The sequence below is a fragment of the Octopus bimaculoides genome, chromosome 1, assembly GCF_046866305.1.
Source record: "Octopus bimaculoides isolate indiv1 chromosome 1, ASM4686630v1, whole genome shotgun sequence".
In the NCBI taxonomy this organism is placed as follows: Eukaryota; Metazoa; Mollusca; class Cephalopoda; order Octopoda; family Octopodidae; genus Octopus; species Octopus bimaculoides.
The window spans coordinates 183,137,941-183,255,440 of NC_142928.1; the positions used below are offsets into that span (position 1 = coordinate 183,137,941).

Here is a 117,500-nt window from a genome sequence, read left to right on the forward strand (position 1 = left end):
TTGGTCGGTGACACTTTCTCTGCAGAGTTTGGAGTAGTTTAGCTTGAGTGTATGCCCCCTAGGGTAGCCCTTGATTTTTCCGCCCACCATCGGGTCCCCGAGTCTTTTCAGGCTTATACAGCAGACCCCAAAGTGCAGATACCATAAAAGTGTCGCCCGGGGCCGACTGCCCTAGCTTCACCTTGCCTACCTCCTAGCTGTGCTTCTGAGAGCTTGTTAGTGTCAACTACTCAAGTGGGCGTCGTTTAGTACTTGCACCGTTTACTGAGATTTTACAGTGAATAGGCAAGCACGCAAGATTCTTAGCTCAAGGAGATCAGGTGAACGAAAACAAGATGTTATAGGTATTTAAGAATGTTTTCAAGTGGCAGGAAGTAATTAAGACCCCCGGCTGAGCCTTAATTCTACTTTACTCAGTTTCCACTATTTATCATGGTAATATAGAGAAGATTAACACTAAAGTGGTATCTTTACATAGCTTTATCAAAGATTACACCTCAATCGATATCTACGTACAAGTAAACCAGCCAACAAGGAAGCCTCTGTGCAGACGCTCGATCTACAAAAAATAGCAACCAAATTCCTTCAAACGCACACGAGCTAACGAGAGACCTTTATGTGGTTGACGGATCAGTACTAGAAATAGTGGCATGATACCCTAAAATCACAGTTTACCGTCTTTAAAAAGGACAATATAATGTTAGATATATAAGAAACAAGATAGTTGTTCATGGGTGGAAGGCCTTTGATGTAAATCTGTTCAATAATGTGCAGACCTGGGTCAGATTTCATTGAGGAAGACTAGTAGACATTCATACACACAAGTCTCCCACTCCAAACATTGATATGTTTGATACAGCTGACACTAGTGTTGTTACAGGTGCTACTGTGAGAACACAAAGAACCAGGAAAGATACCGCAAAGCACCTCGCCCGGCATTTTAACAGTTTCGCCAATCGACCGTCCTGAATTGGCAATTATTTTATCGACACCGAAAAGATGTAAGGTAAAGTTGCCATCGACCAATGAAGTCGGAACAAATACGGCAAAGCTTTCTATCTAACGCCTTAATTCGCTTGCTGACCTGGAGGTAAACAACCGGTAGGAATGAGCACCACTTCTACTTCTGATGAGTTCGAATTTAGCCGAGGTCAACTTTATCTTTCATTCTTTCGGGGGTCTATAAAATAAGAACCAGTGAAGCACTGGGGCCGATGTAATCGACTAACCCTTCCTCTTTAAAGAAAAAAAAAACTGCCAGCTTTGAGCCAAAATTAAAAAGAATTATTTTTTTGTTCTGATCGGGGTAGAATACGGAGAATTGTTGGGGCTTTAGAGAAAGAAAACAATGCCAAGTGGTATTTGTTCCAACTCTTTAGATTCTGAGTGCAAATACTGCCGTGGTCAATTTTGCCATTTCTCCTTTTGAGGTCGATAAAATACCAGTCAAGTACGGGGGTGGATGATATCGCCTAACCTCCACCTCTCAAATTTGTTGGCCTTTTGCTAAACTCAGGAATTATTATTTATATCTCTGATATTCCGCTGAGGTCGACTTTACATTTCATCCTTTCGGTGCCAATAAAATAAGTGCCATCACTTAATTTGCTGGTCTTGTGCCAAAATGTGAAATCATTATTTATATCTCTGATCTATTTGCTCTCTAATCTCAATGCAATATTGGTGCACGTTCTAACATAATTAAAAAAGAAAGTAAATTCGGGTTAGATTTTCGAGTTTCCAAGATTAATAACATTAAGTCAAGTGGTAAGCCTGGATTTTAATCTCGCTACTGACTTTACAATACGTTCACCTTTCTTATTCAATACTTCTTCCTAATTCATGTAATGTCTCTAAGCTTTAAATAGACTGGCTGATGTTTTAAGACTATTATTACATCACACTATTGTTTATTACCACTTTTCATGAAGTTAAAAAAACTACTTCTGAAAAGTGCCAATCTAAACTACTTTTAGTAAGCTGTGTACTATACACACTCACACCCACTCATTGCACCTGCTTTTCTTTCTCCAAAAATTCATATCGTATTTCACTTCCTTCCTACACTTCAGGTAGATGGTAAATTGGTAGAGTCGTTAGACAAATGGCGCCCGGTATTTATTGCAGCGCCTTTCGTTCGGCGTTTAAACCCTGCTGGCGTTCGCTTTAGATTTTTATTCTTTCGATAAATAAAGTTTCAGAGTCTAGGGCAGTGGACTGATAGTATTTGTTCCGGTTCTTTGTGTTCTGAGTTCAAAACCTACTTGGCTAGTAGACTTAACTTGTTGCTCAGTTTAACGCTATCACCTAGCTCTTGGTTGCTTATAGCTGAGTCGACTTTATTGTAAGTATTCAGGTAGGGTCTGCGAAGTGAGGTGCCTCCTCCACTCTAGTCTCAGAGACCTTTTAAAAGGTCAGGGCTACTGCCCCATCTCTCTTAAATGACTATCAAAATCTCTCCCTTACCAGACATTGTACAAGTTTTTTTTTTTACTAAAAGCGACCGATCTGCAGAAGTTGACATTGAACATTAACCGCATTAAAATCACAAATACGGCTGTCTCCTAGCAAGAGTTACCGACCTTTTCTATCTTTCTCAAAATAAATTATTATTTCAAATTTTGGCACAACGCCAGCAATTATATTGACTCCGAAAGGATGAAAGACAAAGTCAACCTCGGTGGAATATGAGCTCAGAACATAAAGAGCCGGATGAAATGCCGCCAAACATTTTGCTCGACGCGCTAACACTTCTACTAGCTCGCTGTCTCCCTCAGACTAAATAATAAAGGAATTTTATCATAAAATTAATTAGGCATCATATTTGTATCGTCTAACTTATGAGAAGGATTGATTCCAAAATATTGGTGTTCGCTATTGTAATTTTCAAAAGTGGGTGATAAGCTTCGCAGCTGACTCTATGATTTGGTATCAATTTTCAGTTGTCCGTTTTACTTCATATACATTCATATACATTATAAATGTCATTGAGAAATGCATGCCCGCCACATACTCCCACTGCATTTGTCTAGTGATTATAAAAAAAGAAAAAAACAAGAGTTTTAAATGTACGCGAATACTGTGATGAAGTTCATAATTCGGTTTCAATTCCCAGTTAGTAACACCTCACTGCGTCGATAATTCCCCCAAGAAAAGCACGAACATCACAACTCTAACATTCTTGACCTCTCAAGGCTATGAAACTTTGTAATGTTATAGATGAAAGTGAATCAAATGAGTTGCTCTGACTAACTTACGTTTCGGCTTTCAAAGTTATTCGGATGTCAATTGTTTTTTTTTTCACCCTCAAGCTTCCATTTAAATTAAAACCAGGAATATACTGAGGTTAATTTAACAGAATGTATTCACCTTGTTATATAAAGAAGTTTCGCCGTATGATGAAACGAAATTAATTTTAGAGGAAAGTTGAAAAAACATGATATACTAAATAACTATATTACGAATAATAGTTACATTTCTGGATTCAATAAACTCGTCCTTTTTTTTTTTATCTCCAGGTGATGAAAATATAGTAGAGCACCCAATACTTTTCTTTATCATGATTAGTTGTTACCTTTTAAAATTTGATCCATTATCATACCAGGATCGATATTATTGATCTATACGCCAATAGTATGAACTAGGGTTTGCACTTGCACTAAAAATATCAATACCTCAAGTTCAACTAAATATTTTTGTTAATAAATTAAATGTTAACTTTAAATTGAATAAAAGTTAAGACCATATTAAGTGTTTTAATAAGGAAAACGGAAAGAAAATCCCAAACTAATTTTGATCACAGATACTAAAAGAGCAATTATGGTCAATAAAAAGAAAGGGAGAAATTCGTTTCTTTTACCTGTTTCAATTATTTGACTGCAGTCATGCTGGAGCACCACTATAAGTAAAGACTAGGTTTTACCGAGACTTGAACTCGGATCGCTGGATTCAAAGTCCAGAGTGCTAACCATTCTACCATACAACTGCTTCGATGTGAATAAATTTTTAGAAAATCTGTTATACTCCGATAGGAGGAAAGATGCATACCTATGACGTCTAAACTGTCCCGCTAACAATAACCAGCTTCACAGTTCTTACGAATCACATTTTATTGACATATTTTTACAGGAAGAAAAGAAAGAGAAAAATATTAAAAGTATAAGAGATCAAATTACAGAGAAAAAAAAACCATAACTACCCCACCAAGAAAACAAAGAAAAAGAAAAAAAACAGATGGGGGAGTAACGAGTAGTACACCTCAGAACAAATGGCGTGTTCAGCCGCGTCTCGCGGCAGTGACATAGATAACGGGGGAGCAAGGGAAGCGACCGCTACACACAAACACATTTTTCAAAATTGGCGTCTTTTCAACAATTTTTTTTCACACTTTAGTTCACTTGTGCGATGAAAGTCGAATCTCTTCTGTTGTTTTTTTTTCGTTAATTTCACGGCCTTGGAAGAACTTTCTGGAGTCATTACTTTATTTGACCAATCTCCCATGTTTTTGGATTGTCTGCACAATCTCCTGTAATGTGTTGGTGGCCGCTGACATTTGAAGAACCAGAACAAACCCTGACGTCACAACCTCTTGATACTGGACGAGCCCGTGGAGTTTCTTTTACACGTCACACCTATATCAGTAGTTGTTAAGTTTCACACATGATAGCATTGTTACTGAAACATGAAATTAATGTAGAATGCAATTACGTATACTATAACTAATGAAATATTTCGTGTAATGTAAGAGAAATGAGTTTAAAACTGTTTGGTATGTGCCACGGCGCCTTTTTTATGTGCTCGTCCACCCACTCCCCAAGTCTAGGACGTGACTCGCTCCCCATATATTTAGAACGTGGCTACGCCTCTGCCTTTGCCTCGCGGACATGATTGCAAAGGCGTTGCTGCAGACGATGGCCAGCGACATTTGCTGCAATAGCCACTGTCTTGAAGAAATCACTGGAAATGCTCAACGAAACGATACCACAAATATTTACCTTCCATTTAGAACTTTCGGAAAACTTTAAAATGATTATTGATTTGTCTTCCCTCATAAGTTGAACAAAATCTGCTGGTCGAGTTGTCAAAATGGCGGGATACCGTACGAATGTTCAGTGCTTCGTATCCAGTTATCGTCACTGCGTTGGGTTGCAAGCAGAGAAAGATCATGAGTTATTGGTATGGATTAACAGGTATATCGTGCAATCAAGTTCACTTTGCAATCATCGTGTTCCGTATTCGATCCCACTGCGCAGCACTGTGGATAAGTGTCTTCTGCCGTACCCTGGAAGTGTTAAATCAGCTGATCAGGGTACTTCAGTTTGAACCTGTTCTCAATATAAGAATTACGTTAGCCAACGTTGTGTCCTTTCTTTAGTTTGTGGATTAACTTGTTCTCAGAAGAATAAGCAATAACTACTACTACTACTACTACTACTACTACTACTACTACTACTACTACTACTACTACAGAATCATCAACAAGGCCGCTAAGCATGCAAGACTCCAGGAGTTCTAACAAAAGCTGAGTTAAAAGAATTTGACTGTCTGTCGATAATTGCCCTTTTTTCGGCCCTCCCATCCTTTACTCGGCCGGCGGAACATCTAAAATGGAACAACTGGAAAGAAAGAGGGCTGTACTAGCACTTGGTCTGTATTCATTTCAAGAGAGTAGACTGGTGCTATATGAAATGAAGTACTTTTCTACTTTTCCCAAGGACACGACACGCCTCCTGATTCAGAATCGAATTCACGATGTTTATGACCGTGAGTCAAACATCTTAAGTACCAGGCCACGCGCGTTCACAAGCAGAAACTAACAGCACTCTGTGTGTGTGTGTGTGATTTGTATTTGTCTTTTATCTTTTACTTGATTCAATCATTGAACTGCGGCCATGCTGGGGCAACGCCTTGAAGAGTTTAGTTGAGCAAATCGCCCCAGTACTTAGTTTTTTTTTTTTGAAGTCTCGTACCTATTCTATCGGTTTCTTTTGTCAAACTGCTAAATCATAAGGTCGTACACAGACTAAAATCGGTTGTGAAGCGGAGGGCGGGGGCAAATATAAACACAAAGTCATACACATTTATAAAAGAAAAAAATGTATACACACTTCAGGAAAGGAAAACACTGTATATATATTTGACGTGTATAAGTATCTCTATAAATATAGAAACATCTTTCGGTGTTTTATCGAACTGCGATAACACTAAATAAATTGCAATAATACTGAATGAAAATATTTATACAGATTTTTCCTTTCCTGAAGTGTGTATACATTCTTTTGGCGGATTCTTATACGCAGGAGTGGCTGTGTGGTAAGAAGCTTGCTTACCAACCACATGGTTCCGGGTTCAGTCCCACTGCGTTGCACCTTGGGCAAGTGTCTTCTACTATAGCCTCCGACCGACCAAAGCCTTGTGAGTGGATTGGGTAGACGGAAACGGAAAGAAGCCCGTCGTTTATATATATATATATATATATATATATGAATGTAATTGTGTGTCTGCGTTTGTCCCGCCACCGTCGTTTGACAACCAATGTTGGTGTGTTTACGTCCCCCGTAACTTAGTGGTTCGACAAAAGAGACCGATAGAATAAGTCCTGGGGTCGATCTGTTCAACTAAAGGTGGTGCTCCAGCATGGCCGCAGTCAATTGACTGAAACAAGTAGAAGAATAAGAGAATAAAAGAATATATATATGACGGGTTTCCATACAGTTTCCGTCCATCAAATTCACCCACAAGGCATTTGGCAACCCGGGTCTATAATAGAAAACTCTTGCCCAAGGTGCCACACAGTGACACTGAACCCGAAATCACTTGGTTGCAAAGCGAAAATACTTTTAAAACAGTGTTTCTCAACCTTTTTAATATCCAGACCAGATTCAAAACCTAGATTTGTTTGGAGGCACCAAAAACAGTAAAACGTGAGTCAAAGAACAATTTATAATATTTATAGAAGGAATTCTATTTGGGGAAGCCGGAAGAATGCTTGAGGGCAGTGGCGGCTCGTAGATAAAATTTTTAGCCGTTGTTTTAATATTGTGTAAAAGGAAACAAACATAAAAAGAATGTTTATACATAAACCTGACCGGTGTGCGTTTTAGCCATTGCCGGGTAGTGTATTTAATTTGTTCACTGAATACCGCCGTGAATTCTCCCTTGTTTTTCACCCCCCCCCCCTAAATCACAAAATAAGTGGGGTGGGGGGAATCTACCCTATTTTTCAAATCTAAGCTGCTACACTGTAGCTGGAAGCAGGATAATAATCTAATTCTACACTTTATCATATTCACATTTTTAAGCTCAACGCACGCGGAATGAAAAAGACACACTACTTTTCACCAGCACTGCGTGAACCACAGTGCTCTCTCTCCCTAGCATGAAGCTTCCTATCTCGGAGATGTGAGCATGCGCACATCAGCCAGACACTGTGAAGCGCACAGTTCTATACAAGGACTTTTGTATTTTTTTCATAAACTAGGGGATGACTGTTGACATTAAGCTTAAGGATTATATAATGTACAAGTATAAAGAAAGAATTAAAGAAAAAAGGACTCATTATATTCAATGTTATCGATAATACCGAGTGGAAATAGGGGTGCTGTAGATCCGCAGTGCTTATACACGAGCCGCTACTGCTTGAGGGCTGCATGCGGCCCTAAGAGCCGCGTTTAACAACTGCTGCTTTAGACACAAGAAACTGTGTCAATGTATTATTTGTGTTATTTTGCGCTGATTTTTGTGGTAGTGTGGTGGCTGAGGAATGGGAGAGAGGTGCATTAGTTCATGTCAAAAAACACCGTATGTTGCACAGATATTAACCTAATATCATTTTAATCTCCACCATCAACCCTCGTTACTCTCTCTCTCTCTCTCTCTTTCTCTTTCTCTTGCTCTCTCCCTCTCGCTTGCTTGCTCTTGTGATGCTGTTTTCTTATCAAAAATCACCTCAGATAAAGCCACCCACGCTTTGCACTGGGATAACAAACGCCTCTGTGAATTCTTCAAACCAGTCTTTTTCAAAGGTCGAAACTAAATGAATCACCTAAGATCCATTTTGCGGATTCTTTTTCTTATTTTCCTTTATACCCCACTCTCTTCCTTCCTTTCTTTCTTTCTTTCTTTCTTTCTTTCTTTCTTTCTTTCTTTCTTTCTTTCTTTCTTTCTTTCTTTATGTATGTATGTATGTATGTATACACATAGACGCACACACATAAATGCGTACATATATACATATATAAATACATATATATACATATACATATATATATATATATATATATATATATACGTATGAATATATGTATATATATATATATATATACATACATATATATATATATATATATATATATATATATATATATATGTATGTATATATATATGTATATGTATGTGTGTGTATATATAGAAATATATATATATATATATATATATATATATATATATATATATATATATATATGTGTGTGTGTGTGTGTGTGTGTTTATATATATATATATATATACATGTATGCATAAAGGTATTTGTGGGTATATATATTTTTATATATTTATGTACACACACATATGTGTGTGTGTGTGTTTCGCTTTTTCTTACTCATTGGATATAAACATAGAAGTGTTTATTTGTCTTATAATACAAGATCTATTTACATTAGTCTTCAGTTTTTGGTCCATTTTTAGCTGTTTTGGGTGTGTTCCGTATCTTATGGAATAAAGTAGGTGGCTTGGGTAAATGAGATTCACCAAAACAACCGATGGCGTCGGGCGGGGTAAAAGAACTTTCGTAGGCAATCAAACAACTTGGAGGGGGAAAAAAAGGTAAGTAGCAAGGTAAGTTAAACGAGAAAACATACGAGGGTAATTTTACAAGATTCTTGTTTATGGAACTACCTATTTACCTGTATTTTGTAATGCTCTTTGAAATTACACCCTTTGATCAACTGTGATTAATATCATCTATACAGGTGAGAGTGGGCGGTGTCAAATTTTCTTTTTTTTTTAATTTTTGTACGTTTTCTCTCTAGCGAACCGAAGAACGTAAAATGGCAGAACAAATGTGCATACACACACGCACGCACACACACATACACACACACATACACACACACACAAACACACATACACATACACACGACGCACGCATACACACTTACGTACACACATACATATACACACAAACACATATACATACGTATATTATATATATATATATATATATATATATATATATATATATATATATATATATATATATATACATATTGTGTGTGTATGTGCACACATGTACTTATATATATATGCAAACACACACTATGTATGAGGATAGATAGACAGATAGATAAATAATGTGCAGCAAGATTGACATGCACATGCACGCATACACGCACACTCACTCAAGTGCACGTACACACGCACACACGCACAAACACGCACACACTGAGAAATCTGGAGAAATATAGAAGAGAACAAGATAGAGATTGTAACTCATCACCTGTACTGATTTACTTCACTAACATTTTCCCACTATCAACTGAGTTGAGAAATTTCTCCATTTGCAAGGTCATCGTTAATAATACAACCACTCCACAGACATTTTATCTCTGTGGCACAGATAAATGCGAATATCTGTAAAAACAAATCTTAGCTTCCGTAATCGTTTCTCTAAAACCCGAATCTTAACGAGAGACGTAACAAGTGGTGTCCTTGTTAAACTCAACTGGTGATATTTTAACAGAGCTGCAGCGACGAGCAGGGAGAACCATATTTGCATGCCGGGCAAAATGCTTAGCGGCATTTCGTCTGTCTTTACATTCCGAGTTCAAATTCCGCCGAGGTCGATTTGCCTTTCATCTTTTCGGGGTCGATTAAATAAGTACCCTATTACGCACTGGGGGGTCGATATAATCGACTTAATCTCTTTGTCTGTCCTTGTTTGTCCTCTTTATGTTTAGCCCCCTGTGGGCAATAAATAACTTTGTCTTTACATTCTGCGTTCAAATTCCGCCGAGGTCGACTTTGACTTTCATTCTTTCGGGGTCGATAAAATAAGTACCGATTGATCTAATCGACTTATCTCCTTACTCGAAATTACTGACCTTGTGCCAAAATTTAAAATCGATATTTCAACAGTGTTAGCATCAGAAAATTGTGCTCGTTACGCTGAGGACCAGAAGGTCTGTCGTGAGCACTGGAACTAATAAGGCAGCGACTTGACCCAGTCTCCGACTCTTCCCACCACTGCTAAAAAAGGAAGTCTGGTCCGCGGCAGGTTTCATGATCCAACGATTGTTGGAATTTATTTACGCCTGAGTGGACTAGAACAATGTGAAATGAAGTGTTTTCCCGGTCCGGGAATCGAAACCACGATCTTACTATCATGACCGCAATGCTCCGCAACCTGTAGACCACGGGCCTTCTCATCGAGAACCATTACCGATGGTCAACTGAGTTTAAAATCTTGAGAGATAGAAATAAAAAAAAATTAAAAAAATTGGCTCTCCGTCGGTTACGACCACAAGGGTTCCAGTTGATCCGATCAACAGAACAGTTTATTCGTAAAATTAGCGTGAAAGTGGCTGAGTACTCCCGCCGACACGCGTATCCTCAACGTAGTCCTCAGAGAATTTCAGCATGACATAGAATATAACAAAGCAGGCCCCTTCGATTACTGGTGCAACTCATTTCTTGCCAGTTGTGTGGACTGGAGTAACGTGAAATAAGTGTCTTGCTCAAGGACACAAGGAGCAGCCGGGAATCGAAATCACCACCTTACGACCGTGAGCCGAATGCCCAAACCACTAAGCCACGTGCCTTAACTAGAAATCAATAAACGGCTTCCTGAAATCATTTTAATACTCAATCTTTTCCAGTCTACATGTGTTGTGAGACGATGGCACTGGGATAATGACGTTTTCTGTAATGACTATATGTACAGTCAGCCGCCACTCAAGGTCAAATATTACTTCGTAACATGTATCGTGCTTTTGCCAATTGTTTAGGTGCCTATGAAGTCACCAGCAGGCAAAGATACGCTCTCGACTCACCCATCCTTGACACAGCAGACCATCCAGGACATGAGAACTGGAGGGAGCACCTAGCTGCTACTCATTACAGCTGAAAAGACTGGAACAACGTGAAGTGATGTGCCTTACTCAAGGACACAACATATCACCCGGTCCACGAACTGAACCCTCGGCTTTATTACAATGAGCCGAGCACCCTAACCACAAGACCACGCGCCTTATGGTAGAAGCACAGCAACAAACAGCGTCACCACTCCATCTTTGTAGGTCATCTACCAACCTTTTATTTATATTTATCACAATCTTTCTCCCTGTTCATTCCTCAGAGTTGCTCATCCACCCGCTTCTTGATCTTTCTAACCTTTTTTTAGTCGTTTAACATCTTCACCGAAATCTTTTAACTTCAGTGATGAACCAGAAAAGGTAGAGATATAAACTAGAAAAAAATCTACTAAATTCCATTAGTTGGATTCTTTCCCAACAAAGATGTGACTCCACTTTGCAATAGAAGCCACATACAGAATACACCGGCCAATAATAGAACCAACCAATTTGATATTACTAACTGAATCTCATAGTGCTTTGTCACTCTATAACTCAATGTATTTAAAACTCAGAGATTGGTTCTTTGCTACATTCTGTCTTCGTTGGTGTAAAGTATAGCATAATGTCCCGGAAATCCTTAGAGCTCACAGTGTCCGTCAATACTGCGTTGTGGAAAACTTCGGTTATTTCTGCAGTGTCACCTATTGAGAGCACGCACCAACTCAACAAACACGTTTAATATATTACTGTTTACAAAGCTGTTCGAATCCAGAGAATGCTATTCAAAATTTCCTGTTTCGTCAACAGCCAGGTGCCTTGCTACAACCAGGGATCACCTAGCCAAGACTCTCCAGTTCCCTTTCTGTTGTGCTACATGCATACACTCAGCCAGGTTTTTGTTTCCAATCCATTATTTGACGTCGTCAGTCTACAAATGTCTTTGACGACCTTACGTTCTCTTCTTTTCAATACTCTCTGTCAGGATGGTCTTGAGAAATGACACATGGTGCATTCTGTGTCCAAGTATGATAACTTTGTGGATTTCATTTTCGACAATAGGCATCTTTGAACTTTCATTTGTCAAGTACTGGTACCACGTAAAAAGCACTCGTGTCTGCGCCCCGTAAAAACAACCGTGCCGGCGCCACATAGGAAGCATTCGTGTCGGTGCCTCGCAAAATCATCCAGTACAGTCTGTAAAATATCTGGAGTTAGGAAGGGCATCCAAACGTAGAAGCCGTGCCAAAACAGACGACTGGAGTCTAGTATAGCTCTCCGGTTTACCACCACCTTTCAAACAGTCCAAACCATACCAGCACAGAGAACAGATGTTAAATTATGATGATGATGATGATGATGATGATGATGCATTTGTTACCCTGTGTTTCCAGTTTACTCTGACCAATCTGCAAAAGATTCACATTTCAAAGACTCCTACTTTTTCCTTCATAGTGATGTTCATTGTCGAAATTTCTACCTCTTTGAGGACAATTGGCACAATATAACAGTTTATTAGCCTCAATTTCAGGCACAGTATTATGTCTTGTAAGGTGAAGATTTTTTTACATTCTTATAAATGTTGTTTTGGCACCAGAGAAATATTCTTTTTGCTGTTTCTCGAGCTTCTAACATTCAATTGGTAACCAGATCTTTCCTTTAATACTCTTTGCTCTTTGATCACTGCTGGTTTGTTTTTCGTTCTACCACTACCACTAACGCCACCATCAATGCTACCATCACTGCCAGCGCCACCGATTGCGACTTATTTTATCAACCCCAATCAAATGACAGATAAAAGTGACACTGTCAGGATTTGAAATAAAGACCTAGAGCTTTCTTCCTCTTTGTCTGGCCTTCCTTTTGACGATAATGATAAAATATATATTTGTATTCTAAGACACAAATACGATAATTTATTTTCGAGCGCAGAAACGCCGTTAGAACAGCCGAAATTTTGGGTAGATTACCCTTACAAAGCGTAACAATTTGTCAACAAACAGCCATCGGACTCGAACCCAGATGCCTTGAAGACTCTAGCCAAGTGCTTTACCATTAAACTTAACTGCTTCAAATTGGCACTTGGCCGGAGATGTGAGTTCGAGTTCTATAGCTGTTTGTTGACAAATTTTTCCGCTTTGTAAGGGTAATTTACCCAATATTTCTGCTGTTCTAACCGCATTTCTGCGTTCGAAAATAAATTAACGTCTTATTTGTATCTTACAGTACACATTTCGACGCTTATAAAAAACAAATGTTAGTTTTTGGTTATATTTATATATACATAGTTATATATTTGTATGTGTGTGTGTCAAGAGAGATGGGGAGAGGTGAGAAGGAACGCGCGCGCGCACACACACACACACACAAACACACACATGCACATGTGTTTTGTTTTGCGTTGTATTTTGTGTGTATGTGTGCGTGTGTAAAAACTTAGACAACCAGGCAAGTAGCTACATAGTTTCAATGATTGATAAGCTGATGAATACATAGATATATAGATAGATATACAGACACACAAATAGGCAGACAGACTGATAGAGAATGTCTTTTGTACTTGTGCTACATATCTTAAGATGTTGTCAAGACCGTTAACCTCCAAACAACCACTTATCTCAGCATCTAATACCAAAAAACTACGCCTAAATATTTAGGCTGCTTTTCAATTTGGACCAATGCCAAGCTAGGAAACTTGCTATGGATGAATGACAAACAATAGCTTTCTGCTCGAGTTGTTTTCTCTAATAACGAAAATAGCATTAGAAAGCAGAACACCTCCTCCCCCTCCTCTTCCTCCTCCCGGAATTGTACAAAATAGGCAGAGCTAGTTGAGCTACTTGGTAGCTAAAGTTCGATAACTGCTCTGCATTGCTACTCATTACGGTTCTGTCTGTGGATCATCTGTGACACAGCAACCTATTGCAGAGGCTGTTTGAGCTTCCCTGGTGATAATGATGCTGATAATAATAATAATAATAATAATAATAATAATAATAATAATAATAATAATAATAATAATAATAATAATAATAAAACGAAGTAAACAAAAAACAACAGACCCAGACCGTAGAGATGTATAATAGTGTACAAAAAGCACCAATCCAGAACACCACAGACAAGCATATGAATGAAAAGGAAGACAAAACAAATCTAAAGCCTGGAAATAAGGAAGGGAAACCTAATAATTACGATACTATGAAAATGAGAATAACCAAAGAACTGAAAACCACAGATCTTAGAATGGACCTCAGATTATATCTCCCAAAAATCAAAATAGACAATAAAACAACATCAATAATAAATAGCATAAACCTGGCCGTCACGGAACTAACAACCACAGAAACAACAGGCAATATCACTGAGCTAAATGACATAATATATGCGGCAGCCACTGCAGCCACAAAAGGCACTACTAGGCACTGCACACATCCTACGCAAAACACTTTCAATACAGTAACCATAAGAGCACCACAGCAAACCACAGCACATTCCCAAGGCGCACAGAGCTGCGCTCGGTAGTGAAGTGAAGGCACGTTATAAAAATAAAACTACTGAATAATAATAATAATAATAATAATAATAATAATAATAATAATAGTAATACATAACAAAAACACCAGGACTTACAAATATATATAACATACAGAAAATTGCACTACTGGGCACTGCACACATCCTACGCAAGACACTTTCAATACAGTAACCATAAGAGCATCACAGCAAACCACAGCACATACCCAAGGCACACAGAGCTGCGCTCGGTAGTGAAGTGAAAGCACGTTATAAAAATAAAACTACTGAATAATAATAATAATAATTGTCTTGGTATAAAAGATGGGCTACAGCAAATATTCTGCTTAATACCACAGATTTGCTTGTCAGTTGTTTGACCTTAAACCAGTTGAGCATGTCCCTTGGTGGCTGACGATATGTGCATCTCTGATCATGAGCAGAAGTAGTGGGGGAGCATCATAGCCATGTGTTGAGAGGAATTCTTTGGGATTTGAATAATTCACCTTTGGAAACATGGGTGTTTTGCTCAACATCCTTAAACAAACCTTATTCAGGGACCTTTTGAGCGGGATGGGCTACTCGACTTGAAGAAAATTCTAACTGGGCCCCACCTGCGCTGTTTATCTTGCGCTGTTTATCTTGCGCTGTTTATCTTGATATGAGATCACCATGTCACGCACATATGGTTGTGATGCATGTGCCTGGTGTACCCTTATCAGACGGGTAGTCATAATGGGTATAATGGGCTTCGTATATTTTACCCCAGTGTCACTTTGATGGCATGCTTTGCTCTCTCACTCAATAATAATAATAATAATAATAATAATAATAATAATAATGCCAACACTATAATAATGCCAACAGAAAAACGATGGTATAAACACACGCCAGAAAAGGTCACAGAAAACGAGAAAGCAACCATACTCTGGGATATGCCAATACACACAGATAGAGAAATTAAGGCAAATAGACCAGATATAGTTGTCAAAGATCATGAAGAAAAAAAATGCTTTCTAATTGATGTATCAATACCAGCAGATGACAACGTTTCCCTAAAAGAAATGGAAAAACTTTCAAAATACAAAGACCTGGAAATGGAGGTAACTCGAATGTGGAATCTAAAAACAGAAACAATTCCTATCATAGTAGGTGCCTTAGGTATTAATAAAAAAATATTCAGACAAAATACATAACAAAAACACCAGGACTTACAAATATATATAACATACAGAAAATTGCACTACTGGGCACTGCACACATCCTACGCAAAACACTTTCAGCACAGTAACCATAAGAGCATCACAGCAAACCACAGCACATACCCAAGGCACACAGAGCTGCGCTCGGTAGTGAAGTGAAAGCACGTTATAAAAATAAAATTATTGAACAATAATAATAATAATATTTTCTACTATAGGCACAAGACCTGAAATTGTGGGGGAGGGGACTAGTCGATTACATCGACCCCAGTGTTTTACTGGTACTTAATTTACCGACCTTGAAAGAATGAAAGGCAAAAATAATAATAATAATCCTTTCTACTAAAGGCACAAGGCCTGAAACTTTACGGGAAAGGGTAAGTCGATTACATCGACCCCAGTGTTTCACTGATACTTAATTTATCGCCCCCACAAAAGGATGAAAGGCTAAATCAACCTCGACGGAATTTAAACTCAGAACGTAGCGTACACACGGATGAACTGTCGCTAAGCATTTTGTCCAGCATGCTAACGATTCTGCCGGCTTGTCGCCTTAATAATAATAATAATAATAAGAAGAAGAAGAATAATGCCAACACTATGGAATAACAACAGAAAAACGATGGTATAAACACACGCCAGAAAAGGTCACAGAAAACGAGAAAGCAACCATACTCTGGGATATGCCAATACACACAGATAGAGAAATTAAGGCAAATAGACCAGATATAGTTGTCAAAGATCATGAAGAAAAAAAATGCTTTCTAATTGATGTATCAATACCAGCAGATGACAACATTTCTCTAAATGAAACGATGATAATAATAATAATAATAATAATAATAATAATAATAATAAGAAGAAGAAGAAGAAGAAGAAGAAGAAAAACTAAAGCAAGACATCCTTGCCAAAGCACAGAGGATCCGCCGGTATGAGAAACGCCAACGTTTCTTTGAACAAAACAAACAGTTCAAATCCAACCCCAAAAAACTCTACCAAGAACTGGGTAAAAATAAAATAGACATTACTTCAGCACCAACAGCAGAAGAACTAGAGAAATTCTGGAAACAAATATGGTCGGTGAAGCAACAACCCCAAAAAAGGACCATTAAAACAACGAACTTAGCACCTGAGCAACTCTGGGCCCCTATAACAACTGAAGAGGTCACCCAGACACTGCAAAGACTAAGCAACTGGAAAGCACCTGGACACGACAAGATCCCCAATTTCTGGTTAAAACACCTGCCAGCAATGCATAAAAAGCTGGCAGAAAACTTTAACAACATAATAGCAGATCCAGAAACAATGCCTGAATGGCTCACAAAAGGGAAAACCATCTTAATCCCCAAATCCACGGAAACGGAGAAACCACAAAACTATAGACCTATAACCTGTCTCCCTACGATCTACAAAGCCTTTACTGCAATAATATCGCAGAGATTGAGTAAACACCTGGAAAATAACAACCTGTTTCCAGAAGAGCAGAAGGGATGCTGCAAGGGCTCATACGGCTGTAAAGATCAATTATTGATCAATAAAGCCATAACTGAAGACAGCCGCAGAAAGAAGAAAGGCCTCAGTATGGCCTGGGTGGACTACCAAAAGGCTTTCGACAGTGTTCCCCACACGTGGATTCTGGAAACACTAGCCATAAACAAGGTGGCACCAATTATCATAAAATACATAGAGCACTCAATGAACAAATGGCAGACAGTGCTACAGCTCCAAACAAAAGAGGGACTTGTGAAAACGAAAGCCATCCCCATTAGAAGAGGAATATTCCAGGGAGACACGCTCTCTCCACTCCTGTTCTGCCTGGCACTCACACCTTTAACAGAATTGCTAAATAGAACTGGATGCGGTTACAAATGCTATGGAAAAACAGTCAGCCACCTTCTATATATGGATGACCTAAAATTATATGCAAAAAACGACAAAGAGCTAGAAACACTACTACAGACAGTACACGGCTTTACCGAGGAAATAGAAATGAAATTCGGATTAGAAAAATGTGCCAAAGCAACCCTGAAAAGAGGAAAATTAGTTAAAAGTAGCAATATAACACTAGATAAAGCCAATGAAATAAGAGAACTAGACGAAAGCCAACCATATAAGTATTTAGGAGTCAATGAACTAGATAGGATACAACATACACAAATGAAAGAAAAAATAAAGAAAGAGTACTATAGACGAGTTAGATCAATACTAAAAACAGAGCTCAATGCTAAAAACAAGATAATGGGTATCAACACTTTAGCTGTCCCAGTTATAAGCTACAGCTACAACATCCTTAACTGGACACTAAACGAACTATGTAAAATAGACAGGAAAACAAGAAAAATAATGACAGGATATAGGATGCACCACCCAAAATCTGACATAGAAAGGCTATATATACAACGCACAGAAGGTGGCAGGGGTCTTATACAGCTAGAAAACTATTATAAAATAACCACCATAGGACTGCAAAAATACCTACTCCAGAAGCAAGGGAAACTAATACAAATAGCCACAAAACACGAGCAAAACAAAAAACTGTTTTCAGTATTTAAGGAAGCTGACAAATACAAACAAGAAATCAATCTACCTAACAAATACGAAGAAGAAGAAGAAGAAACAACAAAAGCTATAAAACAAATGAAATCCAAACTAAAACTAGAACAGCAACAGACCATGATAAAACGATGGCAAGAAAAGCCCCTACATGGTAAATACTGGGCTAAACTAAATGCGAAAGAAATAGACAGAGAAAAATCCCAGCAATGGCTGAGAAGCTCAGGACTCAAAGCAGAGACTGAAGGATTTTTAATTGCTGCACAAGACCAAAGCCTCCCCACCAGAAATTACCAAAAACACATAATGAAAAGAAATATAACAAGTAACTGTAGAATATGTGGAGATCGACAAGAAACAATAAATCATATTATCTCTGGCTGCCCAGTCCTGGCTAAGAAGGAATATATTCACAGACACGACAGAGCTGGGACCTATATACACTGGAAGCTATGCCAACATTATGGAATAGCAACAGAAAAAAGATGGTATAAACACACGCCAGAAAAGGTCACAGAAAACGAGAAAGCAACCATACTCTGGGATATGCCAATACACACAGATAGAGAAATTAAGGCAAATAGACCAGATATAGTTGTCAAAGATCATGAAGAAAAAAAATGCTTTCTAATTGATGTATCAATACCAGCAGATGACAACGTTTCTCTAAAAGAAATGGAAAAACTTTCAAAATACAAAGACCTGGAAATAGAGATAACTCGAATGTGGAATCTAAAAACAGAAACAATTCCTATCATAGTAGGTGCCTTAGGTATAATAAAAAAATATTCAGACAAATACATAACAAAAACACCAGGACTTACAAATATATATAACATACAGAAAATTGCACTACTGGGTACTGCACACATTCTACGCAAAACACTTTCAATACAGTAAACATAAGAGCACCACAGCAAACCACAGCACATACCCAAGGCGCACAGAGCTGCGCGCTCGGTAGTGAAGTGAAAGCACGTTATAAAAATAAAACTACTGAATAATAATAATAATAGAAGCGGTGAACTGGTAAAATCGTTAGCACGTCGGACAAAATGCTTAGCGGCAATTCTTCTGGCTCTTTAAGTTCTGAGTTCAAATCCCGCCGATGTCAGCTTTGCCTTTCATTCCTTCAGAGGTCGATGAAATAAAGTACCAGTCAACTACTGGCGTGGATGAAATCAACTTGTTCACTCCCCTTAAAATTGCTGACGTCCCATTCAGAGGAAATGCGATCTTGGTCGCTTACATACCATGGATACCGGGTGAATAGGGTTCAGTCGAGGGCTCAAGGAAGAAAAGAAAAAAAAAAAAAACACAGAAAGATATCTTAGAAGCTTGCAGATGCAGAAAATATTAGATATATAAACGATTGGCGGCGTTAAATTACAGAGCGGAGAAGAAGCATGGCAAATGTTAAACAAACACATAAGAATCAAGTATTTGTAGAATATTGTTCCTTACTGTTGACCTTAAAAAGAAGGTTGCATCTATATATGCAAATAAAAGAAATTCCAGCTAAAGCTTGCTCTTCTTTTTATAGACAAGATACTATTTCACCTTCAGCATCAATGAATCCATTTATCAGTCTCAAGATAAACGCCTCGTTTTCGGTTGGTTATTTCTAATCACCTTCGCAATATAACGACTACTTCTATGATTCACAGACACCATCTGTGTGAAAAATAATAGTTATATTAATGTTAACTTAAACTATTACCTTTTATGGCTTGATCTGATTAAATTATTACACGTTTATCAACATTGTATCTAGCTTTTTTAAATAGTTAATTACGGAAACCATTTTTAAGCAACGATATCAGTAGGAGAAATTCCAACAATAAGTCTTTTAAGATAGGAAACAAAAACCAGAGCCAGACAGACTTCTGTTCCATTCTCTCCCGAGAATAAAAGATAAGAGCTGGCGACATAACTGACCCTACTGTTACATTCTGATACTGTCTGCAGCGGCATTATCGCCATTATTTACATAGGGGCGGCGACAGGGTTTGGTGGTGGTGGTGGTGGTGTGTGAAAAGAGGTTTTCAGAGGAACGGCAAAAAAAAATGTGGTTATCAAAAATAATTCTGATTAGAGTTGGTCAGGGTGGGGTGGGGATATTATTTGAATCACCCACCCGCTTTTATTTAACTCGAACCGTCTATTACCTTCTGACTAAGCACACAAACTGCCAGATACGCGCAGGCAAGAACCATGTTTTTAGATACAACAATTTGTTCTATGACTTGTTTTGAAGATCTGAATAATTGGTTATCTGTCGGATAAGAGAGGTCTGGATAAAATATTTCTACTGGTCAGCCAGTTATTTTGATAAAGAATGAATGATTTAGTTTGCCTATTACCTGAAAATTAAAGATAGTAATGTCACAGACTAACAAAAAAAAAATGACTGACAAAAATTATAGAGATTAGCAGTAATGAGATTGACAAAAGAGCGATTAGCTGTAACTAAAATTATAATAGTAATGATGCAAACCAATAAAATATGGATTAACTATAACCAGACTGGTTAAATAATGATCAAATATAACCAAAATTATTGAGAGTAATGTCCGCAGGCTGACAAAAGAATCTACCGTACCTTTGTTGGAAAATGGATGCTTCTTCTTGTTAATCTTTTAACTTCACGTGGAGCATAGGACGCCAACATGAGATCTCCATCCATCTCGATCTTTGGCAATGGATTGCAGTTGTCCCCAAGTGTAGCCACCTGTGAGTACTTAAATTTCTGCGGCCTTCGTACTGCTGTTAGTCTGCCACGCTTGCGTCTTCCATGATATGTCCTCGGAGGGCTTGCCTTCTGGTGTTGGAAGCCGGTTTTCGTAGAGTGTGTCCCTGTCAACTTCATTTCCTCATCTTGATCTGGGTTTCCATAGGTTGCTGGTTCCACTATTTCTTATTTCTTTATTGCCCACAAGAGTCTAAACGAAGAGGGGACAAACAAGGACACACAAAGGGATTAAGTCGATTACATCGACCCCAGTGCGTAATTGGTACTTAATTTATCGACCCCGAATGGATGAAAGGCAAAGTCGACCTCGGCGGAATTTGAACTCAGAACGTAAAGACAGACGAAATACCGCTAAGCATCTTCGCCCGGCGTGCTAACGTTTCTGCCAGCTCGCCGCTGGTTCCACTGTTTCTATAATGGTTTTGTTTGTGAGTTTGTTTTGCCATCTCATCTGAAGAATGTTCCGGACGCATCCATTTACAAATATTAAGAGTTTGTCGCTGGAAAACTTTGTGACTCGCCATGTTTTACATGGGTACAGCTAAATGTGCAAAATGCGCTGCAAGGATGCAAATTATCTTTAAAATAGCATGTTTCACACACTATCTTTTAGATAGTGTAGTAACGCCGTGCGCATGCGTAGTCTCACGCATGCGTGGAATTCAACAACCAAGCTTTCCTGCTTTGATCGATCTCTTTCTTGCTGGCCAGCGATTGAGCAAGGACGTGTCTAGCTGTCTCTCCATCTTTCGAACTCACGCTAGACAGCTCACATCAATATACCAACGTCCCAACAACCATGTTCTCACACACCGAAGACGTCTCAACAAACAAGAGTAAAGCTGTATATATTCCACCATGAATAAATATTGTTTGTGTTGATAGTCTGGAGTTCTGCGTTCCGTTCAATTCCTAATTTAATATAGGAAAGTCAGGTGTACATCTAATGATGTATAACCCACTTTCCTATAATAGTATGCGTGTTAGCATTGGATTATATTTGATTATTGTGCAAAAGCAAGATTTTATATTTTCAAGTGAATAATAAAGGAGTCTTTCATTCTCCCCTTCGTTGAGTCCTATACTTCTGATAGAGTCGTGGAGGCGACGTCATGACATATAGCATATCCTGTGTACTTTAACACTTGGCGCCCTTCGCCTCAACAAGATAATACAAACAACTTGTATTTATTGTAACGAAGACTATTTTCGCAGTCACATAATCTGACAGCATCTGAAATATCAGTAAGATGTGAAAAGCAGAACAGAGTATATTTACGTTGTGTGAATCTGTTAGATAGCGCTCCGCCCTTCTCGACTTCAGGTAATTATGTTTTAACACTGATATAGCGAAACCTGAGGAAACATGTTTATTGTAAGCGAAAGTGCTTAGGTGATTGCACAAGATTATTTTGCCGGTGAAGAAAAGAGATTATATACAAATAGCCGATTTCGTTTAATTGCATAATTTCATAATTCGGATAATTGCATAGCCTTTTTAAAACACCCACTCGTTTAATCGACGTGTTAATGTATATGCAAATAAAATCAATGAGTAAAAATAATTGTCTAAATATTACGTAAAATAGTACATTTATTTGATTTTATTTGGATAAAGTGATTCTGAATGTTTCCGTTTCCGTGAGTCAAAATAAAAGTAGTCAGTGTTTGGTATCTCAGAGGACCTTGGCCCTTTTCCTCCCTCCAGGCCCAGCAAGTAAAAAGAAAAGAAATACGATGTCAAATAAATAAAAGGTCTGTGTATGCAGCTGAGGAGTGTTAAATTAGAATAACCACATATGTGTCCACTCAATGTATATACACCGTTGATAGGCAAGATATTGCAATCTTCGTCCGAAATAAATAGATAAATCTTTTAAAGACATGGTGTGTTAAAAACGAATATATCGGATGGGGATTTTTTAAAAATCATCCCAGCAGTGGCTAGGGAGAACGCTAGATGTATTTCGGTTTCTTGGGCCTTGTCGATATACATTGGAGGCGGCAAATTTCATCTAGGCATGTGGCTGAAAGTATACGTCATTGACAAGGCCCAATAAGACCAAAATGCAACTAACATTTTCACTAGCAACCGCCGGGACGATTTTTTCCCCTCTCCCTCCGATATATATTGTTATTATTTTTTGTGGGGCGGGGGTCAACACAGCGTGTCAATAAAAAAATTTCATATCTTGGATGAAAACCACAGTAGTTTGCCTGACAGTGGTGTATATTTGTTACGTATGATACACCACAGATTGGGGCATCATTGGTGATTAGGGTATTCAGCTCACGACCGTAAGGTTGTAAGTTCGATTCCCGGTGGCACGTTCTGTCCCTGAGCAAGACGCTTTATTTCGCCTTGCGTCAGTCTACACGACCGGTAAAAATGAGTTGTACCTGTAATTCAAAGGGCTGGCTTTGTCACATTCTGTGTCATGCTGAATCTCCCTGAGAACTACATTAAGAGTACGCGGGTCTGTGGGGTGCTCATCCACTTGCATGTTAATCTCACGAGTAATCTGTTCCGTTGATCGGATCAATTGGAACACTCGTCGTCGTAATCGACAGATTGCCAGTTTTACATATGTGGTTATATTGAAGTTATTCTTACTATTTCAATGAATTAACGACTGTCGAAGTTTAAAGTTTCAGTGTATTTAAATTATCTAAAGTTCATTGTCGATAAATACCACACAATAAATGAACCCAATTTTTCATGTCACTTTGGCCTATGATTACTCCAATTAATTTCTTTTTCTAAATTAACCAATTAACGACCATAGTTCATTTTTTGGACCACCAGAAAAAATTATTAATATTTCTCCAACAATTATATTTTACCGAGACATATTTAATTAGCGATAAAGATTGAAGTGTCTTTTAAATATTTTATTGATTATTAGCAACACTGTTGTTTCAAGTTTCTCTAGACTTAGAGTGGAACATCCAGGATGAGAGAAAGAGATAGATAGATAGATAGATAGATAGATAGATAGATAGATAGATAGATAGGTGCGAGAGAGAGGTGGGAGGGGAGAGAATTGCACCAGCACAGGGCTGGAACTTTATTTGTCAGAAGGCCTCGCATTTTGAGGGAACATATAATCGTTTAAAATTCCCTGGCGTGGATAACCAAGTCACCCAGTCAATATACGTAAAAATATATTACAATATCTTCAAACAGGGCTGGAATTACAAATTAATCAAACAAGGCGATCACTAAAGGCTCTGAAATTAGGGGCTTCCAGAAAAAATACAAATGTGCAACAATTCTTTTGTTTTTTCTTTTTTTTTTACTTGTTTCTTTCACTCAATTGCAGCCATGCAGGAGAGCCACTTTGATGGGTTTAGTCAAACAAATCGACCACAGAACTTATCTCAAGTGTGGTACTTATTCTATCGGTCTCTCAAGCCGAGCCGCCAAGACGCTGAGACGTAAACAACCACTAGCCAACCTCGGCAGAATTTAAACTCAGAACATAAAGACAGTTATATGTTATTACTGTTATATTTTACTACTCCCGGCTGTCTTCAGCAAACTGTCGTAAATGAGAGAAGAGGGTTCTCATTGTTGGGCCAACCTAGAGTTCTGAATACTGAGGTATTGTTGCTGTCAAGTATCACAAAACTCAATGAATGCGGAAGGCTGCTCTTGTTGATGTATGTATTAGACAACTCTCTCTCTCTCTCTCTCTCTCTCACACACACACACACACACACATACACACACAGCTATATCTAACACTTTTATATTAAAAAAAAACTTGTGATGGCCCTACAGGTAAACAGTATGGCTGACACCCTGTCTAACCGGGGTTGCCAATTAGTACATATATTTATAGCTAATATCAAAGATTTAGATGTTAAGGTCATAGCACTGACAGAAGAAGGAGAGAAGGAAGCGGAGGAAGAAGATGAGGTAATAGTAGTGTTGTTGTTGGTGATGTTGTTGTTGTTGTTGTTGATGGTGGTGGTGGTGGTGGTGGTAGTAATGGTGATGGAGGTTGCAACAGAAATGGCGATGTTTGGAAGAGCTAGTGTTGGTAAATAAAGAGTACACAGCCGATGTCTTTGCGAATACAAATATGTGTGCGCATGCGCATGTGCGTATGTGTATCTTCACACACACACAAACACACACACACAAACTCATATATATATATGTATATTCTGAAATCAGAAAGATGGAACAATGTCTTTCGAAAGACAACGTGAGCTAGGGTGAAAATCCATACCCACCCACTGAGCAATAAGGTATCGTTTTACATTATTTTTAGAACAAAATAAAAGATTACATACAAATGGCTGTCAAGGAGAATATTTGCGTGTCAGCTAACGGTATGCGCGGCAATCACTTGTCTATCCTTCGATAAATATCATAATACACACACACGCTGGCTTTAATCTCAATCTGAATCTCGAGAAGCTTTCTTGTGCGGTGTGGCATGTGCCTGTGTATATGCGTACGTGTTTATTATGCACAGAAACGCGTGTTAAGGCGGCGAGCTGGCAGAATCGTTAGCGTGTCAGAATAAATACTTGTTAGCATTTTTTACCACTACTTATGTTCTGAGTTCAAATCTCGCCGAAGGCAACCTTACTGTTTTTTTTTTTTTTTTTTTACATCCTTTCGGGATCGATAAAATAAGATGCCAGTCAAATATTGGAAGCCGATGTAATAGACATATCGCGTTCCCTTAAATTCCTAGCCTTGTACCAAAATTACAAAGAATATGTGTGTGTTTTGGTGTCAGAATATGTGTGCGAATGTATTTATTTGTATACTGCGACCTTTCGAACTTTGTACATATAATATCGGTGGCAGGGAGAGTCACCATTGTCCCAGAATGAGGTGGTCTTCATTATTGCCATGATCTTTGGCATAAGATTATTATGGATAAAGTCGATTGTGTGTGTTGTAAATAGGAAGAAAACATGCGATATTTTATAATATATCTGTTCAACGAAAGACCGAAAATATATCGGGACATGAATTTTCTGATGTTCACCGGGAGAGAGACTTAAGATATAGAGATCGTCTTTTACAGTATCTAAATTCAACAGTCATTAATGTCTTACTCGAATTGGTCTTGAATGAAATTTAAATGTGAGTTTATCCAACTCTACTCACGTTTCTGGCTTGTTTGTGGCGAGAAGTCAGAAGCGTTTTCCGTGGCTGCGCTCAACTTCTGCCGAGATTATTTAGCGATAAACTGCTTATAACTCGAGAAAATGGCACGAGTTTCAAGGGCAATTGTGTTGATGTTCTGAATTTGTGGTGTGGTCTTCTGCAAGCAGATTAGTCGATAAATAGAATGTACACGTCAAAATTGCTTGTTTCAGTTGCAATTCGCTCATGGCACTAGCTTGATAACTAAGAGAATGGGGTCTGAATCCTAGGTCTCGCTACGTAGTGGACAAAAGGAAAACAGACTGCACGGATTGGAAATGAAGGGAAGGCACTGACTGTCTGTGTTTACTTATGAGCAATATGTAGAGCTATGAGTGTGTACGTATGCGTGTGTGTGTGTGAGAGGGAGAGAGAGAGAGAGAGAGAGAGAGAGAGTGTGTGTGTGTGTGTGTGTGTGTGTGTGTGTGTGTGTGTGTGTGTGTGTGTGTGTGTATCAGGGGCGAACTGAGCCGTTGGTCAAACGAGCACTGCCCGAGGGCCCGGAGCTCTGAGAGATCTGCACTGTACATGTTAACTCTACTAAAACACACATTAAAAGGGGCCCTGTAAACAGTTACGCACGTGGGCTCTTAATACTCTCAGTCTGCCCTGGTGTGTATATTAACTTATGTGCAGTATGTATAGCAATGTGTGTGTGTGTGTTAATCTTTGGACAGTATGTGTGTTTTAGTAGAGTTAACATGTAGAGTGCGGATCCCTCATTCAATGTGCCATTCCTTCCTTTTAAAGGCGGCTGGATGTTACTTGAAGGAGAGTAAGCTACAATTTCTAATAGGTTGTGAAACCACATAGATGCTCAGTGATGGTACTGGTGAATTGAATGGTGATGGTGGTGGTAGTGGTGGTGGTGATGCTGAAGATGAAGATAATGATGATAAAACGGCGCTGTTTGCCAACCTAAGCTAACTACCAAAGTACTTTTCAGTTGCTGCATTTTTGAAAGTACATCGCCTCTAGTTTGGAATATAATATTCTGGAGTAGGCGATGTGATGCCATTATAATTTACTTTCGAGGTTTAAGATTTCCATATGCTTACTGGATTCCATTTTTGGGAATCATAATTTGTTATCTGACCTGGCACTTCAACAAACAAGCTAAAATTTTTGAATGCTGCAGCAATATGGTTCCTCAGACGAGCATTAATAATACTTTACATAAATAGAGTAACAGACGTTGAAGTTTTTATAGATAGGTCCTCCTTTTGTCAATGTTGATCATGATATCTGTGTCATTACAGTGTTGCTATCAGAACTCAAAAATCCAGAATAAATCTCGTCTGACCTTGTAACAGTTTTACTAATCCAACATCATTCTCTCAACCCCCAAAGGATAACAGGCAAAGTTGATTTCGGTGGGTTTTGAACTCAGCGCGCAGCAAATCGGAACAAATATCGTAAAACATTCTTGCCCATCGCTTTAACGACTCTTATAATTCGCCGACTTTAAAGTCCTTAGACAAGCAGAAACCACCAGTAAAGTTCTAATCAACAAAAGGAGAAAATAACAAGTTCAGTGCATTGAATATCATTTGAAAAAAATGAAGGTTTGAATTCATAATGACAACTGGAAACTCAAAAGAAGAAAGAACGAACCAGAGAAGACAGACAGATGATACTTGATGCAGTGACGTAACTAGGGCGTGTTGTCCGGTGCAGCCCTTGAGCCTGCCGCTCCCTACTTTCACATACTCTTTACAGGCTTATACAGAAAACAATAAAAGTTCCGCGCTCATAAAAGTACCGCCCGGGGCAGATTCCTCACCCTTCATCGCTCCACCACCACCAACGGTACTGACTTGATAGTTTTTACAGCTGACTACTGAAGGACCGTTCTGTGTAGGACAGGAGGGGTTAGAGGTCGATCATAACCAACGTTTGTAGTCAAAGCACACGACAAAGAAGAAGCATGGCCATTGATAAATAATAATTTTTGTTCGAAAAAGATTCTGTGTATACTGCTAATTAACGGAGTAGTTATTACTATTTAGCTATGAGTAAAGAATGATCGAGCAGATTTATAATCAAAGGTTTCCGGCGATAACATTCCAGCCTTTTATTCAAACAGAGTAGTTAAAACTTCTTTATCCAATGTATCCCACAATTTTTTTAATTAGGAGAATGTGATCTGAAGAAGATTTGGCTGTTGTTTCTAGAAAATTGAGCAACCACGTCGAGACCTTTTCGTTGTCATAAACTTAAAAGAGAATGTTGGCTATTTGTGCGCATATTAATGAACGATTTCTAAAATAGGTACAAAATCAGGCATTTTGGATTTATAGTTAGTAATATTAACTCCAGTACTTGACTGGTATTTATTTTATTGGTTTAAAGTCATAGCGTAAAGAGAGGCAACTAAAAAGTGCCAAGCGTTTTGTTGGATGTTAGTCAACTCTGCAAATCTACGGCCCTTGTAGTTATGCCATAATAAAGGATGCTGCTTATTAACATAATTGGGAGTATGCAACATTTACAAAAAGAAAGCGATTATTAAAGTCTACACTATCTAGAAAATTCTTAAAAATTCTAAATTTAGTATATTTTTTTCAAAATATTGTTTTCAAGTTTCCTTTATTATTGAAGATTTCAATTACAGAAAAGTAATTTTAAGTCAGTACAAGATAGCATTTTTTTAACACTACACAATAGCGTTCCCCCTTTGTCTTCTCTCTCAATCTGTCTGTCTGTCTGTCTGTCTGTCTGTCTGTCTGTCTGTCTGTCCCTTTGTCTCCCTGTCTCTCTGTCAGTCTGTCTCTCTGTCAGTCTGTCTCTCTGTGTCTCTCTTTCTCTATCTTTGTCTGTCTATCTGTCTGTCTGTCTGTCTGTCTCTCTTTCTCTCTCTCTCTCTCATACTTCATGGCGCTATAATCTACAGGCATAATAGTCAAAACATTTCTCCAGATTATATGTCTAATTCAGTGTCAGTCAAATTATGTTGTTTCCAGTATCCCTCCATATTTGTTGGGTGTTTTAAAGAAGAAAAATAGTTTTTAACTTACATCACTTGTACCAAATACAAACTTGTAACTGTAGTGATTGAACAAAACCTCACAACTTTCTCAATTAGTCCAGTGTAGAGACACACGTGATTAGCCAGTAGTAATAAAGATATTCATGGGAGAATAATCGATTATTATAATGCTAAAAGTGATGGTATAGCTGTTCACGCTCTCTGATATGGAAACATGATTACGATCTTGATGAATGAACGACATGTGTGAGAGAAGAGAGTTATGAATGAAAAAATACGAAGCGGAATATAGATTTTAGATTTGATGAAATAATTTTGCTTTAATTTCCAATTTGGTTCAAGTTGATGCAAACGACGTAAGCCTACTAATTCTTGACTTATTTCTACTTTTAGAATACCTTTAAGAATTAACAAATTGTCGATTTTTCTTCTCGCAGAGAAACGCTGAGAAAGAAAAAGAGGCTTTGGACTGGATTGAAGCCATTCTTGGAGAACCGATTGATCGGAAGAAACCATTTGAAGAAGTTCTTAAAAATGGTATTATTCTTTGCAAGTAAGTGTACTTAAAACTGTTGGCACTATTTGAGTTTTCCTAATTGTTTTAGTCCCAAGTAGTCGTCAGTGTTTTGGTCTCAAAATATTGCCGTCTGCTTTTATGGATTTTTTAATCTTAAGTAAATAGAGCGGAACTCCTCGCGACGCTTCATCCTAGAGGAGGTTGAAAATTCAGTGAAGGAGTTCCTTGCTTCGAAGGACAAGAACTGGTATCAGCATGGGATCAAAGAACTGGCAGAAGCGTGGTTTCAGACATTGCAACACGATGGCTTCTACTTTGAATATTAAGCTGGTTTTGTTGTATGTTGTTGAAGAAAGCAAATAAGTTAACAAAATATTGCAAAACGTTTGACTCAACACAATATATGTTTGTGTGTGTGTGTGTGTGTGTGTGTGTGCGTGTGTGTGTGTATGTGTGTGTGTGGGCGTGTGTGTGTGCATATATATATATATATATATATATATATATATATATGCACGCACACGCATACACACACCGCATGCACAGAACTCTATATAACAACGGGTGTTTTTTTTTTCATCAAAGAAAAAGGAGATAATTTACTACTACCCTTATAAATAAAAGGGCCTCTGGATAGTAAGAGCCTCTTTTGGGTTGAAATACAAATATAGGCAATGCCTAACGAAGCAAGTAGTATGTCTAAATACAGTTAAGTTGTATATATCTTTTTCGATGAAATCGAACTCTAAATAATATTAAATGCTTCCATTTTTGTTCATTCTAATATCATATGTATGTGTTCGTGTGTGTCAAATGAGTATACAGTAATATAGGTCCATTACAGCCGATCTTACCAATCTGTTTCGCACCGGATATTGTATAACTTGACAGTTATCTTATATTTGGTGCGAAAGTGACTGTAAGATCGGCTATAATGGATTTACAATACTGTGGCTGTTGTGCGTGCAACACTGTACCTGTGAAATCTTGTATCCCTGCCGTAAGGCCTTATTTCCACACACGCCAGCTTAATTTAATTTAATTTGTCCTTAGTCGAAAGACATCTGTTGTTATGTCCTGTTATTTTCATTGTATTTGTGTAACATTGTTCATTTTTTCCGTCCTTGTTTTTGTATACATTCGCTGCTTTCTTCCAAGGAATCTAACGCTCTTAGCTTAGTTTTTCCTTGGGGCTGGCCAGATTGGAGCAATATCGAGAATAGCCACCCGAAATTGCAAGGATAATCTGGATCTCAACTGAAGAGAGAAAACTCCGAATGACCTGTCCTTGTTTTCTTTGTATCGTATATCTGGATGTTTTGTCCCTTTCTTGTATCACCTAACTGTCTGGATGTTTTGAGTTCTTGTCCCATTCTGTATTATATATATATATATATATATATATACAAACACACATGATAGTAATTGTTTATATAAAATGCTTCCAAAATAAACAAAGAAAGAGGCTTATTGAGTTTAATATTTTTAAGATTTTACCACTCTTCGTCGCATAAGAAGACAAAAACAAATCATAATAAATTTTCCCAAATAAAATGATTGAATGTGTTGCTTTATTATTATTCTTTTCTCAGTTTCATCAACAAACTTTTGCCTGGATCAGTGAAAAAGATTGAGAAGAGTGGCACTGGTTTTGTTTTGATGCAGAATTTAGAACGCTTCCAAGCAGCACTGAAGAAATACGGTGTCCCTGAAACTGAAGTATTCCAGACTGTCGATTTATATGAAAGGAAAAATATTCCACAAGTAGTTTTGTGCATTTACGCCATTGGAAGAGTGGTAAGTGGAGTAATTTTGAAAAAAATTTAATCGTACATAACTCGATGACATTAATTTTAATATTTACTGTTGCTTCAAACGGTCTTGCTTGGATAAAATCTAAAGAGTTTACTTCTTAATGATATTTTTTTGCATATAAATAATTATATCTGGTGATTGTCGCATAATTTTTGACATCTGTATGGCGATATGTTTGCATATAATGAACAAGAATATGTAAATTTTAACCTATGCTTACTCCTTCTCTCTCTCTCTCTCTCTCTCTCTCTCTCTCTCTCTCTCTCTCTCTCTCATCTTCCAGCTCTTTTTCTCTCTCTTTCTTTGTCTCTGCCATTCCTCATCGTTCCATTGAGAAACGTTTTCAAGGTTTCTTCATCGATGTTAGTGATGTTTCTGTTTTATTATTTATTTATTTATTGTTTCTTTTCACGGTTGGTGCCGGCTAATGTTTAAGTTGAATCGTTGATTGCAAAAGTGGCACTGAAAATGCAAGGATGATTTTTTGACTCAGAGATAGATGTCAAGCCCTTTAATTTTTTCTGGTTCTTTTTGTTTTTTCCATCTCATTGTTATCGAATATCGTCCGCAGCTATGGCTTCCTCCCCGCACGTCTGCCGCCATTTATGGCGGTTTTCAATTACTTCTTCCCAGTTATTAAGTCAGATATAGAAGAAGAGGGCGATGTTCTCGATGGAATCATGAAATCGTTGATTATATATAATGAGGCTTTAGATTCTCTTTGGATTCTGTTCTTGCCAGAATATCGTTGTTTGTGACATAATAATCTCGTTCGATGTTCAGGATCGATCGTAGTTTTGCTTGTTGAAATCTCTGATCTTTTGTCTTTCTTCTTCTTTTACTTGTTACAGTCACTGGACTGCGGCCATGCTAAAGCACCACCTTGGTGGGTTATAATCAAAGAAATTGGCCACAGTACTTACTGTTTTTTAAACTTTGGTACTTATTCTATCGGCTTTTTTGCCGAACTGATAAGTTACAAGGATGTAAACAAACCAATACCGGTTGTCAAGTGATGGGGCAGGAAAAAACACACACATAAATACAACGGGTTTCCACACAGTTTCAATAAAGCAAATTCCCTCACAAGGTATTGCTCGGCCCCGGGCTATAGTAGAAGAGGACATTTGCACAAGGTGTTTCAGCGGGACTGAACCCAAGAGCATGTGGTTGCGAAGTCATGCCTTTGTCAATATGTTGATTAAGTATCACAGCTATTTGGCAATGAGGAAAACTCAACAGCTTGAAACACTTAAACATCAGTTCTAAGTTTCAGGGTTAAGGTTGTGAAAATATGGTAGGAAATGTACCGAAAGGCTTTGTGGATTACTTGCAGCCGGTTGGTGATGGCATCTTCCGGAGACTAGAAGTTGGAAAAGATGCTGCTGAAATAAATGAAGAATGAAGCTTCTTTGTTTAGATTGCTTGGAGAGTATGGAAAGATCGACAAGAGAGTTATCAGAGGTGATTGGTCGTTTGTTAGTGAGTTGTTGAAGTGTCTAGTCTAACGGCTTCAAATTGCTTCGTCAGCTATCAAAATATTGCCGCCTTCAGGTTTCATTAGTGTTGGTATTGTCTTAAGCGGTCTGCAGCACGAATAGTCGGGTATAATGATGGTCAACATATCTTTGGATTTCATTTATCTTGACTTGCTACGAGTCGTTTTGAACTCTACAGATTTACGCTTCAACATCCGCTTTGAGACGTCGATATTGTCTTCCATGCTTTCGGATCGAGATGTGTTTTCTAGAGCAAGTGTTGCTTGCAGATTTTAGTGTCAACCTCATCGAAATAGGTTTTAATATGTGCAACTTGAGAATCCTTTATTCCTCTGCATATTTCTCATGAAACGCAGACTATAAGCACCCACAATACAGAAGGATTTGCGTATCGGATTAGACAGGATTGAGTGTGGACAAGAAGAAATCAAGTGAGGATAGAACAAACATAAGAGTGAATGACTGAATGATAATAGAACTGAACCAGTCAAATCATTCAAATATTTTCAAACTTATATTTATTTTTTTTTTATTTACTTTTCAGGCTCAAACAAAACCAGATTTCAATGGACCTATCCTTGGTCCAAAGATGGCAGAAGAGAACAAACGAGAGTTCACCCAGGAACAGTTAGATGCCGGTAAAAATGTTGTCAGTCTCCAGTATGGAAGCAACCAAGGTGCAAGCCAGGCTGGATTGAGCATGGGCAAACAAAGAATGATCGCCGATTAAATTATTTCTGCATCATTTTTTTTTAATAGTGAAAAACTCTTGTTTCAATGCTAAACGATAGCAAATATTAGCTAACAGTATTCAAAAAGAGAAAAAAACATGGGAGGTGATTAAAAGTCTAAATTTACTGAATAATTTCGAGTAAATTTCTCATTTTTTTTTTGCCTTAATTTTTTTTAATGCATTTAATTAGAAGAAAAATATATATACTCCTCATCTGACAACCAACAATCACTTATTTATTTTTTAAAATTAATTTTTTTCCCTTTGGTTGCATTCTTTGTAGCTATCAAATCAACAAAGAAAAAATGTCCAAAGTTATATAATAAAATATATACAAAAACGACAAGCGTTTATATGTTATTTGTGACTATTAACGTCAATAAAATAATTAAAAACAAAAGGAAATGTGTGAGTGTGTGTGTGTGTGTGTGTGTGTGTGTGTGTGTGCGCGCGTGTGTGTGCGTGTGCGCGCTACCAAATAACTAGAAGAGAATCTAGATGATAGGTCTTTTTTTTTTTAGTAAGGTCAGAAACAAAAAGGAAGAGGTTTGCCAATATTCTTCAGCGTGCGACCTGGCAGAAACGTAAGCGCGCCGGGCGAAATGCTTAACGGTATTTCGTCTGCCGTTACGTTCTGAGTTCAAATTCCGCCGATGTCGACTTTGCCTGTCATCCTTTCGGGGTCGATAAATTAAGTACCAGTTACGCACTGGGGTCGATGTAATCGACTTAAACCCTTTGTCTGTCTATGTTTGTCCCCTCTATGTTTAGCCCCTTGTGGGCAATAAAGAAATAAGAATCGTTAACACACCGGGCGAATTGCTTAGCGGTATTTCGTTTGTCTTTACGTTCTGGGTTCAAATTTCGCCGAGGTCGACTTTGCCTTTCATCCTTTCGAGGTCGATAAATTAAGTACCAGTAGCGTACTGGAGTCGATCTAATCGACTAGCCCCCTCCCCAAAAATTTTGGGCCTTGTGCCTAGAGTAGAAAAGAATATTCTTCAGCGTGAGGACAAAAAGCATGAAGTTTTCCGAATTGCAAAAGAGTGTATCAAAGAAAACTGAGATGTGTGCAAGAAGTGTGTATGACTGGATAATGGCACATTTACATTTAGCGATTCTGAAAAGAGGTATGGACGTGCTGCTATGAAAGGTTACTAAACGTGAAGAATGCATGAGAGAAATGTCTTCCAACCGTGGACCCAACGAATGGACAAGTCATTCTAGATAACAGCACTGTGATAGATAAAACAAGGATATGAAGACAGGGAAAGCTTCTGATCAATCAGGAATTACCGCTGAGATGCTTAAAATATGTGGCGGAGTGAGATACTGCCTGGTCAATAATACAGTTAGTTTGGTTGTACTGGAAGGCATTATAGTCAACGACTGGTGTAGCAGCAATATAGTCAACTGTTTCGAATGCCCAGGTGGATCCTTAAAGGTAGTTGGTGACCTAATTAACAGCGAAGGAGGATACTCTGAAAGTATAGTTGCTAGAATAAGAACCGGCTGGAAAAGTTCTTTGTTAATAAAAGGCTTTTCTCTCCGAGTGAAAGATAAGACGTATAGTATTTGTGTATGGCCTGCAATGCTACATAGTAGCAAGACATGGGCCCTGGATACAGAGAACCAGTAAACATTAGAATGAAGCTAGTAAGTTTCATTGGATATGCAACAGCAGTGAGCATGTACGATAAGATGCAAATGCGTTGTGAGAAAAATTGGGTATGAGAGGAATCAAATGTATTGTGCAAGAGATAAGACTACGCTGATATGATTATGCGATCCATGTGGATAAGGACAGCTGCATAAAGAAGAGCAGATCAATAAATGTGGATGAAACCTGTAGAATCGGGAGACTTAGAAAGATATAGGAAGAATGAACTCCTGATATTAAACCACACAGAGATAACAAAGGACCAAGATGATTAGTGATACACTGTGCTCGAGAGAGACCGTCCATCTCAGCTAAAAAGGTCCAAAAAGCATATGGTTTATGCCTATGCTCCCGACACTCAATCAGGCTCTGTCAAGCATTCCATACCTTATCTTCGTATCACCAATCCCTCCATCGCTCTTCTAACAACGGCACTACTCAATTGTGTAATCAATTGATACCCTTCTGTGCTATTGGTTATCCCTCTTTTTGGACCCACTTTTTTTGTCACCCATCCCGCAATATCAATATCATTACTTGCACTTAATTTCCTCTGAATATTCTCTCATGTCTGCCTTCGACGACCCCACCCATCTTTGTTCGTCACCTATTATTTCCATCCCTACGTTCCTCCGATTTCCATCTCTAACACTGTGCATCCCTCTCTCACCCACTACACTTCACATCATCTCCATATTTCTATTCACCAGAGGTTTTATACTCTTGCTCGTCATCCCATCTTTCTTTTGTCTTGTCACTTATCACCTTTTCTCCCTCCTTCTTCCTGACACACTCCTACTTCCTTCACCAATCCATCCATACTGATTTTTCGTAACTGACAATTCCTCCACCCATGTTCATTCACTACATTCACCTCTATGCTCTGTCACTCTCTTTTCACACTCTTGCTAAATTACTTACCCATCCATTCTTTCTGATCCTCTGTCCCCGAATTTCTTATATTCACCCTCTTGTAGCTGGAGGGTACCCCTGACTCTTCATCACCATCACCTCTTTTCCATTGTAGCTGATGTAGCCATATATCTCTACAGCAAGATATCTGCTCCTGTCCCTCGATCATACTTTAATCTTTCAACAGCTGATATAAAGCCACCTCCCTCAATACTGCATTCCCCACTGATGCTGCTGCGTCCTGTCTTGCAAATTACTTGACCACCTCACTGGTGCTGATGTCGAGAAAAACGCACGCAGTGTACACTTGGTTGACGGTTAGGTAGAGAATCCAGTTGTAGAATCTATGCCAAAGCAGATATTGGAGTTCGACGTTGTCCTCTGGCTTGTCAAATCCCGTCGAATCGGCCAACCCACCCCAGCAAGGAACAGAAGCATTAAACGATGACGATGATGATGATGGCTATAAACACTGACGTAGAACAGTGCATATAATGTCTAATGTATTTGTGTTTGTGCGTGTTCTTCACTATCTGCTTTATAGGAGCATCAAAGAACATGGCCTTTTAACAAGATATCTCTGTTATCTTCCAAAGTGCCAAGAACTTAAAATAAACACTATCGATGTCTTGACTTCACTCCTGATAGACTAATGGTATTTTATTTTACTGATTCCCTCCTGAGGTGGATGAAAGGCATACTCGACCTTTTCAGGTTTCTGAACTCAAAAGTAAATCATCATTGTAGACAGACTATATGTAATGATGAATATTATCAGAAAGGTAGTGAGCTGGCAGAATCGTTAGCACGCTGGGCGAAATGCTTCGCGGCATTTCGTGCGTCTTTAGGTTCTGAGCTCAAATTCCACCGACGTCGACTTTGCCTTTCCTCCCTTCGGGTTGATAAAATAAGTAGCAGTTGAATACTGGGAGCGATTTAATCAACTTAGGCACCCCCTCCCAAACCTGCTGGTCTTGTGCTAAAATTTGAAACCAATATCAGAAAGAAATCGAATTCTTTCAGATGTTTCCGTCCTTAGCTGAGATTAATGTTGTTCAGTCTTCTCGTGTTATGTTTAGCCCCATCCACGCATCTTCGCAAGATTATCGGTTACCATTGGTCGGATTTCGGCTCCAGCCAACAACTTGAAGGAGTCATACCCAATGACTGGTGTAACAGCACCATAGTCAACTGCTACAAAGGTAAAGGTGATGCCTTCATCGTTCGTTTAACGTCCGCTTTTCATGCTAGCATGGGTTGGACGATTTGACTGAGGACTGGTGAAACCAGATGGCTACACCAGGCTCCAATCTGATTTGGCAGAGTTTCTACAGCTGGATGCCCTTCCTAACGCCAACCACTCAGAGAGTGTAGTGGGTGCTTTTACGTGTCACCTGCACGAAGGCCAGTCAGGCGGTACTGGCAACGGCCACGCTCAAAATGGTGTATTTTATGTGCCACCCGCACAAGAGCCAGTCCAGGGGCACTGGCAACGATCTCGCTCGAAAATCCTATGAAGGCCAGTCAGGAGGTACTGGCAACGGCCATCAAATTGTTGGATCAGGCAAAGAAAGCTACAAATTAAAGAGAGAGCTAGCAGTTTGGTTTTGAGCCAGGGAGAAACACCACCGATGCTATATTTCTGGTAAGACAGAGCTGCAGGAGAAATACATAGCCAAAGATAAATCTCTGTACTTGGCCTTTGTTGACTTGGGATAGACGAGTGGTTGGTGAGAGCTGTACAAGTTATGTACTGGAAGGCTACCAGTAGGGTGAGGGTTGGCAATGAGTACAGTGAAGAATTCAGGGTACGAGTAGGGGTTCACCAAGAATCGGTGCTCAGCCCTTTCTTGTTCATTATAGTCCTCCAGGCAACAACAGGAATTTACGACAGGCTGCCCCTGGGAACTTCTATGCTGATGACCTTGCTCTTATTAAAGACATAAAAGGTGCAGCAATATCAGAGGAAGGTTAACAAGAAACTAGCTTTTCTACATTGAAGATACACAGGTACAATAAACGCTGAAAATGTGCAGAAAATAGACTGTCAACAGCTGGGGGGGGGGGCGAAGCTAGAGGTAGTAGATAACTTCCGTTATCTAGGTGACCAAGTTAGTAGTAGAGGTGGATGCTCAAAGAGAGTAGCTGTGAGAATAAGATTGGGCTGGGCAAAGTTCAGAGAGCTCCTACCTCTGCTGGCAACAAAAGGCCTCTCTCAGAGTGAAAGGTAGATTGTATGATGCCTGTGTGTGAACAGCCATGCTACATGGCAATGAAACATGGGCTGAGACAGGCAAGGACATGCATAGGATTGAAAGAAATGAAGCCAGTATGCTTCGCTAGATGTGCAATGTTAGTGTGCATGTTTGACAGAGTGTAAGCATCTTGAGAGAAAAGTTAGGCATAAGAAACATCAGATGTGGTGTGCAAGAGAGATGACTGCGCTGGTATGGTCATATGATGCATCACACAAATAGCATCTGTACTAGTGGCATGTAAAAGCACCCATTACACTCTTGGAGTCAAATCGTCCAACCCATGCCAGCATGGACAATGGACGTTAAATGATTATGGCGCCATGCAAAAAAATACCCAACACAGTACTTTGTTAAGTGGTTGGCATTAGGAAAGGCATCCAGCTGTAGAAGAAACCTTACCAAATCAGACAATTGGAGTTTGATGCAACTTTCAGGCTTCCAGCTTCTTTTAAACCATCCAACCCATACCAGCATGGAAAATGGACTTTAAAAGATGATGATGATGAATATTAGTGGTGGAGTTAATTTGAACTTGAATTAAATTTTAATGAAATATTCAACAACAACAAATATATGAAACAAATATTTTAATAATATAATTATTGATATTTCATAAAATTCAGTCTTGCATGATGTCTAATCACAGCTAATGCTATATACTGTCAGCTAACAACTGAGACATAGCGTGTGTTGGAAGTTTAAGGAATGTGATGGCAGAATGCCAAAGTTCATCACATTGATTTGTATGCAGCCAGATGCTGTTCTCTGTGTCGTTCATGTACTTCAGCTGATGTAGGACGTTGTGACATAAGTGGGTCAGGTAGATAGTTACTTGCGACATATATAGTTTATGTATATCAACAGCATTACCGATATTTATTACACCAAGAGCAGTTTCCTCAGATAGCAATGCATAACGTTCCTGAGAAAGAGAGAAAAGAATAATACGTTTAGAAAACATATAAATCATATAAATAAACATAGTTAAAAGAAAACATTACAAATAGGTGCAGGAGTGGCTGTGTGGTAAGTAGCTTGCTTACCAACCACATGGTTCCAGGTTCATTCCCACCGCGTGGCACCTTGGGCAAGTGTCTTCTACTATAGCCTCGGGCCGACCAAAGCCTTGTGAGTGGATTTAGTAGGCGGAAACTGAAAGAAGCCCGTTGTATATATGTGTATATATATATATATGTGTGTGTGTGTGTGTGTGTGTGTGTGTGTGTGTGTGTGTGTGTGTGTGTGTGTGTGTGTTTGTGTGCCTGTGTTTGTCCCCCCAACATCGCTTGACAACTGATGGTAGTGTGTTTACGTCCCTGTAACTTAGTGGTTCGGCAAAAGAGACCGATAGAATAAGTACTAGGCATCCAAAGAATAAGTCCTGGGGTCGATTTGCTCGACTAAAGGCGGTGCTCCAGCATGACCACAGTCAAATGACTGAAACAAGTAAAAGAGTAAAGAGTATACTGTAATCACTGTTTGTTTGAAGGCCTGTAACTCCTGTAGTGTCAAGGATTTTCTTTCATTAGAGTCAACCCTTGACCTACGATATGCCAGCAGTCAACTGTGTCAGTGAGGGAATCTCTACACCAGTGTTTCTTAACCATTTTTTTACTTGTGGACCCCTTTGATATCTATTTTACTTGGATGGATCCTCAGAGCCATTTGATGTTAAAAAAAAAATTTTTTTAAATAAAACAATATTCTTATTCAATATCGTTAGGAACTGTATAAAATTTTAATGTTTAGTGTATTGGAGAAGTATGACTAATTTATTGCACATAAATTTTAACAATAAAATCCCATGTAAACCTCCAAGGGCCATACGAACCCTGACTGAGAACCACTGCTGTACACAATTGCTCAAAATAGGTGATGGGGAAGGCCATTACGTAATGTAGTTGTAGATATATAGTGACTTGAAAAAAAGATGGACTGGCTACAACTTGAACGTCTTTGATCAAAAACCTGCACAATCAGGACTGAGTCGGGGTTAGACAGCTACAGTCAATGGCTTAAACCAGATATTGATGCAATCAATGCACACTTGATATTGTTATTGGTATCCAATGCAATACTGCAATCAACATCATAAAAGCACACAAATTATACACTACACGAAACAAGCAAATCTTTCCCAGGTAAAATGATGATGAAAGATGGAAATCTCCTCCCAGAAATAAAAAGAATAGCACTTGGTTGGGCAGCCTTTAGGAAGGAGGAAGACCTCATGAGAAGTTCAAAATTAAAAAGAAAGATCTTCAAAGAGTACATCCTGCCAGTGAGGATTTACGGTAGTGAAACATGGGTTTTCAGTACTACCATCATGAAAACCCTTGTTATAGCCCAACAGAAAATGGAACAAACCACACTTGGCATCACATTGCAGAAGAAGAAAACCAAACACCTGGTTTCAAGGGGCACACAAAACTCAATGATATCATAAGGAGAACAAATATAAATGGGTTGGCCACATCATGCATCTGAGGACCATAGATGGACATCAAGACAATGGATGACACCAAGAGGCTGACCAAAGACAAGCTGGAGAGATGATCTCACTTGCTCTACAGTAATAGGACACTAGATAAACAGCCAATGAAAGAGTCTCATTGAGGCCACCTGAACTAAAGATACTCTCCAAATCTTCCTTAAATCACAACCACATGAAAAAAATACTGTCATGGTTGGAACATCTTTCACCATAAGTCTGCTATTCTATCAGAACTGTTCTACTGCAGCAAGCTGGCAGAAACGTTAGCACACCGGGCGAAATGCTTAGTGGTATTTTATCTGCTGCTACGTTCCGAGTTCAAATTCCACCGAGGTCGACTTTGCCTTTCATCCTTTCAGGGTCGATTAAATAAGTACCAGTTACGCACTGGGGTCGGTATAATCAACTTAATCCGTTTGTCTGTCCTTGTTTGTCCCCTCTGTGTATAGCCCCTTGTGGGCAGTAAAGAAATAAGAACTGTTCTACTGCTAAATAACAACATAAGTCAAAACTGAAAAAAGAAAAAGTTAGAGAAAATAGATAACAACCAATGCCAAGGTAACTCCTGACATGATGTGATCAGTTTTGTTAATGATATAATCATCATTTTACCTTTCACAACCATGGGTCAGACAGAATTCAATGAATCAGATTTTTCTATAGTCAGATGCCCTTCCTGTTACCAACCCTCACCTGTTTCCAAGTAAGAAAATATTTCTCCTTGCCCAGACACATTTTCAAGGAGGACTGGAAAAGGACACCACCTACAAGACAGTGACATTCTCTTAAAGCTATCATACGATGTCAAGGTAAGGAGACATACACACACAATATGATGAGCTTTTTTCACTCACAGGCCTTGGACTACAGCGAAAGATATTTGCCCAAGATACCATGAAGCTGAAGTGAAACTGAAACCATGTGGTTGAGAAGCCAACTTTGTAACCACACCAGTATACAAGGTGTTCACAAAGTCTGGGTACATGGGGATTAACACATACTTTAACCCTTTCGTTACCATATTTCTAACCAAATTACACCCCTTATGTGTTTCAATTAATTTCTAACATAATCATAAATTTAGGCTGGTTTCATTAAACAACTCTAACTTTTTTATTTATCAACATATTAATGTGATTTTTGGAAGATAAATTAACGAAAGGTTCTCAACCAATTCTATACCAAAATTTTTGTCACAAAGTGACTTTAATTACAGGTAAATACAGGTAAATTCAACAAAATATAAAATTATTAAAATTTTTGTTCAAACATCGCTACAGAAAATGGGTTATTAGCTAATATTCAATTGGGTATACAACAAAATATTATTATAGAAGAGTTGTGCACATTACTGGATTTATTACTGTCTCTTTTGCCAGTATAAAATTAAAATCCAGAGCAGTACCCAGTATTTGATTCACAAATCTTTTCCAAACTTTGATCCTCCATTCTGTGCGCTTTCCTGGCATATACTGTTGAAAACGCACTCGGCCTTTATAGCCCACCATATCCTTATCTATAAACTGTTTTATATGTGCTTTGAACACAGTCAATGAGGGGTCTTATTTTAAATAAGGGATCAAAGTCTGGTTTTCCACGTACTGGTGTACTGCTCGTGTCTCTTACATGTAGATATTGAGTCAATTTTAAAAACCGTATCCTCGTCATTATACTTGAGACATATTCGTCGCCAAAGGGTTCATCACTACTCCAGTAATTTGTTATTCTAGGTAACTTTCTAATGCCCATAATAATATTTATGGCAAAATATGCTTTAATTTCATTCAAGTTTATGGGAAACCTCAAACTATCCTTTTTTACGCTTTGTTTACATTTAGCGTAACGGTTTGTTTCCGCCGTAATCAATTCAAATAGGTACATCGGAAAAAGCAAAAAGAAATAGTCTAAAGCTTTACTCTCCTGGGTAAGACTGTGACTTGGTCCAGTTTCTTCAGAAAAATCACTGAAAGAAGGAGTTTTTAAATTTTCACTCCATTCAGATACTAATTCATTCTCTTTATCGCTATCATCGGAGCTCTCGGATTCACTGCTTTCATTTTCGGAAAATGAAACCTCAGATTCATTATCAAATACCACGTGCTTTTTTTTTTTGGTTACAGAGTTAGATTTATCAAGGTCTTCAACGGAAAATCCTTCGAATTCTGACTCGCTGCTTGACAGAATAAAATTCGTATCCATTTTTTTGTCAGGATTACAAATTTTGAAAACACAACAGGAACAAATTTGGAAAAAAATCTCCCAAAATTCACAAAATTAAAAAAACACGTCGATTGTTGTACAAAACTATAGCTGAACTGTTTACACAAATAATCACGTGTTTTCACGAATGTACTAACGAGATTTGCTCAGATATTCTCATTTAAATATGAATAGGTGATTACGGGCGGTTTGGTAACGAAAGGGTTAAGGAATTATTATTTCTTATATTTAATTGTTTAAGTTTTGATTTTATTTACTCCATGTACCCAGACCTTGTGGACACCCTGTATAATGTAAAAAATTATGTACCATGTAAAAAGCACCCAGTAGACAATGTAAAGTGGTTGGCATTAGGAAGGACATCCAGCTGCAGAAACCAAACCAGAATAAACTATGGAATCTGGTACAGCTCCTGGCCTTATGATCTCCTGTCAAACCATCCAACCAATGTCAGCATGGAAAACAGATGTTAAATGATGATGATGATGATGAACACAGACTATTTTAACAAGGATAGGTTTTATGTACATGTGCATTTACATGATGCCGGCAAGGGATTAGACATGATATAATGGGGCATCTTTCCAACTGAAATATCAAACTGTATACTCACCAACAGATCACAGAGTAACCTATCCATGAAAATCTGCACCTGAGATGTATTAGGCCAACTGGTGAGTAGAGAACAAACAACCTGAAAAATAAAGCAACATAGTTTTAAATAAAAAAAAAAACAAAACAACAGAAACAGAAACAACTTCAGATGTTTAACCATTTAGTATTCAGGTTCCTCTGTTAAATGTCAAGCTTTTTTATTCACATTGCTTTGAATTAGTCATACACTACCTTGTAGCTTTGATACTTCAATGAAGTGATTGTTCATTTTTAGAATAATCCTTTCTACTAAAGGCACAAGGCCTGAAATTTTGGGGGGAGGGGACTGACCAAAGACAAGCTGGTGAGATGATCTCACTTGCTCTATAGTAATAGCACACTAGATAAACAGCCAATGAAAGAGTCTCATTGAAGCCACCTGAACTAAAAATACTCTCCAAATCTCCCTTTAATCACAATCATACTGTTTTAGTCATTACTCAACGTTCATGACCACAGGTGAGGATAGGTACAAAAATGGATATGAATATAGCAAATTTGGCTTCCATACCAACTTCTGCCAAAATATTCAACCTTTTCTATGTTCAAACTGGCCAGATCCAGCCTCTCAAATCTACCATATAATATCACTGTAAAGATAAACAACCATCAAAAGCCAAAAGATAATGCATGACTAATTCAAAACAATGTGAATAAATGAGCATTACATTTGATAGAGAAATCTGAATGCTAAATCAATGACACAATAAAAAATATGAACAAATTTAAGAGGGGATAACTGACTTACTTTCACAATTTGACAATGCCGTGTAGTGGTTGTAGACTGGGTAGAAAACAACACTCTTGTGCCTTGCATCCCTCCAGATAAATGCAGTGAGTTTAGATCAGATTGATTAGGCAAACTTGAAAGTTCCTTCTGGTTCTGACCTAATTAAAAAAATAAAAATGCGTTGAGACTATTTATATATTTGTTTTCATGTGTGTGCGTGAATATAATATACATTGCATGCATGTCTTCATCAGCATCTAAAAGTCCATTTTAATGCTTGCAAAGGTTAGATGGAATTCATTGAGGATAATTTTCTACAACCAGATGACCTCCTTTGTCTCCAAGCCTCATCCGTTTCTAAGCAAGATATTACTTTCCCATAGCCAGACAGGTTTTCGCAGAAGATTGGAAATAAAGGGCATTGCTTGCATGACTGTGACACTCCCTTACAACTACTGTGTGATGTCAAGACAAGGAGACACAAGCAGCCCCTCCTCCCAGGCACAGACATATACATAGATGAAGTGCTTCTTACACTGTCTGCTTACTGAATCTACACATAAAGCACACCTGTGACGGCAACACGTAAAAGGCACATGTGATGGTGACACATAAAAGGCATGCGTGACGCCGACACGTAAAAGGAACCCATGGCAGCGACACGTAAAAGGAACCCGTGACGGCGATATGTAAAAGGAACCCGTGACGGCGACACATAAAAGGCATGCGTGACGGTATGATTGTAATATTACTATACATGCAAACATATTATTGATTATTGCAATATAGACATTATCTTAGCTAACCTATTACGTTATCAAAAATATATAACATCTATATGTGTGTGTCTGTGTGTGTATATATATATATATATATATATATAGAGATCATCGTTTAACGTCTGCTTTCCATGCTAGCATGGGTCGGACCATTTTACTGAGGACTGGTAAACCAGATGGCTGCACCAGGCTCCAATCTGATCTGGCAGAGTTTCTGCAGCTGGATGCCCTTCCTAACGCCAAGCACTCCGAGAGTGTAGTGGGTGCTTTTACGTGCCACCGCCACAAGGGCCAGTCAGGCAGTACTGGCAACGGCCACGCTCAAAATGGTGTTTTTTACGTGCCACCTGCACAGGAGCCAGTGCAGCGGCACTGGCAACGACCTTGCTCGAATGTTTTTTCATGTGCCATCAGCACAAGTGCCAGTAAGGTGATGCTGGTATATATATATATATATATATATATATATATATATATATATATATATATATATATGACAGTAAGGCGATGCTGGTATAATATATATATATATATATATATATATATATATATATATATATACATACACACATACACCATGTGAAATATGATGAAAGAAATATAAGATATAGTATATAATTTTTTTTAATGCTGGGGTTCCTTGAGACATGTAATGTATTTTCAGGGTTACGCAAGGGTAAAAAGGTAGAAAAACACTGGGTTAGAGTGTTGGACTCATGATTGTAAGATTGAGGTTTTGATTCCTGGACTGGGAGATGTACTGTGTTCTTGAGCAGAACACTTCATTTCATGTTGCTCCAGTCCATTCAGCTGGCCAAAGTGATTCATCCTGCAATGGACCAGTGTCCCGTCCAGGTGGGGAATTTATACGCCATGGAAACCAGGAAACTGGCCCTTATGAGTTGGCATGACCTGAGGAGCTAACAATTAGCTATTTTACTAAATTCTTCATTAATTTTAAAAGTTAATGGAATCAAAGGCAGTGTATTTCGCTTGAATTATGGTAACAAAAGGGTCAATCAACAAATTCCATTTCATCATTATTCTTATAGGCCAAACTTTTTGTAACATTTAGAAATCTCTCTCTCTCACACACAGACAAGATGTGACCTGAGATATTTCTAGAAGGGCAAGGACTATGAATAAGACTCTGTCTTTGATAGACCATGATAGTATGAAGAGGTGGATGTAAAATGACTATGATAATGTTACATAAGATTTGCTTACCTAAAGCAGTAGAGAAAAGGAGAGTGAAATATTGGTTGACTTCAGTTGGAGAAGGAGAACTTAATCGAATCAGTCTAGAAACAGGAACAATTGTCAAGTTAGACAAAACAATGGAAACAGAAAATTATACATACAGATCAAAATCAGAAAATTTATAGAAAATATGTAGAAAAGAAACTTGAAAAGCATGCTTTTATATTCAACAATAAAGGGATATGAATGAATATATATATATATATATATATTGAAAAATAGGTGTTAAAATAACAGGAAAAAATTTCCAAATATATCTTTCAAATTAATAAACAATTACTTAGGCAGTTTTCAAACACAATTTTTAAATATGAAATAAAGACATAACATTTTAAGCATTGAAAAACCAGGGTGGATTTTAAAAAATGCCAAAAGACAAAAGGAAAGTAAGAAATTACAATTTTGTTTTTACTTTTTGGTTATGATTAAAGGAATAGATTTAATGAATTTCATTTCCTATTGTATTTAATGTTTGTTGAATTTCATTTCCTATTGTATTTAATGTTTGTTGAATTTCATTTCCTATTGTATTTAATGTTTGTTGAATTTCATTTCCTATTGTATTTAATGTTTGTTGAATTTCATTTCCTATTGTATTTAATGTTTGTTGAATTTCATTTCCTATTGTATTTAATGTTTGTTGAAATTCATTTCCTATTGTATTTAATGTTTGTTGAATTTCATTTCCTATTGTATTTAATGTTTGTTGAAATTCACTAACAATACTCCTGATGTGCCTGTGCACCTTTTCCTCTGTATGGTTCTTTTACAGTGCACCATTCTATCTTTTTGTGTTTATTGCATACTGTGCATGCACTTCTGGTCTAATGTGTCTTATTGTGTTTTCTATCCCCTCTTTTAACCTTTACTAACGAGTTCTAATATAATTGAACAGTATGTGCAACAAGCTCACAATTAAAACATTTGTGCTAACTCTATGACTTAAGAAAAATAATGAAAAATACAAATAAAGTATCTTGGCTCAAATTAGAAAAAGTGTTTTAAAAAACATACATTAGTTATCAATGTGGCAGAGGGAAAATAACTCCAGGAGTGTTCTGCATATTAAATTGCAAGAAAGTTGCATTTATGTAATATAGTCAATTGATAGACTGATCGAAATTATCCGTGCTATTTATGGAGGAAAAAAAAAAAAAACGCCTTCAAAAAGTTGGTTTAAAATCTAACAATGAAGCAAGGAAGATAACTCCACGAAAATCAATTTGAAATTTTGGAAAATATAGTGAATACAGAATATAAGTGCAGAACGCACTTGATGGTATTTTCCCCTTAGCCTTGTTGGTAATTCTAATCTGCATCATTCATCATCATCAAGTTGGGTGACTTGCCTGAAGCAATGCAGCTCTTCTGCATCAGGTATTCTGTGTGAGTGATACTGCATGAATGTCTGGCTTGGATTTTAGTTACATTGGTCTTTGGTTACTTTTTTACTTGGTTCAGTCATTTGACTGCGGCCATGCTGGAGCACCGCCTTTAGTCGAGCAAATCGACCCCAGGACTTATTCTTTGCAAGCCTAGTACTTATTCTACCGGTCTCTTTTTGCCGAACCACTAAGTTACAGCAGTTTTGGGGGGGGGGGGGTATAAACAGACATATACATACACATACATATATACGACAGGCTTCTTTCAGTTTCCATCTACCAAATCCACTCACAAGGCTTTGGTCGGCCCGAGGCTATAGTAGAAAACACTTGGCCAAGGTGTCACGCAGTGGGAATGAACCCGGAACCATGTGGTTGGTAAGCGAGCTACTTACTACACAGCCACTCTTACGCCTAAAATACCTCATCTGTGCATGTCACAATTACACATATCAGTAGTTCACTAACTGAAGTGGTTGATCCAGGCCTTTGACAGTTTGTTGATTGTTCATTTGTTTAGCATCAAGTGATATTCGCTACTGATTCAATAAATTCATTTGTTGAAATACTTCACATCCACCATGCTACACAACTATGGTTTCAATGTAACCTGGCTTTTACCCATTGCTGGGACCACGACGCATGCAACTACCCCAGGTCAGAGTGGACCTAGGAACAATAGTGGCTAAGAGATGGTTCCACACTCCTCAAAACTATGGAATTCTTGAATCAGGGCCTTACTACTGGGATACAGTTTAAAGTCAGACCCAGGACAATATACATACATATATATTCATGCAGTGAAACTAGCATCACTACATACCCTCTATATTTTTATATAATCATCACTAATAAGGCCTCTGAGAACATGCTTCATTGTGGAGACCTAATAAGACATAAAAATGTTAACATTTACCAATTGGCTTGTAGACCAGATCTACTCTTATACTGCATTTGTTTTAAATGTATTGGGAGTTGTCTCCCTTATTTTTCTTAATAAAAACGTTAAGCATCAATGGAGAGAACTGTTTTCAAACTGCATTGTATTGATAATTTTAAATCGGTAGTTCTCAACCATTTTTAACATATGGAACCCTTTGGTTCCTATTTTATTTGCATGGACCCTCTTGGCCATTCGAGGTTTTTAAAATTCCATTATAGCTTTAGAATTAGATATTAGTTGGAATTGTATAAAAAACAAAAATTGTTCAAATATTCTGCGTATTGTAGAATCAATCAATTGCACCTGTAATCAATCAAATTGCACCTGAATTTTAATAACAAAATCTTATGTGGCCCCGCAAGAGTCATATGGACCCCGGTTGAGAACCACTGATTTAAATGAATCAAAGCGTCAGGAAGAGTTTCCAGCTGTAGAAACTCTGCCAGATGAGATTGGAGCCTGGTGCAGCCATCTGATTCACCAGTCCTCAGTCAAATCGTTCAACCCATGCTAGCATGGAAAGTGGACGTTACACGATGCTGATGATGAAAGCCTTTCAATTCATTATATCCCTTATGTGAGACCCTGCCATATTTATATTATTTACAGTAAACAGATATCTCTGAGTAGAAGCTGAAATTTTCTTGCCTCATCTTAAACTTATCAAGGTTCACATTAGATCCACATTTTCATCAAATTAACCCTTTAGCATTCTGATTACTTTGTCAAATATAATGCTTATCTATTCACACTGTTTAAAATTTATCATTCATTATCTTGTAGCTTCAAGATTTTGATCACGTGATTGTGTATTTTTAGAATGGCGTTGTAGGGTACTTACGAGAGGCCAGGTCTGCTTGACCTGAACATAGAATATTTGGGCAGGATATGGCTGGTTTAAATGCTAAAGGGTTAAATCATACATAATGGACAGTCATCAACTTTAAAATGTAAATGACTAAATTGACAAGAATTAAAAGGAGATAAGTATAAGATTTGATTCAACAATTCATAAGGAAGAAATATGGGAAAAAAAAAAAAAAAAAAAAAAAAAAAAAGAAGAAATTCTTGTTTACCTGTGTTGTAGAATTTCTAGAATATAAGCAATATTTTCAATTAACACCGCAGGACTTCGACTAAGTAGCACTATCTTATTTAACTGCTTGTCAGTGAAATGATCTAGACGATAGACGATCTCAAGCATGTCTCGTTGCAAGACAGCACTAACACGGGGTATGAGACCTGAAAGAAATCCCACGTCCTATTAGGGAAATTTCAAACACAACGGAAAATAATAATAATAATAATAATAATAATAATAATAATTCTTTCTGCTATTGACACAAAGCCTGAAATTTCAAGGCAGAGAGAGTAATCGATTACACTGACCCCAGTGCTCAACTGGTACTTATTTCACTGATCCTGAAAGAACAGAAAGGCAGAGTCAACCCCAGCAGCATTTGAGTTCAGAAGACAAGGGGCCAGAAGAAATGCCACATAGCATTTCGTCCAGTGCACTAATGATTCAGCCAACTTATTATAATTTTTTTCTAACACAGGCACAAGGCTTGAAATTTTGGGAGAACAGGGGTTAAACAATACTTGATTGATATTTCCTCAATCAGGGGATGAGGCAAAGTTGACCGTGGCAGGTTCTGAACTCAGAACATACAATAAGTACAATTCAATACCTCAAGGTATTTTGTGTGACACTAAATGATTCTGTCAATTATTGTCGTCAACGATGATGACAATTAACTTCTAGCATAATTTCTTTGCTAGCCACTAAGGGCAATTTGCATACATCATTCATACTTATGAAAATAGGAGAGGTTTTAAATAGCACTTACAGAAATATATGGGATGAGAACAAAATTTAAGGGATGGGACCCAAAAAGGCGCGATAAATGTGGGGAGAAATTTGAGATTTTTTTTTTACAGAAACCATATAAACAATTACATAGAAAAATTTAAATTATAACATAAAAACATACAATGATTAAAACTAAATATATTAATTACAATTAATAATATCAATTAAAATTCTGGTAATTAGGACACCCTATGACCCATACTACATTCTGTCTTCATTCATATTCCAAATCTGAATTCTCATCATCCATTGAAGCCCTAAAGTTCTTGTGAAGAATTATTGGGCCAGACAGAAGAAAACAATGCTCATATTCCATGGGTAGGTTTTCCTTGATTTGCTTGTAGACTCTTTAAGAGCATTTTAAAATTATTATATCACCAGCATGTTCTGTCTGACTTAAAACCCATCTCCAAAGGACCAGACACAAGCTTTTTACTTTCTCAATCAGGTCTTTGTCAATGGAGCAAAATGCTAGAAACATTTATCTTGTGGAGAAGGAGTTCCAATGCTTCTACACTAGCAAGGAAGTGCTCTCTTTAAAAGGAAGGATGGGTCTCCCTTTTTACACTCTAGATGATTTTAAGATAATGGTTTTTGGAGAGGGGCATTTTGCACTTTCTGTCCTCAGTCATCACTTGACAATCATCTCTAGCTTCTCTCTGCTCTACCTCATTACAAGACAATAGCATGCTGTTAATAGCTACTGATTTCCAGGACAGGGCACAAAATGACTGCTATCCTCACCATTTCTGAAGCTGTGTCTGATGGTGTTCTGGAAAGTAGGGGGCCTGTTGATATTGTTTCTGCCCCAGAAGCTCTCTGCTGCTTTTTCTTTGTTGTTTTTTTTTACGTTTCCAACTCTTCAAAGCAAAAGACCCTCAAATGGTTTTTACTACCACAAATATAATATCCGTCATTTTACTCTGTACCTTCAGTCTCAATCCCTTTGACAAGGAAGCTCCAGTTGTATATATTGAAAGGTGAAATCAACCTTGGCAGAAGGCCCCAATGATCTAACGATTCTACCAGCTCACCGCCTAAGCAATAACAATAGAAAAACAAGAATGGAATGATAAAAAATGAAACAACTCACTAAAAATGTTGAGGAGTTCATTCTGAAGCTGATCTTGTAAGCTACTTTGCTTCTGGCAAGCTGCCCTCTTGATAGCCTTCAGAATTGGGGTGACAGCTGCAGGAATATGATCTATCTGAGCACTGTGGCTGATGATTTGAACCAATAGAGTCGGCAATGTTGACAGAAATTGCTCAAACAAACCACTAGTAAAGGAAATAGATAGAGAAAATTTACACATAACAGTAAAACAGTGACAGAAATGTTAATGTATCATCATCATCGTTTAACGTCCGCTTTCCATGCTAGCATGGGTTGGACGATTTGACTGAGGACTGGTGAAACCAGATGGCAACACCAGGCTCCAATCAAATTTGGCAGAGTTTCTACAGCTGGATGCCCTTCCTAACGCCAACCACTCAGAGAGTGTAGTGGGTGCTTTTACATGTCACCCGCACGATGTATCTCTATTATATATATATTGATTTCTTACATGAAAAGTAAAAAGATTGGCATTTTTGTATGGCAAGAGGAGGGCGTGTGTATGTGTGTGTGATGGGAGGGAGCATTGCTTAGAATGGTTCTGCATTCAGTCCCACTGCGTGACACCTTGGGCGAGTGTCTTCTGCTATAGCCTTGGGCCGACCAAAGCCTTATGAGTGGATTTGGTAGACAGAAACTGAAAGAAGCCCGTCGTATATATGTATATATATATGTTTGTGTGTCTGTGTTTGTCTCCCCACCACATCACTTGACAACCGATGCTGGTGTGTTTACGTCCCTGTAACTTAGCGGTTCAGCAAAAGTGGCCGATAGAATAAGTACTAGGCTTACAAAGAATAAGTCCTGGGGTCGATTTGCTCGACTAAAGGCGGTGCTCCAGCATGGCCACAGTCAAATGACTGAAACAAGTAAAAGAGTAAATAGCCAGGTATGACTTAGACTACAGTATATGATGAAGTAAACAGCATGTCTCAGGCCACAGAATCCTTAGTAGTAGTAGTAGTAATATGAGAGTTTGCACTGTAACAGTGCATTACTGCACTAACCGTTTGTTGAGAGGATTTCTGTCCCCTGGCGATGACACCTTTGTACTATTCAGGCAACGACCTTCCAACCCACAGGAGTGTTTGAATAGTCATTGCAGGTGCAAATCCTACCTTAACCTCTTTTAGTCAGCTTTTATAACACATAGAGGAAACACTGGGACATGCCAGTCCCCACACATTAGACAGAGAAGGTTCGTTAAAAACATGTTAACTAAATCGTCTTAATTAATAAGCACAGTTCCACTAAATGAAACTAAATTACACCAGTTCCTCTGAATGAAACTAAAAATCAAAATGCTGGAATTACTGACCATAAGACAGATAATCTCTGCCAGTAAAATACTCACGTTAACATTTCATGCTGGTGTTTCTCCACCAAATGTAAGAAAAAATTGGTTAAAATGACCTTTTCCATGGAGAACAAGCTTACAGTGTTGTATGAATGAAGCATGACTTTGATTAATTTGATTAATGATTGAAGAATCTTATTATTACCTGTAACAAAAAAAAAAAAAAAATTTTTTTAGATAAATAATAATACTGAATTGGTTATTTGAGTAATATTAGATTTATAAAAGAGAGTATCATCATCATCGTTTAACGTTCGTTTTCCATGCTGGCATGGGTTGGACGGTTTGACAGGAGACTGGTGAGCCAGGAGGCCGCACCAGGCTCAAATCTGATCTGGCAATGTATCTACAGCTGGGTGCCCTTCCTAACGCCAACCACCCCGAGAGTGTAGTGGGTGCTTTTTAGATGCCACTGGCACGAGAGCCAGTTAGGGGCCAGGGGTGGGTGGGGAGAGGCTGGCTGGCATCAACCATGTTCGGATGGGGCTTTTTATGTGCCACAGGTACCGGGAGCCAGTCAGGCCGGGGAGCAATCTTCTGAAGCACATAACTAGGGAAATACAGTCATGGAGGCTGACTGAAAATGAGTGAGAATTATTGTTTTAAGAATTAAATTTAGTTGCAACTACATGGTAGAAGAGCCATTTAATAACACACAAAGCTGTTAAATTTGAAATCGTTATACCTTAAATCATAATAATTTTAAAAGATCAAGTATCCACAGTCTTTCCAACAACAACCATGGGCACCTTTTTGAATTCAATATGTCTGACATTTGTGGGGATGCTTAGAGAATTAAAAAAACAACACAGCAGCGATGACTTTGGAAACATTTTTTCATACTCAGAATTGCTGAAGCGTGGAATAAACTACTTGCATCAAAAGTTGGTTGTCAGGATACTGCAGCCTCCAAAACTTCCATGCTTCCTAAAATTCACCAACAATACACCTGATGTTCTCTCCCCACTTTTTTTTAAACAAACCAGTCATTTTCATTTCTTGCACATTATTCTATGTACTGTTCATGCATTTTTGGCTACTTTTTCTGATAAGCTGTAGTGCACCTGAGCACTCTATAATAATTCCATTATTATTACCTCCACCTTAGCGAAGGTGGAGGTATTGTTTTCAGTTATGTTTTGTTTGTTTGTCCATGGACAAGATATCTCAAGAACCACTGGATGGATTTGGATGAAACTTTCAAGGATGTTTGGCCTTGTGACCGGCACGAACTGATTAGATTTTGGGATCAATCCAGTACCAGACAAGAATTCTGGATTATTTTTCCTGTTTTTATTTTACTTAATTTTTGAGAGCGGTCGGGTTCATTTTTAGTATTCTAGTTTGTGAGAGCAGTCGAGTTTATTTCAGATATTCTCATTTTAAAAATTATCTCTGGTTAATCGTTTTTGAGGATGTTGGTGTTGCCTTGGCAGAGGTTTGCGCTCTCTGAGTGTTCTTGTTATTATTAAAATGCTAACGGCAAAACTTGATATCTGTCCAACTGTAGAAGTCTGGCTTCATCAGTGAATCTGATTTCAAGGATTTGAAAAGGTATCGTTAATATAATCAAGGTTTGATTCTGAGAGTGAATTGGTAGAATTTTTAGAGTATTGGAGCGTAGAGAGTCTGAACAAATATTGTGAACCAGTCTCCAAATACTACTAAGGTCAACTTTACATTTCATCCTTGAGGACAATGATGAAATAAGGAAATAAGAACTGAGCCCTGGTGAATATCTACCTGTACACAGAAAATGGTAAAAAATAGAACAAAAAATCACAGGACTTAGAGAAGTGTGGGGGGGGGGGCTGTAAACTTGCAAGACACAAAAAACAGGGGAAAAGTTTCAACAACTAAAAGGGGAATATTTGAGAGGGGGAAGTGGAGGTGGGTGGCTTTATGCCAGATGTTAAAAGGCTAAAGTATGACTGAGGGACAGGCACAGGTGTCTTGTAGAGGAGGTACATGCTGAAGGAGAAAAAAAAAAGGAAGGTAGTGATAGAGTATTTGAGCAAACTGAAGGTACATGAGGATAAGCATGAGAGGATACAGACAGTGAGTCATGGGAGGGGTGGAGGGAGTGAATACTTTCATAAGGAGGAATAACAGGTGGTAAAAGATGGGGGTGGGGTAGAGGTGAACATAGTGAGTGATGAATAAGGGTGGAGGTGAGGTTGAAGGGAAATACCAGTATGGAAAGAAGTAAGGTGAGATACAGGAATGACTCAGGAAGGTGAATAGGTTAAAAAGTAGATGCAGGAGCATCCAGGCATTTGAGGGAATCAATTTCCAGTGTATCCTTTGTCTTTATATTACCTGTGCATCTTCCACATACAAACACTACTTCCATTAACAAATCCACTGTACCTCTAATGTCCATAACTTGCAATGGGTACACTATTTGGAATTCCTGCCCACACCTTTCCTACATATCGTGCAGAGCCATTTACCTGAAGGGGATAGAGTCCTGTATATTTACCTGCTTACTATAGCCTTGGTTTTCACTAAGTTAACTTTAAGGCCCTTTAATTCCAGGTTTTTCTTCCACACCTGGAATTTCTTTTCTAATTCTATTACAGATTCAGCTTTAAGAGTGATATCATCAGCATATAGCAGTGTCCAGGACTGAGAACTGAGCCTACCTGTATACTAAAAACAGTGAAAAATGGAACAGGAATGAAATGACTTGAGAGAGAGAGAGACAGAGAGATAAATAGACAGACAGAGAAAAAGGAAGGGAAAGATTCAACTGAAACATTAAACCCAAAGAGTTAGTTATTAACAGGCTATAAAGACAAAGTAAAAAGAGAAATTTGTTTACCGTCCACTGACAGAAGCTGTACAACAATTTGAACAAACAACTGTACGTATTTCTTTTTAACTTGATATTTGTGAAGAAAACTCTCCATATAATGAAGGAAAGGCGTCAAAGTTTTATTCACAAGTTCCACACTACAATTCCGGTTATCTGTTATCAGGTAACTTAGAACATAACACACATCGAGATTAAGTTGTTTTTCAAGAGCCTGAAAAAGATGGAGATAAGACAAAAGTTAGAAGGACTCACTAGTTTCAAGTTTACAGTGTCTTCAGAGAATAGCTTGAACCTTTTAATAGAAACGGCTCTGCAATCACACCACCTTTTTTTTTTTTTTATAAAAGCTTCCATTTTTAAAGTGATCTCAAAACCTTCCATCAAAATTCCATGCTAATTTATGTTGCTAACACCAAGTTAATAATGACAAAGTTATTTTAATAAATTCCTTAATATTTTTGAAATTAATTGAAACAAAGGCAGCGCATTTCATTTTAAATATGGTAATGAAAGGGTTAAGGATTTGTATACTTTCCAATGCTAATAGCCAATCAGTGGTTTCTTGGTTGTAGCTATTTCTTCGCCTTACAGCAAATTTTTGAGAAAAGCATTAAAGTCATCCAATAAACGACCATCCTTAAACATTATTTTATAGCTTGACCAGCTATTTCCCCCCATAAGGTCCATAATAATAATTGTTTCTTATTTAGGCTCATTGTGGAGGCGCAATGGCCCAGTGGTTAGGGCAGCAGACTCGCTGTCATAGGATCACGGTTTCGATTCCCAGACCGGGCGTAGTGAGTGTTTATTGAGCGAAAACACCTAAAGCTCCACGAGGCTCCGGCAGGGGATGGTGGCGAACCCTGTTTTCTCACTCTTACTTCCTGTTTCTGTTGTACTTGTATTTCAAAGGGTCAGCCTTGTCACACTGTGTCACGCTGAATATCCCCGAGAACTACATTAAAGGTACATATGTCTGTGGAATGCTCAGCCACTTGCATGTTAATTTCACGAGCAGGCTGTTCCGTTGATCGGATCAACTGGAACCCTCGACGTCGTAAGCGATGGAGTACCAACAACAATTTAGGCTCATGGTCAGCAAATTTGAAGGGAAAAGGTAGGTCAATACAATTGACCCCAGTACTTGACCAATACTATATCTTAACTCCAGGGAGTGAAAGACTAAGTTGACCTTGGTGGTGCTTGAACTCAGAGTGTAAAGAGCTGGAAGAAATAATACTGCAAGGCATTTCATCAAATCTAACGATTCAGCCAATCCAGCAATAATGGTTTCTAACACTGACACAAGGCTACACAATTTGGGTAAATTAAGAAATGATTAAATCAACCTGACTGGAATTTATTTTATTGATTCTGTAAGGATGAAAGGAATGAAAAAAGAATTTGATTACAACAAAATCAAAGCATAAAGGGCTGTATGCAAATACCACCAGTTATTTTGTCCAGTATTTTACTAATTTGGATCATTTCTGTTTGGCTGCCACTTTTCCATTTCTTCCATTTTTATTCCAATTGATTTCATATTTGATGTTTTGATGTAGCTTTGTATGATAATCATTGACATGAAATTTATTTTCACTATAACTCAATACCTAAAAAGTTAATAGCTTTTAAAGTTTGCAAATTTTGGGTAATTTTAGCCAATTGAAACCCGCAGACACCTGTTTCCATTAGTAACAAGCCAAGCTGTTACCAGGCTGCTTACCCACATGGTCATGAGATGTGCTAAAAATGGCCTTAAATCAACAAAGAACCAACATTTTTTGCTTTGGTTTTTGCATAATAATATGAATTTCTGTGTGTAAAATACAAATTCAGAAAAATCTGAAAATTCCCAAAAATAAAAAAGTTATGAGGTCATGCATAAAACAGAATGCCACAAATATTTCATTTGTTTACGGCTGAAAACATGTGCAGTCATGCACAAATTCACAGCTTCCAAATCATGTCTTCTGACTAGGTAGAAATTAAGCTTTATTAAACTTTAAACCTCTATAACTTTTTTAAAAAATTTTCTGGAAACAGGGAGAGGCAAACTTTTCAAAGAAGTAGGTAGCATGAGACATGGGTGATCATCATGTGGGTTGCACTACTGAAAATACTGAAGATAACTTTCCATTAGGTGTGTCATTCAGAATAGCTGCACAGGCCACAGGTTGTCCATGACTGGCATAAGTTGTCAGGTCACTTGTGAGATCTCTCACGAGCACTACAGGTAACATGATATTCAATACAGCCTCTTGCATGGTTGGCTTGTCAGCAACTAAACTGGCACCCCCACTAGGCTAGGCTGGTGAAGAGGGTTACTAGAAACCCTGCAGGACTAAAAACAAGACATGTCAAAAGGACAGATGAACCTAATGTGGGTTCAACAATTATCTGTCAATAGCACAAGCCCTCAGAAATTCCGGGGTCAGTGTCCAGCATGCTAGAAGACCACTGGGAGTGAGGCACCCCTTAGCTTTTTGTATAGGCATGACTTTAGAACTTGCTTCAAACCCGGGCTACACCTGCTCTTACAATTAGCAGTGATTTGGTCAGTGAATCCTCTGCGACAGTTGACAATTGATGGCAAGATGAGCTGCTATGGATCACACTATCCAAAAGAGTGTGTATGCATGTGACCAGGGGCCACATGTGAACATGTATTCCCACTGAAACTCCAAACACTCGTTGGTCGGAACCAGCTCAACTTACCGTAGGTGAATGCCACTATAAGCACATGACTGACATAGAAATTCATCACAATGATGAGTTTATTAGCTGCAGGAAGAAAGGCACTTACCTAGCTGTGAAAATAATTGTTGCAACAAGTAAACCATAACCAACTATGTAATACAAGAAAAATGGGCAATAAAACAATGAGGAACCTTAAAAAGAGTTTTATAAAGTAGAGGATGAAGTAACAGAAAAGATTTTGTCAAGTACAGAATGAGAGAAGAAAGGAAAACAGGAAAAGGTCTCGGTACATGCCAAGGACAAAACAAGACAAAAAGAAAAAATAACAATCAAAAAATCCACTCACTAGATTTTGTGCATCTTTTGCATTGTTCAGTGAGGAATTGTGAGGCTGATCTAGAAATTGGAAGTCATCATTTGTGTAGGTACTATAGGGGAAGACTGTCATAATCCGCTGAACCATCTCAGTACCATAGGTTTTCACTAACCAACCACGCTGCAATAGAAATAGTTTGAAGTTGCTTGTCAGAATAAACTATCACCATCGTTTAAAGGTCTACTTTTCCATATTTACATGGGTGAGATGTAATTCACTGAGACAGATTTTCTATGGCTGGATGCCTTTACTGTCATCAACCCACACTGGTTTCCAAGTAAGGTAATATTCAGCCATGGCCAGACATGTTTTCATGGAAGATTAGAAATACAGGTCACCATTTGAATGATACAGTTTGTTGACAATGACTATGTGATGTCAGGACAAGGAGACACTAAACACACACAATGAGCTTCTTTCAGTTTCCGCTTACCAAATCAACTTACAAGGCTTTGGTAGATGATATTTACCCAAGGTACAATGCAGTGGGACTGGACCCCAAACCAATATGGTTGGGCAGCAGACTTTTCAACCACATATTCACACTTGCATCTATGAGTGTTTGTGTGTGTGTGTGTGTTTGTGTGTGTGTGTGTGTGTGTATGTGTGTGTGTAGGTGTGGGTATGCATGTCTGTGTGTTTGCTTACATCTGCAATCACTTGTATGAAAATATGGCATTCAGGTGGTTGTTGTTTGTTTTTTTTGTGGAAATTACTAAAGATGGCGAGGAGTTACATAATGAAATTCTATTGTACCTTGGTGCATCATTGCTCTTGTCTCTATTCACTGATACTACAATGTCCCAGACATATTCTAATCTCTCCAAACCACATAGTTCCATGTTCAGTCCCACTGTGTGGCACCTTGGGCAAGTGTCTTCCACTATAGCCTCATGCTGATCAAAGCCTTGTGAACTGAATGGATTTGGTAAATAGAAACTGAAAGATACCAATTGTATATACATACATATATGTATGTATATATATATATATATCAGTTGAATAAAGTTAAAACATGGTCTGGTTTTCATGTTTGTTATTATGGTATTTAAAAAAAAAAAAAAAATTCTTAAAAAATTATTTTGTAATATTCATAAAGTTCAATTAGCACTTTCATACATTTGTATTAATCAACAGATTTCAAAATGTATTCAACTGTCAGCTGAATTCATGACAACTGTACTAAAATGATTGACTTTTTCCTTTTTGTACCTCTTAGAAGGTTCTAACAAGCTGAATTTTTGGAATACGGTTTCCATCATCATCATCGTTTAACGCCCGCTTTTCATGCTAGCATGGGTTGGATGATTTGACAGGGGACTGGCGAACCAGATGGCGACACCAGACTCCAATCTGATCTGGCAGAATTTCTCCAGCTGGATGCCCTTCCTAATGCCAACCACTCCGAGAGTGTAGTGGATACTTTTACGTGCCACCGGCACAAGGACCAGTCAGGCGGTACTGGCAACGGCCATGCTCAAAATGGTGTTTTTTACGTGCCACCTGCACAGGAGCCAGTCCAGCGGCACTGGCAATAACCTCGCTTGAATGTTTTTTCACATGCCACCGGCACAAGTGCCAGTAAGGCGACGCTGGTTTTAGACTAATCAAAACAAATCCAGAACACTAATGTTCGCCAAATTCCATTGAGCGACATATAAGAAACATGTTGTCAGAAAATGTTTCTAATTTTTCCTTTTCACAAACTACATGACACAAATGAGGTTGGAAGAAAGATAAAAGAAAAACGGTTTATTAAAATGTTCAAACCTGTTCTGAATAGAAATAAAAATAATATAACAACCAGTTAATGCTGTGGATTAGAAAATATCTTTAACATATGAATATAAACAAATTACAGAAGGCTCCCACCAATTGAAATAAAAACGATCAAAACCAACTAAGTTTGTTCGCTCATAAAACCATTACATGTGAACCGCAAGCTAATTGGTTAAAATAAAGGGGGGATCTATACCAGTAATATTGGTACGCCCTGGCAAACAACGATGTTTCAGCTGCATGTGGATTGGTCAAATTCGGCTTCTTGGAGCCTTCTAAGAGGTATAAAGAGGAAGAAGCCGGTCATTTTTGTACAGTTATCAAGAATTCGACTGTCAGTTAAATACAATATGAAATCTAACGATTATTACGAACATATGAAAGTGCTAAATGAACTCTATGAACATTACAGAATATTCTTTTTCAATGTTTAATACACTTCAGTATCGTAAAAAAAATTTATATATTTTTTAAATACAATAATAAAAAACTTGAAAACCAGACCATGTTTTAACTTTATTCAGCTAATATATTATTCTATATGTGTGTGTGTGTGTGTGTGTGTGTGTGTATATATATATATATATATATATATATATGAATTCTTCCAATTGCAAGTTTTCTTTTCAGGTACACGACAGTGCTTTTCCCCTTCCCAGGCTACAGGCCCACACCCCCAACACCCATACTGTTAGGATTGGCACTCTCAACGTCGGCACGCTGAAAGGTAGATCTGGTGAAATTGTTGAGATGCTTGAACGGAGACGCGTAGATATGTGCTGCATCCAGGAAGTAAGATGGAGAGGAGGTTCTGCGAGGTTCCTCACAGGCAAAGAACACAGGTACAAGATTTTCTGGGCAGGGAACACTGACGGGGTCGGGGGCGTAGGAATACTTCTAGCGGAGAAATGGGTGGATAAGGTAATCGAGGTCGTTAGAGTAAGTGACAGAGTACTTAAGATCAGACTAGTGCTTCATCATAGATTAGCTACTGTCATCTCAGCCTATGCACCTCAACCGGGGCTACCAGATGGTCTGAAAGACCAATTCTATGACACCCTCTTGCAAACTACCTCGTCGACGAGTGACAGGGACCTTCTCTTTGTGGCTGGAGACTTCAACGGTCATGTCGGACGTCGTGCTGGAGGCTTCCATGGCATACATGGAGGCTATGGCTTCGGTTCCCGCAACGAGGAGGGAACCAGACTGCTGGAGTTCTGTGATGCAACCGATCTTATGGTCTGCAATACCAACTTCAGGAAACCTGCCAGTCACCTAGTCACCTACCGCTCCGGCAGACACTCTAGCCAAATCGACTACATCCTCGCCAGAAATAGGGAAAGAGGGCGGCTTATAAATGCCAAAACCTACCCTGGCGAAGAATGTACCCCACAACATAGATTAGTAGTTAGCGACTTTGGGATCAAGGCAAAATGGGTGCCCAGAATTAGACAGGCTTGGAGGAGAAGGGTGTGGAAGCTTAAAGACCCTGCAAACGGACAGAGACTTAGAGACAAGTTACTTGAAGCATTTAACGAAATAGAAGGGGATATAGCATCATACAACGTGGAAGACAATTGGAGATTTCTGCGGGACAACCTGTTGAAAGCCACCGACCAGATTTGTGGGTGGTGTAAGGTCCCCTCCCGACCCAGAGTAACGTGGTGGTGGAACAAGGAGGTAGACAGGGCTATTAGACAAAAGAAACAGGCTTGGAAGGACTGGAAGAACGGTGGTAGCAGGGAATTGTACCAATGTGCCAGAAGGGAGGCTAGGCGACAGGTTTATTTAGCCAGAGGGGAAGCAGATAAGGAAAGATTTGCCAATGTTCTGCGCCGTGAGGACCAAAGACTCGAGGTATTTCGTGTTGCAAGACAGTGTAGGAGAGAGAATAGTGATGTTGTAGGAGAGAAATGTGTTCACATGGATGATGGTACGCTTGCATTAAATGAGGATGCAAAGAAAGAGGTCTGGAGATGCCACTACGATAGATTGCTTAATAAAGAGAATGAATGGGAGAAAGAGAGCCTGCTGTATGTCGACCCAATAGAGGGACCAGCTATCCGAGTTGATAGTACCAGGGTAGATAAAGCAATTAAGAGTATGAAGACCGGGAAAGACCCCGGCCCATCAGGAATCACTGCAGAGATGCTCAAAATATCTGGCAGTGTTGGCTATAGCCTAGTCACCCGTATTACGAACCAGGTGATACACGAAGGAGTCATACCCAATGACTGGTGTAGCAGCATCATAGTCAACTGCTACAAAGGTAAAGGTGACGCTTTAGATACAAATAATTACAGAGGCATCAAGCTGTTAGATAAGGTTATGAAAGTTACAGAGAGGGTCATAGCCCAACTAATTAGGGAGCGAATCAATTTAGATGAGATGCAGTTTGGGTTCGTGCCAGGTAAAAGCACTACTGATGCCTTATTTCTAGTGAGACAGTTGCAGGAGAAATACCTAGCTAAGGATAAACCTCTGTACCTGGCTTTCGTTGACATGGAGAAAGCCTTTGACAGGGTCCCCCGATCCCTTATCTGGTGGTCAATGAGGAAACTTGGGATAGAAGAATGGTTAGTGAGAGCTGTGCGAGCCATGTACAGAGATGCTGCCAGTAAGGTGAGGGTTGGAAATGAGTACAGCAATGAATTCCGGGTAGAGGTAGGGGTCCACCAAGGTTCCGTCCTCAGCCCCCTCTTATTTATCATAGTCCTCCAGGCAATCACAGAGGAGTTCAAGACAGGTTGCCCCTGGGAGCTCCTCTATGCTGATGACCTTGCCCTAATTGCGGAGTCACTATCAGAACTAGAGGAGAAGTTTCAGGTGTGGAAGCAAGGTCTAGAATTGAAGGGCCTTAGAGTCAACCTAGCTAAAACCAAAATCCTAATAAGTAGGAAGGTAGATAAAACACAAACCCCTTCAGGTAGATGGCCCTGCTCAGTATGTAGAAAAGGAGTAGGTAGGAACTCTATAAGATGTACCCGGTGCAAGCTATGGACACATAAGAGGTGCAGCAACATCAAAGGCAGGTTAACTAGCAAGTTAGTTTTTGTTTGTGGCAGATGTTCAGGTGCAATAAAGACTGTAAACAAACAGGAAACAACTTCTATCTCATTCCAGGGTGAAAAACTAGAGGTAGTCGATAGCTTCCGCTATCTGGGCGACCAAGTTAGTAGTGGGGGTGGGTGCGCTGAAAGTGTAGCTGCTAGAATAATAGCCTGGGCAAAGTTTAGAGAGCTCTTACCCCTGCTGGCGACAAAGGGACTCTCACTCAGAGTAAAAGGCAGACTATATGACGCATGCGTACGAACAGCCATGCTACATGGCAGTGAAATATGGGCTGTAACTGCTGAGGACATACGTAAGCTCGCAAGGAATGAAGCCAGTATGCTCCATTGGATGTGTAATGTCAATGTGAATACCCGTCAGAGTGTAAGTATCTTGAGAGAAAAGCTGAACATTAGAAGCATCAGTTGTGGCGTGCAAGAGAGACGATTGCGCTGGTATGGACATGTGGTGAGAATGGATGAGGATAGCTGCGTGAAAAAGTGCCACACCCTAACAGTTGAGGGAACCCGTGGAAGAGGTAGGCCCAGGAAGACCTGGGCTGAGGTGGTGAGGCAAGACCTTCGTACATTGGGCCTCACCGAGGCGATGACTACTGACCGAGACCTTTGGAAATGTGCTGTGCGTGAGAAGACCCGGCAAGCCAAGTAAGATCGTTGCCAGTGCCCCTGGACTGGTTCTTGTGCGGGTGGCACATGAGATGCACCATTTTGAGCATGGCCGTTGCCAGTACCGCCTGACTGGCTCCCGTAGGATTTTCGAGAGAGATCGTTGCCAGTGCCCCTGGACTGGCTTGTGCGGGTGGCACATAAAAGACACCATTTCGAGCGTGGCCGTTTTCGTGCGGGTGACACGTAAAAGCACCCACTACACTCTCTGAGTGGTTGGCGTTAGGAAGGGCATCCAGCTGTAGAAACTCTGCCAAATTAGACTGGAGCCTGGTGTTGCCATCCGGTTTCACCAGTCCTCAGTCAAATCGTCCAACCCATGCTAGCATGGAAAGCGGACGTTAAACGATGATGATGATGATGATATATAAGGAGTGGCTGTGTGGTAAGTAGCTTGCTTACCAACCACATGATTCCCGGGTTCAGTCCCATTGTGTGGCACCTTGGGCAAGTATCTTCTATAGCCTCGGGCTAAAACACTCTCCAGTTCCTGTGATGATGGTGGAGGATATCAACTCCTTACTTGTTTTTCTAAAATGCACCATAAATGTTCAATAATATTGAGATCTGGGGACTGTGATGGTCAGATAAGATGTTCAACTTCACTAGACTGTTCCTCATGGCATTCAGTAACAATTTTAGCTGTGTGAATTGGTGCATCATCCTCCTGAAAGATCGAGTTTCTCTCCGGAAACATGCAACCATAGGATGAATTTGATCAGATAAAATGCTTAGTCTTGACTATTAATTCTGCGATGAAGGGAAACCCTTCCAAGATATAGCGCCCCAGATCATCACAGATCCTCCTCCATGTTTAACAGTTTAGGTCAAATGTTTCTTTTGGCTGTCTCCACACGTATACTCGGCCGGTGGTCAGAAATAAGGTAAAGGATGAATTGTTCGAGAAAATAACATTCTTCCACCGCTCTAAGGACCAATTCTGTAGGTTTTTACTCCACTCCAAACGCTTTGCAATGTTTGTTTTTGAAAGTAGTGGTTTTCTGATTGCAGCCCTCCCGGGAACTCCAGCTTTGTGCAGCTCCCGGCGAACAGTTTTTATGGAGACTGGGTTCTCGAGGTGGTCATTTAGCTCTGCAGTAATTTTGAGACCTGTACTTTTGTGATCCTTTCTAACAATTCATGTAAGAGTCCAACGGTTCCTACATGAAAGTTTTGGTTTTCTTCCGGAGTTCTGTTTTGACGAGGACCTTTTTCCCTCTTTCTCAAAGGCTGTCATTACTTTTGAGACAGTACTTCTTGATACACCAAACATTTTGGCTGTTTTCGGTATGCTAGCACCTGCCATACAAGCACCAACAATTTGACCCCTTTGAAAGTCCAATAGATCTGTCATTTTAATGAATTTTAATTACCTTTTTCTGATAATATCTGAAAAGAAACAGCAATTTTAGCAAAGCATATTAAGCAACACCAATAATAAATAAAAACACATAAAAATAAACAAGCTTTTGACGGTTTTATAGATATTTCAAAATTATGATGCTATGATGCTAGGTGTTTTCATTATTTTGTCCAACAAAAGAGACCGATAGAATAAGTACTAGGTTTACAAAGAGTAAGTCCTGGGGTTGATTTGCTTGACTAAAGGTGGTGCTCCAGCATGGCTGTAGTCAAATGACTGAAACAAATAAGAGAATATCTATCTATGTCTCTCTATCTCTCTCTCTCTCTCTCTCTCTCTCTCTCTATATATATATATATATATATATATATATATATATATATATATATATCATCATCATTTAACGTCTGCTTTCCATGCTAGCATGGGTTGGACAATTTGACTGAGGACTAGTGAAACCGGATGGCAACACCAGGCTCCAATCTGATTTGGCAGAGTTTCTACATATTTATATATATATATATATATATATATATATATATCTGTACATCTCTATCGCTCTATATATAGATATGTGAGTGTATCTTTGTGTCCATGTGTCCCTCACTTGGTGTGGTTATGTTCCTGTAACTTAGTGGCTCAGCAAAAGAGACCCACAATAAATACCAGCCTTAAAAAAAAATTAAATGTAAGTCCTGGGGTTGAGTCATTCAACTAAAAGTTCTTCGTGGCAGTGCCCCAGCATGGCCGCAGTCTACTAACTGAAACAAGTAAGATTCATATTCCTCTAAATACTCTGCACACTATTATGAGTGCATAATGGCAGCCACCTCCACCTAACACATGCATAAAGGGAATGCTACTATCCACGTTAAGATCCTCTACTGCAGATAATCAAAAAAACTAACCAACAGTCTTTGTAACATCTCCTCCTCCACTTTTATCTATGCAGTGATGTTGGTTTCAAATATTTGGCACAAGGCCAGCAATTTTGGGGGCGAATGGGTCAGTCGATGTAATCGACCCCATTGTTCAACTGGCACTTATTTTATTGACCCTAAAAGGAAGGCAAAGCCAACCTTGATGGAATTTGAACTCAGATCATTAAGATGGACAAAATGCCACTAAGCATTTTGTCTGGGGTGCTAATGATACCATGAGTTGAAATACTGGTTTAAAATTTTGGCAGAGGGCCAGCAATTTTAGAGTGGATGCTGAGTCGAATATATCAACCACAGTATTCAGCTGGTACTTAATTTACTGACCCCAAAAGGAGGAAAGGGAAAGTCGACTTTGGTAGAATTTGAACTCAGAACATAAAGACAGACGAAATTGCTGCTAAGCATTGTGCCCAACATGCTAACAATCTTACCAGCTTGCTGTCCTATATCAATATCAATGCAGTAATATTAAAAGATCAAACAATGACATTCTACTTTACTAATTCTTTATGGAGAGAGAGAGAGAGAGAGACAGACAGACAGACAAACAAACAGAGACGGAGAGAGAAACAGAAGATTGACCTGTTAATGATAAAGTTGAAAATGTTCAGAAAAAGTTTGTAAGTTAAACTGGTTTGTACAAGTAATTCTCACAGTGAACTGATACAAGTGACCCTTTGGCAAAAAGATACAATGATAGCGTGAGAATTTCACAACTTCAGTGTTCTTTGTTCCTGCTTTGCTGAGATGGTTGCATGTGAATTATTTTGATTGATATATCCTGGCTTATTTCATGCACAGCCACTTCAGGATATCACAATAAAGAAGAAAAAAAAAAAAAAAGAATGCCATGGTACCACTGTGATTAATTTCAAAATATTTGCTCCAGTCCACAGGAAGGAGTGCTGTCTTCTTTCTGTGTCTATTCTATCACTATCATAACAGCATTTCTCCTCCTTTCAAACTCAGCAAATAAACAAAAATATAAAATTTGTGATAACCACTAAAGAACATAAAAACAACCCATGAGAAAAGTAGAGTAATTTGCTGGAAGCAAATCTACTAAAACAAATTGTGACTCACATCACCATTATTATTTTATGTTTATTTTCCATGCTGGCCTAGGTCACATAGTTTGATGGAGTTCAATGACCTGCAGAGCTGCATGAGGGCCCAAACTCAGCTTTGGCATGATTTCTACAGATGGATGCCCTTCCTGATACCAACCATTTTACAGTGTGTACTGGGTGGTTTTTGTTCATGATACTGGCACACGTGAGGTCACCAAGTGACTTACAGGATAAAGTAAAGAAAGGGAAAAAGCCATCTCGATTGAGTGGGAATGTATTTGAGAGACTAAAGTGTGACAGAGGGACAAGTGAGGGTGGGTGAGAGTAGCTGGAAGGGAGATAAAGATGGTGCTGCCAGGGTACGAGAGCATACTTTCAAAGTATAAGAAGTGAAGTTAAGAAAACTCTAGTATTACTATAAACAAGCACTTACCATTTCTATGTTATCCAACTGTTTAGTTAAGTCAATGTACTGACATATCAGTTTTAATAACTCAGCCAAAGTAGCCAACACTGGTAGTGACTCTATGGAAATAGGAGCCTCTGAAATAGAAACATAAAGCATAAACAGATTATATTCTATCCTAAATATTTTAACAAAGAAGTAAAATATTAGGTAAACTCTGGAATCTAAGTGAAATGGTGACAGTCTGCATGGATGAAGATTTAGTCAATCCAGTATTGTGTCCAACGTAACTCTTCCATGCCAGATATCTCACATAAAGAGGCATGACTGCCTGGCTTGGCTTTTAGTCACATTGGTCTTTTGATGAAATATCTCATCTGCACATGCCATGACTACAGGTGATAGCAGTCATTTGTTAACTGAATTGGCTGATCCTGGCCCTTGACAGTTTGTTGATAGTTCATTTGCTCAGCATCTAGTGATATTCACCATCCACTCAATAAGTTCATCTGCAAAAATAGTTCACATCCACCTTGCTGCATTCCACAATTTCAACACATCCTAGCTTGGGTGGTTACATGCTATTTCACCCATAAATGGGACCCTCACAGCTGCTACCACTCCAGATCAGAGTGTACTTGGGGAAAATAGTGGCTAAGAGGTGGTTCCACACTCTTTAAAACCCTGGAATTTCTGAACTAGGGTCCCTCTACTGGACACAGTTTAAAGTCAACAAACTGTTATGGGAAAGTTGGATAGGATCAATGAAATATTATAGGTAGGACTCAAGACTTGTCTGTTCAAACTTCAAACTTAAAATACAGGTAATCTTTTAGATGCATAAATTTAATTTTTATCTCTATTTCTTTTGTATATGTTAGTTTTAGTTTTGATTGTTCATACAGACGGTCCTCAAGATTTGTCTGTCCAAATTTCATACAACTCACGTTTTCAAAAGGCCAAGTTGTATGAAAATTGAATGTATGCGTCTTGAGAACTGTCTGTATATCAACAAAGAAAAGATATATTTTTCAGAGACTTAAATATATTTCCTTAGATTCAACTTACAATGAAAGTAAACAAAGTTTGCTTTAGAAGCATTGAGATGTATTGAAAGAGGAGAACAAATTATTTCCTTATCTGTACATTTCCTAAAGTTTTCATTAGATAATGTAAATAAGATGTGAAAGGACAGAACTTTAAGTGTAAAACTCAAGAACATTACAGCAGTATGGTAAAGAACGATGGAATATTCAAAAGTAGGTAGATTTTGATTAGATTTAGTAATGACTTTCAAGCAGATACAAACAAAATGTAGAATTCAGTAACAGTCATTCACCTGAGTCATAACATATTAGAAGACAGTGGGAAGGAATTATGTCCTGTCATCACTATCATATTATATTCATTTTCCATGCTGGCATGAGTTGGAGGTGTTGTCATAATTTGAATCAGTTGTTATTCAGAGTGACTGTCCTCTTTAACAGGTCAAGGGACCAGGTCTTGCTCATAGGTTCCATTTTGGTTTGGTTTCAATGGATGGTTACCCTTCTTAACACCAACCTTTTATCAGAGTGTGCTGGGTGCAATTTATCAAGAAACTAGCACTAGAAAGATTATTAATTTCTTGACAGGACAAGACTAACAGGTCTTCTTGCTCCTACATTTTCCTTGCTTGTTCAGCAATCACCACTGCTGACTAAGGTCTAATTTACAGAGTTCAACAATATTAGGTTAATGAGAGATTGCGAGTCTTAAATCTGCTAACAGAAATAACTTAATGACTTGTGGTGAAAAATCTTATCGCTTAGGACAAAAAAATTATTTTTCTCTGGAATGATGAAATGAATTGTTCCAGAATAAAAACACTTTGTGCTGACACCTCATAAAAAGCACCCTTGCTGGTGCTACATGAAAAGCACCGTTGCTGGTCCCACATGAAAAGCCCCCTTGCTGGCCCCACATGAAAAGCCCTCTTGCTGGTCCCACATGAAAAGCCCCCCTTGCTGGTCCCACATGAAAAGCACCCTTGCTGGTCGCACATGAAAAGCACCCTTGCTGGTCGCACATGAAAAGCACTCTTGCTGGTCCCACATGGAAAGCATCCTTGCTGGTCCCACATGGAAAGCACCCTTGCTGGTCTCACATGAAAAGCCCCCCTTGCTGGTCCCACATGAAAGCCCCCCTTGCTGGTCCCTCATGAAAAGCCCCCCTTGCTGGTCCTACATGAAAAGCACCCTTGCCGGTCCCACATGAAAAGCTCCCTTGCCGGTCCCATATGAAAAACCCCCCTTGCTGGTTCCACATAAGCACCCGTGCTGGCATCTGTAAAAAACACCATATACACTCTGTAAAGTGGTTAGGAAGGACATCCAGCCATAGAAACCATGCCAAGACAGTTGACTAGAGCCTGGTACAGCCTTCCAGCTCCTGTCAAACTGTCCAACCCATGCCAGCATAGTAAACAAACATTAAATGACGATGATGATGATGATTTTGCATTAAGCTTTTCATGAGTTCGTTATTTAGAAAGGTATGGAATAAGATATACAAAACTAAATTAACCACTTCATTTGTTATCAATACTGATCTTTACCCACAAAATTATCCCTCCTACCCCACCACCATACATTTCACTCTTTTCATACACACCTGCAACCTACCAAACAACATGTCAGTTCTCTTTCAACGCTCCTGTTTATTCTCATTTCTTTTCTGCTGCCACACACTATCAGACATTCCCCCCCCTACTACTATCCTTGCCATGCCACTCCTGGCACCCCCTGCCCACTCTGTAAGTTGAAAGTAAACAGTGACATCTGTCATTATTTATAGGAACTTCACAACTCCACCCCTACCATCCTCGCTTCTAAAATAGTCTTTTAACTCCTCTACTGCAAGAAACCTATTCAGCTCTATCTCTCTTCTCTCATACTATACCCCTCGCTACTCCTCACTCTCGTAGCATAGAGTTTCTCCTCTCCACTTGGAGTGTGTAGTTTTGCAAGCTGCTCGATGACCTCACAAGTGTTGGCAGTACGAAAAAAGCACCAGTATACACTGCAAAGTGATTGGCATTGGGAAGAACAGCCAGGCATAGAGACCATGCCAAACAGACACTAAAGCATAATACACTCATTAGATTTTATCAAACTGTCTGATCCATGCCAGCATGAAAAGTGGACATTAAATGACGATGTAACTGTCGATTTCTTAAATTACATCACCATCGTTTACCATCTGCTTTCCATGCTGACATGGGTTGGACGTTTTGACTAAGAACAGGCAAGCCAGGAGGCTGCACCAGGCTCAAGTCCAATTTGGCAAGGTTTCTACAGCTAGATGCCCTTCCTAACGCCAACCACTCCGAGAGTGTAGTGGGTGCTTTTACGTGCCACCGGCATGGGAGCCAGTCAGGGGGCATTGGCGTCAACCATGCTCAGATGGTGTTTTTTATGTGCCACCGGCATGGGAGCCAGTCAGACTGCACTGGCATCAGCCGCACCCAAATGGTGCTTTTGTAATGTCCTATTGAATGACATATGAACTGAAATACAAGTCCAATGAACCAATTATTGGTTGCTATCAAGAGAAATATAATGGAATTCAGATTGTAGTTTTGATGGAGATTTAATGTTTGCAGGCTATCTATCATAAACCACCTTGAGAAAGCGTCTTCCACTATAGCCTTGAGCCAACACAGCTTTCTGAACAGGTCTGATAGATGGAAACTGAAAGAAGCTTGTTGTATGTGCATGTCTTTCCTTCTCTCAATATCATGTGATAGGTGTAATCAAGCATCACCATCACACAAGCGCTGTCCTTTGTTTCCAATCTCCTATGAAAACATGTCCAGCCAAATATTACCCTCCTTGGAAACAGGTGAGGATTAGCAATACAAAGGGTATCTGGCCATAGAAAATCTGCCTCAACAAATTCTTTCTGACTGATGCAAGAATGGAAATGTGAATGTTAAAATGATGATTATAAACAGCATTGGAGAACGAACACATGATAATGATGATGGGTGTATGTACATATATGTAAATGTGTGTGTGTGTGTGTGTGTGTCTCTTGGTGTGACATCACATAAAAGTTGTAGACAAGTATCATTGTCATACAAGGGGTGTCATTCAGTTCCAATCTCCCATAAAAACAGGTCTGGTCACATAAAGATATTACCTTGTTGGGAAACGAAGGTGGGCAAAGAAAAGGTATCCAAAAGAAAATCTGCCTCAACTAATTTTGTCCGATCCGTGCAAGCATGGAAAAGTGGAAGTCAAAGCAATGATGATAGTATGATCATCATCTTCTATCTTTTACTTGTTTCAGTCATTAGACTGCGGCCATGCTGGGGCATTGCCTTGAAGAATTTTTAGTTGACTGAATTCACCCCAATGCTTATTTTTTTTTTAAAGCCCAGTATTTATTCTATTGGGTTTTTTTATATACTACTAAGTTATGGGGGGATGTAAACACACCAACACCAGTTGTCGAGCAGTGGTAGGGGACAAACACAGACAAACACACACATCATTTTCATCATCGTTTAACATGCACTTTCCATGCTGGCATAGGATGGATGGTTTGACTGAGGTCTGGAAAGCCAGGAGGCTGCACCAGGCTCCAATCTGATCTGGCAATGTTTCTACAGCTGGATGCCCTTCCTAACACCAACCACTCTGAGAGTGTAGTGGGTGCCTTCTTACATGCCAACGGCACAGGGACCAGTCAGGCAGTACTGGCATCAACCACGCTCAAATGGTGATTTTTACGTGCCACTGGGACGGGAGCCAATCAGGTGGCACTGGCAACGACCATGCTTGAATGGTGCTTTTTACGTGCCACTGGCACAGAAGCCCGTCATATCTATCTATCTATATATATATATCATCATCATCATCATCATCATCATCGTTTAACGTCCGCTTTCCATGCTAGCATGGGTTGGACGATTTGACTGAGGACTGGTGAAACCGGATGGCAACACCAGGCTCCAGTCTGATTTGGCAGAGTTTCTACAGCTGGATGCCCTTCCTAACGCCAACCACTCAGAGAGTGTAGTCTATATATATATTTTTTTTTTCTACATGATGGACTTCTTTCAGTTTCTGTTTACCTAATCTTCTATTCACAAGGCTTTGATCAGTCCAAAGCTATAGTAGAAGACAGAGTGCTGCATGGTGGGACTGAACCCAGAACCAGGTGGTTGAGAAGCAAGTTTCTTGCCACACAGCCACGCCTGTGCCTATAACATTTACAAAAGAAAATCTTCATTGTTAATTAGGTGTGATCTTAGTTTACATACTCCAAATCAATCCCTTTACCATACCAAAATCCAAAATGTTAAAAGACAAACAAATAATACAAACCACCACAGGCCACTTTTATTTCAGGACAGCATTCTACCCAGCATTCCAGAATCAAAGGAATTAGTGTTCTGATGAAACGCTGCACGTAAGATTTGTCCTTTAGCAGATGACGACCACTGGAGAAGAGAAAAAAATAAAATCAATACAAATTACTATATGCATACAAAAGATTTTAAAGTTTTCATCATCATCATCGTTTAACGTCCGTTTTCCATGCTGGTATGGGTTAGACGGTTTGACAGAGGTCTGGAGAGCCAGTGGCTGCTCCAGGCTCCAATCTGATCTGGCAATGTTTCTACAGCTGGATGCCCTTCCTAATGCCAACCAATCCGAGAGTGTAGTGTGTGCTTTTTACGTGCGACTGGCACGCGAGTCAGTCAGGGGGTACTGGCATCGGCCATGTTCGGAAGGTGCTTTTTACATGCCACACACACATATCAAACTATTTCTCTCTTTCACACACACACAGGCATAGCTATGTGGTTAAAAAGTTCACTTCACAACCATGTGGTATTGAGTTCAGTCCTACTATGTGGCATCTGGGGCAAGTGTCTTCTATAGCCCAGGGATAACAAATACCCTGTGAATGAATTTGGTAGACAAAAACTGAACGGAAGTCCATTATTTATATATTCATATACTAGACTTTAAGAAAACAATTGCTGAAGTCAACTTGATTGACTAAACCTTTCACAGCAGTGCTGCAGCATGATGGTTGCAATCCAATAACCAAAAAAAAAAAAAAAAAAAAAAAAAAACAGCAGCAACAGCAGGGGAGGGGAGGGGCAACCACCAAAAAGATGAAAGGTAAAGTTGACCTTGGCGGAGTTTGAACTCAGAATGTAGCAAAGGACAAAACACTGCTAAGCATTTCGCCTGGCATGCTAACAACTCTGCCAGCTTGCTGCCTTTATAATAATCATTATCATCATTGAATAATAATAATAATAATAATAATAATAATAGACTTCGGTCAAACCGTCCAACCCATGCCAGCAGACGTTAAACGATGACGATGATGAAATATGTCTATACATGTACCAGATCCTACTCTCACACCCAATGTTTTTGCAGCACTCATCTTACACCACCTCCTTTGCCAGATTTCCAACACAAGGATTATTCAGCTACTTGATAACAGAATCTTCACACATTTCATCATTTCATCCCCATTGTGCTTCTAGTTACCTCTCCCTCTCACCAGAACTGTTTCCTTTAATACCCATCCCTCATTCTTATTATCTTTTTGCACTTATTTTCTACTGCTCACCATTTCTGTGCCTCCAGTTATCTCTCCCTCTTCTCAGAACAACATCTTAAGATTGCCATACCTCATCTTGAAACACTCTCTCATATCTGCTGTCAATACCCCATCACCTTTGTCCACTCACAATAGCCATCACTACAAACTGCTGGTCTCTGTAGTACATCTGTTTGTTTGTCTCTCTCTCTCTATTTATCTATCTACAAGCTTCCTCTGCTTTCTGATCTATCTATAAGTTTATTTTTATTGTTGCTGAATCTGAAATCACAGAATTGCATAGCAAACTTCTTAACTATAGAGCCTTATCTGCACCTACATTATCAGACTGCAATTTTAATTTAACCCATTAACAGGTAAACCAGCGATACCTGGCCTATATATATTCTTCCTATCATATGTTCAAACTAACCAGATCTGGCCTCTCACACCTGGCAGGTACTGACCACGTTCGGATGGTGCTTTTTACATGCTACAGGTACGGGGAGTCAGTCAGGCGACTCTGTTAGCAACACCCGCATAAATGGTACATATTGCATGCCACCAGCACTGGTAATGGCCACAACTACAATTTCCATTTGATTGTGATTTGATTTGATTTTGATTTACTTGACTCAATAGGTCTCCTCAATCACATTATCAAAATTACAAAGCTGTGAGATAATTCATGATCAATTCCAAACAATGAGAATAAATAAGTATTACATCTAATCTGAATGCTAAAGGGTTATATATGAATAAATTAAGGGGTGTGACCTAAGAAAGCCATTCAATGTGTTTTGTCATGGAGAAAATTTCTTGCTGTAGACAAACGGTGCAAACTATGAGTTCTAATGTGCCATAAGCATATTTGAACTGGTAATAACATTGCATTTGTATATAATTTCGACAATTTGGAGGTGAGTTGGTACTAAAAGGATTAAGCAAAATTTAATACATTTCACTAGTCATCAATTTTTCTATATGGATTGGACATATCCTCTCCCACACAGCATCTTGTCACTTGTCGAACTCCTTTGTGAGGGCCAGCTTCCGGAAATCAAGCTCTTTTCATTACTTTTGCCCATGTCTTCCTTCAAACTCTTGGTACTTCTTTACCCAGTGATCGTAACTCATGCATTTCATGTCTGTGCCAAGAGTCCTCTTTAGCACAAAACACCTGATTCTTTTTATACCCAGTTTTTCTCTCAGCTCTTCTGTGACTCTTCATTCCCAGTGTTTGATGAGATTTTACATTGCATCACACATCCAGAGGAGGGCGCTTGCTTCATTTCTTTCCACTGTACATCCTTTGCATTCAAAGCTCCATATCTTATTATTTGCAACATCATACTCCATGCCTAAGTATCACACAATCTATCCTTTGTTTGCATACCATTAAATAGAAAGGATTTCAACTTAACGGTTGCAAATCACTGGCATAATATCTCAATTTTCCATAGAGACTCACAAAATTTGAATTTTGAAAGGCAAGATTTGGTATCTTAATTATTTATATGGCTATCACCTAAATAATAAGAAACAGGCTTAAAAAGATGAACAAAAAAAAAAAAGAGACTGTACAAATCAAACATGACCAGAACCATTGTCCACCAAATTTTATCCAAGATGGACCAACAACTTTTTAGAATTTAAATGTTTCTGATAGCTACAGAAGATTTTCATAAACATAAGATTAGTTCATTCTTTAAACAATTGGTAGATTCAAATGAAGACTTAGTTCCTTACCTTGAATTGTTTTTTTTTCTCACTTGATAAAGTTCATTCAGTCGAAGTATAACACGTTGATCCTCTTCATAGTCAGTCCATTGAATAACAACACCATTCTTACTAGAATTAGGGTGAATTCCATTAGCTGTTAAACAGTTGGACACTGAACCATTAAGTCCTGATACTGCATGGCTATCTTCTGCAATTATTAATTCTAACATTTTAGAGATACGCTGCAAAACGCCCAATCTCCATTTGATGGAAGATAATTTGCTATTGGGGTCAACACTTAGAGAACGGGATGATTTAGAATCCATGAAATTGTTCTTAGATAATTTACCTAAAACTTTTTTACCATGGGACTGGCGTATTAATGAAATCTGCTGTAAAAAGTTTGGTAATAGCTGGCATGAATTTTGGATGAGCTGCTTTGGATAATGATGTAAAAGCAGATCAAGAATAGACAATGAGTGTTGCTGACGGGCTTCATCAATGTGAGTCATGGCACAGCACAGATGGGCACTTAACAGAGGAAAGAAAGGACTGAGCACGTTTTCACTGACAAATGGTAAAATGGACTTAAGCAGATGTAAGTTGGCCTGGCGGACATTACTCTCTTTATCAATGAATAGTTCAGCTATCTTCTGCATAATTTGTGATAGGTTTTCAGACAGAAGTTCAGGATAATCAACCAACAATTCTCGTAATCCATTCACGCCATCTCTGCGGATTGTAGAGTTGTAATGTTGACATTGGCTCATCAAATCCTAGGGAAACAAATAAAAAGTTTATAATAAATGTAGATTCTCTATAACCATATTTCATAGCTGAAGGAAAAAGATATTCAATGAAATAATACAGAAACTTTAATGTGTCAAAAACAAAACCTTATAATGAAAATATTACGTTTAAATTAATCAAAAAATGTACATTATTATGAAGAAAGCAATTATTGTATCTGGCTCATTCTGTCTATGATTTCATAACTGAGCCATCATCATTTAATGTCTGTTTTCCATGCTGGCATGAGTTGGATGGTTTGACAAGAGCTGCACCAGGTTTCAATTGTCTGTTTTGGTACGTTTTCTCTGGTTGGATGCCCTTCCTAACACCAACCACTTTACAGTGTACTGGGTGCTTTTACATGACATCAGCATGGGTGCATTTTATGTGACAACAAAAATATTTAGTCTAACATTAACCATCTATAAAGGTATTTAGAAGGAAAGAAGTAATAAATTTTTTAACTAAAGACATGCACACACACACACCTTTCAGATAACATCTCATGATTTCTCATCACCATTTTAATATCTTTTTCACATGCGCTCACCTAGACAAGGAATATTAAGGAACATTAAAACAAATTTTATCTTATTTCAGTCACTGGACTGTGGCCATTCAGGGGCACCACCTCAACGGATTTAATCAAACTGACCCCAGTAAGTCTGGTACTTATTCTATTTATCTCTTTCACCAAACTGTTAAGCTACAGGAATCTAAACAAACCATCACTGTTTGCCCAGTGGAAGACACACACAAACAGGATTCCACACAGTTTCTGCTTACCAAATTCTATCACAAGGCATTGGTCAGCAGAAGACACTTGCCAAGTTACTACCCAATGAGACTGAACCAATAACTACATGGAAACAAAATAAGCTTCTTAAACACACAGCCATGCCTAAAATAAAATAAAAGCTATATTCTATACTAACTGAAAATATACACTAACTATTTTTAACTTTCATTGATTTCCAATGCTGTTACAGTAATGAACATGTCTGTTGCTTCCATCGTTATCCAATATATTTGTCTCAGCTCTGGGCTGGGTGTGAGATAACATGAAGTTATTCTATCTCAGAAAATCTTTACTGATTTTTTAATAAAGGAATTAAATTTAAAGAAATATTGCCAGTGGAGCGCTAACAGCACCATCCGAGCGGGATTACTGCCAGGTGCCGGTGCGATCATATCCAGCTTTGCCTTACTGGCACTTGTACTGGTGGCATGTGAACAAAACATTGGACTGATTCCTGTGCAGGTGGCACGTAAAATATACCATTTTGAGCGTGATCATTGCCAGTACCGCCGGACTGGCCCTCGTGCCAGTGGCACATAAAAAGCACCCACTACACTCACGGAGTGGTTGGCGTTAGGAAGGGCGTCCAGCTGTAGAAACTCTGCCAAATCAGATTGGAGCCTGGTGTAGCCATCTGGTTCGCCAGTCCCCAGTCAAATCGTCCAACCCATGCTAGCATGGAAAGCGGACATTAAAAGATGATGATGATGATTGCATTCTTATGTTCTCTTTCTTGTAACTTGATGCTATCTCATAACAACTCTGCATCCTCATCTCTCCGTTACCACCTGGAGTAGCCATGCATTTCCTCTTTTCTGCCCCTCTTTCATACTTTAACCAACCATCACCTGGTACAAAGCCACCGCCCTCAATACTACACCCCACCCCTTAGTCGAGTGAGTTTTACTTTGAGTTACTTGGTGGCCTCACTAATGCCTGTGCCATGTAAAAAATATCCAGTACACTCTTGTAAAGTAATTGGTATTAAGGAGGGCATCTAGGCATAGAAACCATGTCAAAACAGACACTGGGGCTTGTCGCAATCCCCTGGCTCCTCAGCTCCTGACACACTGTCCAACCCATGCTAGCATGGAAAGCATGTATTTGATGGTGATGGTGTTAGGAAGGGCATCCAGCTGTACAAATCTTGCCAAAACAGTCACAGAAGTCTGGTGCAGACTTCTGCCTGGCTGGCTCTTGTGAAACCGTCCTACCCGTGCTAGCATGGAAAGCAGACATTAAACGATGATGATACATTTCTTCCAGCTCTTTACATTCTGAGTTCAACTCTACCCTCACTCCTTTCAGGGTCAATAAAATAAAGGACCAGTCAAGTACTGGAATCACTGTAATCAACCAGCCCCAACCTTTCCACAAATTTCAGGTCTTGTGCCTATATTAATACAAAGAAGAAAATATATGATTACCTTAATACTTAAATTACGGTTTGTAGTTGGTAAAGATGGATCTTTGGTACGAATATGTTGCAGCACTTGAATGGTCCTGGTTTTAAAGCTGGTGTCTGTAAAATTATCCTTTTTGGGCAGCTTTTTGCCAACTTTGACTTTTCTCTTTTTAAAATCTTCATTTTTTTTCTTCCTTGATTTCTGTTTTGTTTTGCCCATGTCTGAAATATGAATATTAAACAAAATCAGTTTTACACTGTTTAATTACCATTCAAACATTTTACTTCATTTTATTTAATCCTTTTGATACCAACCTAGCTGAGATTCTATGAGATTCTATGAGATTCTATGATACAAACTTTGAGCATTTAAGTGCTCTTCATTTAACCCCTTAGTGTTCAAATCATTCTGTCCAATGTAATACTTATTTATTCACATTGTTTTGAATTATGCATGCGTTTTCTTGTAGCTTTGAGATTTTGATAAGGTGTTGTTGTTAGCACTCCGTCGCTTACGACGTCGAGGGTTCCAGTTGATCCGATCAACAGAACAGCCTGCTCATGAAATTAACATGCAAGTGGCTGAGCATTCCACAGACACGTGTACCCTTAACGTAGTTCTCGGAGATATTCAGCGTGACACAGTGTGACAAGGCTGGCCCTTTGAAATACGGGTACAACAGAAGCAGGAAGAAAGAATGAGAGAAAGTTGTGGTGAAAGAGTACAGCAGGGTTCGCCACCATCCCCTGCCGGAGCCTCGTGGAGCTTTAGGTGTTTTCGCTCAATAAACACTCACAACGCCCAGTCTGGGAATCAAAACCGCGATCCTATGACCATGAGTCCGCTGCCCTAACCACTGGGCCATTGCGCCTCCACTTTGATAAGGTAACTGTTAACATTTAGACAGATATTGTAGGGTTGTTGTGAGAGGCCAGATCTGGCCAGTTTGAATATAGAACAAGTAGAATATTTGGGCCTGTATGACCTGTTTAAATGCCAAAGGAGTAAAGGTCATGTTATTTTATGTATAAACACCAGTTTATTACTTTCAGAATTAACTGAAACATAGGCAGTGTATTTCAACAGAAATCTGATAACAAAAAGGTTATGGATATCTGGCAACAAAAAGATTAAGGAAACAAACCTCAATCTCTGAGAAGCCTTACACCTGCCTGATGCACTGGATCTTTCATTTCTTGCACACAATTCACACTGCCATCTACACTTTCAGAAATCCTACAAACTTACCCACCTTCTCCTATCAATGGACCCACATTAATAGCTATAAAAAGGATCAATTAGATGAAAGTAAGACAACTTGATCACAACATGTGGTTATTTGTACTTAAATACCACTTCAGCTATATTGCAATACAACTGGAGAATGGAGTGTATATTATATAAAATATAGTATTTTATATATAAACGTGTGTGAGAGAAAGAGAAAAGAGAGCAAGTCACCTAATGGTTGAGGTATCGCACCTTAACAATTACAATGTTATGGTTTTGATTCTTGGACTGAGGGTTTGTTGTGTTCTTGAACAAGACACTTCATCTCACATAGATCTTCAAAATCTTGGACATGTGATGTGTAGCACAACATGCACTTGTACAGACAATGTCAGTTTGATGGAGCAAGTGGGTTTGGAAAAACTGAAGGACCATTGCAATAAGTGTGTGAGTCTGAGAGGGGAAGCTGTCAAATAAAATCATAATTAACTGATCCTCTTGTACTTCCTTTTACCCAAAGCCAGGAACTTTTCAGCACCCCCTTGTATAGAGTTATATATACTGCTGTTAGTTTGGGGGCTGGAGTAGTGTTTATTTAAATTACATAGAAAATATAGTGATTTTTGGAAGTGTTGTAGTAGTACCACAGTGTTGTTGTTGAGTGATGATTGAGCAAACCTTATGATTATCCGGTCTTTTTTATATGTCAAGGTCTATACTGGCCAATATGTTCTTCGTTTCAACACAGTAGGGTGTGATTTGAAAGAGATTTGGCTCCTATTTCTTGTAGGCTGAGTGACCACATCAGAGGCTTTGTTTGTTTGTGTTCTAGAGTTGGAAGTGTTGGTTAAATAAGTAGATATCTAGTTTTATAGTTTGAAACTGAACTCTAATCATGGACTGTGACATTCATATATAGTGATAATGAAGGGGTTTCTATCAAACCATGGACATACGAATGTGTAAATCTCATACAACAAACAGTAAGGAGTAGGAGTGGCTGTGTGGTAAGTAGCTTGCTTACGAACCACATGGTTCCAAGTTCAGTCCCACTGCGTGGCACCTTGGGCAAGTGTTTTCTACTATAGCCTCGGGCCGACCAAAGCCTTGTGAGTGGCTTTGGTAGACGGAAACTGAAAGAAGCCCGTCGTATATATGTATATATATATATATATGCATGTGTGTGTATATGTTTGTGTGTCTGTGTTTGTCCCCCCCAACATCGCTTGACAACTGATGCTTGTGTGTTTATGTCCCCGTAACTTAGCGGGATCGATTTGCTCAACTAAAGGCAGTGCTCCAGCATGGTCACAGTCAAATGACTGAAACAAGTAAAAGAGTTGAAAAAAAGAGTAATGTCTGATTTGAGAGAGGTTTGGCTATTATAATAAGTTAAACCATGTAGAGGTACCATTTGCTAATGATGCTTTCGGCATGGTATAAAGGCACATAGCTACATGGTTAGGGTATTCAGCTTATGACCATATGATTATGAAATTAACTCCCAGTGGCACATTGCATCCTTGAGCAAGACATTTAATTTCATGTTGCTCAGTTCAAGAAGCTGGCAAAAATGAGTTGCAGCAGCTTTGTCACATTGTGCCACACTCAATCTTCCCAAGAACTATGTTAAAGGAAAGTGTGCCTGTGGAGTGCTCAGCCAGTTGCACATTAATTTCACAAGCAGGCTGTTTTGTTGACTCAATCAACTGGAATACTCTTTGTCATAAGCAACAGAGCACGAGTTCCAGTATTTCTTTGGAATTCCCCCCCCCCCCCCCCCACCCAACCCTATAACTTTTGAACCAGTAATTTGTTTTTTTAATTTTTTCAGATTCATGTTTTTCGATATCGGAGATTACGATTTAGTAAAAAAAAAAATTTAAAAAAATTTTTTTTTTAATTTCAATTACCCCCACCCCACCCCCAATTTGTTTGCTTTGTTTACAGTTGACAAGACATGCTGTCACACACAAAATGACAGCTTCCAAATCCTGTTTCCTGATTGGGTGAAAAATTATCAAACTTTAAACCTGTATAACTTTTTAAAAAACATTTTTCTGAAATAAGTGAAACAACTGTGCATATGTCATGGATGAAATTCTTCCATTACAAAAAGTCTCGCTATTCCAACCCAGATCCCACTGACATTTTCTTTCAGATGCTTCTTCACATGCCGAGAAGTAAATGAACATTAAAATTTCTCTTAAGTCTAGATTGCTATCGGCAAAGAATACGTCACATCTCAGACCTTTATCCTTTCTACTCGGCCTTCCACATCTCAGTCTTTTCTTTGTTTTGCTACCCTTTATCAATTCCATATTTTGGTTACACATGCAACAAACTCTCACACGATGTAACAGTCCAATATCTTGGCAAAACATAATTGTCAATTCAAGCAATTGACGGATATTAGAGCTGCTGATATTAATAAAGTTCATAATTAAATAATGAAGTTAAATTGTGCTTTTTATACCTTTTTAATCAACTTCGCTGTATGTTCAACACTAACTTCTAATGGTTCCGTAATGGATCTAGTTGGTTTGGCTACCAGCATTTCAAAAATTAAATTTTATCGAAAAGTTTTAAAATTTGGCACAATAATGTACATTTCCAATTGGAATTAAAAATTTTTTTTTGCTAAATCATAATCTTCAATATCAAAAACATATGAATCTGAAAAAATTTAAAAGAAAAATTACTGGTACAAAAGTTATATGGTGGTGGTGGTAGATTCAGAAGTACCCCAGTTCCTTTTATTTTCTTGGTATGGTACCAGTGAATACCTTCACTAAGAACATTTGTGTTATTTTCTGTCTTTATACTCTTTTGTCTTTTTGTGTATATGCTCAACTAAAGGCGGTGCTCCAGCATGGCCACAGTCAAATGACTGAAACAAGTAAAAGAGTAAAAAAAAATGTAATGTCTGATTTGAAGGAGATTTGGCTATTATAATAAATTAAACCAAAAGAGTATATATATACACATATTTATGTGTGTTTTGGTATCTGTCACCCCAATATCACTTGACAACCGATGTTGGTGTGTTTATGTCCCTGCAACTTAGTGGCTCAACAAAAGAGACCGATTGAATAAGTACTAGGCTTACAAAGATTAAGTTCTGGGGTCGATTTCTTCGACTAAAATCCTTTAAGGCGGTCCTCCAGCATGGATACAGTCAAATGAGTGAAACGTGTAAAAGAATAAATAGAAAAGTAACAGACTTGTCAAAGCGGTCTGAATACCAAAGGGTTAAAGTGCCAGGCACTCTAAATGGAGACCAATCTTAAGAAGCTGAACTACAGAGGACACTGACATGTAAATGATGTGCGGGAGAATAATAACGGTCTATGCAAGTCTAGAAAAATGAATGCTAAAAAATATTAATAGCAGTGACAATGAAAGCTTAGTATATCTGCCTCTCTTTCAGCCATCATGTTTATGTTGAAGTCTCTATTTACTGCTGCCTTTCTCTCTCACCAATCACACGCCTCTGTTGTCTGTACCTCCCCACTATCATTCTGTCTTCCATCACACTTAGGTAATGAGATGACGTTACCTTGCATCTATTTGTATGCAATTCTTCTCTCATCATTCATGCTGTTCATCTCTTTCTATTTCTCTTCCAGACCTCCACTCCATCACTTCCTCTGCTATCAACACTTGCTGTTTTTGCTAGAGATATATCTATATTTTTTCTTACTTTTGTAAAATCACAAGCTTTTTTTTTTCTGTTTAAGTAATTTTTTTTTTTTCTGTTTAAGTGATTTTTTTCTTTTCTTTATCCAAAATTCTGAAACACCAAATTTTCTTCCATGAATGTATTTTATTTAATAATCCCAATATGACAAGACAATTCAAATTTTTGAAAAAGGAACAAATTATTTTTCCCCTTCAAATTTCCCTCCCAAAATTAATGGACTATAATACATGCAACTGCGTATTACGTACAGACAAGTAGGATTGTATATGTGTTAAGCCAATGCAAAAGTTGTCATGAAATATAACAATATTTCCTTTCAGTAATTTGTTCCAATAATAGAGAAATAATTACAAAAATAAAACACAATAATTGAATTGTCAAATGCATTAATGATTGCTTCCAATTTCAATCTACTAATAAATTAAAATGGTTGGTAAACAACGTAAAGATAATATATAATATGAAGAATTTTATACGTCAACGGGATACTTGGCGTTGTCTTGGAAATGGAAAAAAAAAACAAAAAAAAACACAGTTGATGGATACTTTGATAAATGGTAATCATCGTAATTCTGCATAAATTTATCCTTTTGAACACAATGTCTATTATTTGTTACAGATAAATGTTTCCCGTGTTTCGAGAGAAAGAGAGAATATCATTTATCTTTTACTCCTGTCAGTTATTGGACTATGGCCATGCTGGGGCATTATCTTGAAGGGTTTTAGTCAAACTGATTAACAACCTGTATTTATTATTTTAAAACCTGATTCTTATTCTATCAGTCTCTTTTGCCAAACTGCTAAGCTACAAGGATGTAAAATGACCAACACCGGTAAGCAACAAGGTAAACAAACATTACGTTTGACAGAGTAATTTGATTGCTAAAGGATTAAGCTGGTACTCTGTTAGTTATGACAACAAGGGTTCCACTTAATCCAATCAATGAAACAGCCTGCTTGTGAAATTAACATGCAAGTGGCTGAGCACTCCATAGACATGTGTACCCTTAACGTAATTCTGAGGGAGATTTAGCATGACACAAAGTGTGACAATGCTGGCCCCTTTGAAATACAGGTAAAACTCATTTTGTCATCTGAGTGGACTGGAGCGACGTGAAATAAAGGGTCTTGCTCAAAGACACAACTTGTTGCCGAGAATTGAACTCGTGATCTTATGATCAAGAGTTGAATACCCTAACCACTAAGCCACGTGCCTAATGATGCTTGGGTTGAGCCAGCATCATTAAAAATAAAACATTTCAATACTTCTTTGTTACCAAGACCTCTATGAAAGATTAGGTCAATAACAACAAGGCATGCTTTATTGTACAATGTTCAGGTATAGTAACTATGCATTCATTGACATGTTTTTGGCCATTCCCCTATATTCCTTCTGAGGCACAATAACCCTTTTGAGATTAACCCACCTGATACTGTCCCTGGTTTTACAATACAAACTTCCTGTTTTGAAGTGATCTAAGTTGAAACTCCAATCAAAATTTTATGTTCATGCATATTCCAAGCACCAGCTTAATAATAGTTTAAAATTTTGGCACAGAGCCAGCAATATTGGTGGTGAGAGAAAATCGATTACATTGACCCCAGTGCTTGAGTGGTAGTTATTTTATCGACCTCAAAAGAATGAAAGGCAAAGTCAACCTTGGTGGAATTTGAACCCAGAATGTAAAGACAGATGAAATACCACTAAATCTTTTGCCGAGCATGCTAATGATTCTACCAGCTTGTTGCCTTCAACATCAGCTTAATAGTGTCAATTATTTTACTAAATTCTTCATTAATTTATTGATTAATAGAAGCAAAGAAGTGTATTTCAACAGAAATATGGTAACAAAAAAGGTTAACTGACTGACATGATTTAACTATATCTCTACTAAATGGATTCCATATTCAACCAGTTTTAAGTACCTAGTACTTAATTACTTCATTCAGACCATGCATGATCTCCGAGCAGTTGATTAAAAATGTCATTTTGTAATATTTTTGCAATAATCAGGTTGGAAATTGATCTGCAAAATTAATAAATTCATTCGATTAATTAATTGTGCCACATTTTAATCCACTATTTTCTTAGCTGTTCTGAAAGTAAATATTTAGTTTTTCTGGCCAACCATTATTGGTGCATTGCTTGAATTAAAACAATATATCAGAATTCAGGGCACATTCAATTTCGTTAGCAGGAACCAGTATTCATCAGAGAATTTGATCAATATTTTTTGCGCATTTTGAATCCAGAGAGATTTTTTTATAACTTTCATTGAAATCACAATTGGGTTTCAATGGCTCTCTTGATAATGCCTCAGTATGTGTGTTTCGTTTCAAAGTTACATGACATCATAATCCTTTTAATGTCCAATTTTCTAATGCTGGCATGGGTCAGATGGAATTCAGTCAGACAGACTTTCTATGGCCATATGTCTTTCTTGTTGCCAACCCTCACCTGTTTCCAAGCAAGGTAATATTTCCTCCTGACTGGACATGTTCCCGTGGAAGATTGGAAACAAATAACACTGCTTTTGATGGTAACATTTGTTTACAACTATCACACAATGTCAAGATACAGCCGTATATGCATATTTATGATGGCTTCTTTCAGCTTCCATCTATCCAATCCTCAAACTAGGCTTTGGTGTTGGCCCATAGCTATTGTAGAAGACACTTGTCCAAGGTGCTATGAAGTGGAATGGAAATTAAAATCAACAGGTTGGGAAGAAAACATCTTAACCGTACAGCTTTGCATATACCTATATATATATATTTGTACAACTCCAATGATAATGCCCAACAATTTCAATCTCAGGGACCCAGCTGCTGATACATTTTTATCCAGTGAGAATATGGATATTAGCATCTTGCGATTGGTAATCAATACATAATATTCTCTATAGAGAAATTTGATGACAAGTGACCAAGTCTTCTTGAGATTTGCTGTGCTGGAGAAGATACATCAAGCTAAGTGAACCATGGTCATTGCCAGTGGCACATAAAAGGTGCCTGTGTCAATGACATGTAAAAGGCACTTGTGCTGGTGACATAAATGGCACCTGTGCTGGTGACGTGTAAAAGGCACCTGTGCCGGTGACGCTTAAAAGGCACCTGTGCAGGTAACCCATAAAAGGTGCTGGTGACATGTAAAAGGCGCCTGTGCTGGAGATGCGTAAAAGCACATGTGCCGGTGACGTGTACAAGGTGCTTATGCCGGTGATGTGTAAAAGGTGCCTGTGCTGGTGATACTTAAAAGGCACCAGTGCTGATGATGTGTAAAATGCAACCATGCTGGTGACACATAAAAGGCACTCATGACTGATGTGTAAAAGGAATTTGTGCTGGTGACACGTAAAATGTATCCATTACACTCAATAAAATGGTTGGCATTATTAACCCATTAACACCTATGGTCCTATTTTTTTAGGACCAGAAGGATAATCCACGATATTTCTGCAATACCTGTATTTTTCTGAGGTATTATTAGTTAGTCATCAAGACTGAAGTGTCTTTTAAATATTCTAATAAAATTTTTTTTATAAATTTAGTATCAGATAAAGTTGTATAAAAAAAGGTTTTTGGTAATTAATTAAATAAAAAAATTTGGGCACTAATGGATTAAGAAGGGCATCCAGCTGCAGAAACCCTACCAAACAGACAACTGGAGCCTGGTGCAGCTCTCTGGCTTACCAGCTCCAGTCAAACCGTCTAACCCATGCCAACAAGGAAAGCAGACATCAAGTGATGATTACAAAGACAGACCATATAATAACCCTTCTTCATATGTGTTCAGTGTTTGTAAGCTAGCGAGCTGGTAGAAATGTTACTGTGCCAGGAAAAATGCGGCATTTCTTCAGGTTTTAGATTTTGAGTTCAAATGCTGCTGGGGTTGATGGCCATAATTTGAAACCAGTGTTTTACGTGTGTGAGTTAACTGACATTCAACACCCTTCTCATGTAAAAGAACTGCTCAAACACTGACTGTTTACTGCTTAAAAACACTGTAATGCAGTCTGACCTCATTCACTTTATGAATGATGCAGACTTTTATCCAAATTATACCATGGTGCAGTGGAATCTACCATGTTCTTAATAAACATGCAATATTATCAACTTTCTGGAACAAATGTTAAAATTTCTTTTGCATATTCTGGAATAGTGACCAATGTTTTAATAGCATCCTGAATAATCTTTAGCAAGTTGCACAAATAACATAACCAAGATAATTGACTTCTTAGGTGGTGGTGGTGGTGGGGATGGAGTAGTTGAAAAAAAAAAAAAAAAAAAGAGATGGCGTATTTCTTTAGAACAGTTTAAGAAATAATCTTTTAATCAATTTTAACAATCTTTTAACTATTTTTTAAAATTATCAATATCCAAATATGCAGCAGATATAGCTCTGTGGTTAAGAAGTTCACTTTGCAATCATGAGGTCATGGGTTCAATTCCACAGCATGGCACTTTGGGTGGCAAGTGTCTTGTACTAAATGGATCCAGGTTGACCAATGCCTTTTGAGTGAACATAGTAGGTGGAAAATGCATGAAAGCTCATTATATCATATCATATATATACACATATATGCATGCACGTTAGTTCCCTCCACCACTTGACAACCAGTGCTGGTTTGTTTATGTTTCTGTAAGAGATTGATAGAATAAGTACCAAAGGCGGAGAACTGGCAGAAACGTTAGTACGTCAGGCGAAATGCTTTGCGGTATTTCATCTGCCGTTACGTTCTGAATTCAAATTCCGCCGAGGTCAACTTAGCCTTTCATCCTTTCGGGGTCGATTAAATAAGTACCGGTTACATACTGGGGTCGATGTAATCGACTTAATCCCTTTGTCTGTCCTTGTTTGTCCCCTCTATGTTTAGCCCCTTGTGGGCAATAAAGAAATAAGAATAAGTACCAAACTTTAAAAAAATAAGTACTGGGAGCAATTTATTAAATTAAGCCACAACCCAATAATTAAAATAAGGAAAAGATAATACTTTATTTCGGATAAAGACAAAAATTTCCCATTCATCATACGATTGACCAGTTTTCCTATGGAAGAATTTCTTGAAATGACTGAGCAATTTAACAGTAATTAGAAAGATCTTTGTCTAGTTCTTCAGGTCTAAATAGACGGCTTATTAGTTCAGTTTCGGGATCAATCCACAATTGTAGATATTTTTATTTATGATTTTTAACTTTGTATATTTTGAAAAATGCATTTGGAGTTACTCTTTTACTTGTTTCAGTCATTTGACAGTGGCTATGCTGGAGCACCGCCTTCATAGTCGAGCAAATCGACTCCAGGACTTATTCTTTGTAAGCCTAGTACTTATTCTATAGGTCTCTTTTTGCCGAACTGCTAAGTTACGGGGGACGTAAACACACCAGCATCGGTTGTCAAGCGATATTGGGGGGACAAACACAGACATACAAACATATACACCCATACATATATATGTATTCATATATATGACGGGCTTCTTTCAGTTTCTGTCAACCAAATTCACTCGCAAGGCTTTGGCCGGCCTGTGGCTATAGTAGAAGATACTCGCTCAAGGTGCCACGCAGTGGGACTGAACCCGGAACCATGTGGTACGTAAGCAAGCTATTTACCACACAGCCACTCCTATGCATTTCCTAATTACAACTGTATGGTACCTTGAGAAAATGTTTTCTACTATAGCTGTGGGTAACTGAAAGCGTTTAAGTGGATCCGTTGGATTGAACTAAAAGTAAGCCTATTTGTGGGTGTGTGTGTGCATGTTTTGTCTTGACATTATACAAAAGTTGTAAACAAGTGCCCTTGTCATACAAGTAGTGTCTATTTCCAGTCTGCCATGAAAACATGTCCGGCCAAGGGAAACATCCTGTGAACTGGTGAGGATTAGTGACTGGAAGGGCATCTGGCCATAGAAAATCTGTCTCAACAAATTCCGTTTGAGCGTGAAAAAGTGGATGTTATGGTGATGATCACAATTGAAATGATGACAAAAATTAGGGGCACAAGCACCCGATATGTTACAGCTAAGTCGTGGGCTCAATAATAGCTTTCTGAACTGCAGAAAAAAACGTTTATTTGTCTGTTGTTCCTGCATTTGGTCATTGACGACTTTGGTGGATCTGATATCATTGAATAAACACCGACCAAGTATAGCAGTTTTAGCCTAGATTTGTGCTATGTCAATGAGAAAATCAGCAAAATTAATATTACAATGAAGAAAAGCACCTACTACACTCTCTGAGTGGTTGGCGTTAGGAAGGGCATCCAGCTGTAGAAACTCTGCCAAATTTAGATTGGAGCCTGGTGTTGCCATCCGGTTTCACCAGTCCTCAGTCAAATCGTCTAACCCATGCTAGCATGGAAAGCGGACGTTAAACGATGATGATGATGATGAAATAATTTGCCAAAAATGAAACAACGCAAAGCTGGAAAATATTTCAACAAATATAGATATCTTCATCAGGGACAGTCCCAGAAATTGTTTGAAGGGAGGACACAAAGTCCGAAGGAAATACAATTCCAGGAGAAATGGGTGCAATAACATTATTTAGAAAGGTGTACATCTTTTGGGTCTGCCCTTGATCCTCATCGCTTAGTCTGCTTTCCATGTTGACATAGAGCTGGCTAGTAGGGAGCTGTTGAGGCATGGTTCCTATGCTGGCTGGCCCTTCCTAACGCCAGCCACTTAACAGTGTGCAAGATGCTTTTTATGTACCACTGAGATGGGCATGTTTATGCAGCACTGGCATGGGTGCATCAACGCAGCACCAGCATGAGTTCTTTTTAAGTGCTATATATATTTGTTGAAATACATATTATAGACGATTATGATGAATAATAATTTGGGCGTGGTTGCCAACAACACTTGGAGCAACTCAGAAAATCCAACAGCTGCACAATTTTCAGATACACTAATGTGCTATGGTTTCGAATTAGAGTAAATTCTACCAAAAGTCAGTTTTCATATCTAGAATACGACAGCCAACAAAGAAACACACTATAGTTGTCTTGTTGCAAGTACACAAAAAGTGTCGATCGCCAACATTATCCAATGCCATTCATTTAGCCACGCAGCAATTTATTTAGACAGATGCACATCACACACATGTGCCACAGGTGCACGTGAAATACATGTGCTAAAATGAATGTGTTTATGCACATGGAGCGGCGAATTAGCTGAGTGTGAGACCATCGTGTCAAGAATGCCATGCGGCACTTGTTCTGGCTCTCTGCGCTCTGAGTTCAAATACCTGACTTCCAGCTCTCAGGCATCAATAATTAAAAACCAGTCAAGTGGGATCGGTCCTTCTCTCGGAGTCGGTTATGTAGCGCCGTGAGAAAGATTCATGGGAGATTGCTCAATGCATTCATTTCTGCAGAAATGGAAATGAGTGGGGGGACAAGTTTGCCAGCTTATGGGAAAACTGGAATAGTTCAAGGTTGGCTCGATGTGCTGTCATGCAGCATCGTGTGTGCATTAAATGTACACATATGCATATATCGTGTGGTGTGTGTTTGTGTGTGTGTGTATGTATATATATATATATATATATATATATATATATATACATACACACACATACATACATATACATACATATACACATACATATATATATACATACATATATATACCATACATACAAGTACATATACATATGGTGTGTGTGCATGCATGTATACATATACATATATATATAAGCACACACATTAATTATACATACACACGTGCATTTACACATACACGCACATATCCACATGTATTCATTATTATCGTCACAAATCCCTGCTTTCTAATTAATTTGAAAATTAATAATTAGAAGCAGAAAATTGTGACCTGTAAAAAAAACCAAAAAAAAAAACCAGCAATTACCATATTGCCATAATTTTACAATATTAGCTTCTCTTAGTCTTACAGTATTTTTAAAATTATTTTTGCAAATAGTCTTGGCTGACCTATTGTGGTCTTCACGGCGGATTTAACCATATTTAGCAATTATTTCTCTCTGGCATTATTGACAGTCTATGTTTATTTTTAACCATGTATAATAGCTATAATATATTGATTTGTTATAACTCTACAATACATTAACTACATAAATTACCATTTAAAAAATTAGCTTAATAGTTTGAATATGATGAAGCTTCTTTTTCCATTGGGTTTCTGGCATTTCGTTTCTTTCAAAATTAGAACATTTAATAAACCAACGTAGCTACGTAACACAAAAGAAGATTTAAATTAAATGGATGATGTAACGAATTTAGGGTTCAGTTAAATACGTCTCAAATTTATATATACATATATAGTTTAGCGGTTTATTACAGGTTGTCATACAACCTCAGATCATTACCGTCTGATTAGTCACACACTGCTCAATAATATATATAAATAACCGCTCTATGTGCTCTTTTTCTGATTTAATATATACATATTGTGTAGACAGAGGGAAAATGCATTAACACAGAAAAGAGTAGTTACAGTATACTGGGAACTGAAAACTTCATTAATGGAAGGTGTGCCACGTAGGGCAAGTGTCTTCTACTATGGTCAAAGCCTTGTGAGTGGATTTGGTAGACGGAAACTGAAAGAAGCCCGTTGTGTGTGTGTGTGTATATATTAGTTATGCCATATAGGCATAGCTTCAGGGTTTTACCCCCCAGACTTTGGGAGGTCCCAAAGTCTGGGGGGTAAAACCCTGTAGTTATGCCTACCGCACGCGGTTTACCTGTATTTGTGTGTGTTTGTCACCACCACCATCGCTTGACAACCGATGTTGGTGTGTTTACGCCCCCCGTAACTCAGCGGTTCGGTAAAAGATACCGATAGAATAAGTACTAGGCTTACATAGAATAAGTCCTGGTGTCGATTTGTTCGACTAAAGGCGGTGCTCCAGCATGGCCGCAGTCAAGCGACTGAAACAAATAAGAGAATACACACACACATACAGTCTTTAAGTCTGTCAGAAGTGAAAGTAGTCGCTGTCTGTCTGCCTGTCTGCATGCATGCCTGTTGCTGGTCTGTCAGCCTGCTTGCCTGTCTGCCTGCATGCCTGCTGCTGGCCTGTCTGCCTGCTTGCCTGCTGAGCTATCTGTGTGTCCGTCTGTCTGTCTGTCTGCTGGTTTGAGTTGATACTTTGGCTTACTTACTGATATCTATCTACTATGTATCTATCTATCAATTATTAGAAAACACAAATTTAATATAAAAACATATTTCCTGAAATTGCAAATTATTTAAAATATAAAAATATAATTTTCAACAGAGAGAATTTATCAAAATAGAAAACAAATGAAGTTTGAAGTTAAGTTTAAAAATAAATGTGATACTTATGCTCCGTAGATACTTATACTCTGTAATGTTTCAAACGCATGGATATAGGTGTCGAATTTGTTCCAATAACTTCTGGAAGATCTCGTCCTTGAATTCGTAACGCCACATGAATTCTATTAGATGTGTTTGCAGCAAATTCCGGGTTGTCCCATTTTCTCTTTTGTTCTGGTTCTTGGCATGTTTCCATAGGCATTCGATGTGATTTGTTGTGGCAAATGTAACCGGATCAACAAAATTTATTGAATGGTTCACGGTTAAATGTCTATATCCTAGCGTGTTTAGTGTATTATATGAACGCCAGAGGTCAGAAATTATTGTTGTTCCTGGTAAAATCCGCTCTTGTATAATTTCTAAAAGGGTATCAGATGATCGATCTTCTACCGCAACTAAAAAACATCTTCTCGTATCTCTTTCTAACGCACCAAACACCCACTGCGTTTTAACCCGATGGCCAACATTATATTTTCTTCTAACAAACGCACTTTCATCTATCTCTACTATTCGGTTTGGTCCGCCTAACTTAATATTTTGCGCAATATAATACTCTGCACATACATCACGGCAGTAATTCCTCCAATCTGTTACAGCTACATTTGCTATACGACATTCCTGGCCTAAATTCTTAGCTAAATCTCCCTTAGCCCAATAATATAATATATCTATAATCTGCTCGCTTTTCAGTTTGCTATTATCTAGAAATGTTCCCTTTCTAATGGAAATCAGTTTTCTACAAGGCCTTCCACATGACCATATCATGCCATCGGACAAATTGTTTTTGGCCACTTCCCTCATGCTAGCTCCACAAGAGGGACATATTTTTTCAGTATTTAACAATCCGTATGTCTTGAGCCAGTGAATACTAGCTGCTGTTGTTGCGGTGGCGATGGCAATGTCGCGGTGATTAATTCCATTTGCACTGGGATATGTAGAAGTCATCGTGAAAAACCTGCAACTAATTTGTTCTCGTGTAGATTTCAATTTGAATTACGCGCGCTTTTGGGTGGGTATGATGGGTATATGTGATTTATTTTTAAAAAACAATAATGAATAATGCAAAAATACATTTATTCATAAAGTTTTAACTGAACATGGAATGAAATATATTTATTTATAAACTTTAAACTGAACTTCATTTGTTTAAATTCTCGTCCACCTTACCTTCGCTTGTTTAAATTCTACGGAATTCTACGGAATTCTACAAGAATTAAGAATTCTACAAGAATTACCCATCATACCCACCAACGAACACCCAAAAGCGCGCGTAATTCAAATTGAAATCTACACGAGAACAAATTAGTTGCAGGTTTTTCACGATGACTTCTACATATCCCAGTGCAAATGGAATTAATCACCGCGACATTGCCATCGCCACCGCAACAACAGCAGCTAGTATTCACTGGCTCAAGACATACGGATTGTTAAATACTGAAAAAATATGTCCCTCTTGTGGAGCTAGCATGAGGGAAGTGGCCAAAAACAATTTGTCCGATGGCATGATATGGTCATGTGGAAGGCCTTGTAGAAAACTGATTTCCATTAGAAAGGGAACATTTCTAGATAATAGCAAACTGAAAAGCGAGCAGATTATAGATATATTATATTATTGGGCTAAGGGAGATTTAGCTAAGAATTTAGGCCAGGAATGTCGTATAGCAAATGTAGCTGTAACAGATTGGAGGAATTACTGCCGTGATGTATGTGCAGAGTATTATATTGCGCAAAATATTAAGTTAGGCGGACCAAACCGAATAGTAGAGATAGATGAAAGTGCGTTTGTTAGAAGAAAATATAATGTTGGCCATCGGGTTAAAACGCAGTGGGTGTTTGGTGCGTTAGAAAGAGATACGAGAAGATGTTTTTTAGTTGCGGTAGAAGATCGATCATCTGATACCCTTTTAGAAATTATACAAGAGCGGATTTTACCAGGAACAACAATAATTTCTGACCTCTGGCGTTCATATAATACACTAAACACGCTAGGATATAGACATTTAACCGTGAACCATTCAATAAATTTTGTTGATCCGGTTACATTTGCCACAACAAATCACATCGAATGCCTATGGAAACATGCCAAGAACCAGAACAAAAGAGAAAATGGGACAACCCGGAATTTGCTGCAAACACATCTAATAGAATTCATGTGGCGTTACGAATTCAAGGACGAGATCTTCCAGAAGTTATTGGAACAAATTCGACACCTATATCCATGCGTTTGAAACATTACAGAGTATAAGTATCTACGGAGCATAAGTATCACATTTATTTTTAAACTTAACTTCAAACTTCATTTGTTTTCTATTTTGATAAATTCTCTCTGTTGAAAATTATATTTTTATATTTTAAATAATTTGCAATTTCAGGAAATATGTTTTTATATTAAATTTGTGTTTTCTAATAATTGATAGATAGATACATAGTAGATAGATATCAGTAAGTAAGCCAAAGTATCAACTCAAACCAGCAGACAGACAGACAGACGGACACACAGATAGCTCAGCAGGCAAGCAGGCAGACAGGCCAGCAGCAGGCATGCAGGCAGACAGGCAAGCAGGCTGACAGAGCAGCAACAGGCATGCAGGCAGACAGGCAGACAGACAGCGACTACTTTCACTTCTGACATCTAATAGCGTGATAATTATCAATAAATTTTACTGTACGAAATGTAGAGGCTCGCCACCAGTTTCAACAAGTTGATCAACAACAAATAGAGCACACACACACACTACACTCGTGTACACAATTCAACTAAGTGCATGAATACGTAACTGTGAGGCTTGGCTGTGAAAAAAATAATGGAAGGACTAAGTTTTATGCGAGTACTCGTCGTATTAATAATATATCTGGCTTGTAACATTCGGAAGATAGTACAGTGTTTTGAAAGCCAAGGATAATTATGTCGAATTACTGTACTTAATGTGAGGATGAAAAATAAAAAAACTTTATATTATAGATTTTTAAAAATCAAGGTCTTCAAAAGAACAAAATATTTGAGCAAGAGTTTTCATATATTTGAAGATGTTTTCTTGTTTACAGAAGGTAATGCTGAATGAGTTAAACGAATCACAAAGGTAATACTGAATAAATTAAATATAATTTGACGGTTAGTAATTAAAAAATTAAAATAATGATCGGCATTTATTAGTAGTATCTTCACAGTTAAGACGAAACAAACAAACCGTGCTTTGATTTAAATTGCTTCAGAAGAGAATAAATATACTGCTAAAGCTGATGTCTTAAAGACTTCGACAGTCATCTAGGTACAGATTTTATTTCTGAACAAATAAATGGTGTTAGACGACAAATGTAATGTAATGTGTTTAGGTGAGGCAGTGGTACAGAAAGGTTACATAAACATCAGTTAAAAAAAATACACCACCTTTAAAAGTCAACGCAACTGAATGTTTTTGAACAATTTACAACCTTTTCTTCAGAATCAATGATAATAATAAAAGGTTGTTTTTTTTCCCCACTCCTTTTTTAAATGTTAACATTTTCTGTACGGTAAGGCAGGTTGAAAAAACAAAACCTAATTAATTACGGATCAGTAAGTCGTAGTCAACAGAAGCAATATGTCTTACATTATTATAGCTGTTCTTAATTCTGCCAAGTTGTTTATTTCAAATTGGGATTTCTAAATTACATTTCGGATTCATGTAATAAAACTGCAGTTAAAAATCAAAACGTGTTTTATCCCTTTTTCTTTGCTACAAAGATTTTTGGCGTTAAGTTGTAGGATTAAATTCAGTAAAATATTAATAGAAAAACAAAATCAAAGCGTGAAGCATTTAATGTTTAAAAGGTAGAACAAAATACAATATTTGGTTAGTATTAAGCACAAGAAAATATTTAGAAATGAGGAGAAATAACTCACTGTTTGGAAGTTTAAAGGGAATTTCCTGCCATAATAAGTTGACGACTGCTGTAACACACGGCCGAGCACGTGGTAAATGAAATGGAGCCGCTGAACAGGAATCGTCCCACTTTTCGGCAGTCACAAAAAAGCTGTCACAGCCTGGTTTACAAATACGTAACAGGTTATCTTTTGGGCCTGTTTAATAACAGACTATTAAAGGAGTATTGCGATAGCATTCATGTTTATTATCAAGTGTATTAGCTGCACAAGTAATAAAATGACAAAAATAACAAAAAAAACTAAAACGATCGGTCTTGGACGTTTTTTGGTAGCAAGTACTTTTCTGTTTGAAAAAGAACTTAACAGGATGTCTAGTCGTAAAAAACATTGATGAGTTCATAAGGGGAGACGAAGACGATAAAACTATGTAACATTAATTCTCCGTCTACGAAAAGGTGTCAGGGAAAGGAAGTAGCTACGACTGCGAAATTCTTGTTGCAGTTTCCGTAAAGTGGCGGATGATGTGCAGGAGTGAGGTTACATATATGTTGATATTATTCTATAGAAATGTTTATTTACTCGCTCCATATAGACGAATGCTTTATAATTTATCTTTACTTTTGCAGATATTCGTTTTATTTACCTTTCCTTCGTAGCAAAACAAAGCTGGCACAACATCAGAGACTTGTGATTTAAATATATTTCAAATGGTTAATACTTATGTCTTCTTTTATATACAGCTACATTTTTTTTAATCCGCTTTTAGAATGAGATGCTTTTTCTTTTTTTATTTCTATGTTAAGGGAGGAAGGGCAGTGCCCTTAACCTTTGCATACCCTCAGAAAGCGGTGAAATTGTTGTGACCGATGTCCAGTCTGAACATCTGTTGAAAAATCGTGACTGAGGTCTGGTCTGAATGAACTCCGTTAAAGGCATCCAAGTATCCTGGTGTTGATTAACCCCAGGTCAACCTTGATCGACCAGGCTTATGATCAAAGACACTCCAACTGCGACCATTCCATCGCTTTAGAAGATTCTTAGTACATGATCCGTGTCTCTCCTTTTTCTTTATTTTTCTAAAACAGGATGTGACCTGAGATAGATTCGGTTGCTATTTCTGGGAGTTAGTTCGACCATATAAAATCATCTTCTACAAATATAATCCCAATTGACTTCATGTCTCTTACTGAACCCCACGATTCGGATATCATAACATTATAAACACACTTACAGCTAATAAAAAGCAATAAAAAGTGGCGACCTATCGAGCCTGCTTCCCATAGGAAATTTTTAAAAATTATATCACGATGTGTTTTTTTTATCATGAACACTCACAGACAGTTTGCCTCCACAGGACCGAGAGCCCTTACTGTCCTAGGCCGGCGAAAAAATTACTCTTGAGGGAAATTAATAATTGTTGCGCAAATAAATCCGAAGATCTTGTCTCAGGTGACGCAACGGTAATAATATCCCTGAACTAGATATATAGTTCAAGTAATAAACAAATAAAAATGTCAGCTGCTATTGTCCGCCCACATATAAATATTTATTTCTCATATCATTACACAAGACAAACATGATTGGAACGAGATTTACGCGTAATAAAAAAATATATGCATATTCTTTCAATTTTACCTATGGCCTTCGCTTGATTTAAATATCACGATCCAGATAGATGGATCGCTACTGTGATGGTGATTCCATGTCCTGGGAAGAAACAAAACAGAGCCGACTCTGCCAGAGTTTGAACTCCCAACATTGAAGAGACGTAACTAATTATTGCTTTACTGTTGTCCACTGGTTTCTTGGATATCCCGAAAATGACAGTCCAAATCCAGCGCGCAAAATAAGAAAAAAACTGAAACACGAAGTTACTGAGTTAGAAAATAAAAGGGCATTCCATCCACGATCATTCAATATATATCTCATTTAACACACACACAATTTTATAATTAACAGAAATTGAGCTAAAATTTGACAGCTGATTTAATTACTTAAGTCTGTTATCTTCCAGATACCCTATTTACTTCTGGCTATTCCTTTTAAAGGGGAATACGGGATCTGAAGGGGATTTAAAAACATACATGCTTACTGCTGATGATCAAAACCGGGTTGCAGATTTACTTTACCGGAAATTTGCTCATCTTCAATCGTCTCATGATATTAAGGGGTCGTTAGCCCTGCCCCCGGAATTGCCTGCCTTGTGCCAAAATCTGAAAACAATATTGTTGTTTTTAAGGCGGCGAGCTGGTATTTCGTCTGCCTCTACGTTCTTAGTTCAAATTCCGCCGAGGTCGACTTTGCCTTTCATCCTTTCGGGGTCGATTAAATAAGTACCAGTTGAACACTGGGATCGATATAATCGACTTAATCCGTTTGTCGTCTGTCCTTGTTTGTCTCCTCTTTGTGTAGCCCCTTGTGGGCAGTAAAGAAATAAGAATCGAGAGCACCCCGGACAAAATGTTTAGCAGCATTTCGTCTGTCTTTACGTTTTGAGTTCAAATTCCGTCGAGATCGACTTTGCTTTCATCCTTATGGGGTCGATCAAATAAGTATCAGTTGAGCACTGGGGGCGGTGTAATCGACTTACCCTTTCCCCGAAATTGCTGTACTTGTACCAAAATTTGAAACCGATATTGAGGTTTTTTCTCGTCTGGACGCAAGTCCTCACTTTAAGAGTTTGATTACTCTCAGTCCCTGGGTAAGAGGTAGCTACATCATCTGGGACACCACGGTCTGTGACTCTTTTGCTCCCTCCCACATTCTGGATGCGGCGGTAAATGGGAGGGTCACTGGTTCCGTAACTGAACGGAACAAAACCCTGAAGTATGGCAGTGAACTATTTCTTCCAACCTGTGGCGTTTGAGATGTTTGGAGGGACTGGGCCACTAACGACGAAGTTCTTGTCATCGTTGGCAGCTCGCCTCACCGAGGTGTCAGGTGATGCCCGTGAGGGTGCTTGGCTTTTCCAACGCCTTAGGCTCGCAATCGCCCGTGCTAGTGTTGGCTTGCTTCAGTAGGTCCCGTTGAACCTTGTGGTGTGAGACCAATGGAAGCACTTGATGCTGCATTGATGATTTTTTTCTTTTTTTCCTCCCGCTTTTCCTTCTTTTTTCCTTTATCTTCTTTTTGTAAAATATATGCCTTTTATTCTTTTATTTGTTTCAGTCATTTGACTGCGGCCATGCTGGAGCACCGCCTTTAGTCGAACAAATCGACCCCAGGACTTATTCTTTGTAAGCCTAGTACTTATTCTATCGGTCACTTTTGCGGAACCGCTAAGTTACGGGGACATAAACACACCAACATCAGTTGTCAAGCGATGGTGGAGGGGACAAACACAGACACATAAACACACACACACACATATCGTGAGAATCAAATATTGATCGCTTCGTTAAAATCTGCAGGTGGTATTTCCCTTGGGTTGTTTAAATAAAATATTCGTAATATGTAGTAGATAGAAAGATCCATGTCGTTGGTAAGCAAGCTACTTTATTTCATTAGATTGGCCATTAAGGCCTTACAAAGAGGGGACAAACAAGGACAGACAAACGTAAAGTAGCTGCGGGCTGGACACGGACATTAATGAGATGAGGATGATAACAAAAGGTGAATAAAAATGAGAGAGGCACCGACGCCCGCCGATCGATAACCCCGCGAAAACCTACTTACCACACAGCCACTCCTGCGTTCATATTCTGAATAAAACTTTGCCTATTGCTATTGTTGATTTTGAGAAGTCCCGAGTAGACCTTGTAATCGAAGGCATTGCAACTGTCAACACCCTGTTTGTGTATCTAGGACTACATTATCCAACGAGTTCCCTTTTTTTTAAAGATGGTAGGACAGGTTGTTCTCAGTCATGTCCACTGACGTACTGATGTCAAATAAAAAAAAATTGCTGGCCATTTCAAGATGTAAGGAAAATATAAAAAAAAAACTGTTGCTTAACTCATTTTATTAATCGTACTCATTGACTTTGCAGTCGGATTGAAGCATAAGCTAGATCTCGCGGGTCATATAGGGAACAGTTATTCCTAAAATACAAAAAAAATAAGTAAAAATTCATAATGTGAGCCAAAGTAAATGGATAAACGTTTCAATATACAATAAAAAAAAAATGGCGGCGAGCTGGCGGAAAGGTTAGCACACCGGGCGAAATACTTGGCGGTATTTCATCTGTCTTTACGTTCTGAGTTCAAATTCCGCCGAGGTCGACTTTGCTTTTCATCCTTTCAGGGTTGCGTACTGAGGTCGATCTAATCGTCTGGCTCCCTCCTCCAAAATTTCGGACCTTGTGCCTCGAGTAGAAAAGAATATACAATAAAATATTTGAAAAAAGGGAAAGATAATGGGAGAGTTAGCAAAAGTTTGTAGAAATCAGTGGGAAAGACTGATCCACTAGATATATAATGGAGCTAAACATTGCTGTCGGCCAGATCCGGCTCGTGGGCCGCATGTTTGACTCCTCAATATTTCAATCCAATTCAGCTAGTACTTACGATTATATCTGCAGTTACTTTGAGCAAAGCATAGCTATTAACTGCTTGAGTATCATTAAAAACTAACAGAAGAGAAAGACAATTAGCAAATAAGGGAAATGATTTTCTTCTAATTGAAGGTCTTCTTCATTGTATTCAACTTCGTCCTGTCTTTGGTGAGAATTTGAAGTTTACTGAAAGCACATTTAATATAACCGGGGAACTTTAGCTGCCCAGCATGGTCTCATTTAAAAAACAATGGATTTAAGCAATTGTTTGCCATTTGTAAATGAATAAATAATACTTCTAGTTTTCGTGTAAGAAAATACTTTCACATTTTGTTCAGGAAAACACCTTCACTCTTAACAAAGTAAACACTACTTTCATGGAAATCCGGAAACGAAAAAGTGCTGCCCACTTCATTGAGGTTGTGATGAAGTTATGATGAAGTTTATATATATATATATATATATATATATATATATATATATATATATATATATATATATATATATATATATATATAAACAAATAATAAATGAGTAATTGCATATATACGTACAGGTGTGTGCATACATACGTCTACCTGTATATATAGGTGCATATCTGGGTACAGGACATTGCAAACAAAACGTAGACAAGAAATAATAATAACCAGAGTACAGAAAACACACAAGCCACATAGAGAACATTTTCCTTCATCAGCAATGTCCTGTACCCAGATATGCACCTATATATACAGGTAGACGTAGGTATGCACACACCTGTACGTATATATGCATATACTCATTTATTATTTGTTTTTACATGACCGAACGCCAGCGTCACCACTGATGTATATATATATATATATATATATATATATATATATACATACATAAAACATGTATCTATTGTCATGGAGAAAGTGTAAATGTAAAAATGCAGAACTATCGGAGTAATGGGCATTCAAAAAAGTATGTATGTATAGAAATGTATGAATGAAGTCTTTAATGTTTAAAATTCAAATTAAGGAAGTGCAATAATAATGTTTAGCATTTCAAAACTGTGAGTAGTGAAATGCATAATTAGGTCGGCTGATCGTGAGAATCAAATATTGATCGCTTCGTTAAAATCTGCAGGTGGTATTTCCCTTGGGTTGTTTAAACAGAATATTGGTAATATGTAGTACATAGAAAGATCCATTGGAAGAGCCCTATTATCGATTTTTTTCAACAATCTAAGTATGTCACGAGGTTTCCAGACATGAGTTCTACTTACGTGTCAAATAAAGTAAAAAAGTAATATTGTATGCAAAAATTAGAAATAGGGCACACAAAAAATTAATATTTAAAGTAATCGAACATAAACAATGAAATAGGTTATTTCCCTTGAGAGTTTTAAAAAAATATTGTCCATATGCTATGGGTTATTTCTCTTGGGTGCATAAAAAAATAGTTATATGAGGTAGATATAAAGGTCCCTTCCAGGGGCCGTATTATCGATTTTCTCAACAAGCTAAGTATGTCACGAGGTTTTCCAGACATGAGTTCCACTCACGTTTCAAGTTTCATCAAAATTAGTAAAACGACGTAGGACGAGTTAGCTAACAACGCCACAAACAAACAGACACCGATTTTCCACATATGTATATATATATATATTATATATATATATATATATATATATATATATATATATATATATATATATATATATATATATATATATATATATATATACATATATATATATATATATATGTATGTATGTATATATATAAAACCAGGTACAGGCAACCTTTTTCGGCATACCTACACAAGTGTGCTCCCAGACTTTGTTTCCTCATGACTTTCAGAAAAATGGCTATTTTGAAATGAAATTTTCTACAAATATGCTTCAGATGGTGTACATTTCTTTCTTTCTTTTTAACAAAGGATGATACTTTATTTTATCTGATATAGTTTTTACAAAAAGACAAAGAAAAGAAGAAAAAAGCGGAAAAAAATAAGAAAAGGGGGAGAGAAGAAAGAGACAACAAAAAAAAAACCCATGAATGCAGCATCAAGTGTTTCAATTGGTCTCACACCACAAGGTTCAACGGAATCTACTGAAGCGAGCCAGCACACTTACAACATTATCACGGGCGATGGTGAGGCTAAGGCGTTGGAAAAACTAAGCACCCTCACGGGTATCACCTGACACCTCGGTAATGTGAGCTGTCAACGATGAGAAAAACTTCGCCATTAGTGGTCCTGTCCCTTCAAACGTCTCAAACGCCATAGGTTGGAAGAAATAGTTCACTGCCAGGTCCCGATACTTCAGGGTTTTGTTCCGTTCGGCTACGGAAGCAGTGACCTTCCCATTTACCGCAGCATCCAGGATGTAGGAGGGAGTAAAAGAGTCACAGACCGTGGTGTCCCAGATGAGGACACCCTGGGACAGAGGGTAAAACCCATCTGGTCGCTTCCACCACTTTTGGATAATTGCGCCAGCTCCAGAATTGAGGGATATTAATCAGAGCCAGGACCCACTTAATGATTAGATTTAGCTCGGTGTGACGAGCGACACGACCAGCATTTAGGCAGCAAGACAGACCGTGAAGACCATGAGGAGTCGAGGGGCCTACCACAGCGACTTCTCAGTCCCCTGCAGACGTCAGTTCCCACTCTGAGTGCGGTGGCGATGTGGAGTTCATCTAGACTAAGTAGACCTCCAATGTTGGCCAGAGACGGGGCATCAATCCAGCCCCACCGAGAATTTTGCACTAGCAGAAAGTAGACGACACCTTGAAAATTGATCAGATTGATCAGGGAGAGAGATGAAAGTGGTACTTTAATGCAGATTGTCCCATATTCTCTACTTCCGTCTATCCTCAACTGTAACAGGAAATAACAAACTCAGCTCTCGCCACTGTAACAGAGCTTCATCCATCTCCCTGTTGGAATTAGTCCATGCTGGAGAGGAGAGAATGTTGCCTACTAAAGAGGAGCAAGCGTGGATGGGGGAAAGAAAACGGAAGAGATAGAGACGAGCACTTGCGCAGACCTAGACCCCCAAACCGTTTAGGCAAAGCAGCTTGGTCGCAGGAGTCTGGGGGAAGAGTTTGACATTGACCAAGCATTCGAGTTTCCTGAAGATTAGGTCGTCAAAGTATTTGAGGGACGACAAGAATCTGTAAGAGGGTCTAACAGAAAATGCAATAGCTTAGGAATTGACAAGTAATTCTTAAGAAAAAAAGAAAAAACCTTGGTGGAGCTCAATTACTTGAACGTTTTTTTAATAGTTGCTGGAAGTTAGCTAATTTGAATCTAAAGATGGACTCGAAACCTAGGTCAGTAATTGGGGCTCCAAGGGAGCATCACGCTGATGAAGGAGGAACTGCGATAGAGGGGAGGGTTTCTGTAATGGTCTAATAGTCTGCTCATGCGAAGCCGGATGGTTGAAGAATCAGAGTTTGCATTTGGAGCTGCTAACGCTAAACATCTTGTTAACATCATTACCCCAATGCAAATAGGGTAGGGCCAGGTGGACTCCAGAGGCAGATGGGATGAGGTGATCACCAAAGAAGAGGTAGGAGGGCTCCTGATGGGCTTGCCAAGCAAATGATAAAGTTGTGGGGCATTCACCCTTACTGCACGGAGGATGACGTCCCGACTGATGGAATTAAAGGCATTCCTAAGGTCTAGTTTGAGGATGACCTTTGGGGACTCAGAAGGCAAGTTGGTGAAAGTGGCGTGAGTCTCACAACCTAGCTTAGTATCCACTTCTAGCTGAATAGGGAAAAATTCAGCGGATAGGCCGTTAGAAGCTGAGAACAGACACACTTTTGCTGTGTGTCGTCGAAGAGTACAACCAACTGGTATGGGCGCGGAGACCACAGTTGGGCTCTAGGAACAGGGGGCGAATGTAGCTTTAAGAAACAGGGGACGAATGTAGGTAAGGACACTCTCGGATGAGAACAAGTTTATGAACTGCGTTAGGTTCTCTATGAGCTCGAGACCATCATCACCAGCTAACAGGGAGTAACTATCCTTGAGATGCTGAGGTCGTAGGCTATCGATCCCAGTGCCAGAACCCGCTGGAAAAGATACAATTGCCTTCCTGACATTGTCGGGAATGAAAACAAATTGTAGAAAACTTGGTAGGTCAGGCCAGTGTAGATGATCATCCGGAGGGGGTCGATCGGAATTTGTGAAAAAAATTTTCCGAGGGTGTGGAGAGGAGTTTCGGAAAACTTACTCGAGTTGGGTTTGTTTCCTCATAACTTTCCGAAAAATGGCTATTTTTTAAATGGAATTTTCTATGAATACCTTTTAAGATTGTGTATATACCGATTACATCGGAGTTAAAAAATAAAATGGTAGACTCGCACACACACACACATCTGACATATCAAAAATGAAACAGGAAATATCGAAAAAGATTGTGATGTGTGTCAGCATGTATGCGCACGAGTCTACCAATTTTTTTTTTTCATATTAAATTCCGATATAATCGCAATCTACACCATCTGAAATGTATTTGTAAAACATTTCATTGGAAAATACCCATTTCTCTGAAAGTTATGAGGAAACAAAGCCGACGTTTGTGAATTTTCAGAAACTGCTCCTTCACCCTCGGAAAAACTTTTTCACAATAAATTCCGATATAATCAGAATCTGTACCACCTGAAACATTTTTGTAAAAAAAATTGCACTAAAAATATTCATTTTGCTGGAAGTTATGAAGAAACGAAGTCGATGGGGTACAGTTGTGTAGGTATGTCCCTTTTTTGGAGCAGCGGGCCGCACTACAAAAAGAAAATTCAAGGTAATTTTTGTTTAGACATGCCTTTCAGAAAATCTCGTAAACCATAGTTTGCCCACGACTGTATTAAACCTTCATCAATATTCTTTAGTCCCACGTAAGTCTTGATTGAGAAAGATCAATGATCAAAAGTATTCCAGCTATGGCAATCCGTTCACAAAGACCACATTGTCTATTATGTTATTCCTTTTCAAAGACAGCCGGGTGTGATTTAAAGAACATTTAGTTACTTTAGTCGAGCTGTCAGTATTAGAAGCTCCGCATCCGAAGCTCATTAACTGATTTTATTTGTCCCGACAGCAGAATTCACTCGAAAACACGAATGAATGGAACAAAAACTGGGAGAGAACTCTCTTTTAACTCTTTCAAAAAAAGAGCCCGAAAGTTGTATCAAAATGGCGCAGTAACTCTACAGTCTCTCTGGCGGCCGAACATACAACATTTGTGTTGCATATAAATATTCCGGTGAGCTTTTCCACTTTATTTATTTTACAGTGATTTACAAATCCACCTCCTTGTAAAGCTACAGATGACACTGTATATAATAATGGCATTTATCAAGAAATATTGTGGTTATTTTAGCTATGTATCGTTGTGTCACTTGAGATTGTAGCGTGTATAAAGCAGTCTCTTCAACATTTCTTGTTAATCTATTTCTGTCTCACCTATCAGCATGTATCAACAGTACATTTTAATAAAAAAATATATTAGCTTGCTTTAAAATTTCAACTTCCTCTCGTTAGTATTTAATTAATAATAGTGCCGAATGTATGCGTGTATAGAATTCAATTGACTTCGGTATATTGCGTTATGTATGTCTATAAATATCGATTACCTTTATTTTGTATCTAATCATTTGCTACTTTTGATATTTTTTGCGAGATAAATACTTTTTACATTATGTGAACGACTAGAAATCTAATTTTATTAGAAGCGCAACTTATCTTTTTTCTTTATTTTGGTAATATTTCTTAATTTTTTTCCGAGAAAAGATGTTCCATCTTCTTAATTTATATTAATGCTATATCTATAACATTACTTGAATATTTATCACTTTCAAGGGTAATAAAAAAAAAATATTTATTTCTATTTTAAATCCAGAAAAAAATGTACAAATTCCTAAGCGTGAATGTGGAGGATAAACTGTGCCTTCTGTTACAAGATCCAATGTCTTATTTATAAACGGTGCCAATTCTGCTACCGTCTAAACTCAAGTTTTTTTTTTATATGGAGAAATATTTTTTCTTAATATGAAATAAATAGATTCTTGTAATTTAAATAGCGTAAATTAATCAAATAATTCAATAACAGCATTTTTAAATACGTTGTTTATAACCCTGTATTAGCTTCCATCGAGCTGACCTCTGGTCAAAGGTACTCCAGCTTTGACTATCCCGTCTTTCATTCAGACAGTGTATCTAGGACTACATCATCAGTTGTATACTTTTTAGAAAGACTAAGAGTGTCATAAGTAGATTTGACCGATACTTTTAACAGATCGAACGGCCTCTTAAAAGCTTCCTTGGTTCACATATTGATAAGATTCTCTTCGGCTCAGGCGGTTACCACTGGAACTAAGTAAAATAAATTAAAAAAAAAGAACAACAAAAAACAATTCGGTCTTAATATTTTTTCATAAAACAATGAATTAGAAGCATTTTAAAAGAACTTATTTTTTACGTTAGAAGTATTTTAAAGCGCCCCCCTCTTTTTTTTTTAACCTGAAGTGAAATAGTTCAAAGTAACATATTAAGTGATAGTAAAACTATTTTTTCGACTCAATCGTAGGTTGTTTTGTTCGCAATCAGGTCAACTCAGATCAATGAGATCTATGATCAAAGACAGTTCAACTTGTACCATCTCGTCTTTTAAGGGATTATCTAGTTCTACATTATCTAAACATGTACTCCCCATTTTAAGACGGAAGGCTGCGACTTATTTGAGGAAAATTTGGGTAGAGGCTCCGAGTACTGTATTTAAGCCTTGTGATTTAATGTAGCTGGAAAAATAAACACTATTTTTATTGTTTAAAATGCCGCTAAACTGTAATTACGCTTCATATAGGACATTGCGTCAAAAAGTTATTTTACTACGTTTAAATAAGAATGTACCTGAATAATACATACGCACGTACGTTACATGACATCAGTCTTGCACTATGGAACATCGTATTTGTCAGCTGTTGATTGGAGTTCGCTACGATTTCTATATCCCCCGACTGTCCCACGCTCATACCAACGAATGTCGAACAGCATTGATGATACTAAAGAATAGCCGGGCTCTTTAGGCCTACTTTGTAGCACGCTTTCTCTCTCGATTGTATGTGTGCGTGTGAGATTAAACAAACTCCAGAGAGACTAGTACTGGTCTGCATCGGCGAGGCTTGTGATAAGTAATGAAATCGATAAAAGGAGAATAGAGTGAACTTGCCATGGGGAGTGGAAAATCTAACGTTTCAGATAGTCCTTCATCAGCGAAAAGTTGACAGAAATTAATTTCTCCTCAAATTTGTGCTGAAGTGTGACTTTGTCCCCAAAATTGGATTTTCTACTCTCTATGGCAAGTTCACTGTACTCTTTTTATTGATTTCATTATCATCATCATCATCATCGTCGTCGTTTAACGTCCGCTTTCCATGCTAGCATGGGTTGGACGATTGACTGAGGACTGGTGAAACCGGATGGCAACACCAGGCTCCAGTCTGATTTGGCAGAGTTTCTACAGCTGGATGCCCTTCCTAACGCCAACCACTCAGAGAGTGTAGTGGGTGCTTTTACGTGTCACCCGCACGAAAACGGCCACGCTCGAAATGGTGTCTTTTATGTGCCACCCGCACAAGCCAGTCCAGGTGCACTGGCAACGATATATATATATATATATATTAATAGTTATTGCGAAGCCAACATGGCAGTCCAAAAAATAGGACGAATGCTGCCATTGATTAGCTCCAAGAGGCCATCACCTCTAGCTAGCTATGTGACACACGAACCTGTGTCCATTATAACCTTCGGACAGGGGAGGTTAGCCGCTTCCCCTTGCTGGTCTGGCACCTACAGACTAGTTTCAGGGTGTTTGCCTCTTATCAATGTAGAGCAGCCGATCCCAGCAGGCGTCGCTTAAAAGACATGTTAGGATTTACAATGAGCAGAACTTACTTGCAGGTATTGGTAGTGCAAATCAGAGGTGCAATCTGTGTGGGTGTTTTTTCAAAACACTGTCTGGTTTAAAAAGCCACATCAGACGCCATGAACGGGCTAAGGTGTAGGTGCAGGAGGTGGTCAAACTCTGTGTAAGGAGTAGACAACCACTATATATATACATATACATACATGCATACAAATGACGGGGTGCTGAGAAGTTTCTGGTTTTAAGGGTATCACAAAAGGCCTGGCTGGAGGCCCAACTTTCTGAGTTCTTTTACAGGGCTTAGGAAAACTGAAGGACCACTGCAATCAATGTGTGAATCTGAGGCAGGGATATGTTTAACAAAATCATAATTAACTGATCCTCGTGTATTTTCTTTTACCTGAAGCCAGGAACTTCTCAGCATATCCCGTGTATGTTTATATATATATATATATATATATATATATATATATGTGTGTGTGTGTATGTCACATAACTGGCACCCATGTCAGTGGCATGTAAAAAACACCTTTCAAGTGTTGGGCCTCAGAGGGGCAAAATGGGTGAGTTCCTTTCAAGTGTTGGGCCTCACAGAGGCAAAGTAGCTGAACACCTTTCAAGTGTTGGGCCTCAGAGGGGCAAAATGGGTGAGTTCCTTTCAAGTGTTGGGCCTCACAGGCAAAGTAGCTGAACACCTTTCAAGTGTTGGGCCTCAGAGGGGCAAAATGGGTGAGTTCCTTTCAAGTGTTGGGCCTCACAGAGGCAAAGTAGCTGAACACCTTTCAAGTGTTGGGCCTCAGAGGGGCAAAATGGGTGAGTTCCTTTCAAGCATTGGGCCTCACAGGCAAAGTAGCTGAACACCTTTCAAGTGTTGGGCCTCAGAGGGGCAAAATGGGTGAGTTCCTTTCAAGCATTGGGCCTCACAGGCAAAGTAGCTGAACACCTTTCAAGTGTTGGGCCTCAGAGGGGCAAAATGGGTGAGTTTCTTTCAAGTGTTGGGCCTCACAAAGGCAAAGTAGCTGAACACCTTTCAAGTGTTGGGCCTCAGAGGGGCAAAATGGGTGAGTTCCTTTCAAGCATTGGGCCTCACAGGCAAAGTAGCTGAACACCTTTCAAGTGTTGGGCCTCAGAGGGGCAAAATGGGTGAGTTCCTTTCAAGCATTGGGCCTCACAGGCAAAGTAGCTGAACACCTTTCAAGTGTTGGGCCTCAGAGGGGCAAAATGGGTGAGTTCCTTTCAAGCGTTGGGCCTCACAGGCAAAGTAGCTGAACACCTTTCAAGTGTTGGGCCTCAGAGGGGCAAAATGGGTGAGTTCCTTTCAAGCATTGGGCCTCACAGAGGCAAAGTAGCTGAACACCTTTCAAGTGTTGGGCCTCAGAGGGGCAAAATGGGTGAGTTCCTTTCAAGCGTTGGGCCTCACAGAAGCAAAGTGGCTGAGTTCCTTTCAAGTGTTGGATCTCACAGAAGCAATGACTGAGACTTTTGGCATTATGTTGTGTTTGAGTAGAAGACTCATCAAGCCGAGCAAAATTGCTGCCCTGGCAGATACCAGTGTCATGCAAATGGTACCCGTGTTGGTGGCATGTAAAAGCACCCATTACACTCTTGGAGTGGTTGATGCTAAGAAGGGTATCCAGCTATAGAAAACCATGCCAAATCAGACTGGAGTCTCATGCAGCCTTCCAGCATGCCAGCCCTAGTCAAACCGTCCAACCCATGCCAGCATGGACAATGGACATTAAATGATGATGGTGTGTGTGTGTGCCAAAAGTCATGCACCAAAAGATTTGACATTTTATTTATATTACATTATTATTATTATTATTATTATTCATTTTGTTCATCATGTACAATTACGTGTGTATTCATTATTTATTTCATTCACTTTTAGAAAAATCGAAAATATGTCTTTGGATAATTACTGAGTGTGTTGAACTTTTGTGTGTGACTTCCGACCCATCCTGTATATATATGACATGACACCCCTGATAAACTGTATTTATATATAGTTTATATATTATGCATTCTGTTGTATTATTTTAATGAATGTGTTGTCCTACTTCTTTTGTCTCTATACATCAATTTTCTTTTATGGAAAAATAATTCCACAATGAGCTGTTTTTGGAAAAAGATTGCATGTGATGTTTCGGTTGAATGAGGTGGTACATGTAACTAGAAATAGGAAGAGGAAGGAACCACTGGCAGCTGTTTCACTGGAGTAGTAAATGATGTAGTCATGATGGACGAGTGATTACTTGAGATGGATGTTCAAAGAAGAATGCTGCTGATTTAGAGTAAGCATTTTCTTACAGAAATTGTAGAAATAGACCCCAGAATGGTCTTTGGTCTTTTAATTTTTGCAATGAAGGCCTAAGGGCTGAAGCATAAATTGAAAACTTATGACAAATGTTACATGTTATTTTTGTTGTTAGATCTATGATCAAAAGTGTTCAAGCCGTGAAAATCCTGTCTTCTTAGGGGTATGTAAGGATTAAACTTTTCCTTTTCTTATTTAAGATGTTGGGGTGTTTGTTTCTCAGTTTGTTTAACTCTTTAACTGCAAAATTAAATTTCATGGTTATTCCTGTAACGATGTTAAATATCTACCAAAAAATAAAATTGGTATTTTCTGCAGGTCCTGTTGCTTCGATAAACTTGATATATCTCAACAAAAAAATAGTTCCAAACATGCCATTCCCTAACAAAAGATTGATTTGTGTCTAAAACAGGTTTTGCAGTTAAGAGTAATGAAATTTTGTGTGGATGTATCTGATTTCCATAGTAAGATGGTTAATGTCTTTCATGCAAGCATGGGTTTAGATGGGACAGCAGGATATTAAATGACGATGTTGATGCTCTTCCTTATCCGCTTTTCAAGTAAAGGATTTATGTTTTTATTCCCTAAGTGCTTCAAAAGTACAGAGCAACTGGTCATAATGTCAACAAGGATTGTAAATATAATTTACTATTTCACTCAAGCATGAATGCAGAATCATTAGTGCATCGTAAAAAAAATGGTAATTACACACACACACACATGCACATATATATAGGTGCAAATCTAGCTGTGGGATTAACCAACTTCATTCCTAACCATACGGTTTCAAGCTTAGTCTCATTTTATGGCACCTTAGGCAAGTATCTTCCACTCTTGCCCCAGGCTGACCAAATCTTTGTAAGGGAATTTGGTAAATGGAGACTGAAAGAAACTTGTCGTATATATATATATATGTGGTTGTGTGTACTCTTGTCTTGTGATGGTTGTAAAAGAGTATCACCATCATATAAATGAGGGTTGGGGACAGGAAGAGCATCAAACTAGAAAATTTGCCTCAAAAATTTTCAGCTAACTCTTGCAGGCATGTGTAGACATAGTTGAGTGGTGAAGAACTCTGTTTATCAACCATGTAATTCCAAGTTCAGTCACACTGTGTGGCACCTTGGGCAAGTGTCTTCTACTATAGCTCTGATCCAACCAATGCCAAGTAAAGGAATTTCATAGACAGAAACTGAAAGAAACTCACTGCATATGTTTTTAAGTGTGAGACTGTGTCTGTTAATATTTGCAACCTACCCTAATCTGTGGCTACAAATGGTGATGTAATTTTTGTCACTGGACTGCAACCAGCAGCATTTGCTGACATCTCATGTTAACAACTCAACCTCTAATTCTGAACCTTTGAATTTCTCTGGAATAAAAAATCCTTTAGTTGAAAAACAAGGAAAGTTAGCAACAGGAAGAGCATCCAACCAGCCTTTTGTTGACAAATACTGTGCAAGTGAAATTAGTAGATATTTTTGTGTACCAGTGTAAAGCAGACAACAAATCAAGGCCCTTTATGCCCAGAAGGTAAAACTTAGGCATTTAATAAATAGTGATTGCAAAAATAAGCACCAGAAGGAAATAAATACTGGGGTTGATATCCTCAATGAAAACTTTTGAATATACTGGGATAACTCTTGAATGTAGTTTCCTCATCATGGCCATAATTCCACTACTGACTGTTGTAAATGAATAAAGGAAGAGAATATATTATGGCTAGCTGTCATCATCATCATCGTCGTCGTTTAATGTCCGCTTTCCATGCTAGCATGGGTTGGATGATTTGACTGAGGACTGGTGGACCAGGAGGCGACACCAGGCTCCAATCTGATTTGGCAGAGTTTCTACAGCTGGATGCCCTTCCTAACGCCAACCACTCCGAGAGTTTTGTTAAAAAGTTTGCTTTGCAACATTGTGGTTTAGCTTTCAGTCCCACTGCATGGCACTTTGGGTAAGTGGCCTTTTCTATAGCCCTGGGCCAACCAAAGTCTTGTAAATGGATTTAGTAGATGGAAATTGAAAGAAGCCCATTGTGTACATATATGTGTGCGCGTATGTCTCCTTCCCTTGACTTGGTGTGTCAATTAAAAACGAGCATCACTGTCATAAAAGCACTGCCCTTTGTTTCCAATCTTCCATGGAAACATATCTGGCTATGAGGAAATATTATCTAACTTGGAAACAGAAAGGGTATCTGACTATAAAAAACCTGCTTCAACCAATTCCATTTGACCTGTGCAAGTATGGAACACTGATATTGGTGTATGTGTGTGTGTGTGTGTGTTTGCATGTTTAGATATAATTTGAAAATATCTTTTAAGTTCTGTTTTTTAATAAGGAAAGAACAACACTTGAAAGTCATGGATAGAAGACGCTACTTGAACTTTTCCAAGTCTGATGGGAAATCTGATGTTTCTGGTAAGTGTACTTTGAATATATGATAATTATTGTTAATGATTTTGATTATTTTTGGCTGTGAGTTGACAAAAATTAGCAACGTTGCCTCTGTTCACTTTAGTGGAATTTTTACTTGTATCTAGTTTTTTTTTTCATCCTTTTTATTCCTGGCTCCCAACATATTTCCTACCCAAACACAAGTAGTCATGTTTTGTCAGTCACTGAAGAATAAGGTTTAACACATGACCTATGTTATTGTTGTTGTCTAGACCCAAGTTAAGCAGATCTTTGATCAGAGGCCACAACTAGTCTAGCCTTGACCATTCTTTATTTTCAGCTACAGTTTATCTCGGACTGTATTCAGCTAGGTGCCCTGCCTGTGACCAGAGATTGAATTGCCAAGAATCTTCAGTTCCTTCTATCCTGTGCTGCATGCATACAATCAACCAGGCTCTTGTTTCTAGTCCATTCTCTTATCTTCAGCCTACAAATATCTTTGATTACCTCTTGCTCTCTTCCCCTCAACACTCCCTGTTGAGATGATCTTGGGCAATGACTTTTCCGAAAGTGCAGGGATGATTTGAAAGAGAGGTTTGGCTGCTATTTCAAACAGGTTGAACAACTACATAGAGGCTCACTCATTGTCTTATATGTATTTATATAGTGTTTGTATGTATATATACTAAAACTATTTATATGGGGTGTATATATTCATGCATATACTATTTATATGGGGTGTATATATTCATGCATATACTATTTATATGGGGTGTATATATATATATATATATATAGTCATGTATGGTTTGTTGTTTCTACTTAACCTCGGTCAGCCTCAATCATGCAAACTTATGATCACAGACATTCCAGCTAAGACTGTCCTATTTTCCTTTGCAGAAATGGTATTATATGTGTGTAACTGGTAAGGGGTGTTTGAGGGAGATTTTGTTTCTATTTTTAGCCAATCAAGTGACCATAACATAGTGGACACCCTCCATCTTCCTTGGCTAGTCTTCCAAGTTGTTGCAATTAGCTTGCAGCAATTCTACTTCAGAGCTACTTATTGTGGAAACTCAAACTTAGCTGATGTCTTTTTTCTTGCATCAGTAGCAACATCTCTGTCTCTGTCTCTGTCTCTGTCTCTCTCTCTCTCTCTCTCTCTCTCTCTCATTCATTCAATCACTCACTCTCTTTAACTCCATTCTTTCTTTTCCTCGCTCCCCCCCCACCAACTCTACTACTGCTCTTCTCCTCTTCTTCTTCACCTTTATCATATCTAATTTTCACTGCTAATTTGTAACCAACATGTTAATCACTAATTGAGATGTTATCATTCACTTGAGCTAGTCTTTCTGATTGAATCACCATGGTACCTGAATTCAGCTGTTTCTACTCAGCCATTGTCATGGTGACAATGGTTTTCTTTCCTCATGTTCTCCATTGGTTCAGAGGAGCTAGAGGCAAATGCCTGTCTTCTTTAAGATGGGGAAAGGGATCTGGCCATAGAAAATGTGCCTCAATGAATTTTGCCTGACACATGCAAATGTGGAAAAGTGAGTCTTAAGATGACGATGATGGCAGTGGCATCATCATCATCATCATCATCATTATCAACATTGTTTTAATGTCCAATTTAATAACCTTGCTTGCTTGGTAAGTAAACTTCTCACCCACACAGCTATACATGTACCTGTGACATCATCATCACTATTGTTATTATCATTTGCTTTTTTCACTTTTTCTTTTTCTTTTACAGGTTCTAATTCTCTGAAATTCAATAAAGGAGGTGATGGACGTCCTCGAGGCTTTGGCTTTCAGGGGTTTGCTATTAATAAGAAGCCTGCAGAACCCCAAAATGTTAAACCACCTGGAACTGAAACTCTTGGTTTTACACCTGGCAGTACACTTTTTCCTGGCAGATCATACGGTTTTCATACAAACATTGGAAAGAAAAGAGTAAAAAGTGAAGAAGAGTAAGTTTATTATTGAATATTGTTGTCATTCTTTGAAGGAACCAAACCAAATTTGGTTAATTGATTAATCAGAATCATTTTAAGATTGTGTTCTTGATCTATTTCTTGTTTGTTTTCACATCCAGTTATCTCTGCCTCCCCTTGTTGGAATTATATTGTTTATATTTTAAATTACATAGGCGCAGGAGTGGCTGTGTGGTAAGTAGCTTGCTTGCCAACCACATGGTCCCGGGTTCAGTCCCACTGCGTGGCACCTTGGGCAAGTGTCTTCTACTATAGCCTCGGGCCGACCAAAGCCTTGAGTGGATTTGGT

The 117,500-nt window shown here is 38.4% G+C and overlaps 3 protein-coding genes across 6 annotated transcripts in view; 2 read left to right on the forward strand and 1 right to left on the reverse strand.

Moving 5' to 3' along the window:
• The window catches only part of LOC106871716 (myophilin), a 36,194-nt gene extending 2,038 nt beyond the window's left edge, over window positions 1-34,156 (forward strand). Inside the window, exons 2-4 of the mRNA XM_089363520.1 lie at window positions 29,689-29,804; window positions 31,361-31,565; window positions 33,627-34,156. Coding sequence (XP_089219646.1) covers window positions 29,689-29,804; window positions 31,361-31,565; window positions 33,627-33,812 — 507 coding nt within the window. The 3' untranslated portion in view covers window positions 33,813-34,156. The remainder of the gene's footprint in view (window positions 1-29,688; window positions 29,805-31,360; window positions 31,566-33,626) is intronic.
• Window positions 34,157-39,217: 5,061 nt separating this feature from the next.
• LOC106871708 (testis-expressed protein 10 homolog) lies at window positions 39,218-98,210 on the reverse strand. Its single transcript, XM_089363531.1, has 14 exons — window positions 98,115-98,210; window positions 79,997-80,196; window positions 77,006-77,754; window positions 74,017-74,132; window positions 68,672-68,781; window positions 59,319-59,468; window positions 56,279-56,483; window positions 53,452-53,599; window positions 52,077-52,261; window positions 50,187-50,352; window positions 46,750-46,823; window positions 44,762-44,901; window positions 43,973-44,053; window positions 39,218-39,567 (listed from the first exon to the last, which is right to left on the reverse strand). Exons 2-14 carry the CDS (start codon window positions 80,192-80,194, stop codon window positions 39,298-39,300), a joined length of 2,592 nt encoding a protein of 863 aa, XP_089219657.1. The 5' UTR covers window positions 80,195-80,196; window positions 98,115-98,210; the 3' UTR covers window positions 39,218-39,297.
• Window positions 98,211-107,755: 9,545 nt separating this feature from the next.
• The window catches only part of LOC106871744 (ATP-dependent RNA helicase DDX42), a 48,766-nt gene continuing 39,021 nt past the window's right edge, over window positions 107,756-117,500 (forward strand). For 2 of the 4 annotated variants that reach the window (XM_014918369.3, XM_089363549.1), the window contains exons 1-4: window positions 107,756-107,833; window positions 112,927-112,974; window positions 115,156-115,235; window positions 116,971-117,187. In XM_014918369.3, coding sequence (XP_014773855.1) covers window positions 115,178-115,235; window positions 116,971-117,187 — 275 coding nt within the window. In that variant the 5' untranslated portion in view covers window positions 107,756-107,833; window positions 112,927-112,974; window positions 115,156-115,177. The remainder of the gene's footprint in view (window positions 107,834-112,926; window positions 112,975-115,155; window positions 115,236-116,970; window positions 117,188-117,500) is intronic. The other 2 variants (XM_014918386.3, XM_089363560.1) reach the window with 1 other exon arrangement.

Coding starts and splice junctions, on each gene's coding strand:
- LOC106871708 (XM_089363531.1), bottom strand. CDS start 80,194: ATGGGCAAAACAAAACAGAAATCAAGGAAGAAAAAAAATGAAGATTTT. Junction 77,755..79,996: donor ACCGTAATTTAAGTATTAAG/GTAATCATATAT, acceptor TTGTTTCCCTAG/GATTTGATGAGCCAATGTCA. Junction 53,600..56,278: donor ACAGCTTCTGTCAGTGGACG/GTAAACAAATTT, acceptor TTTTTGTTACAG/GTAATAATAAGATTCTTCAA.